A 144179-nucleotide genomic window follows, 5' to 3' on the forward strand; every position below is an offset into this window, starting at 1 on the left:
AGTGGATTCTCTGATGGGCCTCTTTCACCACGCTGTCAACGCCGCGCTCCGATTTCAAAGCTGACAATGTTTTAGTGCTGAGGAACTAAAAAGTTTTTTAGCCTTTCCACTTCTCGGCTCCTTTATGATGACTGATTGCATCTCGCTCCTCGCCGGGAGTCACTGTTTAGCTGAAACAAAGGCTTATTTCAGTGTGAATACCTCGCCACTGAGCTGGAGATGTAAAGTGATTCATCATCTGTAATCAGCCCAGCAACTGTGGCATCTTCTGTGAGCTTAAACAATTTCACCGACTCATCCTGTGATACACAACCAATTGTGTCAGGGAAACACAGCAGAGGGGAAACTTGATGAGCTCCCCTGACCTCCTATTTCCTTCCCCACGAGACGTCTGAAACGCAGCCACACAAAGACCGGCTCCGGTGCAGTTTTGGAGTTGAGGCTTCGGCGGTTTTGACTTTAATTTCACCAGAGAATTCCTGCGAAGCTGCTTGGCGGGTTTTGTTAAATTCTGCTATATTAAGGCAGTGTTTTGCTGGGATGATGGACTGTTCCATGGTTGTGTTCCATTAAATTTATCTCTGCTTTCCTGTGTTTCTCATAAAGGTTTAAGTGAGAGAGCAGTAAATGTTTAGGGTCACTCTTTCTTTATTGTTTTTTTCATATTCTGAACAGTTTATGGCAGAATAATCCACAGACGTGCACCGACAAGAGAATTTGTTTTCTACCAAAGAAGGAGGTGGTTGTATATCCAGCAGAAATGTGTGTGTGTGCGTGTGCGTGTGTGTGTGCAGAGAGATTTTCTGAACTCTAAATTTAAAAAAAAAATCCCCTCAAAAAGAGAGAGAATGAAAGTAGCTTCCCTTATGAGCGTTTGTCGGCAGCACATGACCACCACTGGTCAGGGGTTTGAGTCGGCCATTACATGGCGTCTGATACCAGTCTAGGTTTTTGAGGCTTGTCTCCAGAGCGTGTCCTCCTTGGTCGGCCCTCAGCCAGGGAGCCCGGGGGAGGTCGCGAGCTGACCGCAGCAGCAGTGAGGTGTTTGGGGAAATGTGGCTTTAGCCTGACGTCGACGCTTTTAGAAGCCATTTTACAATTCAGGAAGGTTTAGATCTTTAAATCGTGATTGGACCACAGTACCAGGTGATGGAGTTGAACCGGTGACTGATTGGTGCTTGGACAGTGCGTGACGGTGTCTCTTACTTCCACTCTGGATCACGGCACCCACCCTGTCTGTGCTCCGGAACGCTTCAAGGCCAAGGACAACTTCAGGATGAGGTGGCAGGTTTCCTGGAGGTCAAGGCCAGCTTGGCTACCTGTGTTTGAAGGTGCGGTTCCAGCTGGACGGAGACGATAGCGGTCATGCAAGCGTTCTCTTTGTTTCCCTTCATCTCCATGTTCAGAACATTCTTGAGGCCTGTTTACCTTCCCGCTGGTCAATAAATCATTCCTGTTACTTCTGCATTAAAACGTCATCAATATGTCAGCGCCGTTTGTGACTCCTTGAGCCTGAAGTGAGTGACGGCTGCCACTCGGAGTGTCAAGAGCTTTGGGTCCTGATGAGGGACAGAATCTGATGCTCCTCTGATGTTTTCTTAACGCGCCGGCTGAGAAGCGTCTGTGCTCAAAGTTAAGGAAGTCAACATAATGTGCCGCCGCCGCCGCTCTGAGGAGGCAACACGACTATTAACTCATACGCCATAACGTGCCTCCATTAGTCGATACCAACATCAGCTTGCACACACAAACACACACACACATACACACACACACACACACACACACTTTGTGAGGCTAATTCCATACATGCGAGTGTTAATGTCAGAAGGGTTTTTTCTGTTGGTTTTTAAAGGTCAGTGAAGCAAATTACTGAGAACCGTTGATTCAGTCATAAAGTGAACACACTCACGGCATGTATACACACAAACACACACACACACACACACACATTTTAACAGCATGTAAGACGCATACTGCAGAAGCCCCAGGTGTTGAACATGTTGAGTTTTTATGCTATTTTAGTCATTGAACATTATGGTCACAGCTGTCAGATGACTCCTACACACACACACACACACACACACACACACACACACACACACACACACACACACACACACAGAATTCAGTCCCTAAGCAGCTGATTGGCCGCAAGTGTGAGCAAGCTCACTGGCGTCCTGTATGTCCGGCTTTATAATCCCTGTTTCAGTTGGAAAAAAATCACAAACATTTTTCGAAATGAGCCACAAACTCTTCCTCTTTCAATCCAGCGATCGTAAAGGCTGGAGGCCTTTTGGCATCGTGATGTCATAAATGCGTGGAGTGACCACGAGCTGGTAACACGGTGTTACATGGCGCAAGCGTGACATCTGTTAAAATAGCACACCAGCACCAGAGAAACCAAGAGGAAGTCAACGAAAGGATGTTTGGTGTTGGACTCACCAGTGCCAGCGGCTTCTTCAACTGCACGATTCGGTAGCCAGTTTCCTGTCAGTGAATGTACAACGCGACCTCTCGATGTAATAAACGGGACTCAAACGGCGAGTGGCGGCGCTGTCCATCTCCTGATGTTGCTGCCATCACGACGAACCCTCATTGAATGACATCAACATCGTTGACGTTCAGGTCACCGCAGCCGAGGTCATTTAAAGGGTGTTTTTGAACACTGCGAGGCCGCTTTCACCAAACAGAGTGAATGGGCGGAGCTTGGCTCAGCCAGATGGTCTCCAGTGCGATCAGAACTGCCTTCAGAACTTGGGTTTGGTTGGAAGCTGCAGGAACCGGGATTGAAGGAACTCCGTTTTTGAGAGCAGGAAAGGTTGGAGCCCAGAGGCTTGTAGGAAAAGAACTTAACTTTACGGACTACATATTGATGGTTTGTTAGAAAGGTCATGTGACATCATAATGTTGTGCCAAAACACTTTCCTGTCCTTTCTTCACCGCCATCTCAGCGACGCCCGGAGGGAAGCATGATGAGCTCCATGTTGCCGTTTAAACCTACTGATTAAATTCAGTCTATCAGGAGTCAAACGTGGACGGCAGGTGGAGGCAGGCGGTCGCCAGACGCTAATTCTACCAGCTGTTACCTCACAGCAGGAAGTGACAGAAACGTGGCAGTCGGGAGGAATCAATAATTGAGTTTTTATGAAAGCAAGGGATTCTTTTCTCTTAAAAAGGAAAAACACTGACAACAAGACGATGAAGTCTACTGATTTATTTCCAGGTTTTTTCCTCGTGGATTTACTCGATTACATTAGCAGGGATTATATCTGTGGATAAGGTGGGATTACACAAAATATCCAGCTAGATATTAGCTCAGCTGACAAAACTATTAAACCCAGGAATTTATTAGCAGGAAAAATGTACAACAACTGAAGTGGAGTTCGTTTCCTATCAGAGAACCGGTTACAAAAACAGCCTCATTCAACTGAGGTTTTCCTACAAAAATACATCTAATAACTGCAGTTCATCTTCTCTAATTTACAGTTTTATCACAAGTGATTGTAGTAGATCAGACCTACATTCATGTAGTACACACGGTTAAACCTCTCCAGCTGAGGCGGCCGCGGCGGGAGAACAGGGCGCCATTACACCAGCTGAATACCACTCTGGTGATTTCTCCTGAAGCAGAAGAACGCCGCCACCGCTACTGTGACCGCTATTCTTGAGCTCCTCGTGGAGCAACGACTGCAAGTGTGTCACAATGAGTGTCACCATGGCGACATGCCAAAAATACAGAAGAAGGTCGGGGGGCAGATTGAGCAGCTGTTTACTCTGACGACCCCTGGGAGGGTTCGCGGAGCCGGCGACGGTCCCGATGAAACAGCCTAAACCAACAGGTTTTACTGCGTAGGCCTAAGAACCCACCCACGCGCCGGCCTCACAGGTCGCGCTGATGCATGATTTGAGTCATTTGTGTGGGTCAGAACCAGAATGGAGTGTAGTTGGTGCTGCTAGACGTCCCAGATGTTCAAGTTTGGAGGAAAGAGAGAGAGAGAGAGAGAGGTGTTAGAAAGTGTGGGAGTGACTCCGTCTCCAGTGTCGCACCGTCAGGAAGACGATTTCTGCAGAATTAAGAGACGTTCTGAACGAGTAAAGAGGGACGAGCCACACGTGGATTTGACTTCAGCTTTGAAGGAAAAACCCACCCTGAGGGGCTGTCAGGTGCCGGTGGGAAGAAACGCTGAGAACGTGCTGTGCTGGAGGTGGAGGGATGTGAGCGCAGCCCGGAAAATAACCTGCAGCCCATGAATCAGCTTTTTAATCAATAAGTTTGATTTGTTATTGTGTCCATCACAACTTGTCTCTCTTTCTGTCTCCCGGGGGACAAATTAATGCCGGGGGCCTCTGATGAGACCTCAAATCTCTCTACCAACGTTGGAGAGCAGCTGAGCAGCTACGGACTCCTGGGGAGACGGAGAGAGAGAAATGGGGCCACAAGATACGACTACATTAGCTGAAAATGGTGGGAGGGGTGTGTGTGTGTGTGTGTGTGTGTGTTATCCAGGGCCAAGATCAACCCGCTCCCATGTGGACAACCACAGTAACGCCTTCACCTGTCAACGGTGACGTGAGTTGTTAGAATCGCCGGGAGTCTTGTTGATCTGTCAGCATCTAAATAACCAGCGGTGACGTTTTCCTACAGTGCTACCTACTGTTCATACATCTGTCTCCCCGAGCATCACCATGGCGACAGGCCAACGACAGCGTCATAAGGTGGCGATTAGAAGACGCCGGCCCCTGAAATTCATGGTAGGCTACAGTCGCCTGCTGTGGCACTGAGCAGGACGGCAGGAAGTCACCTCGAGAGCGAAGACGTCGATGTTTGTTTCTAAAATTAAATGAGACTTCGGGTCAGAAGTTGAAATGCTGGCCCTCATTGGACGACGGTGAGACTTTCATCTGGCGAGTGGATTGCGTTCATGAATGCAGTAATTTCAAACAACGTCTTCTCCCTTCAAACTATACTCCACCCAAAAAGTGTATTTTGCCTTCAGGTGTGTTTGGCTCTTGTGTGACTCCAGCCACTGCAGGTACCTACTCTTACTGGGGCGAACCTCAGGTGAACCTCAGGTACCGGCCCATCACTGCTGACCAGTGGGATCCCACTTCCAGAGGTCACGCGTGTCTTAAAAGGAATTCTGGGATATGTAGGAACCCATCTAGTGGTGTACAATGGGGGGGGGGGGGGGTATTTGTCCTGTAAAATCATGAGTCATTGTCAAAATCTCCCAACATGCCTTGCAACCACTTCACTGGTTAAAATGCAGAGCAGGCCGACGTGTGGCGGGGAAGCAGCGCAGCTGTGTTCCCGTCCCCCAGTCCCACCGGCTGCACACCTGAGGCTCATTTGGAGTGTGATTGCGACTGATGAAGATAATTGGCCGTCACTTTTTCCAGACGTGTGAATCGGCGCTGTTTGGATGCCGAGCTCAGGCCGGCTTTGAGAACGATCCGTTTACGCCTACGGGAAGCGGTGAACCCTCACCCTCGCCATCAAATATGCCGGTAATAACACGTGAAAGCTGCTTTCTGTGGAAAATTGGAAAATGGAGCTTTCATGAGTTTATTTCTTAAGGAATCTAGAACAACACCTGTAAGGGCAAGACAGCAGGATGGGGCGGGGGGTACAGAGGAGGGGGGTGGCTGAGCATGGGGTGAAACTCTGTTGCTAAGGGATACGGAGCATCCAGGAGAGGGATAGGGGAGGAAGTGTAGAAAGATGGAGGAGGAGGAGGAGGCGGTGGAGGATTAAGAGTGAGGGGGGAGAGATGAGGGGAGAAGGAAGGTAGGAGGTGGGTGTAGGAGGGTATGGGTAGGGGAGGAGGGACAAGCGAGAGGTGGTGTTGGATGACGGTGTGATGAAAGGAGAAGGAGGAGGAGGAGGAAAGCGATGGAGAGAGTATGAGAGGAGCGTGGAGGGGGATGCACGGTGGAGGGATGGCGTGGGGGAAACGGAGCCTCTTCTCCGGGTAGAGATCTTTCCTTCTCTCCCTCTCCTCCTTCCTCCTCACCCACTCCTCCCACTCTCCATGGCGCTCCTCCTCTCTCTCCTCCACCTTTTGTTTGGTGTCATCATCACAGTGATTACAATCAGTGACATCACACTGACTACGATCAATTTCATCCCCGCCACTTCTGCCCACTTGACCCACTGTCAAGTCTTGATGTTCGCCCTCGCCCCCCTGGCTGATGATATCTGTGTGAAGGTGGTTACACGTGTCGCCGCGGCTCTCAGCTGCCATATTGGCGCCGGAGGAGCAGCAAGCGGACGTCCTCTCGACCTCTGTGCGATTGTTTGCACGCTGACAGTGGTCAGCGTGCGTGTCATTAGTGCTACAAGTGCAGGAGTCTCTGGAAAATGAGTCCACAGGTGTGTCTGTGACATCATCACAGGCGCCACGTCGACTGTGATCGTCCTCAAGGTGCTGACTTTGTCTGACATTGATGTTGGCGTTTGTGTGGACGCCAGATTCAGTGCCTCTCGTCGGAGAGTTGCAGGTGTGACAGTCAGGTAAAGGTGCTCCAGTCTTTTCTTGTCCGTCAGCGCTGCCACAGTCGGTGAGTTTACTGTTACAGCTGTTAACAGCGTCATCGGCGTCGCCATTTTCCAAAAGCGTTTCAGCCTCGGTGGGCACCCACGTGCAGTAATCCATGCTGAGGTCAGAGGTCAAATCGACAACAGCCTTCTGCTGCACGGAAGCCCGCCTCGTTTGTCTCCTTCCTCGTTTGCGTCTCTTCCAGGGTGCTGCCCCGGCCGCCAGTGATTCCCTCTTTCTCTTTGTTGCTTTTGGTGACATCACTTCCTCTGAACCACAGTGGAGGGTCATGTCAGTGCCAGCTGATGTAACTCTCACTTCTGTTAGCTGAGCGGCGCAGCGTGGGTGCGGGCCCAACACGGGTCCTGCAGTTATTGTTTGCCTTTGACTGCACGCTGTTTCTCTAACGGAAGCGGGAACCGGGCTAATCGCTGGATCGCACGCCGTGTCCCTGTGAGGCGTAGGACGGATTTCTTGCTCGCGTGCTGAGTCTCGACAGGGAAAAGAAACACTGCTAATCGCCGGGTTGCACACATTTTCTTCCTGAGCAGCTCTTATCTCCAGATTCCTTCGCTGCTCATCTCGCCGCCCTCCCTCCTTCCCTCGTGTATATTCATCCCCAGCCTCTCTGTCATCCTGAGCGGGGTTGGGCATAATTGCAGGACAGCGTGGCGTCTCTATAACAGACCCAGGGACGGGGCTAATCACCGCGTTACATGCTGCACCCCTGCAGAGGAGCTTTCTGAGCCCCTGCCCCCCTCCAGAGGCTGATTGCTGGGATTGATGCTGCTCGGCCTCCCTTTTCACCTGCAGACACAGCTGGTTACACCGATTACACCGATTCACGGGAAGATTACTTAATAGCCGTCCTCTCTTCTCGTCATTTCTACCTGGCCTCTCTCGCTCCGCCTGATCTCCTCTTATCCTTCTCTCCTCTCCCCTCATCCAGTTTTCCCTGCCTTTGACCAGCTGATGCACTGCGAGATTACTTAATAGCCCCTTATCTCTTCTCTCCTCTTTTTCCCTGTCTTCTCTCTTCTCGTCTTCAAACATCTCATTCAGACTACTTATTATCCTCCTCCCCCTCTTCCTCATCCCTCTCCTCACCCCTCCCCTTCTCTTCCTCCTCCTCTTCCTCCCAGGTTTTTGTGCAAGGTGGCATTCTGTGGAAACGGGGACAAATTTGAAAGCGCTTCCATCGCGGCAGCCAGAATGTTCTGTAGCCGTGTAGCTGTTGCTACAATGGGGAACAACTTCCACAGGATTTCCTGCCTGTCCTCCCTCATCCTCCTCTTCTCTTTCATCTATCTTCACCTCCTGTCCTGCTTCCATATCTCCCTGCCTCTCTTGGCAGTGGGGTTGTTTGATCACAGATGGCTTTATTCTCTCCCGCCCTTCTTTCTTTCCCTCCCCCCCTTCCCTGGCCCTGTTGTGGGCTCTGAAGTCGTACAGTAGGGGGTTGATGCTGTAGGAGATGGAGGGAGAGGTCGCGGTGTAGCTGACCATCTCTGAGGGCCAGAGAAGAACTCTGCTGCTGTCTCTGCTCAGGACGCGACAGAACGGCTCTTTGGGACGAGCTGGAGGCAAAGACGGTGATGAAGTCTGATCTTTGGGTTCTTTCAAAATCAATTGTTGGAGGTCACCTGCAGCGGGACAGAGAAGCTCTTGGCTGGCGTCTCGCTCAGTCTGGCCGTCTAACCTATCCTGGGTTTTCAAATCTTTACCGACAACTGCATCATCAGGAATCTGCCCTGGTATCTCGCTGGTCAAATAAAGATGAGCTCCAGCTCCACTTCCACAACTGACTTGGGCCTGGTTGCTGGGACATAAAGAGAACTGGACGCCATTCCTGTTGATGACAGAGTCCTCCGCCCTGATCACATTGCGATTACACAGAGAAAGCTGGGCTCCAGTCCCAGCGTGTCCCCCAGGTCCCCTCTCTGTCCTGGCCCCAGCCTCACAGATCGCAGTTTTACCGTCCTCACCACACTGGTTCCCAGTGTCCCAGGGATCCACACTCACAACATCAGCAGAAAGCGGAGACTTGAGCTGCTGATCTGCAACTTTGTTCCCCAGATCTTTGACTCGTTCTTGACCCGCCACCTCCTCTTGCTTCCCCCGCCCAGCTTGGATGAATACGGCTGCCGACTGATGGAGAAGGACGCAGCTCCGCTTGGGCAGCGAGAAGGAAACAGGACGGAGTCTGCCGGGGATGGAGGGAGCTTCTCCACACTTAGCTTTGCTAGCGTCACATGTATCCGCCGTTTCACTGAAGATGGAACCGTTGGTGGAGGTGTTGGCACCAGTCGATGGGACATTGTTGTTGCTTAAATAGTTATGAGCCCAGGGGATCTTGCTGAAGTGGCTGGTTTTGGCAGACACGTCGTCAGTGCTCACGATGTTGTCGGTGCTGGGGGGGGCGGAGGCAGTGGTCAGGTCCCTGTAGTCCATCTGGGTCTTGCTCAGGAAGCAGGTTCCTGCAGCAGCGGCGGCGGCGGCGGCGTTTGAATCTGGTTGGTCGTAAGTCCACTGTGAGTCACTCAGGAGTCTGGTTTCCAGGGCAGAGTCCAGAGGAAGGATCAGGCTCTGAGGCTCTGGGAGGGAAGAGGGAGAAGGATTTTAACACGGGTCACATTCACATGTAGAACTTCAGGGTTACCTGACAAACTTTGCCATTAAAAAGCAGCAGGATGTTAAAGTCTTCCTTATAGGAAGCTTCTTGAGTGATTCTTCATCAGTCTGCCTCCTCACTGCTGCTCTTTTGTTGCTTTTAACACATCAGAAACTGATTTAGGGCTGTAGGATGGACTCGAGAATAAAAAAATAAGCCTCTGAAAGGGGAAAAAAATCAGATGGAGGGTTTTATTCCAACATGGAATATCAATTTTTGAAGATTCCTTTTAGAGCCAAACGTGCTGCCAGACATTCATTTCTCTTCGCGTCAGTGTGACAGATGGTTCAGACAATTCCTGAGTGACATTCTCAAAGAGACTTTAATCCATAATGTGCCTTTCGCTCGATCCAGAGAACCCTTTTGTTAAATATTAGTTTCTGAAGCCTTCCAATGAATTATTAATCTTCCAATACTTAATGTAAGACTACATTTAGCACTTGACTTTAAATGGAGTTGAGGAACTTCTCCACTGGTCTTGAAAAAAGAAAACCTGGCTGAATATGCAGAGTGATGAATTTTCACCGCCGCTGAGGTGGCAATTGATTTTATTTCTGTTTTTAACTGTGATATTGTTGCTGCTGCTTCGTCTCCTCTCAACATCCACTTGACATGAACTGAAGGAGCCAGTTTCACAATTTAACTGGAAAAAATAACCCCAAACCTTTTTCCTTCGCACACACGCTTGTATACACCTTCAGTGTCAGTATAATTGTCTGTTCGGATCAGCCTTGAATTGGAAATGACCCGCGTTTGTGTGCAGGGGTGAATCCGACCCCAAACGTCCGTTTTTTCCCTCCAGCTTGAGAACTCGTCACACACTCGGAGGATATTTGCCTCCGGCCTCTCAGCCTGAGGTCTTTCACTGAGAACCTCTGAGAAAGGTTCTTTTTTAACCTGAAGCGCGAGGTTTTCCTAAACTTTACCTCCTTCTGCCAGAGAGCCTCCAGGCTAACTTCTCCTTTGTGCGCCATTTCCACAGGAGAAACCAGTTTAATCATGTTCTATATAAAAAGACAAGCAAACCCAGGATGCTGATGTGCATGGAAGCGCTGTGTGTGTGTGTGTGTGTGTGTGTGTGTGTGTGTGTGTGTGTGTGTGTTCTCTAAATCTGCCTGCCGATAAGGATTTCTCAGCTTCAGTGCAGTCAGACACACTCTTAAACCTCTCAAAGTGATCCTCATCACCAAAACACATGCTCATAAACTATTAAACAGCCTCGTAGACGCCTCTAAGAAGATAAGAGCTCTCACTCGTTCCCAGCGAGCTGCTGCTCGTACGGATGTCGGCCCAGTTCTGTAGGAAGTCTGGTCCGGTCTGACTCCCCGGGTCAACCGCCACGGTGGTGGACCGGAACATGGGACCAGAACCTGGAGCACTGAGAAGATGGATAGAGAAGAGGATGGAGACAGAGAGACAGACAGGAAAGGAGAGTAGAGGACGAAAGGAAAGAAGAAGGTGAAAGGATGCAAATGTAGAGGAGAGGAATGAGGGGAGAGGAGGGGAGAACACTGGTGATTGGAGCTGAAATCCAGCTGAAAATCAATTTGGTCATGCTTCCCTCTCGCTGCCGCTTCGCCAGCAGCCAAACTGCATTGTTGCAAATCTGAAAATGGCAGTGAGAGAGGGAACTGGTGCACGACTTCATGTGTGGCGAGTTCAGAAACGCTGTCGCCATGCTGATAATCCCCATTAAGCACAGCATGATGCACTTTAATAGATGCTGTGCCAAAGCTTGTTGTAACCGGGGAACTCGTTTTCTTGATTCACTTCCACTCATGAAGAAGACGGTGGAACAAACACATCAGGGTTAATAGTCCCACGTCGAAACATCTAACCTTCATGCAGATGTAAAAGTAGATCTGATCCTGTCTTCAGGGACTATTTTCTGGCGGAGGCCTGTGTTGGTTTCACGTGGGCGTCCTCAGGTTGTGACTCGCAGCGCTGAGCTCGACTTGTGCATTCATGTGCTATCATGTGTATATTTTTTAAAAACTCAGCTCAGTGCCGTGGTAGCGCGGCGGGTGAACTCGCAGCGAGGAGCTGCCAAAATTCATCTCTTTCTAGACCTCCGTGTTTATCATTCATCTTACAGGGTCGGTTCTTCTTTCCTTTTTTTTCCCCCAAACAGCACGTGAACTCAACATTTTGGCAGCCCACTTGGAAGTCCCAGATGTGGAAGCTCCCACCAGAGAGACAGAGAAAGACACAGCTGCGGAGGGAAAACATCAACACAGCAGGGAGTAATAGATTACTCGTCTCAAGCTCATGAAGATTCTCTTCAGTCCGACGCTCTGAACGCTGCAGCGCGATGAAAGCAGCACCAAACGTGTTTTAAGCCATAAACTGTGGATTCAGCTCATCAAAGTGTATTTATTCTGTAATTTCATGCATTTCACTGCCGTCTCTGGAATGTTTGTCCAGATTATCACCAGGACAAACCGGCCAGAGGCAGCAGGTCGCCCGTTTTAATTCATCAGCTGATGAGGTCCTCCCGTGGCCGTCCCACCGTTCTTCCTGGGTTTTGATCGACGATAAGCGACAGCTGCTTATGATGGAAGATTGGAAGGAGGGCCTCTGTGTGATGAGCGCGGGCGGCGCGCAGCCTGGGGGCCACGAGTTTGGAAGGAATTTCTTGGAACTATGATGGGTTTTGTGCTGGCGGGTCAAAAAATTGGAGAGCGAGAGAGAGAAAGAGAGTTCATGTCAACAATGAAAAAGAATCATTTGAAATATTTTGCCAGCTTGTTTGGCGTCCTCCACAACTGTGGGTGGGGCCAAAGAGAGGGCGCTTTGTTCTGGAGACAGAGCTGTGAAGATATAGTGAGACAAGGAGACATTTACAGGCCTGATCAGCCTCCTCCTTAAATCAATAGATGCTGATCAATAAAGCACGTATCAGCAGGCTGGGCTCAGACTGTAAGTCAACACCAGTGAGCTCTCACTTTCGTACAGGACCCGCGTTTACGTCCAAGCCGTGTGACGGCGTGCTTCGTCTCCTACGGGTGTAACAGAGTCAGATGTACAAATATCTCTATCTGAGTACTGCGTAGCTACTGCAGTATCCGTCTCACCACTCTCCTGTCCTCCTCTCGTCATGTTGATGGAGCCGTTGCAGCGATCTCTCCTCTCGCCGCGCCTCCCTGCGTCGCCGCTGCCTCCTGTAGGCCAGCGCTCGGTAGAACTCCCTCTGCTTCAGCTCCTTCAGACGCTGCACAAGACACGTCACAGTACTGTTACCACTGTAGTAGTACTATTCATACGAGTACCAGCTGTTGTAGTAGAGATACTCATTATGATGAGCCCATGTTGTGTGTGTGTGTCAGCCAGTGTCACTTTTAGTAGAGTCCAGACCAGCTTAATTCACTTATTGAGTTCTGTCTGCTAGCTGTCTGTACGCATGAGATACTGATATTGTGTGTGTGTGTGTGTGTGTGTGTGTGTGTGTGTGTGTGAAAAATAACAATAATAATAATAATACACTGGTGGCTTCGTATCACAGACAGACAGATGACAGCGAACAGACAGACAGCGAGGCGGCCAGAGAAGCGATAAATAGATAAAGAGAGTGAAGGAGACGGACAGATGAGACGCAGACAGAGGAGACAAACGCCAAGAGGCAGGAAGACGGATGCTGCTTCTGATTCCAACCTGCCTGAGGAATTCTTGGAGGGAAACATGAGGAATGGGAGGGATGACATGACGATCCGGTGCAGCAGCACAGCACAACATCTCTCAGGTGACTTCACTTCATTACTACAGCAGAAACGCGGCCAGTGGCAGGCTGTCAGCGCCGGCTCGTCTGCCAGGAGGTTTACACCGACACTATCAGACCGAACGTCACCCAACTCGCTGAAGGGGCGGAGCCTGAGCCTGAGTTAGATTTAGGGGCAGCGTAGTCGTAGCACCACCTGGTGGCAACTGCAGCATTACTGTGAAGCCTACAAATTTCTGCGAAACATTGTTGCCGTGGTGAGGCGGCGGCCATGTTTGATATTTGACCATAGAGCAGGAAACTGTTGTAACTGCAGTGGTCACATCTCCGGTGAGAAGACTGTTTTAGACACAGCACCACCTGGTGGTTACAGGAAGGAAGTCTGACTTTTCCAGTGTCACATGACTCTTTTATCTCCACCTGATCTACAGCCACATCACACACAGGAAGTGTGTGTTCACTAGCGCCTCCTAGTGGAGGCAGCATTATTCTGCTGCTTCATGTAAAGTCTAAATATTTATATAAATCAGGTGTCACCTCCCAGCCACGCGCGCACACACACACACACACACACGGGACGGAGGTGACCACATCCATCCATCCATTTGATTAGAACCTGAGCACCAACGCTCAATGTGTCCAATCAGCTTCATCAGAATATCGTCCTGTAGAATAAAGGTGGAACACTGAGAGCCTGAGAACGTCCGGGAGTTCTAGCGGATGTTCTGGTCCACCAGCGTTCAGGATGTTAACGCCATGTTAGACCCTCTTCTTTCTCATCTCCTGTGAGCTTTTACCTGCCATCAAGTTTGTCTCCGATCAAAGGTGCCGACATTAAATTTCCCCCGACAGGTTTTGTTTTCATGTAATTAATCAAGCTTTGTGGACGCCTCTGCCGGTTCCCTCTGTTTTTGTTCATATTTTATCCAACAATGTGGCTTCGTAATGAACTGCAGGCCAGACGTCTGGTGAGGTTCGTGGAAGATTTCCTGACAAACTAATGGAAATGTCCAGAGGCAAGAACCAACACTTCTTCATGGATGTTATCGTATCTTGACATCAGCAGCGGTAACGGCGAGGCGAGGCGAGGCGAGGCGAGGCGTGCTGTTCCTGTGATTTAAGCATGTTCTATTTGGATTGTGGGATTATACATAATTTCATAACAGCTACTCATTTTTTACAATTAGGTTTTGGAAATTAACTCTTCATCTAGTCAATCAAACAAGCCGTTGAGAGGATGAAGTGCACGGCTCTTGGCTCAGCAGCAGTGACGTTGCCTCTCAGCACCGTGACTGGCAGGTGAGGACACGGGGGAATTTTACTGCCAGAGAATCCATCTCCTGCAAGTGTTGCCATCTTGAGCAATGTGCCCCAAACACTCTGCATCCTCAAATAAACCTCATAACTCCAGCACGCAGCTTAAATATTATGCCCCTGTCATCGCTTGCGAGTGAACAAATGATAATTGCAGCAAATATCTTCCTCCCAGCACCTATAATTTTGTAAACAGCTGCGTGTTCTCAGTGCCGCCTTCCTCCTCCATGGAGGAACTCTCTTCCCGTCAGCCCCAACAGACCAAGTGACAGCAGAGCAAGAAACACCAGCAGTGGCAGATTCATTCCTGTTTGTGTGCGCAGGCTGCGTTATTGATCGGATCATTAAAACAACCTATACTATTGATTTCAGCCTATAATGAACCCATTGGCAGCCCTGATGTTGTTATATTGAAAGATGCACTCACAATATGGCTCGTTTTTACGACTCTGCTTTAAGGTTCATGTGTTCTCTCTACAGTGTGTTAGAGTTTCGAGATGAAGCGCTTATAAAACAAAACGTATTATGATTATTGGTATTTAACCTACACCCCGTTGACAAGGGAGTCCGATGCTCAACAATCCAAACTCCTCAGTTTTGGGACTCTAAACTGGTGACAGTTGCAGTGACATAACAGCAGTTAAAATACTTGAACATTCGCCGTCCCCTGCCCTTTAGAACCGGATGCTGCGTGACTCCTCCCTCACACAGGAGGAAAAGGGGTCAACCAGAAGCTGACAAATTTGTTGCAACACAAACAGAATTGTACAGACGCTACAGCGTGTGGTAGACAATCACAGAGCCAGGTGGAACACCAGGTTGGCAACTTTATGCTAACATGACATTAGCTTGGCAAGCTCAAAAACATGACATCACCTCGGCAGCATGTTGTCATGGTTCCATGCGAAGGTTTATTTGGACCCCACAGTGTGTGTTGTGTTGTTGTAGCCGCGCCCAGGTGCTGCCGCTCACCTGTTTGTGATGGTGGTCGTAGGAGTTGATGTGGTTGTCGTATTGTTGGTGTCTCACGTACTGTTTATCACACAGCTCACAGTAGAGGCTGGAGTCGCCCTCCTCCTGCAGGCAGACAGAAGAAGTAGTGAGTGTGGAATTATGTGTCTTAGTTCCGCTGTACCACGATGATACACGGATCAAGAAAAACAAGATCATAAAACTCCAACTCCGGCTTCTCATGCATCTCCTCGTCATGTTGAATTTTTTATTAACAGGAAGAAAAGATGTTTAGGAGAGCAACCACTCGAAGGCCACGGAGGACCAGAATTTATCAAGAAAAGACGTTCAGAGATAAACTGAATGTTGATTCCCACACATTCATAGATGGGATCCCTTTATTGGGACTTTCATACATAACTTATTTACATTCACTTTTTATTTAATTGAACTGTGAAACCGAATGTGCAATGAAATGCAAACCACATGTGTTTAAATGTTACTAAACATTTAAGAAAGCAGACTGAGAGCCGCAGCTACCGCTGCTACAGCCTTCCACTTTGGTGATGAGAGAACTGGCAGAGTTGAGATAGCAGGCACTTCAGTGCAGTACCTCATACCTGACAAGCTAACTGCCTGTTGGACTACAAAAGTGCCTCATACCTGACAAGCTAACTGCCTGTTGGACTACAAAAGTGCCTCATACCTGACAAGCTAACTGCCTGTTGGACTACAAAAGTACCTCATACCTGACAAGCTAACTGCCTGTTGGACTACAAAAGTGCCTCATACCTGACAAGCTAACTGCCTGTTGGACTACAAAAGTACCTCATACCTGACAAGCTAACTGCCTGTTGGACTACAAAAGTGCCTCATACCTGACAAGCTAACTGCCTGTTGGACTACAAAAGTGCCTCATACCTGACAAGCTAACTGCCTGTTGGACTACAAAAGTACCTCATACCTGACAAGCTAACTGCCTGTTGGACTACAAAAGTGCCTCATACCTGACACGCTAACTTACTGTTGGACTACAAAAGTGCCTCATACCTGACACGCTAACTTCCTGTTGGACTACAAAAGTGCCTCATACCTGACACGCTAACTTCCTGTTGGACTACAAAAGTACTTCATTCCCGCAACCTCAACAATTACATTTTACTCCAGTAGAGTTTTTGAAACTTGATTTTTTTAGCTGTTATTGCTGCTTTCCCTCATGTAAATGATGTGAATGCATCATCAGTCACATCACCTGTGCCACAACAAGATTCAGCGCTTACTCATGACAAATGAACCCTGGGAAGTTGAGTTCTTTATTTATTTGTGCCTAAATAAAATGTAGGCAGCAGCCGTGAGTTACAGTTGCAGCCCGTGCAGATCTTAAAGTAAATTCATGAGGAACGTTTATCCATCACACTCAGGCTTTTAATTTGTCGCCTGTCATAGTGTGTTTGTGTATGTGTGTTTGTGTATGTGTGTGTCTGTGCTTGAGTGTGTGTGTCAAGTGGAGTGATGCCGTCTCTATTGCTTCCGATGCTTAATGGGCCTTTCAATCACCACTATTGATCAGCAATCTGACTGTCTGAGTAAATGCGCGCGCACACACACTTACACACACACACTTACACAGACACACACTTACACAGACACACACTTACACAAACATCCAGCCATAGCTTTTAACCCTTTAGTGCTGATGCTGTGTGTGGTCTCTGGACAGAGATCTTGGACTTGCTGGCTGGAAACACACTGTACATTGATGTTCCTTATTGTAAGGCATGTTTTTATACTTGAACAATAAAAATGAGTCCTAGCCCTGTGATAGGAAAGACCATCAATCAGGCGAAGGACGGAAACAAGCCCCATCTCACTGTTGGACGTGGACACAAACAAACGGAGTAAATGTGTCTAATAGGAAGTCATTTAAGGAGCAGCGCAGCTGCACCTCCCCCGTTGATCAAAACCCCGACTTGCAACATGGATGAGAGTGCAAGTTGTGTTGGTATTAATTGTGTTTTCGTGGATGTCACTTTGAAGATGGCGGCGGGCGAGTGAGGATCAGACGTCTGCAGCGGGTCTTCGATGAAGTTTAGTGTTATCTGTTTTGTGTCGTGCAGGAGTACGAAGGTTGCACCGTGTGTGAAAGATGGCTCTCCTGCTGAATTGTTGGCCTTTAAAACAGTAACGGACGAACCCGCCATGACATCACGAACGTACGCCTGTCATCAGATATTTGAATACGTTCAAACTTCTATTTTTGATTAGAGGGAACATTCAGACACTCCAGAGCAAAGAAGAGGCTGGTGTGTCCAGAGAGCCCTTCACTCTCGTCAGTAATGGGTTAACACAACATAAAACCACACAGCTGTAATGTGGGACCCAACTTTTAGGCGCGCGCACACACACACGCGCACACACACACGCACGCCAGCTCTCTTAATGGAACACTGATTTATCTGTAAAAGAAGAGAACATTCACTCTGTGACCTTCGTCTGGCCGACGTGTCCGTTTGTATCAGTCAGAAAGTTTTTGTCCCTGAAATGATTGCGGAGGAAAAGCTTCCTGAAGCCGATGAGCGCGTGAGATAGGAGGCGGAGCCAGACTGAAGCTCAGGCGGAGGACAGACGGAGGAGGACAGTGACAGAAGTGGAGAGGAAGCAACCCGGTCTAATCCCTCGCAGTCCCAGAAGAGCCGCCATCCTCCACCATTACGGCGGGATGGCCTCCTTCAGTCAGCATTAGCTCGCCAGACAAGTGATTACTGCAGCTCCCATAATTCCATTAAGTAACAAATTTATGTGACATTATTCTATTACAGAACCAAACATTACATTTGCATTATTTAATCATAGACGGCATTGGTTTGCATTATTTCGTTAAAGACGTCGTTGGGTTGCATTAGCGAGCAGAAGACGGGTGTGGATGTCCATTAAACATGGCTGCCTGGCGAGCGCCACGCCGCTGCTCACGACATGCAAATTAAAACACATCACACAGCTTTTGGCAAACGGAAAGTCACAGTGTCTCCGTCTGTTTGAGAGGAAACTGAATTCCAACGGTGACGTTTTTACGAGGGTCAGAGGTGGAGCTGCGTACGACTGGAAGTGCTTCCATCAGGATTCCTTTAAAACTGTCAATGTGTTACTGAGAAAAAATACTGAAATATGATCTAATAATGCAGTAAAATAGATAATAATATAATAAAATAGATAATAATAAGAATATCGTTTCCATTTCTGATGATAAATTAAAATACCTGAGAACCGTTCCAGCCGTGAGTCTCACTGACGGGAGACGTTTCTCCCTCCTTCACCTCTGCTCAGTGACTCCAGAATGAAGGAAGAATCAGCCACGTATATTTAGCTCAACGCTAACGGAGACTGGCGGCTAACGACAGCTAAACTGTCCGTTCATCATCCGGGATAATGCGGTGCTGAACGATTCAGTGAACGGATCTTTTAAACGAGTTGAAAAGCAGGGATTTGGCTCGGTGCCCGTCATGCATGGTTGGCACTTTTTAATTTAATGTTTGTCATTAAACAAACATCATTTGTTGGTCGCAGCCTCTCAGGGTTGAGGATCTCCCGGTTCGCTCCGTCTACGTTTAATAAACTCTTAATTGATCACGTCAGCTGTATTTTATTAACTGTGAATTCAAAGATGAACAAAGAGTCCAATAAATGGCGCATCTGTGCAGCTGAGTTCATCTGTTGTGTCTCTGCCCAACAAATCCTTCCCAGACTAGAACGCCTGCTGCTAAGCTCTCAGTTGTGTTGTGGGGGGTTTCAATCACTTCATCTAAATCCTATTTAATTGTACCAAAGCGTGTTAATTAGTCAAAGCTTAAATCTTTGACCACTGGCACCTCAGAGGAAGCACACCAGCAGATGCGGCTCCGGCTCACCGGTGACCGAAGCGCTTCCAGCTAGCGGGCTCGTGACCATCCAGCAAGAAGCTGTTTCTGATGCTGCAGAGGTCAAAGGTGACAGCAGCCGGCTCCCGTCCTCAAACTCATCGTGACCCCCCCCCCCCCCCCCCGTCGAGATTTCTCACACTCTTCATGTGAGTGCTTTCCCTCTTTTCACATCCATTATTTTATTCTTCTTGTGTCTTTTTGTTAATATTTAATTGTCGTGTTTGTGTTGTGATGCTGTTTTGCAGCAAAGACGATGTCCTCGCCGGGACAACGAAGATCTGAAGTGAATATTTACTCTCCTCTTTGCTCCCGTTTGGTAACTTCTCAAGAAAGTCTCTGAGTCTTCGGCGGCTCCATGTTCCACTTTCCTCTCCGGCAGATCTGCTTGGTCGTTTGATGCTCGGCAGTTAGCATCACTCGGCTCGTCTGATTGTCCCAGAAAACAGAAGAGAGGCTGCAGACTCGGGTGTTACATTATGTTGACTGTTAAAACCCAATTAGTTGACTTTGTGTTTTGTGTTTCTGCTCAAGAAGAAAAAAACAAAAGACGAAGCATCACATCTCCATTTTGAGATGTGATGCTCCACTCAGTCCTTGCGATGGTTTAAAGCTGAAACAAAGCTGACGGCTGTGACTAATTTGATTTTGGATGTCTCGTAACCGGCTTGATAAGTCTGAAGTGTGAAGACTTTTTCCCAGCCGGCGTGTTCGCCTGTAAATGACTTTCCTGCTGACAGATCTCTCTGCCTTTGTCCCCCTCGGGGTTAACTTCCTCCTCCAAGCTTGTAGTTTCTTAACACTAATTACTGACTTCAGCCGGAATGCAGATAAACCTTTTTATCAAACATGGGCCTTTTTTTTTTATTATAAATCTTCTTCAACACAGAATTAATGCACAGTTGACAACTGTTTACGTCGCTGTGATGTAGATTTAGAGGTGCGACGTTGGCGTAAAACATTTAAGACTCAAATCAGGAGCCAAATGTGAAGAAAACAAGTTCTGATGAAAGTTGACACATAGAGACAGACAACCATTGGCTCTCCCAGCCACGCCTACGGTCAATTTAGAGTCTGGATTAACCTGGTCCCTCTTGATGTCTTTGGACTGTGGAGGAAGCTGGAGTACCAGAGAGAACCCAGCAGGAACAGGGAGAACATGGAGACTCACCCAGAAAGACCCCGTGCTGCAGCCGGGGCTCCACCCACAACCTTCTTGCTGGGGCGCCCTGATTTTTCCAGTAGTTTCTTAGGAACGTCATCAAAAAAAATCCTGTTAATGGAAGCAAATTGCAATTTGTCAGTGGTTCATTGGATATTTAAATATTTCTGGGATGTGGAGAACTCAAATGAAGTTGCTGGGTAGCAACAGATCGATTGTTTGTTTTGTTGGATAAACTGAGCAGAGACACTGAGCTGGGCCGTGTCTTTGAGCGTCAGATCGGTGGTGCTGGATCCGATTTCTTGTGATTGATCGACTTCAATAAAGCACCTCAAGATGTTCTCTTGAGGCTGCTGGTCGACTTGATTCCCCTCATATTTGCAGCTCATCCAGTCAGAGTCCCTCAGCTCTGAAGACGCCAGCCGTGAAAATCAAGAGTTACAAACACACCGTTCATACAGCCTTTAGCTTCTCCGTCAGAAAATCACACACTCGAACTCTGCAGCTCCAGAGGCAAATTAGTGAGTTTGGTGAGAAGAAGCCAGGAAGGTTTCAGGCGTCCAGCAGGAGACCCTGACTCAACCTTTGAGCAGCATATGGTGCGGAGAGCTGACGGCACCCCGGACGGCCGTGTTCGGGCAGCGCCAGCCCCACGGGCAACATCGGCCGGAGCCACGACTCCACAGTAAAAAGCAATAGGACCGCATTTCCCCCTGCACTTTAATTGCTTCATTCACAGGCAAAGTGATGCTGCTGCTTATTTGTGCAAGAATGTCATATTTCCCTCTGATAATCAAGATTTTATTGGACCGTCCGGAGCTGCTGTCGATTTTTTCGTGCAGTTCGTTGTGTGTTTTACTGTGTCGTTTAATCTGTTTTGTTGTGTGTTTTTCATCATTAATCCTGTCTAGAAACACAAAAAATCCCTCCTGGGACAATTGAGGTTTAAATTACAAGGGAAATGAAGTGAAGTGTGTGTGTGTGTGTGTGTGCGTGCATCTGGCCAACATCCATACAATCAAAGTAAATGAAGGTTTACAAAACTAACTTTATATTATATTGTATTGTATTATATTAAATTATATTATATAATATTATATTGTATTATATTAAATTATATTATATTGTATGGAGCAGCTCTGGTCTTCTGCAGGCAAATAGAAGTTTATTAATTTGAGTTGAAGACTTCCAGCAGCCCCTGAGACTCCGCTGTGGTCCTAACAGCAGCTCTCAATAATAAACTCTTCGGTTTAGTGCTGATGTTCTGCTTGTGTGCTGAACCGATGAGGTCCGTTAGCCAGCCAGCGCGCCGCCTTTTGTTCTGTTATTAGAAATAGAATGTGGGTCAAGAACACAGCAACCCTTCCTGCTCTCAGTCCAACACGGAACAGGAAGTCAGCAAGAAATCCATCGTTCAAAGTGGTGACGTGACAAGTCGGTGACACCTGGGTCGCCTGGCGCAAAATAAAAGAAGGAGGCCTCTGGTTTGGAAACATTAAGAAGAACATGTGTTTTCAGCATGTGAATGTCACATGAGCGTGTTGATACAGACGATTCCAGCATCATGTCAGCTGGCGACTAAATCAGACGTGAAAATGTTGGATACCGGCTATAAAATCCAGGATGGCCCATCTCTAGTGTTTCCCCAGAATGTCTTTAGTGTGGTCACGACTCCCCCCCTGTGTTTGCCTGCTCTGGGGTCCTCGTGGGTCTGTGGGTTTACAGGAATGCAGGGACGTTAACGTCACCCAGGCCTCTTCTGGGCGCTGTTTGAAGCTGACTGATCATTAAATGCGATGTGAGGAACTTCATGGTCTGTTATTGGTCACAGCCCAGCAGCAAACAGCCGTCCGACATGGCGGACTGCAGGGAGACAGTAATGATAAATATAATAACCGCTAATGTTGCTCTCCCAGAACGCTGGCGTGCAGAACGTCCTCTAATGAAGTTACTTGAACGTTTTGCGATGGTCATGAAGCTCGTTGAGCTCTTTAGGTCCGAGGAGCATTGTTTTGGAATAATGTGGAAACATCCATGATGTTCCTGGAAACGTCCATCTCTTGTTTCCTTGTTCTATTAGATAAAAATATCTGATACGTCATTGTAAAGACTATGAAATAAGAATATTGTTGTGGTTCCAGTATCGTGACAGTGGTAGAAGCAGGAATGACGACATCCACCTTGGAATAATATGTCAACCCCCAACAGGCTGCTTTCCTGTTCCTTCCAGTCTGCCAACATGCAGCATATGGTTCTCACATGCAGAACATAGCAGAACATGTCAACACAGCGGGGCGGAACCCTGAGCCGGGGACTCGTACACGTAGCAGTATTGTTCCAGTATCTCCGGGAGGTAGATTCAGAGTACTGTGGCCCCAGCGAGGGGAGAACACGCCACTGCCAGGCGTCCGTGTTTATGATGAGGAGATTGACTCTGTGATGAGAAGTCAAACTTTTACCAAACGTGTCCAGTTGGCCGAGCTGACTGCCGCTAACGGTGGAGCAGCCTTGTTTTCCCCCAACCATCCGGACATTCGCCGTCCCGCTGTCCTCTGGGTCAGCCTTCATGCCCGGCTGATTCAAACCAGTTAACCTAATTACTGTGACGGGACATGACATCGTTTGGAACTTTGATTGACCTCCTTCAGGAACCGGGTAATTACTGCGACATCAACAGGTCATAAACTATCATGGTGTCCTTCTTCTAGGCCACAGCCTTTCTCAGTTTCACTGCAAGTGTGTGGTTCTGACACAGTTTTAACAATAGTTTTTGTAGCGTCTCATTTTTCTTGTCTGTTAGTCCTGACTTTCTTATTTCTCTCACACTTCTGTGCCACGCCTGTTTTGAGTGGTTGACTGCTAGCATGCTCCTAGCCTAGCATGCTCCTAGCCTAGCATGCTCCTAGCCAGCTTGCCTCATCAAGAGGTCACCAGGTTTTAGCCAGAACTTCCTGGGAAGATGATCCAAATCATGAGGCCTTGAGGCAAAGTTGGGCTGCAGGAACCTCTGATTTTCTCAAGAGAACCAGGAACCAGAACCAATAGTCTGATTTGGCTGAGAGAGAAACTTTGGGCCCGTCTAGTGGACATGCTAGTCCTTCCTGGTCTGACGTCACACGCCCCTGAGATGTCCTCAGATGACTTGGCTCCGCTGCATCCACACAAAAGAGGCAAAGCGATCCGTCTGTTGGCAGGTCCTCAGCGGCTACCATGAAAAGCTGTTTCGGCCAGAAAGGTTCCTCAAAAATACAAATCCCCTACGAGGTCTGAAACACCCAGGAAGTCCTTTACAACAGCCTGGTGAGACGGCGTGACGGATTCTGGAGTTCCACCCTCCGTTCACGAGTCAACAATCATTTTTGGGTTTTACAAACATCGTCAGAGAAATTGGTGCTCAGTAGCGTCCAACGGTCCACAGTTGCAGTTCTGACTCCTACTGTGTTGCATTTTTGGAAGTCTTGGACTTTAATTTAATCGATTTACTCCTGAGATTTTGCTCGCCGAGGTCTCGGTGAAGCATCCGTCCTCCGTGACTGCTCAGCTGCTCAGCCGCCGGTAAACTCACAACAGCTCGCCGCCAAATTCATCATGTTCCTGCCAAATTATTATTTGGATCACAAAAGTCGGATTGAACACAGGTGGGCTTCTCTCCAGGACGGCGAGGAGACCTGGCGGACTTCACGTGAAAATGCTCTCTAACACACACACACACACACACACACACACACACACACACACTCTCTCTGAATCTCTCGGTTTTGAAGCCTAATATTTCATGGCTCATTTATCTGAGTTTCGGAGCAACGGAGAGCAATAGAGACTAAAGGATAAAAACTAATGATAGAGACAAGAGAGGATGAATAATAGAAGGAGAAGAAGAGAGGAAATGAAAGAGGAAGATGCGAGTGGAGGGAGTAATGGTGCAGGAATAACATCCCCTGTATTGTCTTCCTCTTTGTCTTATACCTCCTCTCTCAGCCTCCACATCTCCATCTCTCTGCCTGTCTCTCGTCTTTCAAGTCATTTCATCATCATCAGCCAGGCAGCAGAGACGAGTCAGAAATCACCAGGTTGTTTTTTTTTTTAAAGGACCTCTTTGTGGCTCATGTCTGATCTCCTCCGTCATCTGAGGGATCACATTCCTCTCAGCAGGACTTCGTCTCTCCTAATAATATCATGCACATCACCCAGGTGGAAGGCACACATCTCTGAGCCTGAGTCACGCCGGCGTCCAGCTCCACCTCGCTCTCTCTCACACATTTAAGATGAATGTGTGACTCAAACATTGATCTCCAGGGCAACAAGTCCTCTAGACATGCAGTTAGAAGCATGCTTCCTTCAGGCTGACACAGCAGATACTGAAGTAAAATTCACTCTGAGACGTGTGTGACGTGTCAGCATGAGGCCGCGGTTTGGGAGAGATCACGTATCAACTGCTGTGAAAGGAACACGCCACCTTTGGAGCAAAGTTTCTTATTATCCATTTTCAGAGCTCCAGACCTCCCCCACAAGGCTGCCTGCTAGTTAGCTTAGCTTAGCTCCAAGAAAGACTTGGATTCATAGAACCAGAGTTGTGTTCAACCTTGGCTATGAAAAACAAATGTTATTTTAGCGTCAGACACACACCTGGAGGGATGTGGACGAGTTTCAGCCTCACCACGCTCCACACAAGGGTGTGGGTTCAGCCAGCTGGGGGCCAGGATGCTGGTTAGCTTAGCACGAAGACTGGTAGTCAGTGGGAAGTTAGTTAGTCCTCAGCAAACATTTGGTTCTGTTGACTGAAGTTACTTTGGACCTTTGAGGTGTTGTGTCAAATCACTGCGCCCAGTCAGGAAAGTAGTTCCGGCGCCGAGGTTGCGCGTCTCTACTCAAACTTTCTTTGATGACATCAGAGGAAAAGCCTGTCTGATACCAGGAGAGTTGTCAAGTTACCGTCAGCGAAGCAGCAGACCACCGAATCCCAGCAAAACTCAGCTAACCAAACCAGACGTCTGTCTCAGTGGCTGGTTCTGACCCAACAGGTGAACTTGCTAGTTTAACCCTCAGCTCATGCTAAGGAAGTTAGCATTTCCTTGTTTCTTACAAAAGACTGCGGAAGATAAAAACTTCCTGGTCATGTGATGCCCCCGATTGATCTGGCGTGTGAGGTATGAATATTATTTACATAAATAGTGAATATTTACAGATTCGTACCAACGCAGGACCCCTGACCAGCACAGCCTCCCGACCACTGAGCTGTTTTGCTGTTTTAGGAAATAAGGAGTGAGTTGCTTTGGTAGGAGAGAAACATCAGTGAATCATAATTCCTTTCTTCTCCTTCTGACCCTCCCCCTCCCTCCTCCTCTGCACTCATTATGCGCTGCCTTAATTAGCCCATCTGATATGGCAACTGGACTTCAGAGAGACAGTGAGAGAGGAAGATAAAGAGATACTGACAGCAACAGAGGGGAAACGAGAGATAAAGGAAGTAAAGACAGTTTTTGAAGTTCGACATGGCGGGTTAATAACACAAATGTTCCTCCCACTTCCCTCTCGCCGTTTTCCTTTTTTTTTGAGAAGGAGAACAGACATAATGTGACGCGATGATGACGAGGGTCCGATTCTCTTGCAGTGAAATGAACCCACAGTTTTTGGTTGATCTTCCTAAAGTCATCTGAGTTGATTTATTAACGTTGCTCCCTTAGACTGCAGGCTCAGGATGTCACCTTCCGGCTGTGGAGCTCAGTGTTCATCCTGAATGGGTTCAGTTTCTAAAAAGTATCAAAAAAATCCTCTCGTACCTCAACAATGCGTAGTTTAGTTTATTTTACGTTTCTCTTACAGAGCCACGAAACCTGCAGAGGTGCAGCTTGAGCACTGAGTTCATTGGTGGTAAAATGCAGCACCGCTGCATTTCAGTTTCCAACAGAGAAAAACTTGGGTTTTTCTCTGTTAAAGAGTTTCGATGAAGTTGCAGGGAAGTTTTACCGCCAGCTGTGGCGTGATCCGGCGTCTCTGCTCTGAACGGAGTGACGCAGGATCATTCTCTCATTTCAGAAGTTTCTCTCATCCTTTCATCACTTCATTTAAAAAAAAAAAGGGGAAAAAAAGTTTTGCAGCAGCAGAAGTTTTTGAGTGTACCGGCCCTTTAATTAGTCCCACCAAATGTGTGACAGTCTGACATGGACATATTGACATTAATATTGCATCACTTTCAAGAGTGCTTGCCATGTTGCTTCATGATCACGACACACATCCTGGCCAACTGGTCCAATCACATGAATAAACATCCAACACGCGCGCACACGCACACACACACACACACTCCACATTACCAGAAAATCTATGTAATGGAGAGAAAGTCTGATCATGGCTTTTCTGTTCTCACATGAAGGAAATTCAAAGGTGTGTGCGTGCGCTGCAGGCGTGTGACAGTCGATATTAAACCCTTTTGTTCCGTAGACGTCGAACGTTGGACGCCGTCCAGACGCACGTTTGATTGACGACAGAGATTCAAACGTGTTTGTTTGGCAGATTTGATCAAGCGTTGTTGTCGAGTGAGGAAATGTTTCCAGCGTGGTGGGTGAGGACCCTGACGAAACGCCGGCGCTGAGTGAGTTTGCCATTCATGAGCGCAAACGTGTGTGTGCGTGTGTGTGTAATGGTATCTGCAGCCAGAGGGCCAGATGGAGACAAATGGATGATCTTTCAAGACAACAGCCCTCCAATTAACACACAGACACACTCACAAATCACACTCACACTGCCAACAATCGCACACTTATGCGAAGCAAAGACACACACACACACACACACACAGTTGTGAGGATATAGAGGGATGCACAATCAAGTCTTTCTGGACGAAGAGGAGAACTCGGCCTCATTGGTTGCGACTGTGTTTGCCGTGGAAGCCTTCGGGGGCCGAGATTAAAATGATAATCTTGGAAATGAAATTACACACCAGCGTTGTCATTCTCCACGCATGCATGTGTGTGTGAGCAAAAATGTAAATGAAAACGCAGGAAATCCAATTTGCATTTTCATTTTCTCACCTTCAGAAGGTAACAATCCTGATGGAGTGAGTGAGGCAGCTTTTACACTTCCATACACTTTGACACACGGTGCCCGAATGACGGCGTCGTGTTCCTCCTCAGATTTACGCTCAACAGAACCTCGAGCGCCTCCCGACAGGTCGTCAGTTGTGACCTGTAAGATGTTCCTTCACGCCTCCTCATGGCGGCGCCAGGCTGCTGGTTATTGGAGCAGGTTAGCCAGACTGACCTGCGAAGTCTGTGTTTGTGCTAAAGTTGATCTTCACCTGACTTCTGGGTTCTTAATACTGCAGTTGTACTACGACTGTTTGTGTACCATCTAAGAAGCTGTGATGAGAGGACGTAGGCGTCTCAACCAGAACAGCTCTGGATCGAGCGTTCGGTCTCGGTTCTACTCTCACCCCCGGTCATGAGATCCGGGTCATGACTGAAAGAACCAGAACGGGCGGTGTTTCCGGATCCGTGAGGTCCCTACGTGTTCTAGGTACGTCCAGCTGCAGCAGCGGGTGTCTGTTTCTTGTACGATCAAAGGAAATATGGGAGTGCGTGGAGGAGTGCACTCAAGAGAACAGTCGTCTTAGTCTCTTAGTCTCCAGAAGATGGAGAACTAGTTCAGGTGGAGCGACGCGGGGCCTGAGCGCCCGCAGCTCTGACCGTGAGCTCAACTTCCGATGACCTGCCGACACTTCAGGTTTCTGCTCGTATGGATTTCCAGGAACCTGCGAAGCGTGACTGCCAATAACGATTTTGGATCTCAGCTTCAAGCGCAGAATCTGGACAGGTTAGTGCCGCTTGTAGCTACACGCCCCGTCCTTAACCTCCAACCACATCACCCCTTACGCAGCCCTTACACCGCCCCCCCCTGCTCGCCACTGCCGCCACCTCCTCAGAGCAAAGACGGCGTGACCAGGAAGAGGCTTAGTTTCACTTACTAGCCTGGCCTTTCCCCCGCACGTTTAATAAAGTGACTTTCTGTTGAACCTGAACTCTCCTCATCGAGTTCTGCGTTACCTTCAGTGTGGTGCGCGCACCCACACGCACGCACACACACACACACACACTCAGGCCAATCAGCCTTCGACTCTGTATCACAGTCAGACACACATTAATGGGCTTAGTTAGGATTAGACCACACTCACAAACACACACTGCAGCTATCCACACGCACGAACACACTTCAGCTTTCCACACACACACAACAGATGCTCTTTAGACACACACATCCTCAATCATACTTGTGAACACACACACACACACACATACACATGCAGGCGCTGTGGTGTTTCTCATTATCATGCATAGTGGTAGTGGTTGCATTGATTTCCACTCTGTCTTAAAACTTAGCCCACGCAGGCCGAGTGTGTGTGTGTGTGTGTGTGTGTGTGTGTGTGTGTGTGTGTGTGTGTGTGTGTGGTCAGCTTGGCAGAGCTTCTCCAGGCTGAGTGAAGATTATGGCTCAGAGATTTTCACTTCTTCTCTTTTACTTCCCGCCCTCCCCCTTCCTTCCTTTCTCCCTTCCTTCCATTTCTCTCTCTCTCTATTATCCCTCCCTCTCCCGCCTGTCTCTTTATTGCCATTCACTCCATCAATCTCTGTCTTTCCATCCTACAAAAAAAGAAAAGAGTGCCGTTAAGGAATTTTTAAGAGAGGGAATGGGAAGATGAGTTCGACATAAAGATGCGTGGAGAGGCGAGGGAGAAGCACGGAGAGGAGAATAGATGAGGGAGGGATGGAGGAGGGGGAGAAGGGGGTAAATAATGAACAGACTGAGGGAAGAAAGGAAGGATAGATGGGAGCGATTCAGCCTGAGACCAGAAATGATTTTTGCAAATCGCGAAACGGCGACAAAATCCACTGGAAAGGATTGAGTAATGAAGCCGTGAGACGCCGCCTCGCTACGGTGCTTTCAATAACCGGCGTCCAGTCGCTGGACTCGGCCGTGCAGCCCGGATCTCCCGGGCATAATAGCTTTATTATGGGATGTCTTAACTGGTGGCATTGCTCCATTCTAATTAACTACCTCCCATCGTATATCTGGCTCCTCAGACATTTAGTTAATGGTTTGCAGCAGGGCGTGAGCAATCCAATACTGCAATTAGAAAGGTTTACTAACTTCCAAGCAGGAGGTTCTCGCAACATAATTACTTAAAGCCTGTTTTATCACAGGTTTAGCTAATGAATTTCAGAATAAATACAGTTAATCCAAGACGTCCGAGCCGCCTCAGATTGCAGCAGTGAATTATTTAAACAGGTGAATTACAAACCAGATCAACTTCCTGGTGCCACACAGCCACTGGAACATCCAGAGGTATTTGCCGCCATCATGTTTTAATGTGCATTTTTACACGGTTGATGGAAGCGACTCAGTTTTAATGGCGCCTTGATGCACGGTCATTATTGCGTCGGCCATTAGCCGCGTTATTGTAATACTGCTGTGTCACTTCAGAGTCACCACCGACATTTAAAGCCTCCTGAGTTCTTGCTTCATCTCTGGTTTCTGGAGAGCACGAAGAGCAACACTCCACCTGAAGTAAGTGAAGTGGCTCTGGGATTGTAGTTCTTGATCCTGGCCTTTTCATCCCTCGACTGTTACATGGAAACATGACTCAAGTGTCAATAAAATGCATTCCCAATACCAAAGCTGTATTTTTTGCCCCATTGAGCCGATAACCACTGTTATTGAACTACCACTGGAATCATCAGGTTTTTTTGATCAACTCAAATTTGACTGCTGCCACTCTGGCGGGAGGGGAGCTTCTCGCCGTACATGGATTTATTTTGCCGTCAGATGGAGAGCTTTGGCAGCAGTCAGGCTGCAGGACCTGGACGCGGCCTTGCAGTAGCTCACACTTCCAGCAGATCATAAATCTGCGGCCGCCGACTGGACGGAAGTCAGAGATGTTGTCCAAGAGGGTCGCTGCCGTAAAATTGCTGTTTTTCTGAAAGGAGTTTGGTTTAAGAATGACCAGAAACACTTGGGCTTGAAATCAGCAGGTGGTAATCAGGAGAAGGGAGCTGGTCCGTTCACTCTGGCACCTTCTGGTGACTCACTGGTGTGTCATGTCTCTATTAGATCTTTTTATCTGATGGAGCACATAAAGAGAAGCTTCATCGATTCGCTCCACAGGGAAGGAATCAGAAATGGATCCATGAGATCAGACGACCAGCAGTCTGATGATGACCAACAGCGTTTACAGCAGTTCAGAACAATATTTCTGGTGAGATTCAGCGTTTCTTTGGTCCACAAATATGAAGAGAACAGAACAAGCAAATGATTTGATTGTAGTTTATTTTGAGTCAATCCCACATACATCAGCCCGCTGCCAGAAATACTCCCTTGAGCACAAAATGTATAAATGTGCGGCTGAAAATACCCCTGAAGAAGAAGAAGTAGACATTTGTGTAATGTTGAGCAGCGTTTGCTAAAAAGCACGGTGCCCGTGTGTTTTGGAGCGTGACTGAAATGTAAATATATTTATGTTTAGCTTTCAAAGGAGTTGCTGAACATTTTGGGGAATTGTGAACGTTCTTTCTTTCCAAGGACCTTCTTCTGTCAGTGCAAACGCTGAGTCTTGTTCCCCAAAAAGTTGTTGGCAGGCAGATTATTTTTAATCGTGAAGACAGCCAAGTCATTTCTTTTAATCAGATTTCAGTCCTTATGCTAAGCTAAGCTAACGCATTACTCCTGTGAGCGTTGCTCGTGAACGCACCATTGGAGCGAGCAGCCTTTTCACCAGCTCAACCTTCGCCCATCCAGGCATCTGTAAACCATTTGCTGATGCATCAACTCTCCCGCTGCCCGCCTGCTCCTCCGTATGTTGAAGTCTGCATGTTGTTACCTTCGACATGAAGGAATTAAACATTCTGAGCGGAGCAGAGTTGAGCTGACAAATTCAAAGTGCAACCTTGCTGCACCGACCTCCATCCCTCTTCTCACCCACTTGCAACAGCCATAACTAATTTTTTCCCGCTTGACTAATCCTAATACATCTTCTTTTATTCTCCGACCCTCTATCACTCACTTCTCCTCCTCTACATCTTCTACCTCGGCCTCCTCACCAAACCCCCATCACACTCTTCCCTTCCCCCGACTTGTCATCCGTCTCCCGCCTCACTACTTCCCTCTCTACTCTCGTTTCTCTGCTGTCTTCGCATCTATCTCGCTCTCCGTCAGGGGTAGCCGAGGCAGAGTATCATTTAGAGGAGATATAGCTTTCACAGACATGCCCACACACACACACACACACACACACACATGTCTCCATGTTCGCCGGGCGGCTGCTAAACTATATGTTATAAAGTGCAACTGGTGCTGCGTTTCGGGGAAAGAGAGAAAGAGGTGGGGAAGGAGTCGGGGGCTGGGGGGCAGTGGATGGTGAGAGACGAGGCGGAGGAGATGGAAACAGGAATGAAACACAGGAAAAAGCGAGGCGGGGGAAAAGCAATCCTGTTGGTGCTGATAGATTTCTGGGGGAACAATGTTATCTCTGTCTCCACACACACACACACGCACACACACGCACACACACTAACTCACTCGTCGTAATAGAGAGCTAACAAATCTTTGAGGAGAAGTACATGTATCTACAGCCTTTAGTTTACAACCAAGAAACACTCCAAAGGCGGCGCAGTAGACTTAGAAAGAAGTCGAACAGCCTGAAATAGCAACAGAGTCGAACTCGTTCCTGCATACAAATCTGTGTGTGAGTGTGTGTGTGAGTGTGTGTGTGTGTGTGTGCGCGTGCGCGTGTTTTGACTTCGCTGTGTTTATTTACCCTGCACGGGGGTGTGTGGTGAGAAAAGAGGTAGAAGGAGGGAAGCCGGAAACAGTGGTGACACACAGCTGATGAGGATGACCACAACGTGTGTGAGGCTGCGGTGACTCACTGAAGTTTGTCTTTGACGAGTTTGTCGCCGCTTCTCCTGCAGCTTTGGCAGGTTCTTGCATTGGGAGCAAAAGTCACGGCAGAAACAGAAATTTCAAAACCAGCTGAGAAACTTCTCCCACCGCTCAGCTTCCCTGAACCATCACCGCTCGCGTTTGCTGGCTTCGTACACAGAAACACAAAATCCCCCAAAAATCCAAAGTTTGTGTTTTTAGTTCAGTTTTCTTCCAGCAGAGAAAAATCCAAGAGAAGAGCCTTCCTACCTGGTGGCTGCTCAGATCAGGTGTGGCTAGCAAACTACAGACAAGCCCCACCAGAGGGCCTCTGAACCCAGACTTGGACCACCTCCTCAACAAAGACAGTGTTGTGAGGGAAGCCATCCCCAGGGGGGAACTGCACCAGAGTTGGAGTCAACCGGACTCAAGGCTGCAGTAACTCTCCGGATCCAGAGGGTGGCAGTAGCAAGCATTTAACAGCAGTAACATTAGACAACAAACATACGGGAACTACTTCCTCCTCTGGAGGAGAAGGTGCAGCCAGCCAGATGGCAGCGATCGGTCGGAGGATGATTGGGTGCTTCGGTGTGTTTTAAGGTCATGCTTGGTTGCGGTTCGGCTCTTCTGGGTTGCGATGCTGTTGCGCCAACCACAACGCACCAGTGCATCTTTCGCTGCGGTGCTTGATTCGGTCTGAATTCCGCCTGAGCAAGTCAGCCGTGAAAGCTCCCTGAACTCGTTTGTCTGCTGTTTTGTTTGAGACGACTTCCTGATGTCAAAAGGCTGCATGCAAATGCGTCGACGCCCTGACTTTTGTTGTTTGTGTGGCGGTACCGGGAGCAGCTGCTGGTAACGGGGGCACCGACGCCTCCTATCAGCACCGACTCAGGCTGAGCTCCGTTCGTCTCGACATCAGGAGGCTAAAAGCGGTTTGTTGTGTTGAACTCGTGTCGGAGACGGATTTCACCTGCTGCTGCTGAAACGAGCAGCGGTTAAAACTCTGCTCTGAACTAAATTTAGCCCTCTTAACCTTGATGTCTAGACATCTTTTGACCTGCAAATCACACAAAACAAATATCAGTGACAAAACAATCAGCGAGCTGCGGTGGAGGAGCAACAAAGGCGGCTGAGAGATTCCGAGTATTTAAGACGCCATCTGATCCGCCGAGCCGACCACAAAGCAACAAACCAGAAGGCAGGAAATGGAGACGTTTCTCCCCAACGCAACACAACCAGTCATGTGGCATTTTACACTTATCACAGGCCATCACAAAGTGGCGGCTGGCGTGTGAAATATCCTACTAGTTCTGCCTGAGAAGACACTCCGAAGTGGAAAACCAATGTGGCGTTTCTTGTTTTTTTTTTTTTCTTAAATAAATGTGCCCTTTTGTCTGTGCGAAGCTGTCAAAATTAGATTAGTTTTCCACAGCGAGCATGGCCTTTACACATATACAAACACACACTTGTAGAGACAGCTCACACACACACAAACACACACACACACACACACACACACACTCTCAGGGATAGACTTGGCTTCCTTGTGTGAGGCCAATTCATTTTGCCACAAGTGGTCCCAGATTGGATCTGGTCAGAGTCCCATTACATCTCACCTTGTCTGACCTTAAACACACACACACACACACACATACACACACACACACACACACACACATTCAAATTCACTTTGAATATATATTAAGCCTCTCTCTCTCTCTCTCTCGCTCTCTCTCTCTCTCTCTCTCTCTCTCTCTCTCTCTCTCACACACACACACACACACACACACACACACACACACACAGGTATCCTCAGCCAGACCCAGGTCAGGTCAGCACACACACACACACACACATGCGCGTGGAGGGAGTGTTATTGATTGTGTGTAACGTTATCTAGATGGGATCATTCCTATTGATCGGGAGAGAGGGGTCACACTGATCAATGCTATCTGCTCGTCTGCTGTGTCATTAGAGTGGCGCTTGAGTGCCAAAATATCGGAGCATCTTTCCTCCTCTCAGAGGAGCCGGCGAGCAGACGGCTTCACCGCTCAGATCTCTGGTATCAGCCCTGCTGCCGACGTGCCCCGGAGCAAGGGCATCTACCTGTCATATGTGTTTACGCTGCCGACTGATGGATGAGTGTTAGCTGCTGCTAAGCTAAGTTAGCGGGGCTGTGGCCGGCGAGAGGTCTGTGCTGCTTATGAAGCTGCTTCAGCTCCGCTTTCTTCTTCTTTGTCTTTATTTTAGTCGCCCGCCGCTGATATGTCGCATTTGGGCCGATTCACCGATGATGATGATGTCAGTGTTACACACATATGACCATTCACACCAGTTCTTTGTCAACCGACTGTTGCTAGCCGCCAGCCTCCTTTGGCTTCTAGCGTAATATATGTGGCTGGTTCCTCCTGCGTGCTGGTCTCACCAGGAAGGGACAGACACACGTTTGGGAGCTCAAGGCTCCTGCTGGTGAGGACTTGAAGGAGAAAATACACTCGTTGGATGAGCGAAGGGTTAATTATGTTTCACGGCCTGGGAAGATTTTAATTTTAGCGTGAATCAGAAAACGTTTGACCCGTTTTTGAAAATGGGATTTGAGAATTAAACTTTGAGCTCAAGATTTTCCGCGTGCCGTCAGAGCCCCTAACTGTCACGGAGTAAAACTACTCTCTGGGTGAATATAATACATGCAATGGTACGAGGGAGTGATGTCATCACCCAGGGTGTCACGTCAACTCGCTGCCACGTCCGGAGCTGTGAACTCGAGCGCTGAACCAGCGGCTGCAGAGACTCAGAGCAGCGGTGCTGGGACCGTGTCAGCGTTGTTGGGTGAGAGGACACGGACATTAGACGATGACTGGACCATGTCTGGTTGGTGAGGGGCGTGTGGTTCTGTGTGGGCAGGAACCGCTCGGCTCTCGGGCCTCTGCTTCACGCTCGGCTTTTAGGGTTCAATATTTAATCGGGTTCATGTTTGGTTTTTGTTCAGCTCGTGTTCAGTCTGCTGGAGTCCTCACAAGTATAGATGCAGAAATGTATGCGTGTCCCTCGGGCTGCTGTGACCAGATGTGTCCATAATTTCTTGCACCACTGCTTCTTTCACATCTTCAAACACACACACACACACACACACACACACACACACACACACACAATTAAAACATGCACATTTGAATGCCGCAGAATGTCTCGGAGGATGACGGCGAAAACAAATATCAACAGGATGTGTGTGTCACACATGATGTCATCCATCCATCCATCCACTCTCTCATCCATCCACTCTCTCATCCATCCACTCTCTCATCCATCCACTCACTCATCCATCTACTCATCTATCCATCCTCTCATCTATCCATCCACTCATTCATCCACTCATCTATCATCCACTCATTCATCCATCCACTCATCTATCCATCCACTCATCTATCCATCCATTCATTCATCCATCCACTCATTCATCCATCCACTCATCTATCCATCCATTCATTCATCCATCCACTCATTATCCATCCACTCTCTCATCCATCCACTCATCCATCCATCCACTCTCTCATCCATCCACTCATCCATCCATCCATTCATTCATCCATCCACTCATCTATCATCCACTCATTCATCCATCCACTCACTCATCCATCTACTCATCTATCCATCCTCTCATCTATCCATCCACTCATTCATCCATCCACTCATTCATCCACTCATCTATCATCCACTCATTCATCCATCCACTCATCTATCCATCCACTCATTCATTCATCCAGTCATCCATCCATCCACTCATTCATCCATCCACTCATCCATCCATCCACTCATTCATCCATCCACTCATCCATCCATCCACTCATCTATCCATCCACTCATCCATCCATCCACTCATCTATCCATCCACTCATCCATCCATCCACTCTCTCATCCATCCACTCATCCATCCATCCACTCATCCATCCATCCACTCATTCATCATCCACTCATGCATCCATCCACTCATCCATCCATCCACTCATCCATCCATCCACTCATTCATCCATCCACTCATCCATCCATTCACTCTCTCATCCATCCACTCATCCATCCATCCACTCATCCATCCATCCACTCATTCATCCATCCACTCATCCATCCATCCACTCATCCATCCATCCACTCATCCATCCATCCACTCATCTATCCATCCACTCATTCATCCATCCACTCATCCATCCATACACTCATTCATCCATCCATCCACTCTCTCATCCATCCACTCATCCATCCATCCACTCTCTCATCCATCCACTCATCCACTCATCTATCCATCCACTCATTCATCCATCCACTCTCTCATCCATCCACTCATCCATCCATCCACTCATTCATCCATCCACTCATCCATCCATCCATCCATCCACTCATTCATCCATCCACTCATCTATCCATCCACTCATCCATCCATCCACTCATCCATCCATCCACTCATCCATCCATCCACTCATCCATCCATCCACTCATCCATCCATCCACTCATTCATCCATACACTCATCCATCCATCCACTCATTCATCCATCCACTCATCCACCCATCCACTCATTCATCCATCCACTCATTCACCAGAGTCTGGGGGCCTCTCCGGCTAGCTCATGTGTTCCAGCTCTCCTGGTGAGGCCCCAGGCTGGCCCCTGACCCCCAGGTGTCCCCCAGGCCGGCCCCTGATCCCCACGTGTCCCCCAGGCCGGCCCCTGACCCCCAGGTGTCCCCCAGGATTTCTCTGACCTCAGCGGCTGTGAGGACGGGAGGCTCGCTCAATGACAGCAGCGCCGCTCCGGAGTCGCCGCCAGTCAAGCGTGTCTTATTGGCCTTCTGTTTGACTTCCTGTTGGGCTCAGTGTGTGAGCGAGGCCGGACGCGGCAGATCCAGATGGAGATGGGTTTATAATCACAGGACAGTTGTTGTTTTTATTATTATTTTATCGTTGTTTTTACTGCTCGCTAAACTGAGAATGAAGAGCAGAGGTTAGCGGAGGAGCGGCGGCGCTGTCAGAGGAGGGAGGAAGGACGGCAGATAGGACGCTTGCCAGTGGAGGGAGAGGAGAGCAACAAGAGGGGAGGAGCCCCAGAAAGACACCAGAGAATATAAGCAGTCCAGGTGAAGGAAGGTGAACAACGAGGAAGAGCGGGGGGCAGAGACGAGGACACCAGCAGAGAGGGAGAGAGGGAAGAAAGGAGGGCGAAAAAGAAGAATATTTACAGGTTTCACATGTCAGGAGGTGAGAGGATTAAGAAAAAAGAAAGGAGGGTGAGAGAGGAGGAAGGGTGGGGAGGAAAAAGGAGCACAGAGGCGACAGGAGGAGGAAGGTGAGGCTGTCTTGTAGGAGAGGAAGGAAGGAAACGAGGAGAGAGGAGAAAACTCTGGTGCTAAAAGACGTCCTGCACCTCTAAAGTCTTTCAAAATGCAGCTTTTACGTCTGGTACATTTTTTTCTACGTTTCTGTGCAGTAAAAAACATTGAATTATTCTTTTTGAAATATTTTTATGCCAGAAATAAAAAGTGTTTCGCATAAATTGAGTTTTTTGCCCTAAAATAACGCACCTAACTGCAGCTTTTACGCATCAACGTCTCAAAATGATTGCTTTTTGTGTCACAGAAGTCCTCAGCGACTTCGGTCTGTTTTTGTAAAAGGTCATAAAAGCGCCTCTGTGGCGCTTTCACAGGTCACACCACCGTGCCACTCCTAATCAGCTGCTCAGCTCTGGCTTTTATCCCATAAAAATCTGTCAAAATACAGGGTTTTGTTTTTTTGGTGTGTAAAACCTGTCAGAGAAAACATTCTTTTGCAGTACATATACATATAGTTCCATCTGAATACTGCACTTTGTAGCATGAAACCTGCCTAAGACGGAACCTTTGAAAGTGAATCAGAATTACTGCCCCCTAGTGGCCGAATGCAACCAGAGGCGTGTAAGATTGGTGATGTCACATCCTGCTAGCCTGGTGCGGGGCAAACAGGCAGGATTTGCACTTCGAGGCAGGCGTTCGATTCTTCGTTCGACTGCGAGTCCAGGTGCTTCTGACTTGTGTGGATTCACACGTTCACCTGAAAACGCCTTCTTTTCTTCTTCTTTTTTTTTTTACTGCGTTTAGTTTGTCAATACTGCCACTTTTGCAGTACAGAGAGAGGCCAGTAAAACGCTGCTCATCACGCTGTAAAAGGCCGTTAAAAGGCTGATTTTTATGTTGTTTTAACGAGCAACATTAAAACAAACGTGAATTTTCAGATTCAGGCCGGCTCGCCTGCACACCTGCCGTGTTTCACCTCCTTCACTTATCGGAGATTGGCTCTGCATGAAATGTTAAACACTTCAGTTAATGAAATGGAGAGAAAACAGCAGAAAGGTCGTTGAGAAGCGTGACGGGGAGGGTGGGATGAGGGCGGAGGAAAAGTGAAGTCACAAACAAGAGAAACTTCTCGTAGCAACAAAACTTCATCATTCCAGCGTTTCTTTTCTCCATCTGCTTCCACTTCCTCTGTCGCTCTCTCTCTCTCCGACTCCTCTTCTCTGTGTCTCTCCGTCCCTCCCACCACATTCGCAGGGTTCATCCAAGTCGCGTTGACGCCCACTCACCTCCAGCATGCTACCTCAGTTTCCATGGTAATCGAGTAGCGAGCGTGCTACTTAAATATACTTTAACATTCAGCACTCCACAACTCATTAAGAACATCTTCAGATGAAAAATTAATCTCTCAGGGTGTTGCTCTCTTAAAGGGCCGCGCTGCAGGGTGTTTGTGAGAGCTGGAGACCTGAGAGTTGTAGAAGCGAGAGCGACTCCGCCGAGCGTGACGTGATGGTAAATATGACCCCCGGGGGGTGGGGGGATGGGGGGTATATTTTCTATTTCACCTCTCATGTCACACACAGAACAAAGCTGATAATGGATAGAGGGGCTCAAACACCGGCCCCCAGGTCCGTTCAGAGCCTCTCACGAGCAACATCAACCCTCTGAAGGACCCCTCAACAGCGGCTCATGTCACGATTGTCCTGTTGTCTACTGTCATTCAAAGCATCTTGAGCAGAGAGGTGATGTCAGTCCTGCACCTGCAGCTCCGCCTTCTCAGGTCACGCCAAACAGCAACGCGCCCAGCTCACATAGACGTTCCTGCCCAGGCACTCACACAGCGGCGGCGTTGTATCCCCACATTGCCGACATCTTAGCAGCATTCAGTGAAAACACAAGCGCGAGTTCTGTTTACCTGCGTCTGTACAACATGTTGTTGCTGCTCCTAACGCTAGCCTATGGAGGAGCTACACCAGGGTCACATGACTTCAGTGTCACCACCACTAAGCTTCAGGCTTCTCGTGTTTCCCCTGATGACCTTTAATGACCTCTGTAGGCTCCTCTAGACACTGAAATAAAATCAAAGCTGGCTGTATCAACTTGAAGGGCAGCAGCTCACCAAGCTAACGGTGTTGTTAGCCGCCTTCGTGCCTCGGCTGTAGTTTGACGAGCCGCAGCTTCCCTGGAAGTCCACTTCCAAGACACGCGACGCGAAAAGTGACTAAATGTGGACGTAAACTCATGTGAGAGAAGTCTTCTTCCTTGTGTCTCTGCTGGGTTCTCGGTGTCTGCTAAGGGTCCTGGTGTTACTCAGTGGGCGGAGCCAGCAGGTGTCCTCCGCAGCGCTGGCTGCTTCCAGGTGTCAGCGCCATTACTCCTGTTAAGATGTTTCTCTTTAATTGAGACGCAGCTTCAACTGAGGGATGAGATATTTTATCTTTGAACCTTCACGATGTCCCGCATGAACAAAATAACAACTTGTTGGTTGCCAAGCAGTCCGACACAAACACACACATGCGAGTACACACGCAATGATATCACACAAACGCACTCATGTGTGCAAGAAAATGCACGAGCACAGAAAGCAAACACACATGCGTGCGTGTGCTTTCCATGTCTCCCTTCGGAGCAGATGGCGCCACAGTCATGGCTGATGTTTCACACATCAGTGAAGCACACCATGTACTCACACACACACACACACACACACACACACACACACACACACACGCCATTTCAGTCACAACACATGGAGATACTTCTTGCACATGCACACATGCGCAACCACTCAAGCCCAGACGGACCAACTCACACATACACACACACACACACACACACTGATTGACACACATGCATGCAGTGTCCTCAGTGGTGCTAATTTATGGAGTGAGGGGCCATGTTGTTGCCGAGTTTGCTCAAATTTCATCATACGTACACAGAAAAACGCACACACACACACACGCACACGCGCACAGCCAGAGGTTGGAGCGCGGCCGGCTGGCGGCTGGAGGCTATGGAGTCGTATCGTCATGGGTGCTGTTGGGCCTGATGTGAAATAGTCAATAGAAGCGAGTGAGAGTATTGCAGCAGCAGCTGGCGGCTCAAGGACATCATCGCCTCTACAAGCAACCTGGTCTCACACACGGGATGTCGTGGTCATTTCATGTCTCGCACTGCATCACACGGTGCCACCGGCGGTTAGAATGACAAGTCAGCACCACAGAAGCGATCAATCTGTTTACATGACAACAAACTGGACTTCAGAAACACACGTAAACGGGTCATTGCAGCTGAAACTGAACCTGTCAGCGTGGAACCGGCCCTCCAGACCACTAAGGGGCGAACGCAGCTCCTCACTGCTGGCAGTCAGACTTTATTCTGGTTCATTTTTTCCATCTGCTACCCAAACAAGTCAGCAGGCGTCCCTGTCGAACGCCGGACTTAAAATCGAGGACTGTAAAAGCTGTTTGTAAAAACGGACAGCTTCAACTGAAGCAGCCTCGCCGCCGCCGGCTTACACACAAGGTGTGCTCACAAAATCACGCCGTTTTTATTTGTAATGCTTTTTGCTTCTATTTAAAAAAAAAGTATCACATTCCATTCCAAATGTCGCAGCCATATTTACATGTATCGAAAGTGGATTTTCTCGTGTGTAACAGCAATGATCTGCCGGTTCGGGATGTTGAAACGGGAGTTTGTGCTGAAGTTGGTAAACTAGCGGAGAGCTGGCGGCCGCTCCTCGTGTCCTGCTGTGGTTTGAGTTTCCACGCTCCAGACCGGAGGCTCGACGCCAGCCGCCACAGCAAGGAGCGCCATCCTTCCCTGGAGGAGTTGGAGGGTTTTTCTCAGCAGCAGCAGCTCTGTGACAGCAGAACGCCATCACTTCCTCGCCACACATCCGGCCTCAAAAACCAACAAACGGCTCACTAATCTCACCGCTGAGAGAAGAATTCATGCTCAGAAGGAATTTGATGTCAACTTTGTGTGCCAACTAGAGTGTAGCAAATTATTTTACTTGCTGGAATCAATGTTTCTATAGCAACACAAATCTGGCCCGGCTGATTTTGGGGAAAGGTGTGAAAATTCCCTGACAGCTGGTGGGCTATCATGAATTAATGTCACCGCCGAGTCACTGTGAACTCCACCTGATTTACAAACACACACATGGCGGCAGAAACACACGCCAGATGAAAAGAGCAGGACGCACACAAACACCCGCTGAACAATTCCGAACGGCGTTTGAATGCATCAGCATTTGGAGCTGAGACGACAGCCTGACGAGCAACGGCGAGGGACGCGGCGAGATGGCACATTGCTCTCGTCAAAATGAGTCAGTGAGGTCAGAAAACACACCTGATGCGTGTTTGTTGTGTTTTATTTTCAGAGGCTCGACGCTCCAGCGGCAGTTCGTTCTGATGCCGACCACAGCAGGAATGATGGTGACCTCTGACCCCTTCAAGCACCTGGAGCACCATCCAGAAGTGACACATCTTAGCTCCTTGACTAAGAAAAACCACGAAAAAAAACACAGAGTTCAGAGTTAAATTTCTCCTAAATGTTTGATTTTAATCCGACTGGTGGGATTCCTCTCAGCGCCGGAGTGCCGCTTCCAGCGGTGAGGCTGTCCTGCATGGCGCTCCTAAAGCCTAGTCGACCAATCAGACGGCTCGGTCAGAAGCACCTGTGGGTTGATGGGAGGCCTGTTGAGGGGAGTAAGCGAGGGAAGCCTTCATTCAGGGTGGAGGGAGAAGTGAGGAGGCTCATCCCCTCTCACCTCCACGCTGGCGCTCGCCGGCTTCACGCCGCCGCTCATGTCTGTCTCATGCAACCCTTTTGTGCTGTGCAAACACATTCCTCTCATCCTCGCGCTCCCGCTATGATATTTCAATTTTAAAGACTTTCATGCGATTTCGTCAGAGCTGCCAGCGCCGAAGAACTCGAAGATAAAATTAACTGTGGTGTATGAAGGTGACTGCTGATAGTCATGTGTGGTTGTTTGCCAATTAAACTCCTGATACTGCGTTCTATTCCGGGAGGAGGTGACGAGCAGAGTTGAACGCCTGCCTTTGAGATGCCTCTGTTTTCTTGAGTGAGTAATTAAAGAACATTTATTTATGGGATTGTGTTGGCGCCGGGAACTTATGTTCTCCAGTCTGATGGCGGTGTTTCATTAGTTCGTCACCACGTACTGTGGAAAGCGGTGATTATTAATACAGGAGGAGGGGCGTTGTGAGGGGTGGCAGCAGCGCTTGGATTTGAGACAAATGTGGTTGTGTGCCTGAGCCCCCCCCCAGGGAGCCTGAACCCAGGAAGACGCCCTTCAGTTTTTGGGTGGATGAGTCTTGGCGCCACCTGGTGTCAACAGGAAATGTCGTGGGGTTTTTTTGTTTGTTTTTTTACACTGATCTCCTGTTGCTTCCCGCCTCGTAGCCTGAAGAGGATTTCATCCATAATTAGTCACTGACACGTTGCATCAAAACGACCAAACAGAGGAACGCGTTGCGTCTCTTAGCTTTGTGATTCATAAACGTATCGAAATATCAGTTTTTTTCTGGGAGCTGTCGATGGCGTCTCCAGGGCTCTGAAGTACTTTAATAAAAGCTTCTGCAAACAGCTCAACCTGCCGAGAGTTCCTGGCTGCTGCTGCCGCATCGTCGTCCTGCCTCTTAATTACAATCAAACTGAGATTAATTACAAGCAAACGCAGATTTACTGGGGGCCTGTCAGTCACGGCTCATGCCGTCATCCCTGGGATTCGGGGTGGTTATGAAGTATTGACATGGGTGAGAGTGAAATATGATGCGACAGTGACATCACTCATGGTAAAGTGGTCCGACAAGAAAGAGATCTGAGTGAAATTAATGAGCCTAAACCAGATTTGATGAGTGATGCTGGCTGCTTCTGCTGCGTTCGCAGGTTTCTATGAATTCAGGATCGCTTTACTGAAACAATCCGGTAATCTTTAATTCCTCTGTCGCACCTGAAGTGTCCTCAGAACCACGTGAGCTGGGACGCACACACACACACACACACACACACACACACACACACACACACACACACACACACACGCGCGTGCGCGCCGTGTGGAATGAACAATGACACAATCAGAACTTGGACTGACTGGCAGGTCGGCTGCCTCGTCATGATGTCATGGGGAGGAATAAAGGTCACATGACATGAGAAGCAAACGCACCCAGTTTTAATCTGTCAGATACACATCAACAAATCAGAATCAGTTTTTTGTACTCATAATCTCTGTCTTTCCTCTTCCTGTCAGAACAGTTCGAAGGTTTGATGACTCATCCTGCACTCAGGGGCGTGGCAATCTCGGTGACTTCGGCCCCAAATGTTCTACTGTCACGGTCTGATCTGGAAACCCCAATAAACCTTTTACCTCCAGTCACGCTTCCAAAGGGCTAACAGGAAGTAGCTTGTTCCACACTCAGCTGAAAAACGCCAAATTATCCCACGGGCTCGGGGTTTACACGTATGTTCTTCACATGCGGGGTGTGTCACGGAACATTACTCATGTGGAAAAATAACATGTTCGTTACCAACACGTGGTTCATCTGCTCTTCACGTGTTTGTCTGTTAGTTTCAGGTTCTCCGGGTGGCAGCGGCAGGCGTGTGTTCAAGCTCCGCCCCTCAACTACATCTTGACGCGTCAGCTGATGTTTCTTTCGGAAGCCTGTAAGAGGCGAGTGGCTGGGATTCCTGTAAATTTCACTGCAGTGTTCAGTGGGGATGAAGAATTAATTACAACTGGGATTAAGATTATGAGTAAAAGTACGGGAGTAAAAGTAACCTGACCACAGAGCTGCAGGAAGTTACTCGGGGTTTTTACATCCAAGATGTGAGCAAGTATCATCCCGCCGCAGTACTTCATCAGATTACTGCTCTGGTGTCCAGTCACCGTCACTTCTGGATCCTTCTCCTCCCGCCGAAGCTCGTTATTCTAGGATGATCTGTGTCAGTCAGAACTCCGCCACACATGATGGAGCAGAGGAGCCCAGAGCGCTTCACTTAAGGGGGGGGCATCCACGTCCCCCCCAACACACACATACATACACACACACACACACACACACACACACACACACACACACACACACACACACACACAAAACCAACCCCCATCTGCATCTCTCTGCCTCCGAGTCAATTAACCTAATGGAAGTGGCAATTAATTAACCCAGCAAACACAATGATGAAGGAGCTGACAATCAAGCGAGGGGGCGTGGTCTCAGAGATGTTGATTTAGATGTAATGACTTCCTGGCAACCCTTTGATGCACAGAGAACACACACACACACACACACACGCTGGGAATTAGCCTGGATTTGTGGTCTTGAATCTGAGCCCACAAAATCGTCTGATTTTGTTCGTCACACAAACTTTTCAGCTGAAAAGCGTTTCGGTATTCCGACTCTCACCAGGAAAACTTCCCTGTTCACACAAGCACTTTTCCAGTAAAGCGTAAACGAGCCTTAATCTGATGAAATATGCAGGCGCTGTCATACACGAGACGCAGGCAGCAGACGTCAGCTGCAGGTCTGTCGGAGCAGGTCGGCTAACCGAGTCGTATTTGACTGCATAGAACCCTTCAGAATAAAACTTGCGTCGGCACATCCCAGGAAGCGGCCTCAGAGACGCCGAGAGTGGGATTCCATAGAACAAATACTACAGGAGAAATATGAACTAGTGATATTACTATGACACGTGTGTGTGTGTGTGTGCAGTTATCTTGAAGTTTTGTGTGTAAGAGTGTGATCAAGTCAGATCTGCACATTTCACCTCACTGCATTTGTCTGCTGTAGCAGCACCGTCAGCAGCCGTGACATCACGCGACCTGCTTCCTGGAGGAGCCGCAGGCGCTGGCGAGGTCCAGCTGGGGAGGAGTGGAGGGAGTGTCGGGCTGAAGGTGTGCACTCCTCCCCAGGACACCCCTCTACTCCATCGCATTGTTTCTTTAAGTCGGACAAGTTTTCTGAAATGTTGGGATGTGTTGGTGTGTTGGCGTCTGCGGGTGCCGGCCCGTAGGAACACGTCTTCATATCCTGATTTCATATCAACTCTCAGCAGCAGGAAAATCGTTTTTGCCTCATTTTTAAATTCACATCTCACTGAACCTTCAGGAAGGAAACCGAAGTGCTGGGGTTTCCGCTTTCCCACAGGTGTGAGCTGTGTCCTTCTTTACATTTGCAGACTGACTGAACTTGGAAGACTTGTGAGCCTGAATATGCTAATGAGCCACGATGGCCACGTTTCCACTCCGTCCCCGGCAGACCTGTGATCAGCTGAGTGAGCAGGTGTTCCCGCTCCAGCTCAGGTGTGGAGGTCTGGACCCCCACATGACAAACTTGTTGCTGGTGTCAGAGAAGTGGGACGGGGTCTTACCGTGTTCCTCTGTCCGCTGGCCCCGATTGGTCCCCTGAACACCCCCTTGATGCTCCGCAGCTGTCCGTCACGCAGGTGGGTGGAACTGATCACAATGTAGTAGCACGCCATTGGGTGTACCTGCGTTCATCCACTCGGATGCGGCTGTATGGAGCTCCGTCTGCTGGTCTGTCCTCCTCAACTCTGCCTCTCCTCGTCTCTCCTCGGCTTTATCAAGTGGAGGCAGCAGGAGGAGGAGCGCCTTCTGATTTATTCCCTCTCTTCTCTAAGTTTTTGCCGGCTCATCTTCTCCTTTTAAATATTTCACTCCTCTTTCTCTAAATTTCTCTCCTGTCGTTTTCTAAATGTGCCTCCCTCCAGATGTCTCCGCCGGGAAGTGTCTCTCCACCTTTAAATATTTCTCTTTAAGTCTTTTTCCCTCCAGATGGTTCGCTCCCATCTTTCATTCATCAATCTTTCCTTGTCATTGACTCTCTCTCTCTCTCTCTCTCTCTCACTCCCTCTTCTTCTTCTTTCTCTGAAATCTCAGCTGTTCATTGATCAGTCCTGCAGCTCCTCCAACTCTCTCTCTTTGTCTTCCTCTGAGTGGAGGAAAGGAAGAAGACTTTCCTCCTCCTCCTCTCTCTCTCACTATGTACCGTCTCTTTTCTCTCTCCTTGTTAGTGTGAGGCAGAAGTGCTGTCGTCCTCTCAGATGCTTCTGTCCTCTCCTCTGCTGCGCTGCATGTGTTCGCTCTCCTCCTCCTCCTCTTCCTCCCTCCATCCCTCCCTCCGCCTCCCTCTCCCTGCTGATCTTTGGCTCTGCGGCCAGGAGAGTGGTTTGCTCCTCAGTTACCCGCGGTTACCATCTGCCCTTTTAACGCATGGAGTGCTGACGCTTGCTCTCTCTGCTCCCTCCCTCCCCTCCTCCCTTTCTCTTTCTTCTCCCTTTAATCATCTCCTTCTCTCCCTCCTTCTCTCTCAAGCCAAAGAAGACAAGCTCCACCTACTGGTGGGCAGGAAGCTGACAGGATGAGGGAGAGTGAAGCAGCAGCAGGAAATATCTTTTAATTACTGCCGAACATGCGACGCCACAGTTAGCGTCTGGTGGGCTAATTAGGGGAGACCGGGGTCAGTTGGCACTCGGCTGTTTCTGCTCTTATGAAGGTCACACCAACAGAAATGGAGCAGAAAAAATTTCTTGACCTGCACTTGACTCGTCTCAAAAGTTTTTTTTTTATCAAAAAAAACCCTTACAAACTGTGTCAGAGGAAATATTAGAGAGTCGAATGTCTGTGAGGGTGACGAAGAAGATGGCGGCAACATGGCTGACAGAAGAAGAGTCAGTGCATGATGGTGGATTTATTTGTCCGCCCAACTGGAATACGTTCAGCACGGAACTCAGAATTAGTTTGTGTTTCGTGTTACTTTGAGCTCTGAAAACTGAGGTTTTAGAGGATTCATTGATGAACTGTGGGAAAATCATTTGTTGCTGCATTAACGACTTTAATGAGCATGAATCTACCCCCCCCCCCCCATCACATCACATCATCGCTGAGCTTTGAGAAAATAACCACTAGGAAGCTTATGTGATGAATTCCCTGCTCCTGGACGTCCCATGATGCAGCGCTGCATCATGGGACGTCTCTTCTTCTTCTTCTTCTCCCTGAATATTTGTGTAAACTTGGATGTTTCCCTTCTACCTCATTTTCGTCTCTGGATGTATGAAACATATTTGTGCATCTTTGTTCAAGTTAACGGAGGTTTGCAGGGTTATTAAGTCACGTTTGGGAGTCGAGGAGAAATCATTAAAAACACGCACTTTAATAATATTGTGTTAAATGAATGGCTGCACTCTTTAATATTGTATCTCACACACACACACACACACACACACACACACACACACACACACACACACACACACACACACACACACAGGAGGAAACAACAGTGGGCCGATTCATTTTCACTTCGTGTAGGAAGACAAAAGAAAACGGAGAGAAGAGTTTTATTGCTGGAGGTTTTCCTCCGAGGAGCAGATGTTTCGCTGGTTTACTGTCAGAGACGAAGATCTGAGACAGACGGACGACGAATTAAAGGAACAAGCAACTAAAAGTGTCTCAGTGTGAAACATCTTCAAAGCTGCTGTCAGAGATTCCAGCGAGCGATGAAACGCCAACCCTCCAAAACACACTGATGAAACCTGCAGCAGCTCCCCAGGAAGCACCTGAATTCAGGAGGATTTTCTCTATCGAAGTCAAACTGAAGTCAAGTCAAATTTCATTTAAACGGCCCGGAATGACAAATCAGTTTGGCTCAGTACAAAGAACCAAAGCCTCCGTCCTCCTCCTAACCTCGACGAGTGAGGAGGAACTACCAGAAAACCCTGTTCAACAGGGAAGGAGGAGTGGAGGCTTGAGAGGAGGGCCTGGGTGGAGGTGGCCTCAAATCTTGGTTCCTGGTTTCATAGCAGAGAGGCTGTTGCAGGTCAGGATGAGCAGGAATCCTCCTGTAGAAGCTGCTCGATGTTTGACGACTCACCCTCCTCTCATGGGTGGGGATTCATTTCGCATCCAATGAGAAAATCAGATTTGTAAGCCCCTCCCCCTTCTGCCACATGATGCACCGCGGCACCAAAAGACTTTTTCCAAGAAACATAGACCATCGTCAGTCATCAGATTTTAAATGACATTTGATTCTTCTTGGTTATTTCATGGATGTCCCGGCGCCGCGTCACATATCAGCATGCGTGATGGAGTTGATTCAGTCCAAACGTAAATCTATTAAATAAGAACATTTACTAAACATGAAGAATGTCATCTTTATGAAAGAAGACAAGACGTGAGTCAGTCCAGGAAGTGCTCGAGTGTCTGCAGCCGAAGACCCGCCTCTTCCACGTACCTCTGTGAGCGTGTCAGCGCTCTCCTGCTGAGGCCCGCTCAGCCTGACATGGTGGTCCGACCCCGCGAGACCCTGCAGATGGGACAGCGAGCACCATACTGTGCGGCGTCGCATCCAGACGGTGAAATGTCACAAAAATGTCAGGGGGAACCCAGTCGGCTTCGTCCCAGACTCTCCGCGCTGATACAATTCAGCCAGCAGAGAAAAGGCCACGCTGCTGCTGCAGCAGACCGAACGCCACCGCTGCCGCCATTAGTCGGACACGGTTCAATATTTTATTTGTTTTTCATGACTTGGGACTATAACAAGCCCAGTTGTGTGTTGAGTGGAGAGCAGAGGGAATTCACGGGGAAGATGAAGCGGTAGGCCTGAAGTGTTTGGTTATTAACAGCGACAGACGCCTGCTCTCTGCAAACCGTCCACAGCATTAAAGGGCTGCTGAATAATCTATGACCTTTATTGGACCAGTAGGAATTGCAACTGATTTGGCAGAACTTATCTCCTCCTCTATGTCTCTGGCATGGCACCAACCTCCACGCCTTCAATCCCCCGAGCCGCGTCCGCCTTCCACTGGCAGGAACTACAAAGCTGCTTTTTCAAAAAAGAGGACAAATAAGCTTCTAATGAGAGAAGAGATGCAGAAGATTGCAGAACAGTGAGCAGGGGCGCACGCCGGGACGGGTGCAGGCTTGGTGCTGCAGCAACGCATTCGTTAGAGGCAGTCACAGATGTAGCGCATCAGTAATAACTGTGTGGTGCTCCTACAGTTACTGAGCTCCATCAAGACAGGACACAGACAGACAGGAAGTGAATACAAAATAAAACAGGAAGTGACTAGACTCATCAAAACCAAAGAACTACAAACAAGCACAACAAGATTCGAACTGGAAAACTAAACAGACAAGAACACAAACGAAAGAATCCAAAACTACAGGTCTTTCAAACCTGGAGCTCAGGTCCCTCCTGACGCTGCAGGTTCCTCAGACAGAGAGTTTGCACTCGTGTGTGTGACTCACGCAGCTGTCGTCAGTAGTTTGACGGGCGAGGGGCTAACGTTGCACCTACAGACCAGGATCTGATGCTGCTCCAGTACAAAGCTTTGCTAGAGCTGGTCCCAGTGGTGCTGCTTGATTAGCATGTGAGCCAACTGGATTCCACCTCATTATCTAACATGCTAATTACAAGCTGATTATTTCAGAGGAACGACGTGAGCTTATCAACTCTGCAGAGTTGTGAAACTGACAGAGACAATTCAGCAGCGAGGGCGATCGTTGGAATTGATGCTGAGAGAGAAATCAACTTGTAGCAGAAGAAAAGTGGAACATCTTTAATTAGAAAGACAAACATCCGTGCAGGCGAGGAAAAGACTGGAATTCACTAAAATCTGACGACACCTCGTTCATACAAAGATGCTGATAATAATTATAATAGTTTGACAGAAATGCACATTTTCCAGTTTGATGAGCTCTGCGTTACAACAACATTCAGTGACAGCAGAACCTAACCATGGAAACAAGGCAGATGTATATTTTGGACCGTTTCTGTTCTGGCTGACGCATCTTTGCTGGGTCATTACTGTAAATGTGAAGGGGCTCTCTGTGACTTTAGCTGATAAATACATGGAAATGAAAAGGAAATCCCAGAACACGATTAAAGCACTGGGGCGTTTCAGTTTCTGCTCCATTAAGAACGTATCTGTCGTCTCTCGGGCCTCCATCAGACTGACATCACACCTTTTCTGTCCACACTGTTGTTTTCCAGTGATGAGATCAGATTTGGTGTGTCCAGACATGACTAATCTATCTGTGAGACACAAGACTCGGGGGGCGAACATCCATGGAGACACTTGGAAATACGATCCTCTCTCTGGAGCGTCCGGACTGAGACGCGTCAGTCGAAATCAGGTCCTAATCAGATTTCAAAGTTCTTTCAAACGTGACTCAGATCAGATTAGCAGAACTCAGATGTCGTGTGTTTTTTTCTGTTCTGGATCAAGTCTGATTTGGTTTGACAGTCTGAACACGTCTTTATGGTTTGTAGCTCTGTAGTTGTTGATAGAAGCCAGGATTCGGGCGGGTCGAGGGTCTCGCCAGCTTCACCTGGCTGTACGCATCATCAAACATGAGCCCCTCCGTCAGCATCAAGTAGCCAATGACGATGGAGGAGGATCGGGACACGCCGGCGTTACAGTGGACCAGCACCACGCCGTCCTGGAGAGAGAGGACGTGGGCAGCATGAGAGGTAGTAAACATTTCTCTGCCTGACTGACACGCGTTCACGGTTAAAACCGGAATGACCAGAGTTGATTTCTCAAAACTGAAGAGGTTTTTTCCACGGAAGTTTCGGACCCTGGCTTTCAGATCCAGGAGTCCCGTCTAACGGAAACGTTTCTCAGAACAGGTCAAAGGAGACTTTTCTCCCCAATCCCACATCACCAGGTCACTCTGTCCCAGTCCTGACTCCACCCCCTCCCCTGTGGAGTCACGGGTGGTGTCATCGGCTTCGTCTTTTTACCTGATGATTGTGTGCGCCGCCGTGTTTGCTGTCACATGAGGTAAGTGATGTCATCGCTCTCGACTGGAAGACAAACACTCTGATGTCAGAGCAAATACGGCAGCTCGTCACACACCAACCTCAAAAAGCTGTGATGTCGCGATGAACTTTTAAGACCGTAAACATTCGTATTCGTCCTGCTGTCCGTATCAACAGGACTCGCAGCAGAGTCTCTGTCTCATGACGACTAACAGCAGCGTGAAGGACCAGACGGATCGAATTTGTGTCAGAATCTGCGACATGATTAATATTAATGCTGATGTCATTATTTTACCACCTCCAGTGTCTGGCGAGAAATACAATTTTTAAATTACAGCCAAATCTTGGGACAATGTGCACCGGCTCTCAGTGGGCCGTATTCACACACACACACACACACACACACTCGCACGCACACACACACACACACACACACACTCGCACGCACACACACACACTCGCACACACACACACACACACACACACACGCACGCAAGCACACACACTCGCACGCACACACACTCGCACACACACACTCACACGCACACACACACACACACACTCGCACACACACACACACACACACACACACACACACACACACACACACACACACACACACACACAATCTCCACCCCCCCGGCACAGATTAACGGGGCTTTTCTTGCTGAAACAGAGCAGAACACAAACGGTAAGCATGTTTTTTACTCCAGATGTCCATCCTGAGACGGGAGACTCAAAGTAGCAGTGACAACACATAAATGCATGCTGCTGTAATTGACATGTTACCACGGTTACCAAAACATAACCCTGTCACATGACCCCCCCCACACACACATACACACAGGGACACCAGTCCAGGAGGTCACCCTGCTCCTCCATGTTATTTGTCCGCGTCTCCAAACATCTAGAGAGTGAAAACTGCTGCAGCTTCGTTCTCCGTCTCAGCAACACGGAGGCTTAATTTGGTTTGCCTGCAGTTTCTTGTTTTGCTGTTATTTCATTGCACTCCAGTTGAGTGTTTTCATATCAGTGCTCACATCACATAATGTTCTGCTTACGGTCAATCTCCTGACACACACACACACACACACACACACGCACATGCACTTCTAGGAGGAACAGTAAGACTGCCTGGAAACTAATCCGGTGTGTGAGGAAGTGGAAGCTAATAAAATGCAGACTCGAATGACACCAGCGAGGTCCTTTGATAGGTATTCGGACCTCCCATCTCGTCTCTTTGCGAGATATCGGAGTTACAGATGACAGCTGGCGGTTCTGGAAGTGAGTGAATGCATCCCAGCAGGGAGGCAGAATAGCTGCATGTGCACACTGCCATCTTGAATCGGCCGGCGGATATGAAAGACTGCAGCTACACCAACCTCCTGGAGGAAAGTAGATTCAGAGGTTTAAATAGGAACTGCCGTGAACTCTGGTGTGTGTTTGTAGCCTCCTGCATGTGTGTGTGTCCGCCCACCACGTCTGCCATGTTTCATACAGTTGGAACCAGTAATCCCTGACATGCCAACTTCCTGTTGGACTACAAACATCCCTCATCCCTGACATGCTAACTTCCTGTTGGACTACAAACATCCCTCATCCCTGACATGCTAACTTCCTGTTAGATGACAAACATCTCTCATCCCTGACATGCTAACTTCCTGTTGGACTACAAACATCCCTCATCCCTGACATGCCAACTTCCTGTTGGACTACAAACATCCCTCATCCCTGACATGCTAACTTCCTGTTAGATGACAAACATCTCTCATCCCTGACATGCTAACTTCCTGTTGGACTACAAACATCCCTCATCCCTGACATGCTAACTTCCTGTTAGATTACAAACATCTCTCATATTGACAGGCCAACTTCCTGTTGGACTACAAACATCCCTCATCCCTGACATGCTAGCTTTCTGTTAGATGACAAACATCCCTCATCCCTGGCATGCTAACTTCCTGTTAGATGACAAACATCTCTCATCCCTGGCATGCTAACTTCCTGTTGGACTACAAACATCCCTCATCCCTGACATGCTAGCTTTCTGTTAGATGACAAACATCCCTCATCCCTGACATGCCAACTTCCTGTTAGATGACAAACATCTCTCATCCCTGACATGCTAACTTCCTGTTGGACTACAAACATCCCTCATCCCTGACATGCTAACTTCCTGTTAGATTACAAACATCTCTCATATTGACAGGCCAACTTCCTGTTGGACTACAAACATCCCTCATCCCTGACATGCTAGCTTTCTGTTAGATGACAAACATCCCTCATCCCTGGCATGCTAACTTCCTGTTAGATGACAAACATCCCTCATCCCTGGCATGCTAACTTCCTGTTGGACTACAAACACCCCTCATCCCTGACATGCTAACTTCTTGTTAGATGACAAACATCCCTCATCCCTGGCATGCTAACTTCCTGTTGGACTACACACATCTCTCATCCTGACATGCTAACTTCCTGTTGGACTACACACATCTCTCATCCTGACATGCTAACTTCCTGTTGGACTACACACATCTCTCATCCCTGACATGCTAACTTCCTGTTGGACTACAAACATCCCTCATCCCTGACATGCTAACTTCCTGTTAGATTACAAACATCTCTCATATTGACAGGCCAACTTCCTGTTGGACTACAAACATCCCTCATCCCTGACATGCTAGCTTTCTGTTAGATGACAAACATCCCTCATCCCTGGCATGCTAACTTCCTGTTAGATGACAAACATCCCTCATCCCTGGCATGCTAACTTCCTGTTGGACTACAAACACCCCTCATCCCTGACATGCTAACTTCTTGTTAGATGACAAACATCCCTCATCCCTGGCATGCTAACTTCCTGTTGGACTACACACATCTCTCATCCTGACATGCTAACTTCCTGTTGGACTACACACATCTCTCATCCTGACATGCTAACTTCCTGTTGGACTACATATATCTCTCATCCTGACATGCTAACTTCCTGTTGGACTACACATATCTCTCATCCTGACATGCTAACTTCCTGTTAGATAACAAAGAGACTAGATGACCTCATCCCTGCAGTGCTCTATCAGGACAACAATTATAAAGCTAATTGTCCTGCTAGTTTAAGCAGGATATATTTAATCAATAATAATAGTTTATAAGAAACTAAACACATCAGCGATCACAGAGGTTTGGACAAAGAGAGATGGAAATGTATGAGCAGATTTACCGGCCCTACATGATACCCCCTTCAAAAAAAGTAGAGGCCTTGAATACGTGACTTCAGGAGAGTGTGTGTGTGTGTGTGTGTGTGTGTGTGTGTGTGTGTGTGCGTGTATACCTGATGTCGGGCCTGATCTATAAAGGCGCTGCATTCCCCGAGATACGAGGTGATGTCTGTGTCCGGGAGGTCCAGGATATGAAGTGTCTTGTAGACCAGCTGATCTGGGAACAGGTTGGAGACTCCGTAGGCCACGTTTAGAACATGAGACACCTGAGAGAAGGGGGCAGAGACATATGAGCCTCGTGCTGTAGAAGGGAGAAGTTGAGATATTCTGGTGGAACCTGGATGTGACAGGAAGGTCGGACAGATGGAGTGAGGAAGAAGATGTAGGGATGACAGAGAGAGGAGAAAGATGAAGAAGACAGGCCAAAGAGGGAGGTGGGGGAGGAAAGACAGATGGCTCCAATTCATTTTGCAGTACCTGTCTACTCTCACTTAAATTTAGCTTACCTCCGAGGGCTATATCGCCCCGTCTCTACCTCTTAAGATCCTTCCGATGTGTCCTGCTTTTAAACTGCTTCTAACATCACGGGAGGAGGAGCCGCTGATCTGCTCCGTGCTACGGAACCTCGTCATAAAAAGATGGTTGATACCGCAAAAATGCAAAAGTCATCAGGGAACAACTTCCTCTTGGTTGGTGGAAGTTCACAATTTCTTGCAGCTAATTGGCCTATCAACTAAGCTCAGGTGTTTGTCTCACACTGTTGAAGCTGCAAAATCCCCCACTAGGGTGCGCTTTCATGCTAAATTCTTTCTATGAACGTCTGTCAGACTTCTCCAAGGCTGTGAGTTAATTTTCATAAGAAAAACATTCTTGCTGTTCAAACACTTCCTGTCTTTTTGTCTGTTGTTCATTTAAACTGACATTTCTGGACAGTTTAGCTGTTGTTAGCAATCAGTCTCCATGAGCTTCTAGCTAAATATATGTGGCTGGTTCTTTCTGCATTCTGGACTCACTAAGAAGTGAAGAAAGAGAAAAACACCTGAGTGAGCTCAAAACTCCCATTAGTGAGTACTTGGCAGGTAAAACACACTTGGAGCTGGATGGATGGTCAGTTCAGCAGCTATCAGGGCAGCACACCAGTCAGACACCTGATATTAGAATCATGCTGAATAACAACGTCCCTCCTCATCATGTCCTGAATACAATTCACACAAAAGGCTAAAAACTGTAATGTGTGCACTTTCCATAATTAAGTCTTTACCAGAAATTGCGTGTAAAGACTTCTCACGTCAGATTTGCAGTCGTATAAATGCTATTTCCTGCACGCTGTAGCAGTAATATGCTGGTTAGTTTATTCATTAGACAGTGGAGGTTTCATCCCAGTGAGGGAAGCGGAGGTATTTGTAATCTCTCCAGCTCATCACAGTGAGACTGCAGAGGCAGCAGTATGCTGGTGCCCGGGAGCAGCCACTGCGGAGAGGCGGAGTCACATCTACAGACATACTGTAATCATTTACTCCCTCTACTGAGCTCAACTGTCACTGCATGAATCATGGAGCTGCTCTGGCCACCGGCAGGCTGCCGCCAAGCTGCAGAGCAGCACATCTGCACGGCTGCCAGTAATCTCATGTCACTACACAAGCTATCAGCACACCGCGAGGACATATGGCCGCATCGATCCGCCGCCACTGACCTTATATCTCTGCAGGGTGTCGATATCGTGGGCTGCATCCTGAGAGGCTGACAAAGAGAAACAACTGGATGAGAGACAGACCAGGCAAAACCTCTGCTCACCTGAACACAGTCAGAGAAGCTTCTTGCAGGCTCTCAATAATCATAATGTTTAATTTAAAAAAGACCAAAAGCCGCTTTTGCTCTTCTTCACAAGTTTTTGTGACTGACATTTTCCTGTTATTCTCACGAGACACTAAATGTCCCGGGAGTGTTCTGATGCTGCCGACTTTCCTCCAAACTGTAAGACTGAAGACATAAGTCGACTAATTGAGTCATTGACTCTGATAATGAAGATTATTTATCAAGACAAACTGCCAGTCAGTTTCTAAAATATAATCTCCACAGAGCCCCAGAGTGTGTGTGTGTGTGTGTATCATGTATAACTCATATATATAACATATATTACATATATATTTACCATTATCACTGCAAAGAAACACTTGTTACCTCTCAGTACCAAGTCTTGTAAAAAAAGAAATTGGAAGTGCGACCTTTCTCTGCTTCAATAAATGTCCACGCTTTGATTCTTTCGTGTCAAAAGCACATAACTTGTTCCCACGATTTGAGTCATTCGTTCCCACAGAACGTTGCTCTGTTCTATAGCAAAGGAGCTAAATCAAAACACGGTCATTCGTTAATCAAAGCATCGCACTGGGATCTGGGAACCATGAAACTAGCAACTTCTGTGTTTTGTGACATTTTACAACCAACAAGGTTTCTACGATCAACATGAAAATAATAAAAACAGAGCAATTTAACCCTTAGCAGGGACCAAAGTCCACAGTCGAGTTGAGCCGCAGGACATCAGGACCCACATCGCTTCTAGGAACAACATGCAGACAGAAAAGCTTTTCTGAACAGATGCAGCGGCGAGGAGGAAGATCTCAGTCAGCAGAAACCAACAGCAAAATGGCTTCAAGCTTCCAGGAAGAAACCAGGAATTCAAATCAAATGATTTGTGAAGTCACTTAGAACTGCTGATATAAGTAATAATACATAACTGCAGGGAAGGAAGTTTATAGGGCTTGCAGAACAGAATGCCAGAAAGCATTTTCATGACAACAGCGTTTGAGTGACTGCTGCAGGAGAGGAAGCAGGTCAGAGAAGAGCCGAGGAAATAAAAGGAGAACGACCAGACAGACGGGGAGTTTCCAGAGCTGGGAGAGGCAGATAATCATTGACTGAGCCAGTCGAATCAGAATGAGCAAATGTCACTTTCAATTTCTCAAATAACTTCACACAAAGACGGCAGCGGCCGCCGTCGTCTTGAATAGCCGGAGCAGTAATTATGTGGAAGTGACAGACAGGCGGGAAAGGGAATGATAGCGGGGCTTCCTCCAAGTCTCCAGGCTGGACGGGGAGCAGCAGCTGCCTTCAGAGGAGCCGCGCTCACTCTGCATTCGCCGAGACACTTTAACACACCGCCACAGTCACGGCGGTGGGAAGTAAATCTCAAGTCAACAGATTGAGCATCTTTGGAAATAAGATGATACGTCTGGATCCTAGAAACACAGATGGACACATCTGTGTCATGGCGCTTTTACAGACTTAAAAACTGTAATCTTTCAACTCAACGTGACCGGCATGTGAGTCCTGTTTGACTCGTCATGACTCCATGATTAAACTTCCACATGAAGAAAGGACACCGCACTCACGCGCCTGCACAGGCGGCGCTGTTTAATGAATCTGTCCTCCAGCACAAAGCATGAAGCAGTCTTGTGCAGGAGCTCAGTGTGGCGTGTCAGCGCCTGACCAGGTGAAGACCTAGAACAACAACCTCCAAGTGAATCGGTGGGTTTGATCTCGCCATGGACGGGGTGCTCGCCGCCCACAGCGGCGTACCTGCAGAGAATGTTCAGCTGGTGTTCTGGAGGAAATGAACAGCAGTTTAATGTACATGAAAGAGTCATTTTATTGAACCTAACAGATGTAATATTTTATTGATCCCTGCTGAGAAATGTTCCTCTCCATTCCTCTGCAGTGAGGTCAGAGTGCAGCGTTTGCTTCGGAACAGAATGGCACCCCAGAGCTGGGAGGGGATTCAATGTCACGCTGAAGGACGGAAGCGTGCACGTCCACGCCAGACGTCCACGCCAGACTCCCTGGGAAGAACTGAAGATCAATGACATTTAATCTTGTATCAGTTAACTCCATTAACTCGCTCCTCTGGGGACCAGAATACTGAAGGTAACACCGAACTATGACTTTGAACATGTGAAAAACAAAAAAAAGCTAAACCAAAGAAAAAGCATAAGAGGATTCATTTCCATGAGCAATGCATCTGGTGGGTTATTCTCAGTCAACCAGGCGATCCACCTCACAAGGGGGAGGGGCTTAACCATGGCTTGGAACACCATCGGCTCTGGCAAACACACTCTAGGGACTGCATCCGTCATGTCATGTGACCTCATGTCATGTGAGCTTTGGGTGTGACCTTACCTGCCCACTCTTTACAGTTGGTGGTGGTTAAGGCATCGTTGAAATGTCTCGTTTTTAAAAAACAAATTTGACTCTAAATTCTTTTAAGTTCCGTGTTATTTAACGTTGACCCGGTTGTTATTCCTTCAGAAACTTTGGCTACTTCCTGCAAACGACATCTTACTGCTGATAGCAGTGAACAATTCAAATATGGGCTGCTCAGCTGCATCCCTATTTAGCATTAGCATTTGTACCTGGGTGAATCACCAACCAGCTACCAGCTGTCACTGAATTCCTCACCAGGAGGCTGATGACAGTAAACACCAACTGATGTGAGACATTGTTAACATGTAGTCACCTGACATCATAACCTGTGCTGACCCAGACATCCAGGACTCATGAGGCTGGTGGCCAGCCAGGTGCCTGCTGAGGCCCCCAGTCGCTGTCTTCAACTAGTCGGCGTCGCTGCTGCAGCAGGTGGAGCACCTGAGTAGCAGCAATAATCCTGTAAAACCACGCTGGTTAAATGTCAAGAGATGCCAGAGCTAAGCCTCCTTAAATAAATGGTACGGCCATGTAGTGCTATTGATAATGACTACTATTAGAAGTAGTACTATTCAAGGCGTGTATTACCGAGTAGTAAGAAGGGTCTCACGACGCCAACTTGAAGGTCCACGCTCGTATCTTCAACAAATCCACAGCTGCTTCCCTCCTCCAGCTCTTCAATCTGCTCCTCTCCGTCTCCTCCATCACTCCTCCGCTCCAACAGCCTCCTGCCCGTCACCGTGGTAACACGCGTGCACTGTTTCTTCAGACGCTTCTTGGAGAAGCCCTGGATCTCCTGAGACAGTGAATGCATCACAGCAGGTCCAGGTTGCTGCAGACACAAACACTGAGCTGAAACACATCAAACCAAAATCCTGTCAGCATATCATATCAAGTGATGCTGCATGGTTTTTGTATTTGATTATAATATTTAATACCTGGACTTCTATATGAGTCTAGGTTTTTATTTCATCTGCTCATTGTGTTTTAGAGTGAAAGGGTTGATCCAAAATAAAAGTAAAGTGAAGGCAGATGACAAACTATGACAATGATCCATGCAGTTATTTGTTTGACCGACCTGAGCTTTACTGTTCTGTCTGTGACACTCAGCGTTTATGGAAGCTAGAAGTCAGCGAACAGGGATAAACCTAACTTTTTTAATGTCTCCTCTGAGTGGAGAGGGGCAACATCATGGCGCGTTCAGGTACTCACAATGAAATAGTAAATAGTATAAATTCAGTGGCAAAAATCGATGTACAAAAAATCCACCTTGAATTTCAACATTGCTCCCATTTATAATAGAAGCCCAACTGCTTTAATTTATTTAGATTTCCTAACTGCCTTTTTTGTTGCACTGGCTCATCTCCAAAATGTATTTTAAATTTGTACTTTAAGTACTGCCTAGGTACTTTGTTTGCCTTCTCTTAAGTTGTTTTAAAATGGTAACTTTCAATGATACTCGAGTCTTTTCTAGGCGGGTACCTGCATACGTGTAAATGTGGGAGAGTCGCAGGGCAGGGTGAGTGAGGATGGATTGTGATGTTAACGAGGTTCACGTGAAGGCAACGCGACTCATTCTCGTTGAGAAAACCAGGACAACTCCTCATCCCGGTGACCGAAAAACACCAGGGAGACGGTGGGTGGAGTACAGGAAGCTGCCGCTGTCACCGAGTCTATCTGAACATGGGCGAATTCTAACCACCACCCACAGAAGCTGCTTCTCCACCCACCCACGCCTTTGCAGACCAGCGGCTGTGGAGATTTCTGATTTGTATTTGTATTTTTTTATTTTTTCCTCGACTGCTTTGGGGGATTTTAACGGAACAGCTCGGAGATGTCTCGGGGAGTGATCCAGCCCAGCCAGCAGAAGCTGGCGGAGAAACTCACCATCCTCAACGACAGAGGCATCGGGATGTTGACCCGTGTTTACAATATCAAAAAGGTTCGAACTCTACCCGTCACCCACACCAACCACATCGGTTTAGGAGCAGAGCTGCACCCCAAATCAGTGTCGATGTATCGGTGTGTGAATGCTTGATTAGCTAGCATGGCTGGTGCTCTCAACGACAGGCAGCTTGATTCACCCCGTGGGCTCCTGTATTAGCAGCTATTCACCGAGTGACAGAAACTGGTGAATCGGTGAATTAAAGAGGGGTGTAATCGTGTAATGTTCTGTTTAGCATCAGTGCGGGCAGGCGGTGGGCTCTGCTAGCTGCTAACGGGCTCGTTAGCTTGCGGTAAAGTTGCGTTACAAACGGATTCTGTGGATTAAATACACGTAAACGTTGTAGAACAAACACTTACAGCCAGAAGTCTGGAAGCTTTCTACCAAAATGAGCCACCAAATTACGGATGAGGCGACCAAAGTCGGGTGAAACCGTCAAACCATCAGGCCTGCAGCCGGGCACGTAGCTAGCAAGCGTCGGCCAGTTAATGGCGGCGGCCGTTGGTTAAGCTAGCTAGCGCTAAGCTAACCAGTCGGGCGTCGTCTCTCTGCGCCAGCAAACCCCGAACACGGAACACCTCGAAATCACAGGGACCTGCTGGTAATGGCCCTTTACGAGCTGGTTCAATAAAACCAGTGGTTTGCAACCAGCAGGGACAGCTAGCTTCATCTAGACCACACAAACAGAAGAAACCGAGCAGAAAGAAGCGTTTAGACTCAACAGCATCACCTCAAACGTCCACATTTACGAGTGTGGATTATAACAAACTATCATGCTTAACTGGTTATTGTTTTCCGAGGGACCAAACAGTGAACATCCCCGACGTAAAGTTAATGCTGGAATGTAACTAAGTATTTTTACTGAAGTGCTGTACTTGAGTACAATCTTCATCTATATTTGATCAGCTGTTCATGAATGGTTATTTTCTCTAAATGTATTTCGAAAAGGTGAACCTTTTGCTGTGAGTCATAACTGCCGACAGCTTACTAATAAACTCCAATTAAAACGTTTTGTAAATGTCATCGGAATAGCAATAACTACTAATGAACAGTCCCAGTGGAGGAAATTGAAGCGCTGCTCAGACTCCCTCATGTTACAGACACAGTACTACTAAATAGAAATCATTACTGTTACTGCAGCGAAATAGTTTTTTTTTTCTTGGTAGGGGTAGAAATCAGAGTACTTTAAATTACTATGGTGATACTTCGTGAATGAGAAAGTATCCCAATTCTGTGACTGACATTATATTGTAAGATAATTCATCTGTGGTTCATCTCGATGGGAAAAATGTATTACCTCTCAATGGTGTGTTAGATTTTCAATATTAGTCTTTGCTTAGTTCCCCTGTACAATAAACAAGTTGTTGTCATGGCAACAAGTCAAGTGTAGTATTATTATTATTATTATTATTATTATTATATTATGTCTAAAAGAATATCAATTTGTCAGCAGTGTGCCGATATCATATTCCTATTTATTTTAGTATCAATACGTTGCCCCGGCCCTACATAGTGGTAGGAAGAGGAGTGGGTCTGTTTGTGTGAAATGAGACGACGTGCCTGGCTGATGAATACAGAATAGAGAAAGAGGTCAGTCACATCCTCCTAAAGTTCATGAGGATGCAGAGTAGAAGTCAGGCGGCCTGAAAGCTCATTCTGTTTTCACTCTAATGGCAGTTTGGCTGCTGGATGATTTCCTCAGTATCAGGATATTCTGGAAGTCCATTACCACCAAATAACACTGCGAAAATGTGGAGTAATAAGTCAATAAAAAAGACTGAATAGATTTCACTTATCGAAGTTTGTTTTTCCTGGGGAAGTTATTTAGGAGACAGGATGAACTTTCAGACTCAGATGTTGCTGCTGATAACTCGTCTTAATACGCCCTTCCTTTCCTCCCTCCTTTTTTCTTTGTCTGTCCCGTCATCTTCATTTCTGTCCTAATCCTCCTCTTCCCGTAGGGCCTCTGAACACTCTGAAATGCTTCTCATACATGCTTTTCTTTTACCTTGAGATGTCAGGAAACTTCCAGCAGTCCCCAGCTAGAAACCAAAGAACCAGGACCAACAGGTGAACTGATGCTTCTGCTGTCAAAAGCAAATGGGAGACGAGTTGAATCTTTTCATGGTTCTTCTCCTCCACACTCACAGAAACATCCTCCTCACGACTGTCTCTTGTTTATCACCGTAGTCTGTAATGAGAGCGCAGTCCTGCTTGTTTGGTTTCTACCTGTGGGAAAGATTCATGCTCTCTTGTGATAACTTGGTCATGAAGATCCCAGAAGAAAAGAACTCCATTCTACGCATATTCACTCATTACACACCATCGACTTGTGACAGTAAACCTTAAAATGCTCCTTACATTTCCTCTCAGTGGTCATGTTACTAATCTTGGCTGAGTGGCATTTAAGTTTTTGTTTGCTGTGCTTATCTTTCAGCCAGTGGACCTTCTAACATCATATTTGTCTTGCACACAATGCTTACATTTATTTTTCTTAACCTTCCTTACTCTCAGGTAGCCGCCATAGTGTGCAGTCACAAGTACTGTCAAAAACTGAACGTCACTACAAAATGTCTCTGCAGTGAAACCTATGAGCAGCCAGATCAAATGTTCAGTCCAGTTTTTCCACCTCGTGGTATCAGCTCGACTTGGCTCGCTTTTGGCACCAGATGTCTGTTCCCATTGCACTTTGAGTGCTCCCTGGGTGTGGCTCGTCATCACAGCGCCGCCGAGTTAAACTAATGGGGCGTCATTTTCAATTCAGCAACCAAATAAGACACGAATATATGGAAATGTTATTAAAATCACAGGCCAGTTTATTTGCAGTCCACAGTAAATCTTGGAATGACGTTTCATTCATAATTATGACACACATCAGTTATCAGAGAATGTCAAACAGATTGGTTCTCCTGCTGACTTCTTAGTGAACATTTCAAACCCAAATGTTTCAAGTCGTTGCTCTGTCCCAGATCCCCTTTTGAAAACAGCAGATTTTCCTGCAGCAGTGTCTTAACAGCCTGCCAAGAAAAGTTGACGTACGGCGAGGCAAAGCTCTCTCATCCTGGCTGGTCCTGGCAGCAGTGCCCTCTGCCTCCCCTCAGAGCTCCAGCTGCAGCGGCAAATTCACAGATGTGTTAATCTGCAGCAGTCTGGCTGCTGCCAGTACGTTACTGCTTACCACCCCCAGGTCGCCATGTTTTCTAGGTTGCCACTTAATGGAGTGCTCAATAAGTCTTTGAGTACAATATGAGGGTGTCACACGTCCTCTGTCTTTTGACCCTTGGTCGGGGTGAGCAGAACCTGCGGGAAAGCCCAGTTACCACAAGAGGAACAAGAACCAACCCCTGCGGTACGACACACTTGGCATCAGTGAATACCAAAGTGTTGTAATCACTATAGGGCCCACGCTGTGTGCAAGTAATGTTAAATCCCACATGAGCAAAGCCATGATGCTAAAACAGCTGTCTGGATGATCTAAAAGAATGAGCTGATCAACTGTGTGTCAAGCAGCTCCGAGCTCCAGCAACAGAGGGGCCCACCTTTAACCAGCAGGTGGTTCCGATGTCACTGTTTAGTATCGCTCAGCTCCAGTGGGACCTCCATTGGGATGATGTGTAAAGGAAAAGCAAAAAAGCAGCGCCGAGCTGATACCATGCAGTAGAAAAAGGGCTTCAAACTCAGAAGTGTGGCCTTCTGTATTGCTGACTGTCAGCAGAAACTTAGGAAGCTCTTCTCAAACCGATCACACGGTATTCAGCTCTCTGACACAACACCAATTAAAACAGGGAATTTTAGGTGAAGTGACTCTTGGATGGGAGCTTTCAGAAAGGGAATCACAGTAACACTTTTGCCTACACAGAATGATTTTGTCAGGTTTAGTGAATTGTAGATCTTGAGTTAATTTAATGTTAATTCTAATCTTTAACTTTGAGTCACATCGTCATTTTGTCGCACAAACACTTCCTCCCTTCGCGCTCAGTAGGGCTGGCAGAGGAAGATATTGTCTTCTCCCTTGTTTCTAAACAGTCGCCACTGTTTGATTATGATTCCAATCATGGTTATTGTTTTGTGCTGCTGCAGTGGATTGTGATGGGTCAGGATTTTCGTCTTTCACCGGCTGTGTGATGCCAACATTCTCTACTGCAACTGTGATCAACCAATCTGGCTTTTTGTCAAGTAGAATACTCTAGAATACTGGCCATAACCTTCCCTACGGTGGTCCAGAGGGGACATTTGCAACAGTCACACATGTTTTATTATCAACTGAAAAAAGAAAAGGTGGACATTTGAGGAGCCCTCGTTTTAAATACCACGAGACATTAATGAACCTCATTAGTTTGAGTGGCATAGAATTTACCTGCAGACATGTCCCGCTCTTATCTGAGCGATATAAAGACTCTAAAGTCAGTTGTAATAACCGGGGTCACGAGACTGCAGGGCTGATAACCGTTAGAGAGAAAATACCAGGAAACGTACAGTCCTGCATGTGATTTAGGGGCTGAAATGAATTCTTATTGTGATCAGTTTTCAATTTAGAATCAACTGTGACATGTAAAGATCCTGAAGAGGAATACTGGGACAGTGAGAGGTCTTATCAGCTGTCACCGGTTGATGTGGATCTTGGTGGTCCTGACTCCTCTGGGCCTTCCTGTACCCTTTAATGATGAGCTAGCATTAATGTTAGCAGTGCTAGCCTAGCCTCTGATGCCTGAACTGATCTGCATCATGTCAGTTGCCTGTTCATGGGAAGATGAGATGGTGTGTGAGGCTGAATAAAGAGCAGACACTCAACCAACACCATCATGTGTTCATATAACAGATCGACTCCATGTTATGTTTCCAGAATTACAAATAAAGCAAACTGTAACCTTACATGATCATTTGCTGTCAAGAGGTCGAGGGGTACAGTGCAGGAGTGGAGTGTTTCAGGTGGTGCAGGATTTTAAAAGTACATCACAAGTGCGTCACACATCAATTGGACAAGCCTGTAATGCATCATGGAATACACACATCCTGATGGTTTTGATTTCCTCTTTCAATTTCTGGGAGACGCGACGTGGGAGTGCATGTCTGCCTCAGTAACGGTCCATCTTGTCTTTGGAAACAGACATGATGTACCTGTTAATATGCATAATATCAGGGAAGTGAGGTCCAAGTGGTCGGTCTAAATCCACATCGAGATGCATTCTAGTGACAGATATAGACTCGCGTACTTTGAGGTGTTCAGTCGTAACTGGGTCATTCAAGACACATGAACGCGGGTCTTAAAAGGACCAGAAGTACCTCTGCTCTCATCAGCATCTCTTCAGCATCTCTGCAGAGTGAGAGGAACTTGTGACTGCCACAGTCATGGGTAACTCCACCAGAGAATCTTGAGAATCTGGCATCGCAGTCGGAAATGATAAACATCTATCAGAGCATGACCAGCAATCAAGTGGCCCCTTCCCCAAAGATCAGGGTGCCATTGCCAGTTACTAAGCAACAGCCATGGAACGGAAAAATGGAGCTCATATCTCAGCCGGGGAAAACGGCAGGGGTCAAACTTAGTCTTCACACTGTTCTGGATATGCCAGTTTAGCCACTGTGTGTCAGCCATATTATTTCAGTCCTTCCACACTCAAAATGGATGTTATTTTCAATGTGTGTGCGTGGGCAGGTAGCGTACTACTACCAGGACAGTGTGTGTGTGAAACAAGTGTTAATATGATCGCATGGTGGCGCAGCATGTGGTGTTTATATGTGTTGTGTTGTACAGAAGGGCCGCCCCTAACTACACTCTCAGATATGTAGAACACACATGTATGACCGCAGTGTGTGTGTGTGTGTGTGTGTGTGTGAGAGAGAGAGAGAGAGTGTGTGTAGACCAGTGATCCAGCAGTTTGTCTGGGTGGGCTCTTTGTTTTGATTTCTTCTCTTCTTCTCTCCGTTCCAATGCTTCCCCCCTCTCCTATGCAGCAAGGACAAGTTTGGAAGGTTTGCAAAGTTTATCACCTTCCACTGATGAATCCCCTCCCCTCTCACCCTTCCTCAGCTCCCTCCTCTTCCTCCTCCTTCCCCTCCTCCTCTTCCTCCTCCTGGCTACCTGTACTGATCTGTTGGTCCTGTCCTTTGTGCCTCCCTCCTCTTCATGTTTGAATTTGTAAAGCTAAGAGAAAGGCTGGGCTCGCCTCTGTCAGTTTTACCGACCCACACGTTGCCGATGATGCTGCAGCTCTCACATGCTCAGCTTCTTCTGTGCTTTAATTGGGAATCGCATGTTTGTCCTAGCATTTATTGGGAACAACATTTAACCACCCAGCCGGTGTTTTCATATGCATCTTTATATCTCAGTTAAGTGCCTGAATATACAACATTGTTGTGAAGGTTACTGGTATCATGTAAAGCCCCTGAAACGTCTCGGTTATGATGCCATGTTCAACTTGGTTATGTTCGAAATATGGAAAATATTTGAACTAATTATATTTTGATCTGTAATAAATAATAAAGTGCATCAGCTCCAGTTCAGGATCCCAAATCTAACAGTTCCACAGCTTAGGTTCTATTATCCTACCAAACTCCATCAAAATCCATCTACAACTTTTGAGTTATCCTGCTAGCAGTTGTAGAGACCACCAATGATCACATGACCTCCGTGGCGGTGGATTAAACATAACAGCACTGTTAGATGATATGGGCGCACAACTGCACTCAGTAATCTTGTTCTCAAGTATGATTTTATTTATTGATGATGTTTGATCGGACGTCGTCACAGCTGAGAGACCCCCGGGACGATCTAGAAAGGCTGGTGAGCTCAGTGAGGGAAGTTTGTTTTGCACCAGTCGATGTGCTGATTTACACAAACCCCGAAGCGTCACTGCAAAGATGCTTCAGGTTGTTCAGAAACTTCATCCAGCAATTGCAGTCCTAATTAGTTTTCAGCTGTAGGTTTCTCAGGCCCAGTGCTGCCTATCTCAGGACCTCCAGCCGTATGTTGGCCAGAGCGCAGAAACTTTGACAAGCCCAGATACTAATTACTACCCAGAGTGTAGAAGCGATGGAGGAGGCAAGACTAAGGTCTGTTCTGGTATCCAGGCAACAGCTCCCTTACTCCTCCCCAACCACAACTGATTCTCAGCTTTTTGCCATGCCCTGTCCCTCCATTCACTGCGCTTTTCCCTCCATCCATCCTTCCATCAGCCCCCACGTGAACCCAGCCAGCCAGCTTATTGCACCAGCACTAACGAACAAAACCACTCCATGTTAATGACAGAGGATGACGTAGTGCTTTTTGTTCAGCAATGTTAGCAGCAGCTAGTTAGCGATGAGTAAGTTACCCGCCCACAACTAAATCCACTGGTGATGGCTTGGCTGCACGATCTTCAAATAGTAAGGTGTGTCTCCAGTATTTGATAGTTTCATAAATGAATTTTGATGGCACATTTTGGAGGTTTTGCATGTTTTAGCCCATTACTACAACTCATGACTTGTACATTACTGCCAATCATGATCCAAAACATAGGTGTTTACATTGAATGTGATGTTACTTGCCTTTACTTCTTCGTCAGTCATGTCATCGTCACCTGTGATGCAGCGCTGAGGTCAGACTGTTGCATTTAAGTGCATGTGGGAAGCTCCCGAGCCACAGCATCACATCTCCACAGATAATAACACAAATATTGAGAAGTCTGTTTGCAAAAGGGTCGGTAGCTGACCCATAAGTCTCCCTACAGTCTTTTGAACTCGCAAGCAACTCGGTGGATTGATAGAAACCCTTCTTAGAGGCAGCATCAAGATGGCAAAGGCCAACAAATGAAGTGAACTCTATAGATTTGGGCCCGACTGTACCAAGCCTTGAGAGGAGCTCACATTCATGGCCAACCCTTACGTTGCCACTGTAGAACCTCATCTAAAGTTTCAAGTTTGGGCTAAAACATGCCAAAGCACTTACACAGTTCTGTATATCAACACAACATAGTGACCTGACAGTGTTTCTTACTCTGCAGTTTCCCGGCGTGACTCAAAGGGTAACGACATTTTCATGGCCTAGAGAATAGACGAGTCATGTAGGGTGAGGAGAATGATGTGTTGTCATCAGGAGAGTTCTGTGTTAGCATAACTATAATTATTTGTGCCTCTGCAGTTGCATGGATTTCAGCAGTCCCATCTTGATTCCTTGTCTCTTTAGTAAAATCACTTCTAACGCACCTCAACAGAATTTCATTGGCTGAGAGCTGCTGAATTAACGCACAGTGACATTTGTGTTGGAAGTCTGCTCAGGTGTGGGAGGAGTGGACGCAGGAATCAAGCTGAGACTCCAGGTCCAGTCTGTGTCGTTGGTTGGGATTGAAATGTCTATGTTGTATGTTTTTCTGTGTTGAATCCCCCAAGTGTTTGTGTTTGAGACCCTGCAGTAGTGGGCGTGTCTATAACCGAGCTCTCCACCAGCTCAGCATGCTTGTTTCTGGTGGTTTTAAACCTTAAACTCGCTGGAGGTAAGAAGCTGACTCAACTGGCCCCTGATCAGCCATTTCTTGATTGAGTTGATCACTCGAAGCAGGTCGTCCTTTCTACTGAAAGGAACATTTTCCCGTTCACTCTACAGTTGCACCACTTTGCATCCAAAGTTGAACTGACTCAAAATGCCAGCTGATATTAATTAGCGTTTCCTCTAAAACTTTAGTATAATGAGCAACACCTGCCACATCTGCATGTGTGAGATGAGGTCAAGAAGCACATCAATCAGTTTAGGGACGTCATGAAAATGCATCCAATTATGTATTTGTCTCCAATAAAGAGATGCATGTAATGTAGTGCTGCAAAACATATTGTTGGTGAAACATTGTTCTGTTCATTTGAAACTGGCGTCCGGTGTATTTGGCCTCCCCATAAAGGACATACTTCGATTGACAGCACACAGCCGTGCAGGAGTGAGTCCAGAAACCTGGATTCAAGCCAGCAATGTCGAGCTTCTGGTTCCTCTGTCTAAAAGTCCAAAGGTTTCTTCAATGGGTTTCTGGTTAAATGTCTGAAATAAAGTTATAGTCTGTAGCATAAAAAATGTTTTTAGATACCACATTTATGAAACGTGATGCATTTGTAAAAGGGCGGTTGCTAACCAGTGGGTAGATGAGACAACAGAGGTGGTGATGGAGGCCACAGTTAATAGAAGGAACGTTAATTTTGGCTGTGGTGACTTTGAAGTCATGTGACCCTGGTGTAGTTCCTTCATAGGCTAACGTTAGCTTAGCACTGCTAACCGTAGCATCCAGGCTTCCAGCATCATCAGAGGGTTCATTAGTGAAGATGATCTTGATGAACTAAACCTGGAAGATCATCAACTTTTGTTCACCAGAGCTAATTTACTGATTCAATCACCACAATCACATGGAGCGATCCTATTGGCTGCTGGGGGAGGAACCAGGCGATGACCACTTCTTGTTGGTGGAGGAACCAGGGGATGCCAACTTTCTGTTGGACTACAAAGTTCCCTCATCCCTGTGATGCTGATCGATTTACCAAGATTGGACCGCCTGTCCTGTTCTCGATTGTGCGCTGTCGTCTGGCAACAAACCCAAAGTAGAAGACAAGTGTTTTTCTCTTCTTTATTCAGAGAGAGAAGTTCTCCAGTTGCTGGAGGACGCAGCATGTTTGCTCAGCCCCTGTGTGTTGTGCAGCCCCCCACAACCCCCACCCCATCCCAGTTAGGCAGATTGTGAAGGAAACGCCACCCAACCCAAAGAGATGGATTTTTTCACTTCAGGCTACGTCACCTTTGATCACATTTGAAGCTCTAGGCTGCAGAAGGTCACTTCCTGTGCTCGTGTGGACCAGCATGTGTGGCTGTCTGGTGGTTTCATTTTGTACCAGCTGAAGCTGCACGCGTTTCAGCGCCATGCAAACTGAAATCCAGGTTTATGGTTGTGGTGCTATTTCAAGCCTGTTGGCTTAAGCTGTGATTTGTTGATCCGAAACATCACATCAATAGCAGAGTGCTGTGTTGTAGCTTTGATTTCTGGTAATTTGTTTTCTTACTTTATGGCTTTTCTACATGTTTGCTTACCTTTCTTCACGTAAAACTGAACCATGAAGAACTGGATCCTCAGAGTGGTCTGGTCACATGACCTGTTCTAGGATCGTTCCTGTTGTGTTGGCAGACTAATTTTATACGATCACTTTATTGCACATGCATGGACCACATCTTCTTCACCACCACATCTTTCACTACTACACTACCCATAATGCATGAGCATTGTTGCTTCCTGCCAGAGTCGCCGGTTGAAACAGCAACACCTTCTAGACAACCAGGGAAATAATACAGTAGAAATGAAAGCTGCTGTGTGAGATGCGACACTGTAGACGCTTGAACGCAGGGACCAGGACGATTCTCCCCTCTAGCCTCACACTTCTCCTCTCTCTCTTCATTTCTGTCAGATAATTTCTCTTTGTGTTCTCTCTCTCTTTTTCTTCCTCCCTGCGTATCTATCGCTCTCTCCTCTTGTCCGTTAATTGCATCTTCACTCTACCATCACTGCCCGTCATACAGTTGGTGACAGCTGGGACATTTTGAAACTAACCCTCTCAGACTGCTTCAGTGGTTCTCAGCCTCGTCCATATTGTGGAGACATGTTGGTAAAGCACAATATCTGATGGTTTACACGGTCAACATCTTGGGTTCTCAAAAATGTCAACCCCACTTTACAGAAATCATATTGAGGGCAACATCATTTCCTGTCAAACCATAGCGAACTAAACATCCAACGCTAACGGGTCGTTTATGTTTCTGCCCAAAGTCCAGTTGGACTTGAGCCCCCATCATCAGCTTGGTTTCTTGGTGTTTGCTGCAGCTCGGCCTAGAGGTTGTCGCCAGCTCTCTTCACTGCCATGAACGCCAGATATTGACGGATCTCATTGTGACACTGAGCTCCGTTTCATCCGTCTTGTTCTCAGTACTTGAAGTAAACTTGTCCCTCGAGGTCTGAAATGCTCATTTGTGCTTCAACTCATAAACTTTGTCTCTACGTGATTTCTTTTTTCCTGCTGGTGGCAAGTTGGCACATTGTGCTACTGCTTTCACCAGCAGATAGAAACCAAAACATGTGAACGTTTCAAGTTGCTGTAGAGCTCAGCAGAGACTGCCTGCTTCTCCCGTGTAGTCCCTTCACTCAGATTTCAGAACATAAGAGTTTTACAGCTTTACGTAAAAAGTCGTAAAAGTAATTACTTACCCATAAGGCATTGCAAACAATGTTTCATACAACAAAAATAACAGCATTTTGTGACCAGACCACCAGGCCATTTTTGTTGTCGCGAGCTAACGTGTCATTGATGTCAGTGAATATAAATCATTTCCTCAGCCAGGTTCCTCTGAGACAATCTCAGGAACTCGGGGGAAAATACGTGATGGTGATGAGTTCACCTAACGTCTCCATGGTAATGCCTCTCTCCACCAATCGAGACATTTGTGTTTGCAAAACTAAATAAATGTGTTTTGTCTACGTGCATCACACCGTGATTTTTTTAATTTATTTTTTTATTTTTTAGGCAAAACCTAAAACATGTTTAGTTTGTGGGTATTTGGCAGGAAACGGACTCCCGTGTTCATCAGCGTAGCAGCTGACAACCACTGATCAGGTCAAGCTCCCGCTCCGTCCCAACCTGGTTTATCCAAACATGACAACTTTCCATTTTTGTGAATGAAAACTAAATTCATCAAAATGGAAATCGTCCTGGCTGATTTCTGCATCTCTGGATGGAATCTCCTCGTTGACACGTGCATGTCAGCCTAGACTGCACAGGTCACCGCATCGAGTGTGTGCGTGTGTGTGTGTGTGTGTGTGTGTGTATGTGTGTGTATGTATTCTCATGTCTTAAGTATGCCTCTGGTCAGTGCTGTCACTCTGTCATCCACCCCGTCCCACCCCCATCATGGGCCGAGATAAACCAGCTTCCACTGCAAGCACTAATTGTCTCCCTAGTGATGGCCATACATCTAACATGCCTGACTCCCGAGGAAATAAACATAAATCAAAGTTTGGTTTCAGTAGCAGTAATCTCCTCATCATGTAGCTGCTTCTGTCCCCTCCTCACCTCCTGTCTCTTCTCCTCTCCAGGCATGTGGCGATCCCAAGGCCAAGCCCTCCTATCTGGTTGATAAGAACTTGGAGTCTGCGGTCAAATTCATCGTCAGGAAGTTCCCCGCTGTGGAGACGCGGAATAATAACGTAAGTGAGAGTGAGAGCAGGAGAAGAACGTCTGAGATCTTCTGCTGAAGTTTTGCATCATGGAGAGTTGAGAAGCTTAACCCATCATTTTCTCACCATCACACACACACACACACACACACACACACACACACACACACACACAGTATTTATTATTTATCGGCTGTCCTGTCTTTCCTGTCCTACCAGTTATCAAAATGAGGGATGCACAATATTTGATTTTTCTTTGGTGATTTACTGATATTTTACAACTGATTATGGCGGCTAACTTATATTTATCAATCTCGATAAATCGGTAGGAAAACAAGTTTATATGGTAGTCACATTTTGTACATACTGAAAAACACATTTGGACAGAAATCATTTCTGTTCATAAGATGACCAATACCCTCAGATATTTTCATGCATCCCTTATCAAAATGAAGACAGAAAATGTCCTGGAGCACAAGTTCAGACATCATGTAGCCAGTAGTAGAGTGGCAGAAGTGGAGGAGCCTCCTCCGACAGAAGTTTGAATGACATCTACTTTTCCTGGTAGAACAGAAGACACAGAACTAGAGCAGCATGAGTGCAGGAGATGAGCTCAAACATGATGAAGTGTTCAGACGTTCTAGACCAAAAGCTGCTTTTACAGCTAAATGCAGGAGGCTCCTCATCCCGGTGAGATACACACCGTCTCCAGGAACCCAGTCTGCATGGCTGCTGCTTCCAACTCAGATTCTACTGGGATTTCACTCACATAAATGTTGAAGTCCTGCCTTGCAGGGCTGATTTCTGCAGTCTGTTGGCAAGGCAACAATCAAACAAGTTTTAAATAGCTGGTTTGGATTTGACGAGCTGCTGTGAGGTCTCACGCTAAACATCCTTCACATGTCCCAGAGTTGGATGCAGCACAACAGTCTGCTTCTACTGGGACTTTTCCATGGCCGATCCAACAGATGTGAATCTGGGCCCTCAGCAGTTGCATGCTAAGATTCTGTAGCAGCGTTACAGTGACAGTGACCTCTCCTCAGCTGTTCTTAGCCTCCTCCTTCTTCTCATCACGTCCAGCCACTACCATCAACATCATTACCCACCTGGTTTGTGAAGGTGAAAGAGCTTCAAATGTTGCTTCACTGTGACTCCATATTATATTTAAGTAGGTGCAGTAATTTACTTTGCTGGTTGACAAAATAATCTGAACTCATCTTTCAGAGTGATAAAACTGCCAGTGTTGCTGCTTCAGTTTGATCTTATGTGTCTTCAGCTGAACAATGTCCCACATTTGATGGTACTAAAGAGTGCGCGTGCGTGCGTGCGCGCGCGCGCGCGTGTGTGTGTGTGTGTGTGTGTGTGTGTGTGTGTGTGGTTAAATTGAGTCATTGCTTATCAGATATTTTCTTTCAGCTTTACATGTTACCTTAGCTCATAGCTTTTGGCATATGTGTCAATGTGAAATCATTGTTTAGCATACTGCTGTGTGTGTGTGTGTGTGTGTGTGTGTGTGTGTGTGTGTGTGTGTGATTGACAGAGAGAGAAACGATGCTAACAGCTTTATTCAGTATAACTGTGCAAAGATGGTCTCTTATGTTGTTTTCTGCTTTGTGTTTGTTTGTTTGTTTTGCATGCTAAACCTGGCTTGTTCCGGACTTATGCTTTTTGGTAAGTTTTTGTGTCTGTTTGTATTTTAGTTAAGTTTTGCAATAATGTAATTTTTGTACCTCTTTTGAAAGCTACTTTGGAGTGTCTTTGCTTTGCTCTGCTCAGCTTTTTTAAGTTCTCGTATCCATCTACTGAGTGACTGTGTGGCTGGTTTAACTACCTGGTTAGTGTGCTGGCTGACTGCTAAGTGGCTAATTGGACAAATGTCTGACAGGCTGCCTGGCTGCACTAAAGAGTGATACAGACATTTATCATTCGTCATTTTGACAGATGAGCTGAGGGAGAGCCCGTTAGCAGCTGTGCTCCTGCTGCAGAGAGAGCACAGCTGCTGGGTGTTTTACAGATGAAGCGAATGCTTGCAGGATCAGGAAATCCCTCACTCCCGAGTCTCTGGGAGAAGTTTGACTTTAGAACTGGCTGTAATGGCAGTTCTAGTCTCCAGTGTGGCAGCGGAGCCCTCTGAACAAACTGAAAACAACCATAAATAGTCCCTCATCGCAGGTAAAGCAATGAGGCCTACTGACGATGGCCTCGGTAGCATCTGTTCATGGAAAGTGACCCCACAGTCGGTCTCTCATTAGAACATTGCAGTTAGAATGATGGATGTCAAAATCACAAACCTGTTGAAGGAGAGGTGACTGTGGCAGTGTTCCACCTCCCTCCTCTGCTGAGCCGCCGGTGGAGGGAGCCTCAGAGCTGAGCTGTAGTTGGTGTGAGTGGTGGAAGGAGTTGGAGAGCTGCTAAAACCCTCACACAGACGCAGCTTCACTCTGTGTCACCTTCTATGTGAACAAGCAACCTGTTGTGATTTGTGGGTCATTTCTGTTGACTCTGTGTTAAAGTCTCTGATGAGAGAACGTGTTATCTTCCCTGTGTGCGAGTATGTGAGGGTCCGCGTGCTCGCCATCAGAGGGGGCAGGCGCAGCCGTGATGCTGACGTCTGTCCACTCGCCAGTTTGCCGTCACCACACTGACTTGACCGTGTGTTTTGATTCAGGATGCAGGAGAGACCGTTCATTAAATTAAATCCTGTCGTAGTCGCCTTCTACTGCACTCACACAGACTACCGTCATCATGACCACACCCCCTTGTACGTGTTTGTTTAACCAGACCTTCATGTAGACACCAGCTGCTTCGTGATTTAAGAAAGAGGAATTTGTAGAGATTCTAACTACAAATGTATCTCCCTGCTGTTTCTTCCACGTCATGTTTTGTGTGACCGCGTCTCCTGTGGGTGTCCTGCAGCAACAGCTGGCTCAGCTGCAGAAGGAGAAGTCGGAGATCCTGAAGAACCTGGCGCTCTACTACTTCACCTTCGTAGATGTCATGGAGTTCAAGGTAGGGAAACCTGCGCTGACGCGGTGATGTCCTGTGTCTCCTGCTGAAGATTCTAATGACTCCTTCACCAATGACAGGACCACGTGTGTGAGCTGCTCAACACCATCGACGCCTGCCAGGTCTTCTTTGACATCGTGAGTGTCCAACTTCACTAAACCCCTTCAGACCATGAAACGCTTCCTATTACCAAGATGCACCATAACAACCTGCACCTTACATTTCTCTCTGCTCTGTTTTCCCGTCAGACGGTGAACTTTGACCTGACCAGGAACTACCTGGACCTGGTTGTGACTTACACGACCCTGATGATCATCCTGTCCCGCATAGAAGAGAGGAAAGCCATCATAGGACTGTACAACTACGCTCACGAGATGACGCATGGAGCCAGGTGACCAGAACACACGCGGATCCACACACTTGCATTACTGTTGGTTTGGGGGCAGTGCTTAAAACACACACACACACACACACACACACACACACACACCCATCAACACTGTTAAACACACCATTAATTCATATAGATATAGATAGATAGAGATAGATAATCTCTTGAAGTTGAGTAACCTGCTAACCATTCAGAAGCCGTGACCTGGGTATCCATGGTAACGGTGTGTCACTGTGTGTTTCAGTGACCGGGAGTACCCCAGGTTGGGCCAGATGATCGTGGATTATGAAAACCCTTTGAAGAAGATGATGGAGGAGTTTGTTCCACATGGGAAGGTAGGCACAGCACTGACGAAGACCGTATTCAGAAGCCCTTTTCGGTCATGAATACACTGTTAATCACAGTGGCTCCTGGGGCCCTGAACGTCACATCACATGTGCCAGTCAGGCTTCTCCACGCCGGTGCTGAGACTGTCGTAGTCACCTGACATTTCAAGCATTTCACAAATCCGACTCATTGTTTGCTTCGTCTCACTGACTTAGACTGTGTAGCACAGCTCCTGATGTTAAAAACCCAACAGGATGGTTCAGTATATCGACCAGCCTCAGGACAGGCGGACTCATGACTGCCAGACTTCACACACAGGAGTGTAGAACTCAGGAAGGCATGAGATTCTTCTTTGCACCACCAGTCACAGACCCCCCCCCACACACACACACACACACACACACACACACACACACACACACACCACCACCACCACCAGCATTTGTTTACGGTACGAATGTTTAAGTTGATGCAAATGAACTCCTGTCACATGCCGGAGGTACTCGGGTTGTCATGTTCAGACTGATGAAATTCTGCACGTCAGTCAACCAGAATGACAGAAAGCCGAGGTCGCATTCTCACAGGGGGGTCGTTTTTTTGACTTATCCATCACCAACAAGTCCCAAGAAGTTAATTTGCATGGCGCCTGTCTCCCCTCGCCGCTCCAGTCGCTGTCGGACGCACTGATCAGTCTTCACATGGTCTATCCCCGGAGGAATCTGTCCGCTGACCAGTGGAGGAACGCCCAGCTGCTCTCGCTCATCTCTGCACCGTCCACCATGCTCAACCCGGCCCAGTCAGACACCGTCAGTATGACCAGCACGTCAGCCTGGAGCCTACGGGTGCATTCATGAGTGTTTCATCCTGATGGGAAGTAACGTGTGTGTGTGTGTCTACGTCTCTTCTTTTAGATGCCTTGTGAATATCTATCACTGGACACGATGGAGAAATGGATCGTTTGTAAGTGCCGTAGAAGAGAGGTTCTCACGTTCTGTGTGCCCTGGGTCCAGTTTGATGGTTACTGATCTGTTTCTTCTGGTTCCGCCTCCAGTTGGTTTCATCCTCTGTCACGCCGTGCTGAACAGCGACGCCACAGCGCTGTCGCTGTGGAAACTGGCGCTGCAGAGCTCCACCTGCCTCTGTCTGTTCAGGGATGAAGTCTTCCACATTCACAAAGCTGCGGAGGACCTGTTCGTGAACATCAGAGGGTACCGGCGTCTTTAGCAACTTTGATTATCGGTCCTTGTGGATGTGGTTGTGATTTCAGCTTCTGAGTATTGAAACTAAATCTGAACACACGGGGGTTTGTTCATATCTGCCGCCTCCATTTATTGAAAGGCTTTTTCATCATCTATGATCCGTCTTTGTACGCTAATATTCTGTAACTTTTTCAACTGTATCTGAAGAAGGTGGTGAAGGAAGTGTGTGTGTTTACTCGTGTTGTCACAATACTGGATTTCACTCCTCGATAGGATATTTTGAAAAATATTGATATTCGATTCGATTTGATACTAAGCAACCAATTTAGTGCAAAAATGTTTTTTATATAAAGAAAAATGAAGAACTTTGTTCTTGAGGTAGAGAACTTTTACAAGTTATTCTTTACACATTAACAGTATGCAAATAAGTTTTAATATACAGTATGTAACCTACCAGCAATTAGCTTCAGCTAGCGCTCGCTAACAAGACAACACGTCAAAGTGAACAGCGATAGATGTGGTAACTCCAGGCAACACGACTTCAAGTTCTACTGTCACCAGCCTCTGGACCTCTAAATCCACTCAGGTCCTGTGTCTGTCTGGGAGGAGCTTTGCTGCCTTCGTTGTGTTCGCTCCTTTTGTCGGCTCAGTTCTGTTGCATCTCCTGCATGTGGGCTTGCTGCTGTCCTTTGGCTTTCCTTGTTCATCCGACTCGAATCCAAAGAACCTCCAAACAGGACTTCTGCTGTTTTGTTGATTTATTAAAACTGGTAGCGACGGTCCTGCAGACGCCATCTCATGGCAGCTTACACACGTAGAGCGACCACACTAAAAAAATACAGCCAGCGGTGTTTGTGTGAGCGAGGCAGGAGGGGAGGGGCTGCTGCACGATGGCTCGCTCCCCAGGGTAGCGCTCTGTCTGTCTGCTTGTGTGTGTGTGTGTGTGTGTGTGTGTGTGTGCGTGCATGTGTGTGTGTTGGCGGCGGCACATGTGTAAACCAAGGAGGCAGGTAGAGTATCGATACTATGGAAAAGTCATTTAGTACTGTTTTTATTTTTCGAAATCGATATTTAATCGATAAATCGATATTTTTGACAACCCTAGTGTTTACTCTAGGAAACTAAGACCACGTTCCCATTTTATGACCATTTCAGTCTGAGGTGCACGATAACCTCATCGTGTCGTCAGCATCCTCCGATTCTGTTTTTTTTTTTAATATATTGACTTCAGCCCTCAAAAATCCTAATTATTGTTTGTGATGAAGCTTTGAGAGCCTGGAGCACATCTGGGTTTGTGTTCCTCGGTTTTTTGAATATTCGTTCTCTTCATGTGTGTTTTTACAGGTACAACAAACGCATCAATGACATCAGAGAGTGTAAGGAGCAGGCTCTGTCTCACGCGTACGTAGACGTCGTACCCCAACGGGAATCCCATCTTTGCTTTTCTTTGTTTTCACACACACAAATTGTATTATTTATTTATTGCCTTTTTCTCTTTTTGACTTACGTCTCTCTTCTCTCCATCTTGGAACATCAGTTCTACCCACTTGTCTCTCTCTTTGGGAGTCTGACAAAGACATCTTCTTCCCTCCTTCCCTAATTCCTTTTCCTCTGCCCCCCTCCTTCTGCTTTTATCCTCATTACTTATTCGGTCTTCCTCTTTCATCTCCACTCTCATTCTTCTACCTTCACTGTCATTTACTCGCTGCTGTGCAAGATTGTCCTGAAAGTGTCAGAATAGCGTTTAATCTTGTTTGTTCTGATGCTCTGATGTTCTGCAGAGGCTCCATGCACCGGGAAAGACGCAAGTTCCTCCGATCAGCTCTGAAGGAGTTGGCTACGGTCCTGGCCGACCAGCCGGGGCTCCTCGGCCCAAAGGTCAGACGCCGAACTACACATTCTCCTGCACTGCATGAGTGTGATCTAACACGCGCCGCCAGAATTCCCACATTGTGAATATCGTTCACGGAATGAAAATAGTGATTTCCAGGCCTAGAAAAGTTTTGAAAATTGGATAAAGCCAGAAAATTTAGGAAAGTTCATGGAAATTTACCTTATAAATAGGAATGTATGTCGTTCAGGTTAGATTGACTGAGGACAACTTCTGATTCAGAAAATGTCTGAGGAAACTTGTCTTTTCATTTTTATTCTTTGAAGTATATGCCGGTAAACGTGGCTTTCACTGTATTTTTCATGTGGAAACAGATGTTTCAGAGAATACATGGTCACGGAAGTTTTCCTCCAGGGCCTTGAAAAATCATGGAAGTGTGTGACTGCTAGCTCCTGTTGGTCATTTCTCTTAGAACTCTTCCCAGGATTTTTCTCCATATTCCTCTAATTTTGCCTCTCTCATCCTGCCAGGCCTTATTTGTGTTCATGGCGTTGTCGTTTGCCCGCGATGAGATCATCTGGTTGCTTCGACATGCTGACAACATCCAGAAGAAAAGCACAGACGACTTCATAGACAAGTACACACAAATACTTTACGCACACAGATACTTTACACACACTTGTCTTCTCAACTTCTGGGCTTTTTTTGTTATTGTGTGTGTGTGTGTGTGTGTGTGTGTGTGTGTTTTGCAGACATATAGCAGAGTTGATCTTCTACATGGAGGAGCTCCGAGCCCACGTCAGGAAGTACGGCCCAGTGATGCAGAGATATTACGTTCAGTACCTGTCAGGCTTTGACGCTGTGGTACTCAATGAGCTGGTGCAGGTAGGAACTCCACAAATACAGAGTTGAAAAGCTTGAGTATGAAAAACTCCCCGTTTTAGTGGCTGTGCATATATTTTGCTGTCTGATGTGCCGACTACCATAGAAATTGTGAAAAAGGAAAAGTGGGTGGAGTCATGGCCGGTAGAGCTGCACTAGAAGCTCTATGACCATAAACACATAAACATATCAGACCAGCACCGACCAACTGGTGACTTTCCTGCGTCTGCTTTCCCATGAATGTGAACGGGTACTGCAGTCTCACCGCTTCTGCTGAACTACGTCAGCTTGCAGACACAAGCAGGAGTGTGTGTTTCTGCTGCTGCTAACTCTGAACTGTCTTTGCTTGATAGAACCTGTCCGTGTGTCCAGAGGACGAGTCCATAATCATGTCTTCATTCGTCAACACCATGACCTCCCTCAGTGTCAAACAAGGTGAAACACAGTTAGTCGAACCATCAGCAGTCAGAAGTATGATCAGCACTGAGTCCACCAGTCCGGCTCAGTGTTTTCATCTGTGTCGTAACAAAGATGAGTGGTGTTAATTGTGGGGTTTGTGTTTGTGTGTTGCAGTGGAGGACGGAGAGGTGTTTGACTTCAGAGGCATGAGGCTGGACTGGTTCAGACTGCAGGTCAGCTTCATGATCTGCTGCTGCTGGGAAACCTTAGCACCTCTGTTCAGAATCTGAATCCTCCTAATCCTGGCGCTGCTCTCCTCCCGCAGGCCTACACCAGCGTCTCTAAAGCCAGCCTCGGCATCGCCGACCACAAGGAGCTCGGCAAAATGATGAACACCATCATCTTCCACACAAAGATGGTGGACTCGCTGGTGGAGATGCTGGTGGAGACATCAGATCTGTCCATCTTCTGGTGAGTCGGCATGTCTCCGTCAGGGCTCCAGACACACGGCAGCAGACGTTGTGACGTGTATTCATCCGAACATCCTGATCACGCCGTCCACAAGAAGCGCTGATGTCCCGAAAGTTCATAACGGAGGACAAACTGATACCAGTAGTGGGGCAACGAGAGACTTTCTGATACGAAGCTTGTGTTCTGGCTGATACTCGGTACCGATCCAGTAACTGTGTGTTAGTGAACACTTAATATATGTGATGAGTTTAACAACTGTCTATTCTCGTCCAGCTACTCTGATAGTTGTCCTATGAACTTCAGCCTTGATGCTGGACACGCCAGGGTTTGTATGGTGGGATTTTACCCTGCCAGAGCCTGACACTGATGCTGGGCGCTACGATCCCTCGTCACTCTGCAGGCTCCTGTTCCAGTGGAGCCAATAGATTTGCTGCATGCAACATTAGTCAGAAATAAGAGGGAAGGAGCAGCACCCCGGTCAAAGACTCATAAAGTACAAACCCAGAGATGCACAGTTTGTTTGTTTACCCAGCATGGAAAGTGAAGAAGTATCCAAACTCTTAAGTAGACGTTTGATCACTGCTGACTTCAATGAGCAGAAAAAATAAAGATGTCTTGGTTTTGTCAGGTGTCGGTATAAACTGAAGGAAATCTACATTTATCACCCAAAATGATCAATATAGTGATGAGTCTGTGCTTATTAGTTGTCATGGTGTTTTTAAATGTAGGAAATTTGGACTTGAAATTAATGTGTGTGTGTGTGTGTGTGTGTGTGTGTGTGTGTAGCTTCTACAGCCGAGCGTTTGAGAAGATGTTCCAGCAGTGTTTAGAGCTTCCCTCCCAGAGTCGACACTCCATCTGCTTCCCTTTACTTTGCACACATTTCATGTCCTGCACACACGAGCTTTGTCCTGAAGAGGTGAGAACATCAACACGCTCAGATTCACTAAATATTAGACAACCAAGAGATATCAGTACAACTTCAGAGGAGAATGTTTAATAAAGCAAGATTTCACAAGGGTCTGCTGTTGGTGACAGGACTGTCAGAGTTGTGACATGTACTCAGGACTGAAGAACTCCAGTCCAAGTGTTGTGTCCTTCACAGCAGGAGGTTCATCATGGCTGCGTGTGTTTCTGTCCTGCAGCGTCACCACATAGGAGACCGAAGCCTGTCCTTGTGTAACATGTTCCTGGACGAGATGGCAAAACAAGCCCGGAACCTCATCACTGATATCTGCACCGAACAATGCACTCTCAGTGACCAGGTGAGAACACACACACACACACACACACACACACACACACCATGTGAACAGAATCAGAAGTCCCATCGTTTGTGTGTCATCGTACAGGTTTTGGTTGAGCAGCAAACATCTGGTCATTCATTATTTGACGCGCTGTCACATTACTGTTACGCTTCTGTGGTTAAAAGCTTCTTAATTTGATCTCTGATCTGTCCATCTGTGTCTGCCCTGACTAATGTCGCGTTTCCATCCACCCCTCCGTCTCATTTCTCGTGGCGTGAAGCTGCTTCCCAAGCACTGCGCCAAAACCATCAGCCAGGCCGTCAACAAGAAGAGCAAGAAGGCGACGGGGAAGAAGGGCGAGCCGGAGAGAGAGAAACCAGGAGTGGAGAGCATGAGGAAGAACAGGCTACTGGTCACCAAGTTAGTACACACTCAGCCTGCTTCTCTGTAATGACGACTACAAGGACCATCGTGGGGAAAGATCAAGTCTAAGCTTGAAATTGGGAGATTTCCCAAAATCACCTCATTCGATGTCCCTCACAAGGAAACAAGTAAAATGTGACAGGAGCGAAAAACACTGGGAAACTGTTGGGGTTAATGAGTGGCAGCGAGCAGAGCAGCACTCTGCTGTCCCCCAGTCTTAATGCTTCCATTAATTAGGACTCCATCGTCAATCACAGTTATTTCTTCAGCCGTATCATGATCATCATCATCATGAATCAGTGTTTTAACACATGGAGGGTTTCACATGATCACATCGGAATTTTTTGCTGTTCTTCTCACAGTCTGGACAAACTCCACACGGCGTTATCTGAGCTGTGCTTCTCCATCAACTACGTCCCCAACCTGGCGGTGTGGGAGCACACGTTCACGCCGCGGGAGTACCTGACCTCGCACCTCGAGATTCGCTTCACCAAGTAAACATTCATTCAACCCCAGAAAACACAGACTTGCATGAAATGTTCTTTTACGACGTTAAGGGCATTTGCCCTGTTGTAGTTGAGCGGCAGGTGGAGGTGGACAGCTGTAGCTGGCTGGTCTGCAGACCAAACACTGACATCGAGTGTTGCTGAGCTCCGTTCCTCGTCGTTTCTGTGCAGCACTTGAAGGGTCTGTGTTCGTCCCCAGGTCCATCGTGGGAATGACCATGTACAACCAGGCTACTCAGGAGATAGCCAAGCCCAGCGAGCTGCTGACCAGCGTCCGCGCCTACATGACCGTGCTGCAGTCCATCGAGAACTACGTCACCATCGACATCACCCGGGTCTTCAACAACGTCCTCCTGCAGCAGACGCAGCATCTGGACAGCCACGGAGAGCCCACCATCACCAGCCTGTACACCAACTGGTACGCTGGATTAGCCCTGGATTATCATCTCCAGGTGGCTGAAAACAGGCAGTAACTGTGTTCAGCCTCAGACAGCCAGAAATGATGACATCATCCAAGGTTGTTGTTTTCCGTTTGCAGCATTGTACAAAAACTTTGAGGCCAATGCTACTAAATTTGGGGAGCGTGTAGCATCGGCCGAGGGAGAACTCTGATGTGCCACGTCCTTCTGGTGAAACTGCTCACTGTCAGGAGGAAGCACGTGGTGTTACGTGGTGGTCTCAGAAGGGGGCGGAGCAATGACCAATAGAGCTCCCTCAGGTGAATTGTGATGTAAAACTGGGGATAAAACAATGAACTGGCAAATTTTCTTCCTCACGTTCACCAAATTCTGGCATTTTCAAACCCCTAAAACGGAGACATTTGAGAACGCTGCTCTGAGATGGCATCGTGGTCTGGACGGGCAGCAACAGAGACAACAATCATGAGGTCGCTGATATCGGCATCATCAACAGGGCTCATCACGCGTGTCTTTCCCAGCTCATCACGCGTGTGACTACGAGTACTGTTTCATGCTTCAGTGAGCATGAATGTGATGTGTGTTTATCAGGTGTGAAGACCTGTCTGCATGGCTGGAGTAGGTGCAGCAGGTGTTACCATACTGATGGAGTATTTGTGCGTAGGTACCTGGAGACGTTGCTGCGGCAGGTCAGTAACGGACACATCGCTTACTTCCCCGCCATGAAGGCCTTCGTCAACCTGCCCACAGAGAACGAACTGACCTTCAACGCCGAGGAGTACTCGGACATCTCTGGTACCGACTTCCATCTCATCGTCGTCTGCACACACAGCCCTGGCACATACGTGTGGTGGTGTTGTCAACACGCTTGATATGTCCTGTGTTCCTTCACAGAGATGCGTTCGTTGTCTGAGCTTTTGGGGCCGTACGGCATGAAGTTCCTCAGCGAGAGTCTGATGTGGCACATTTCATCGCAGGTCGCTGAGCTGAAGGTAAACGGTTCAAACCCCAAATGCCACTTTTGACATTCTGCAAAAAGCCTTGGTGTGACCTGCGCGTAAACTGGACGTAAACTGAATGCATGTTCAGTCACAGTGCAGTCAGTTAACTGACACAATCCCTGCCAAACGAGCACCAAGCCCCTTAGCTCAATGCTACTACCTAATTGGATTTCCCATTAGAGCGTGGAAATTAGCGTCGCTGCTGCAACAATATTACTGCAATAATGAGAACATAAATCGAGTCATTTCACTTCCTGTGATCAAAATAAGCCGTGTGAGTGTCAGACTTAGGTGTGAGGTTCTTAGGCTCAGTGGAAATCAACAAATATCAGCTGAAAACTCCAAGCTCCCTGCTGCAGTAGCGGCCGGTAGCGGTGAATCAGCGAGTCACACTCGGCTCCCCCTGGTGTTGTGGTGCCACTTCACGTACCATGAAATCATCAATTTATGAAATGTGTTAAATTTTTATGACCAAACCCTGCGGACCCGGGGTTTTAGCTGCACTCCCTGCATCATCATTAGTGGACGCTGTACGTTCATATAATGGTATATACTGCTAATGATGACTATATATCGAATTTAAAATAAAGAATTTAAAAGAACATTATAATTGTGTGTGTGTGTTGTAGAAACTGGTGGTGGAGAACATGGAAGTGTTGACCCAGATGAGAACAAGCTTCGACAAACCAGACCACATGGCTGCGCTCTTCAAGAAACTAACCTGTAATCTCTCTCTCTCTCTCTCTCTCTCTCGCCCGCACGCATACACACACACACACACACACACACACACACACACACACTTTTATTGTTAGACATGTGATCATTCATGTTGGAAAGCATGGCTATTTCACCAGCGGGAGCTCTAGGCGTCATTGACAGATCTCTGAAAGGAATTCTGTGTCTGTGTTTGCAGCTGTGGACAGTGTCCTGAAGAGAATGACCATCATCGGTGTCATCTTGTCCTTCCGCTCTCTGGCTCAGGAGGCTCTTAGAGATGTAAGACACACACACACACACACATCCTTGTACTTATATCTTTCTGAGGACATTCACTGACATAATACATTCCCCTAGCCCCTCCCCCTAAACCTCTAACCATCTCAACTGACTGCCTGACCTTAACCTTGACCCTAAACCTAACCTGAACCTGACCCTAACCTTGACCCTAAACCTAACCTGAACCTGATTGTAACCTTGACCCTAAACCTAACCTGAACCTGACCCTAACCTTGACCCTAAACCTGACCTGAACCTGATTGTAACCTTGACCCTAAACCTAACCTGAACCTGACCCTAACCTTGACCCTAAACCTAACCTGAACCTGATTGTAACCTTGACCCTAAACCTAACCTGAACCTGACCCTAACCTTGACCCTAAACCTGACCTGAACCTGATTGTAACCTTGACCCTAAACCTAACCTGAACCTGACCCTAACCTTGACCCTAAACCTGACCTGAACCTGATTCGAACCTCGACCTGAAACCAAGTCTTAAAGGCCCTTTGAAGATGTGAGGACCGACTAAAATGTCCTCACTCTGTTGGTTAAATGTGTATTCTAGTCCTCACTGTGTAGCAAGTACAAGAACACACACACACATACAGTTTGATTGCTTGTACAGAACCGACAGGATGTAGAGATGTATTCAGGGGCATGACGGACCCTGATGACTCAGGCTACACCTGAGCCAAACCCTCCAGTTAGCAGAGCAACTACAGCCAGTATGAGAGGGATGGGAGGCGGAGCTCCCCAGGTCATGGGGCAACTGACAAATGCTCTTCTATGTCTTGTGTTAGCGTTTTGTTTATTCTCCGAAAACAAATATCTTTGGGTTTCAGAGCAGTTAACGATCCGCAGGACGTCAGTCATGTTTCCTCCGTCTCTTGTCCAGGTTTTATCCTGCCACATTCCTTTCTTGGTGAGTTCAGTGGAGGACTTCAAGGACCACATTCCCAGAGAGACGGACATGAAGGTTCAGTAGAACGTCCCAGATGAGTTTGAATGTTCAGGAACCTCAGAACCTAAATCTCAACAGATTTTAAATGTTTCTTCATCCTTCAGGTGGCTATGAATGTGTACGAGCTGTCCTCAGCTGCAGGTTTACCCTGCGAGATCGACCCGGCGCTGGTGGTGGCGCTGTCCTCGCAGAAGAGCGGTACTGCTCACTCACTCGCTCACTCACTCACTCACTCACTCTCAGCTACACAAGTCTTAATGCTGTCCTTGTGTGTTCATGCAGAGAACATCAGCCCAGAGGAGGAGTATAAGATCGCCTGTCTGCTGATGGTGTTTGTGGCCGTGTCTTTGCCAACCCTCGCCAGCAACGTGATGTCACAGTACAGCCCCGCCATCGAAGGTTCAGTACCCTGTTGTTGCTTTTCATTACAGGTGGAACAGGTTTGTCAGAGGAGACAGTCAGTGCGTTGGTTTAAGTGTCTCATTGCTCCACAAACAGAAATTCTTCCTCGTAGTTTATGTCTGCTGCATCACGGCGTCTGCGTTAAACACGTGAGTCCGTATGCGTCCGTTTCAGGTGAGGCTGTGATATTAAGAGTTCAAAATACTCATAACAGCAAGATAGTCAACATTTGGCCGGTGATATTTTGGTGGGGTCCTGCAAATTCAGTCAATTAGAAAAACAGTCACTTTTATGTGAAATCATGAATATGTTTAAACCAGCAAGTCCAGCTATCAAAGTGCAGCTGTTTACCGTCTTCAACGTCCCAGCATGGAGCCGGCAAACCGGCTGGTGGCCGTCGGACCTCTCGGTCTGTGTGAAATGAATCTGCAATTTGGCGGCTCGTCTTTGTTCGCCGCCTCAGCCGGCTCTCGTCTAACGGAGCGGGTGTTTTTTTTCTCGTCATCCTCCTGCAGATGAAGCAGACCTTCTGCTGCTGAAGTAACCGCTAACAAAACGGCGAAACTACATCATGTTTTTAATCATTCATCAAGATGTTTGCATATTTAATTTTTATGTTTTCACCCACAATAGCGTGAGTTAAATGAAACATTAATGATCTGCGCTTTGGGGGTGGAAGCGGCGAAGGCGCCGAGCAGCGCTGCAGAGAATGAAACATAATTTACTGCACCAGTGGCTTAAAACTGCTGCATGCAAATGAGGTCGACCTCTTGACCTCAGATGGATTTATATGTGCACAAGAAGTGTGCCTTCATTTCCTACACTTTTTTAAGTGCCACCTCTCATCTACAAAGACCTGATAAAGTCTGGATAAATAAACGTGATGTTCAGTCACACGCTGGTAGATGAACCAGGTTTGATGAGGAAGTGCAGACTGTGGTCACAAAAGGGTGAATTATCAAGACGTTGTTGCCTCCTAACAACCTTGAAATGAAAGGCGCCATTGTTAATAAGGGACACAGGAAATGGATAATGAGCCGTGATGGCCTCCAGCAGCGTTAGTATGCAGACGGCGTCGCGGCCTGCAGTTGGTTCTCTGGCAGCGCGACTCGACACCAGTTCATTTCCTCAGCTTAGAATTACACACACACTTTATATTCACACCTTTAACGCATCTCATTTTTTCAGATTATACCGGATCCTTCAGGTCATTAAAGTCTGGAGTTAAAGGGAAACAAGGGCTTATATTTACTGAGTTTCATGCCAATAAATGTGAAGAACAAATCTTCAACTTCATAAAACAGATTTTTGAAAACTAGGACTCCTTGCTGTCACGTTTGATTCCCTGTTGTCTTGAATTCTGATGAAAGTTATGTGGTTTTTGTGAGTGCGTTTTGATGGGTTGTTATAGATGCATTTCTCTCAATTTTGGAAGCTTCTTCTCCTGACGTACGTGCAGCAGGAGACTTTCACCGGTCAGAGTCCAGTTCAGCCGCTCGGCAAACTGTCTTCGTCAAATGTGCAGGCAACGTCAAAGTTGTCTCAGTTTATCACACACATGAAGAAACACGAACAGGTTAGCAGACGCTCAGTGCAGTGGTCCAACACAAGGCTCCAACAGCAACTTCACCCTAACATCCCCAAGGGGTGGAGCTTGAGGCCCGGGTCCATGAGGACCTGGTTCTAGATTCCGCAGAACTCAAAAGTCCATCCAGGATGTCATCATGAAAGTCCCATTGTTGTAATCTTTCCTGAGTTCCACTCTCTTCCATTTCTCTACTTGGGTTTAAATCCTTGTGACAGTAAATAAATCCGAGTTCTCATATTTTCTGGTGTGGATGCTCTCCTCCTGCTAATGTGTGTTTGCTGCCCCCTGCAGGCCACTGCAATAACATCCACTGCCTGGCTAAAGCCATCAACCAGATCGCTGCCGCTCTCTTCACCATCCACAAGGGAAGCATCGAGGATCGGCTCAAGGAGTTCCTGGCTGTAACATCACTTTTGATCTCTACTGAACATTTCTATTCGCATGTTGCTGCGTCTCTGGGTAGAAACCTGTGAAGCTCTCACCTGGTCTCACTGTGTGTGTGTGTGTGTGTGTGTGTGTGTGTGTGTGTGTGTGTTTGTGTATTTGTGTGTGCGCCTGTAGCTGGCTTCCTCCAGCCTCCTGAAGATCGGCCAGGAGACAGACAAGATGACGACACGTAACAGAGAGTCTGTCTACCTGCTGCTGGACATGGTGAGACACAAACTGTTGAATCTACCGTAATAACAACTCAGAGTCACTGTTCATCAACGTCTGGTTCGGGGCCCCTGGGTGGGCCAAGAAAAGATTCATGTATAAAACATGATGTTCAAAATATATAAAGTTGATCACAAGTATGTCATTATTGGTTTATCAATCCAATCCATCTTGAAATGGCATCAGTTTTAGATGCCCAGAGAGCTAACGAGTGCTAACAGCCGTAGCAAACAGCTTTAGCCTCATTGTTTGCATTGTGCAAGCAAAGAAAATGTAAAATATCTAAAAACAGAAGAATTTTCTTTTTTTATTGCAAAATTTGCACAAACTCTCGTTTTGTTTGGTTTTTACAAAGTAGAGTCGATTCGACTCTTGAACCCTCTCTGGTGTGTCCTCCATCCCAGATCGTGCAGGAGTCTCCTTTCCTGACCATGGACCTGCTGGAGTCCTGCTTCCCCTACGTCCTGCTGAGGAACGCCTACCACGCCGTCTACAAACAGAGCATCAGTGCGAACGCGTAAAACACTTGGAGAAGGTCGACCACGCCGTCCACCGCCAACGCTCGGACGTAGACGCGCTCACGATGACAAACACTGACTAACAGCAGACGCTCACTACAATCTAAACACACTAGACTCAACACACTACTATAAAAACGCAAACACATACAATTAGACAAAGTGAACAAGTCTCGCCACACTCACACACACACACACACACACACACACACACTAGCTGGACAATGTTGGGGATCAGTGTCTTTACTTTGATCATTGTACTTTTCCATGATGTTGCCAGGGACCGTAACCATAGCAACACCCAATATACCATATGTTTGGTTGGTATAAAAGACTAAAGTATGAATATATAGTATATATATAGTTGACTCTAAACTATTCTTTCTGAGAGTTCTGGCTGACGGCTTCTGTGTGGTGTGGTTTGGATGATTTCTTTGGGAATGACGTGACGTGGGTTTTTGATTTTCCTGAGGCGGGCAGGCGGGGGACGACTTAGCCGTGTTGCTTGTTCATGTAAGTTTACACTACACAATATAAACACATGTGCGCGACATCACCGGGCGGACACACACTCTTGTATCACATGGTGGTGTTTTCTTTCTTTTTCTAGCTAGTCGTAACATGAACTTTTTGTGGGTAAAGCTATAATATCTGTATTCTACTTTGATGTGAACTGTCTGTTTTTAATGTTTCTGTTTTGTTACTTTTATGATGACGATTTGCCAAATGTGTCGACACTAAAAGTTGTGTATCAGGGCTTGAAAGTGGAGTGTTTGGGTGTTAACGGGTGAAATGACATTCACGTGTTCAGATACTGCGGCAGCTCAGTCAGACAGACTTCCATGGTGGGAACAAAGTAACAATACTGCAGTAACAATACTACAGTATCAATACTGCGCTACTAATGCACCTGCAGATAGAGTACCACAGGGATGATGTATTTTTGTAGTCCAACTGGAAGGGATCATGTCTGGGATGAAATATGTTTGTAGTCCAACCAGAAGTGGTCATCTCCATGGTTACAAACAGCCAATGGGATTCCGGATGATTGAATCAGTAAATCAGCTCTGTGGTGAACAACATTTGATGAGACTTCCAGGTTTCGTTCTTCGGTTTGTAGTCCAACTCACCACGTTTTAGCACATCAAGTCTTTGAAATACAGGAGCTCCGTATTTACTGACTTTTTTTATTCTGTATTTTAACAAAACATTAAAATATCTTCAGCTCATGTTAACCACAGGCCGTATTTCACAAAACTAAAAAAAAACAAACCATGGATTGGAGACGAGAGAATGGGACGTTCCAGACCCACTTCCTGGTTTTAGGACTCATTCCTGTGCTGCTCTACCTCCCCCAGAGCTGCAGGTGGCGCCGTTTTTCCTTTTAGCTTGTAAAGCAGAACTGACAAAACCACTAGAGCATTGAATTGATATTTTTTATTTAAGCACTTTTCTGTTTCTTGTTTTTTATGGTTATGATTTTAGTTTCGGCCACCAGCAGGCGCTACTGAAGCCGCCTGGGAATCTGTGCCGTGCTCAGCAGCGGCTGTTCATCATCGACACACCATTTTTGTTCCCGATGCTTTGATCCAAACTTTTCAGTCCTGGTACCGGAGTTTGAGACCAACGCAGACCAGTAGACATTCACATCCTGGTGTTGAGGAGGGAGGCTGTGACTTGCTTCGTCCAGCAGAGGTGCGGCAGGTTCAGGCTCTGATCGATGCCTTAGGTTTATACCAGCGGTCCTACGCTAAGCTAACGTAACGGGGCAGGCCGTCCTTCGTTACTCAGCTGGATTTAAAGGCAGTGTAGAGTTGCAGTGAAAGGTTAGGAATGATGAGCTGGAGGAAGTACTACTACTACTACTACTACTACTACTCCTAATACTGGTGGGCGATTTATACATACGTGTGAATTTGGCTGCACAACAATACTGTAAATGTATTAAAGCTAAAGTGACGAGCTCGGTTTGAAAATGTAATCAGTAGAAAGTACGGCACCGAAAAACGTAGGGAGTAAATACCTGGTTGCAGGACAAATACAAGTACAGAAACAAAGTATTAGTACATGGTCACTCAGATCAGTCTGCTGATGGAGGAACTGCTCAGACAGCAGCTCTGGTCTGACTAAACGCTTCTAACTCCATGGAACAAACAGATAAAAATGTACCCAATTGGCGCTCCAGTGAGAACAAATCTAATCGCAACTTTGACGCCAGTCACAGAAGAGTTGCAACAGTATTTTCACTGTACAATAATTGTAAATAAAAATATCACGGTTTGTATAAACACGAAATGTAAAATGCTGGAACCCAAGTCAACGCCAGTGACGTGGCGGTGACCTCGCTCCTGCAAACGCGTCTGAGCTGCGTCAGCGGACCTTCAGGGTCCTGGGCTCGTTCTCCTGCTGACGAACGGCACAGAGGGAGTCCGAATATCAGAAATCATAATTGACAGAACATTGGGCGTATTTGTGTTGCAGCTTGATGTTGGATCTGCGTGTCGTTATTGTTGGTAATTAACTCTGATAAAGAGCCCTTGAACCAGTTCCTCCAGTTAAACCAGTTAACCTGAATCCTTTTTGACCAGTCTGCAAACCTGGAGTAAGAAAGTAAGACGTTCCTGAAGGGCAGTCGTTGGAGCATCCTCGGGGAACAGAGCAGTTTCAGGTTTTGCGAGGGTTTTACAGGACCTTTTCCAAAGTTCAGACTGATGTGGAGTTTTTTCTGAGCCCCGGTTTGTTGTGGCTGTGTGGGTACACGGTTCCTCCACGCTGGCCCCCCGCTGACAGATTTGGGTTCTGTCTGAGTGTTCTACTCACAACTGAACTTTGAACCAGGAAGAACTGATGTAGCAGGAACACACTACAGTACAGTACATCTCTCAGTACACATTCACAGTATTTCTACACACTGCGGACGGATCCACGGACTCATTCTGCCATTTGATGTGGAATGGTTGCTGTTTCCTTTCTAACAGTTTTCTGTGTCTCTGATTCCACCCTGTAACTTAATAACATGAATAAAATAAAGTTGTGGGCTGTCAGACCTGAGAAGAGAGTGTGTGGACCTCCTTGCTGCCCGGCCCCCCCGGATGGTGAGTTCGAAAACGAATGGTGGTGACAAAGTACTAAAGACTGCCGCTGATATTTATAAAGTTATGGCAGATTTGTCGAGGCTCAGCAGGTTATAATTTTTTTTTTTTAATATATATATTTTTTTAATTTTTTTAAAATATATCTATATATATATTTTATATATATATTATATAATATATACACACACACATATATACGTGTGTCACCAGCAGTAATTCTCATCGAGGTTGTATTGACTGGTCTCAGCCCTTGAAAGGGTTTTAACTCAACAAAAGTACAAATATATTTTGCTAAAATAAAAAGACCACGTTCTGTTAATATAACTTCACCTGATCTCTGACATGAAATTAAACCCAGACAATCTCAAGAACATCGACGTGCCAACGGTTGAACGTCTTCAGCCTCTTAAAATTCACTCCTGCTCTTCCACAACAGCCACAAGGGGGAGCGCTGAGGGACCGCACCAACGGAAGAGAAGGAACGTGGAAGTAATTTAACATCAGTTCTGAGATCAGCGTTGATGTTTTCGGGCTGTCACATGGACACATCATTCTGTGGAAGCACATTCCTGCCAGTAAAAGGGGAAAAACAATTGGAAAATGTTGATTATCAGAGTGAAGTTGATATTTGGAATTTTAAGGATTCTGAAATTTTATTTTAAAATGACACTTTTTAATTTTTTATTTTATGTTTTATTCCTGTGTCTGCTCTTGTACAATACAGATTAGCAAAAGGAACGTTATCAGGTTTCTGTCTGTTTATTTAAGGACGTGCTGGTGGAAGCATCTGTTGAAACAGTCGACAGAATTAAAATGTGGTGCTGTGTTGGTGGTATTGTCGAACGGGTTTCCCAAAAAAATCCTTCAAAAAATAAACGCAATTGTTAATATTACAGACATTTTAATATCAAAGTAGGAAAATGAAACTAATCACATGAATGTCCTCCAAATATGAAAAAAATGTCTTTACATTTTATTTTTTGCTCAAGGTAGTATTGCTACATTTATGTATGATTATTAGCGACTGATTTTTTTTTGATAGGTTGCAAATGTTTAATCATTATTAATTATTAAAGACTACAAATCCACGATTAGGACGACTGTATGGAAGCCGGTTTCCACCAGTTAAAGTTAAACAAAAGGTAACAAATGTGTTTTCATGGTAAAACTGGGATTATAAATCCATAAGAAACCTGTGAGATAAGAAAAAGGGAAATTATGAGATGAAACTCGCGCTGATAATAAAAATATTCCTGAGGCAAATCAGTTGTGGCAGAAACTAGAACTTAGGAGACTTTTCCTCATAATTGTGACTTCCTGATGGGATCTTGTGTTGTCCAAGCTGCGTAGGTTGAAACATGAATCATTTCACTGGTGGAAGCGGGCTCCCATACAGCAGGATCCTCCGTATATCGTGGAATGTGATTGTGTAAAAGCTCTACTATTACCAGCTACCGCATGTTTGATATGTTGTGTAAACTTGTATATTCCTTACACACTGCAGACATTTTGAAACCTGAATTAAAATTAACTGCCTTCTGAGCAGCCGTAGATTAATTTCCTGCTTCTAATCAATAAAGTTTTCCTTTTTCCAATTCCAAGTCGGTGTTGGTTGACAGTTTTGAGTTGTGAGTGCTGCCGTAGGTTTGGTTCCGATTATAAAACGACGACGTTAAACAGGTAAGTGCCCCGTTGGTCTACAGTGTGACTGAGGTTTCCTGTTGTTTGTTTTCAGTTTCCTGCATCTGTTGATGACATCATCCCGCTGCTCTACTGGACAACGAAGGGACGTGTCAATGTTGGTGAGTGTGGAACTGTTGGATGCGGTGGGCAGCCACTCGCCTGCTTCCAGATCAGATGAAGTTAAAGAAACGCGGAAAGACGCATCTTTGCCTACTATGATTACAAATGATGCCAAAATTTCTCTGTAAACTGCACACGCGGTGTCGTGTGGACGCGACTCGTGTTGAGAAGGAAGTCCGGGTGTGTTTGTCCAGAAGAGCAAAGACTTCAGGAGTCGCTCTGGCGGTTGACCTCCTCCTCGTCCTCCTCAGGGACGGAGTTCTCCAGTTTACCTACAAACACAAACGTTCTGAGTTTAGTGTTAAGCAGAATGGTAGTGTAGACACCATCGATCCCTGTCACTGGTTTTGGGGAGGTTCAGATGGAATCGATGGCATGAACCAGCCCAGGCGTGGATCCGTTAGCCGTGGATCCGTTAGCCGTGGAGCTAACGTCACATCCATACAAAGCACCCACAGAGTTGATTACATTCATTTCACTGTTCATCTGATCCATTTTTGTAACTTGGAGCCCCAGACTCCAGCGCATCACTTTCTCTATGACCTCCAAGGAATTTGATCACATAAAACTGGAGCATCACTCCCTCTCTTGGAGACACCGTAGGCGGCCTTCCCCCATACAAACGTCTGGTGTCGCTAATTTGACTCAAGAAGGTAATAGAAACATCCAGAGAGGCAAATTGTGTCTGTTTTTCCGACCACTGCGTGTGCGGAGGATCCACATGGGCCATCTCAAGGAATGGCAAAAGTCCGTTAGCCCATTCGTTAGCTTATTTTAGCTGGCGCACTGTTCACAGTCTTTCTGAACCCTGCAGCAAAAGTTCATCTGTTGGTTTGTTTTCCAGCGTACTCTGGGCAACAAATAATGAACTGGTTTTTAACTGAAAGAAGAGACTTGCAGACATGTTGGGAGTCACTGAGGTTTCCAGAGGGAATAAACAGACTTCGAGTGAGTTATGGGCTGCGAGCATCCACATTTGGAAATTAGGCCTAAGAATGTAATTTTCCTGAAGGGGTCAGTTACCTTTTCTGGCTCTAAAATGGTGGCTGTTCATGTTGCACTGCAGTGCAGTTATTTTAGGCTAATACGTGATTGATACCGCAGGTTCTCAGGCAGAGAACCCGAAGGTCTCAGCCCAGCTTGGGGACCTGGAGTGACCATAGCGAGGATTTGTAATCTGCTAAATCACCAACAGGTGTCACTAGATCTTACACACTGGTCCTTTGTTGATGGATCGAGGTGAGATTTTTAAATCAAGTGCTGCTAAATTTCAGGGAACGAAGAAGTTTTATGTTATGTTTGTGTGGAAGAATACTTTGAGTAGCTCTTGTACACAGTAACACCCCCATTACCATTTAATTATCTTTTCACAATGAAAAAGAATTAGACAAACCATTAAAAAAACAACAACCCTGAAATGAAAATGAGAGGAGTCCAAAAAAACAACGATACACTCTTGGCAGTACAGAGTGAAACGGAGTGATAAAGTACCAGTAAATCCTCCTTTTTCCTGGATGCAGCGTTCACAGGAAATACTTGCTAAAGCCTGGAGGAGGATGAAGCAGCATGAATATTTCTCTGTCGCAGGAAGTCGGGAACACGCGCTTGAAAACAAAAACAACGTAATCCAGAATGTTGATGGTTGGGAGATAAAAGGTTCTGTTGGTCACAATATTTTTCTTCATATCCCTCTGGTAGCTCCTCCCATCTGGTGATGTGATAACACACACGCACACACACACACATTTCAGCTGTTAATGCGGTGACCTCCAGATCACGCAGATGTGACGGCGGCCGCCTCGATGTGCTGTTTATCGCTGCACAAATGGCGCCTTTGAAAAAATGTGTTCCTTTTTCCCCCCATCTCTTAATCTCTTAATGGCCCTCACAGCAGTTCCAGGTCCTCGTGTGAAAGCCAGAGAGCCGAGATGATATTAATTTTACGGAACAAACACATAAAAGCCACAATTAAATGGAAGCAAACACCCAAAGACATTTCTGGGATTTTAGCATTGAAAAAGTGGTGATAAAAGTAGGGCCTGGGGACCCCCAGAGGGTCCTGGGCCGGGAGATGCGGCTGTTCAACAGCCACCTCGTTTGTTTGAGCCAAAACATCTAAAACGATGAAAGATTTTCATTCTCCTGCATCAGCCTCTGAACAAAACCACACGACTGCTTCCTGGGTTACATTCTTCTCGTTTTTTCTCTCTTTCTAACCTGAGTTTAGTAAAGAAAGTAGACGTGCTTAGCAAATTTGCAGAAACTTTTGAAGAACTGGCAAAAAAAAGTAACAAAAACACTGACAATTGCCTCAGAATTACATTTTTAAATGTGTAGATGACACCAGATTATTGGGAAGTGGTGTAATTCCTGGATGTCATCGTCCCTGCTGAGTGGAGTCACTTCAAACGAGCGAGTTAGGAAACTTAGACGAGGTCAGTTTCATTTCATCGTCTTTATTCTCTCCAACATCTACAGCGTCATGATGGATTCAGCAGTTAGTGAAGCAGTGGGGAGGAAAGGGTTAATGGCGTCAGCATGGGGGGGCATTTGTTACAGACAGTCACAGAGGTGGACGTGGTTATCGGGAAACTGAGTCGGGGCTTGACGCTTCCTTTTTGTGGTCACATGACAAATCTGAGAAAGAGGGAGACAGAGGAGGAGGAAAATGGAGGATCGAGCAGAAAACCAGGAGGGGGGGACAGGTTAGTGGACAAAGAGTGAAGAATTAGTAACAAACGGTCCAATAACAGAGTTGATGGCCTGGGCCACACAAGCAACGCACTATATATAACTATATAACTATATAACTATATATATATATATATATATATATATATATATATATATAGTTTTTTATATATATATATATATATAGTTTTATATATATAACTATATATATATATATATAGTTTTATATATATAACTATATATATATATATATATAGTTTTATATATATAACTATATATATATATAGATATATATATAGATATAGTTTTATATATATATACACGTGTTTCTCGTGTATAATCATATTAGTATAATAATGATGGTGATGGTACACAGTAGTTTTAATGTTAGATGTTTGGTGGTTGTGGTTCTACATCAACATTCAACCCAATCCTTCGTAGAACGGCGACGACACTGAACACCTAAAACCCAGCACAGCCCGGGAACGTTGACCACGAGACATTTGAACGTCTTCCCATGTTGATGTTTGTTGATTTTCAACTTCGGAGTTCAAGGCTGGATTTTTCTTTGTTTTACGTCCAACTAAAAGTTCAGGTCCCGTCGCTGGGAAATCATGAATGTTTGATGTTTAAGGCAGCGACTGAGGTTCGATCTCTGCAGGCCTCAGCCAGCTGGGGCGCGTGCAGCTGGACCTGTCGTACCAGTTCCTTCCTCCAGAGGCCGCAGCGAGTCTCTGTTGGACGACGCCGCTCCATCGCAAGCTCGCCGCCCAGAGGCAGCAGAGAAATGAGCCAGAAACGCGTTTTCAGTTGTTTCAAATCAACAAAATCCAGCGCCTGTCCATCTCAGATCGTCCTGGTCAGAGCGCCGCCCTCAACTGTCCACCATCGCGTACCAGATCTTTCTGATGCTACACTGGCATGTGCTGGCCCGACTCTCGCCATCTTACTGGTAGCATGTGTTTATTTTTGTGTACTACCAAATAAATCTTTGCTTTCTGTTCAGCAGTTGTGGGTGAGGACTGGTGGTCGCTAGCAGACATTTACCCCCTGAACTGATGCTCTCCGCCACTCCTCGCTCCTGATTGGCTAACAGCAGACCTGCTTCATTCCCGTTGGCTTCCTCCGGACCGTTGTGATTGACCCACAGGGAAGCGGTGGCGTATAGCTGTGCTGTGATTGGACTCAACTGGCCGTCTGTCTCACAGAACCCTGCCCCCATGAGGTGTTGCTCCACCTCCAGCTGAAGCTCTGGAGAGACAAGAGCACCTCTGGTGGAGAGACGCCTCAACTACTGGTCAACTTGGAAAACCAAAATGTCCAACACAATATTTAATATGAAATTATAGATAAGAAAAAAAATAGAAAACTTAAGATGAAACAAGCAAACTGAAACTTCAACACAGCTCATCATGAAAGTCCGGCTGGACAACGGCACGCCGTAAGATGGCGAGTGAGCAAACTGTCGGATGTCTTCTACTATCAGAGTATCTACGCCGTACATCACATGGTCTGATACCAGAACACAAGCTTTGGTTCTCTGCTTCTGGAGAAAATGTTTGGCAACGCTAACGACGTTGAACCTCAGCAGGTGATGATGTAAGAAGCATTTCAGAAGCTAACGCTAACATGGCCGCTGTTATCACCACCGAGGAGCTCGTGTTTTCTGAGGCGTGCAAAATACTATTTTCAACAAACCTGGCAGAGGGGCGGAGCCTGGACCAGGGAGGAACCCATGATATTTTGAGGCAGAGGAGTCACAGCGCCACCTGGTGGCAACACATTACACAATCATGTCATTTCAATTCTTTATGGTTCTGTTTTTCCATTATTCTCCAAAACACATGCTAATGTTACCAGCTAGCTCGTCGACCCGAGCGTCTCTTCGATGTTCAAGGTGGATTTTAATGAAAATTAAAATAATCCCCCCTCACAAAAGACTGAGCTCATGGCCCACCCGCAGGCCCCAGCCCAGTGGTTGAGAAACACGGCCTCCTATAATTTTATTCTGATGCTGTGATTTTTGTCTGATCCAACAGAACGTAAATGCCTGCTGTGCATTTGGAGCAGAGGCACTTACTGATGGAGCTATTAGCCACACACACATACACACACACACACACACACACACACACTCTCTCAGACCGGATCAATACAAGAGAAGCTTTTATGGTCTTCACTTCCTGGAACCTCACTATAGAAAACACACATTATTCTCGTTCTTTCCTTCTCTGACTCAGACATCGAGCCGTCACGCTGCCTGCTTCTCCTTCTCTCGTTCGTTCTGAAGTTCTGATTCTGGCCGTTTGGACCTCGAAGTCCTCGCCCCCTCAGCAGCAGCAGCAGCAGCAGCAGCAGCACCTCACCACTGCCCAGGGTGAAGCTCTGTAACACTTCTGAATTATTCAGCACCAGCGATGATAACAATGAGAGCAGAGATGGAGACAAATGCCAACACCAGAGCTCCTCCAGGCTGACGGGGCACCGACCTCTGCTGCTGACGCTACCCAAGGGAGGGGCCGGCACTCGTGCCGTTCCGCTGGATGTAGCATAGAAACACAGCACACTCACAGCAAAGAGAAGAAGCCTCAGGAAATATGTCACCTGTCCTTACAGGTGACATATTTCCACCTTAAGACTCAGTCAGAACCAGAGACATTGGCTGTGGTACCAAAAGATGGCACAGGATGTAGGCACCCGCTGCCACAGGAAGTGAACAGAACAACTGCGTTACTGTGTGTATTTCAGCTCCTAAACACTCGGAGAGCGTGTACCTCCACAAAGATAAACATGGTGCCTTCTGGTTCAGTTCAAATGTTGGAATTTCTATGTTCAAACGTCCTCTGAGGTCAAACTTTCTATTTGGAAACTCGGAGAAACCGACAAACTCTGAGATTCCATTTCAAGATGGCCGCCGCCAGGATCAGGCCTCATGCTTCATCTCAACTGTGCTGCTTTTATAAAAGCTCCCCGTCTGTCTGGAGACGCCCCGTAAACTTTGATGAGGTGTTGCTGGGAGCCTCAGCGGCCCTTCAGCATGAGTCACCCCCTCAGCCCCCCCGAGCCCAACCCCCACCCGCTGCCAGCTGGACCTTCACATCTGAGACTGAAAATCAATGAAGGCAAAGAATCAGATAATTGAATGCAAACAATGTGTAGAAGAAGAAAACAAACAGAACGTCCTCACTAATAACAAGCATGGCGAGTGGACGTGGTGGAGGTGGAGGGGCGGAGCCTGATGTTGATGCAGCTGCCACACACTGGAGGCCTCAGAGCCCCCCCCCCCCCCCACACACACACACACACACACACACAAACACATATCAGAGCACAACTGATGACATCACAACCGGCCAGCAGCCAATCGCGGTCCCGTATGCAGCAGCTTGGGTGTTTTAACTGCTACTGAGTCATCTTTTCATCTCAAAGCTCGTCTTGAGATGTTACCTCAGGTTGGAGCTCTTTGTTTTCATGTCTAATAATAAGATAATCGGTTTATTTACGCGAGGTTCCACTTGTTTTCTTGTGAGTTACAGTGACAGGGAAGGTGCCTTTGTTTTCTTGAAATGAGGCAATCAATTAGCCTGAGAAGACGCGAATAGTCGTTATTTAAGTGACCTCCAAGCCCAGTTGATGTGCCTGAGGCCAGAAATGTGATTTGGGACACAAAAACTGATGACAATTTGTTTAAATAACAGAGCAGACGTGTGGCGATCGTCCGCTCGTGACTCCAGATTCTTCTTGTGGTTGAAGATGTTTCTAGATTTGTTGCTTCTTTAACAATCAAACTTTTGCAGAGTGCGGCGTCGATGGAGGGTTGAACGCTCGATCCCTCTAAGACCCGTTTAAAGGACACCAAGTATTTTGCAGTGAGCAGTGGAGGTGATGCCGATCGACGCTCCTGCGTGACTGGAGGGTCTAAACTCCTCCCACTAATCGAACCAAACCGACCAGTCAATGTCAGCGTCTATAAATGAGTGGTGACATCACTGTTGACAGGGCTGAAAAGTCTGCCTTCTGTTCAGTAACATTTTCCAACAACATGCTGATTGTTGGTCACGTCCTCAATCTACTAAAACTGCATCTAATTCCTGGAGAAGAAAGCAGGGATCTGTCCCTGAAAATCTGTACTCTTAAAAAGCATCAGCGCCGATGATGTCATTTCTGTGCATCCTCAGACGTTTGCGTGCATTTGTTCAGCAAGAAAACCTACTTTTCTAACGATATTCCATGTTTTCATTTGGACTGAGTACGTGTAGCGGTGTCTCTGTCACGCTAGTTACATATAACTGTCCACGTGTCACCAGCTGTGTTTACCTTTCATGGTGGGCGGGGCATAGGTGCTCTGCTTCCTCTGAGAGGGATCTGACGCCTGCAGAAGAGACAGATGACATTGTCACAGTGTGTAACTATTACGAGGTAAAGGTGGCGCTTCCTGTTCTAAACCTGTATTTATGTGTCCCTCATATTCGGGCCCTACCACACGAGCTCCCACCATACTCACAACCCATCAGGGATGGACGGACGGACGGATACAGAAAGATACGCACCTGTGACTCGCCGCTGGCCTTGTTCTGATCACCTGCATCTGTAGGAGATGTAGAAGCAGCAGTGAGTTCTTCTGTGTCATTTCTCTTGAGTTACATTTGCCTGTTTCCAGATTCACAGGATAAATGTCTTAATCTGCGGGGATGAGTGAAGTTCTGGGCTCTGACAGCAACGTCAGGGTCCCTGGCAGGTTCACACCTCCCTGTTGCTGCTCTGATTGTTTCAGGTCGGACGTGGGATTCTGAAGGATCCAACACAGGAGCTCCTGTTACACATCGCCAACGTCACAGTAAATATTTCAGAACGTCTTGTGTTAGAGCTACTTGCAGCTCATCATTTTACTCAAGTGTGTACAGCTCAGCCTCCGATGATGTAACTAGCCGATGTTAGCGTGCTAATGTAACCAGACCACTCCCACTCCCTCATTGGACCCGGCTGTAATCGGGAGTTAGCAGGTTTGAGGGTCAGTGGGAATGCAGAGTGGCACCATCATCATCTCAGACACAACCCAGAGGAAGGTGCGTTGGTCACCAGGTTTCCTGAATGTCTGCAGTTGTATGTTGCCAACAACTCTACACGTCTCAGGTTTGGCGTGCAGATGGACCCGGTGCCCAAGAGCAACTGATTAGACTTTGGTGGGAATCCAGATGTGCAGCTTCCCAGAAGACAGAGAGAAAACTGATCCCAAATTCTGTCAATAGGCGCTTTTTTTAACATGCTAATGTTCCCCAGCTCTCTACTGTTTACATTCTTGAAGAGGAACATACAAAATGGTGGTTTGAAGACCCTCAGGTTCCTGCGTGGCTCCACACGACTCTATTAGAACCAGACGCACCGAGCTGAGCTCACAAAATGGAATCAGGCCGATTATTCAATAGGTCACTTCCTGTGTGGAGGGATTTGTGTTCGCTGAGAGCTCAGTGGAACACAACACACACACTCTCTCTCTCTCTCTCTCTCTCTCTCTCTCTCTCTCTCTCTCTCTCTCACACACTCAACATCCATCAGTCCAGTTGTAACACTGAGATCACTTTCCAAAAGCTGCAGCACAAATCTAATAAAGGTTCCATTACAGCTGCCTCACACTCACACACTCACGCTCTAATTCAAATGCAGCTGGTTCAAAATTGCTAACCCATCATTAAGATTGATATATTTACTGTGTGTGTGTGTGTGTGTGTGTGTGTGTGTGTGTCCCACCTGTACCAGGTTGTCTGTAGATCTGCAGAGTGGCCGGAGTTGGTCTTCTGCGGCGGATCTGAGGTAAACACACACAAACACACTTGTAAATGTTTTGGAAATAAATCTGCTGACCAGTTCCTGCAGTTCTCATTCTGATAACACAAAAGGAATAATTTGGCCTTTAGAACGTCTCACCTGTTCCTCCTGTAAATCACCGTCACACGTACCAACCAGTTTCACACAAGACCTGTCAGTCCCTCTCAACCAATACCGGCACAGATGTCATGTTTGTGTGTTTCTCTGGGAGTGCCGCAACTCAGCCACGACTGTGCCGGATTTGGCCCAGAGAGATCATATTTATGAGGGAAATATTTCCCCTCAGATATCCCCCTGCTGCTCTGCTTTAGCCTGCTAGCCGCTAAAGCAGTGGTTCTCAAACGTTTTCTGTCATTCCCCCCCTTTGGAGGAAGAAAAATTTTCATTCCCCCTCACGCCAAATTTTTTGACAAAATTGGCCATGTTTAACTTTATTGACCTAATAAAAATTACAAACATTCCTTTAGTTTTTCAGAACTAGAAAAAATGAATTTGTTCCCCCCCTCCCCTTTTGAGGGGGGGAACTAATGTTTGGACGTCAGAATTTTTTTCGCGGTGGAACCATAAACAAAGCGAAAGGTGAGGGGGGAAATAATGTTTGGACTTGCGCCCCCTGTCCCCAAGAAACGCTGCGCTAAAGTGACAGCTAACTGTTGCTAGCTTTTGTGGCTCTTTTTTATTTTGAATTCCTGAATGTTGCTTATTCTCACACCTTCCTAAGATAAACTCAAGTAAACTGAGCTTCACTTCCACTGATTTACAGACGCATTTTTTCATCTATGAGGGTAAAATGGTGGCTTGTAGTCATAATAACAAAGTGTTAAACATCTTGAGTTTATTCTACTTCACTCCCAGTCGTCTGCCTCCAGAAGCCAAACACAGCCTGCAGGAATGTAAATGTTCATCATCATCCTATTCGCCGCCAAGGCAGGGAGACTTAGTTTACAAGATGGTATCTTGTAAAACCAAAAATATATCTTCAACCACTGGAAATGTTGTTTTTCCAACACGGGACTCCCCAAACAACCAGCGAGGGGCTCTAATCTGTCACTGTTCATTAGCAGCTCACTTAGAAACGAATGACTTCCTGTTCCCATCGAGTAAACAGCTCATAAAAGACGTCAGCAGAGCAAAGACCAGTACCCAACGCCGAGGGCAGCCTCGCCTCCTCCACAACCTGCTACTGTTTCTGCAGTAAAGGAAAATTACAGCACGCCGAGGTGTTCTTATCAGACCGCCACTCGTGTGACTCGGGCTCGCCAACTTCACCTGAGAAGGTTGTTTAACGATGCTTGTCAGGACGCCGTTTGCAAATTTTCTGAAAACTCAAGACAGTTGGACGTTAACATCCAAAGTTGGCCTGAAAAACTCTGATCTTTAACTTTATTGAACTCAAGACGTCAAAAATGTATGTTGTGAATCCAGCAGCCACCAGAAACGTTCAATACGCTAAATGGATATTTGTCCCATAAAGTTTGGAAGACATTTTGATTATTTAATAAGACAAAATAATCATTAATGTCACAAACTGTTTAACGTTGAATGTTAATATCATGATGTCTGGAAAACATTTAGATTTTTCACGACACAACACACACAGACACCAACCGAAACATCAACGTTGGCTGTCAGCAGAATTCTCCGATTCATGCACGTTGGTTTAGACGTCTGGACATTTGGTCACCCGACGTCTGGACCAGACATGAACACAACACGACCGTTAATTACGTTCATGTTTACTGGAAGAGGCAGAATATTCCTGATGTCTTTGAAAAACTGAACATGCAACGCTGCAGGAGTGAGGTGGTTTTGTAATTCAACAGGAAGTCGTCATCACCATGGTTTCCTTCCGCAGACTCCTACCGATGGCGAGGTAATTACAACTACGCTTCACACGTTTTCACAATGAATCAATTCATCTTTTAGATAAGAAAAAAGTAGAGAAAGTCTCATCACAAATTTGCCAGAATCCAAAGTGACGTCTTCAAGTTGCTTCTTTTGTCTGTCTGACAGCCCAAAACCTGAAGACTCTTCAATTTCTCTCATAAATGACAAACAAAGCAGTAAATCCTGATATTTAAGAGTCTGGACTGAACAAACCTGAAATGATTAACTGATTTTCAGAACAGTTTATCAATTATAGACTAATTTCATAATTGTTGCACTTCTGTCAAGAATATGACCCCTCTTGAAATGAATAAACTCACTAAAAACGTCACAAGCAGCTCAAACATGAACGAGTTAGCACGAGCTGACAGGTCTCCCGTGAACGAACCCATGCTGGTCTGCACCCACTCCAAGAAAATTCCAGACAATTCTGAAAAGATTCCAGATAGAAGCTCCATTCAGCTTCACACACACATGAACCCCCACGCTCACCCTCCCTCACTCTCACACATGCCCAGACGAACTCACATGTTCGGCAGCCTGAGGGTCCAGCTGTCCCTGCAGCGGAGGCACCGCAAACTGGATCTTCTTCGGACTGCTGGGCTCCATTATTACTGACTGAGAGGTAGAGAGAAGGACAGACAGAAAGGGAGAGAGTGTGTGTGTGTGTGTGTGTGTGTGTGTGTGTGTGTGTGTGTGTGTGTGTGTGTGTGTGTGAGTGTGTGTAGGAGGGAGTGGTCTTTGCTCAACCAACAGTGTCCATTAGCTGTAATTGACAGACTTAGAGAAAATGGTAGCATCGGCATTGCAGGGTTTTTCAAATCATTCCGTCTGACGTTGACACAAAAAACCTTCACGTCATCAGAAATGTGGTCACAAGGACTTTTTTTTAAAGTCTTTTTGGACTGCAGTTTTTAATGAAATGAAAAGGAAATGATTAAAGCAAATTCAGAAAGAAAAACTGGTAGCTCGTTAGTAGCGGGCCATGCTACTGTTAGCTGTACCTGCTAGCAGGGAGAGCTAGCCTAATTAACTTTTGGTTTCTCCAAAAAATAAATACTTTCCTATGTTTGACCCCTACAGGAGCTGGTGGGGAACTTCTGGGTGATTTGACAACATGGGACGGCGGCGCTGACCACAGCTAGCATACCAGCTACTTGCCTTGCTAACCGACTGGTGGATGCTGGCGGTGTGCGGCTGGAATAACCTTCGCTGTGTGAATCATGTTGAGGTTCTCCACTGCAGAATGTCTGTAGTGGCTGAACATGAGATGTGAGATCCTACTGCAGGGTGAAGTTCATTTACTGTTAATGTCACAGTCGGTTCACGCTAGCTGACCAGTACTTATGACTGGTTACAGATGGTAAACTGGCCCATTGTTTATATAGTGCTTCGTGGTATTCACCCATTCAAACACGCATGGATGGTGGCAGAGCCATGCAAGGCACTAACCTGCTCATCAGGAGCAGTTGGGGGTTCAGTTGCTTCAGTTGCTTGGGGAGTGAGGATGGAACCAGCAACCCTTCGCTTCAGCAACGCTCATCTAGCAAGTCAGCTGCAACAGGAACCTGGTTTCGTTCCTTGACGTGTTCCGACTGCATGATGTCACTGTCGTGCCAGTTGATTTATGTTGCGTGGGCCGTCCCAACTGGAGTTCTCAGCTCTAGATCAAATGAACCTTTTGGAAACAGAGATTATTTTTCATGAATCAGTGACTTTTAACTCTCAGCAAAACAAAAGTCAAGTGCCTCTCTGACACGTACAGTTACGTTTTGTACCCCAACTAATAAATCTACATCCTCCATGTGTTTGTCGGCTTGTGTTGGCAGCTGCGGTGGAAACATCAATGGAGACATCTGGAGACGCTTAGTAGCTACTGTAGTTGGAATAAATCACACAAAGACTCTCTTGTTTTTTCATCTGGTTGGCGAGCGTCCATCACCGGTTTGAGGATGTGAGCCAGAAACGAGGGTTTGTCCTGAAATACAGAATGATTCCACCAGAGTTGAGGGTGTCCCTGGTGTGTCACTCCTGCTGCTGGACGTTTGTAGGACGATGCAACAAAAATTGTACATCGTTGTTTGTCAGATTTCATGACCATGTGCTAAATGCTAACGATGCGAAGACTGTCATTACATTGGTGGCTAATCAAGCCCCTGATAAAAATTAAACAGTTGGTTTACCTGAGGTCTGCACAACAAAAGCACTTCAGTACGAAGTCAGCCAGCTGGCGCCATTTTAGGACCTCTGGTGTGTGAAGGCTTTGCTGTGTGGTGGCTTCCAACCTGAAGAACTCGAATGTCAATAAAACAAGACGAACGTCGACAGAATGACCAAACGTGAAGAAACTTTGAAATCTCTTTATTGTTACGTGAAGCTGTGGCTGAGTACTTGTCAGGAAGACATTTGTGGAGTAACCAAATGCAGGCGTGTCCGTGGTGCGTTTGGGGCCTGCGGGGGTGTTGCTGTCAGTAAGGCAGGAAGTGAGAGCGCTGTTGGTGGTAACGTTTGACCCTGAGACGGGAGGACAGAGAAGGGATGAAGATGTTGTTGCAGCTGCTATCCCAATGATGTTTGAGGCAGCAGATGGTGGATTTCCTCCTGTCCTCTCTCTCGCTCCTGCAGGATGAAGACGACGTGACCTGCAGGTGGAGGGTGGAGACGACTAGGTGGGCGGGGCAGGAGGGACAGAGGGATGAGGTGAGGCGGGCAAAGGGAGGGACTCGACCAGCGGAACTGTAAGAATCATCTCCTTGGCCTTCTCGTCCTCCTCGCAGCTCATCCTCGTCTCTTGTGTCTCCAGCTGTCTGGCGCCGTCCTGTCCTCCAGGTCCAGGCGGGCACTCATCTGCTTCAGGCTTCCCAGTGCTGCTGGAGCTGGAACTGGACTCTGCGTCTGACTCCCAGTCCACCTCTGGACCAGACTCCTCAGATGAAGAGCTGGACTCGCTGTGGCCCCCCCGCCGAGCCGAGGTGCTCTTCTGCTGGTTGTAGCAGCCGGCGCAGCGAGACAGACGGAGAGATTCAGGACCCGACCTGGAGGAAAGAAACCAGTCCATCAGACACAGACGATCCGGAACGAGCAAAACTTTATTCATACAGAAGGTTGAAGCCACAAAACCATGTTGAGTGTGAAGATAAAAGATTAACATGATTGATAAATGATCCAAACCTAAAACCATCAAGAAAATTAAAACAACCGGCCACCAGTCGCCTGGTGGAAACTTTTGAAATGTGAAGCCACGACTTTAAATGAAATTTGTAGGATTTGATGTTACAACCAACAGGATTGGTTAGGATGTAAAAGGTGTAATATTTGTGTAGAACTGATGACCCGCAGGTTCCAGCTGACCGCTGCCAGACCGCCATGACATCATCTTGAGGTGAAATGATGACGATGACTAAGGCTCAGAACCGTCTGCTGCTTCCAGCTCAGATTTAACGGTCATAAACGCCAAGATAAAACATCGTAACGACGCCATGATGCTGATTGGTCTCATCTTTCCTGATGGAGACGTATAAAATGCCTTTTTGTTTCAAGTTTGATATGGAAGAGTGACACCTTAAAGGTACAGTGTGTAGCTCTTGCCACCTCTCCTGGAGGCTCAGGATGTTTTTGTTGTGTTTGTTTCAGGATTTCTTTGCCAGTGCAGAGTTGGTGTGGTTTTTGTGGTCTGAGACAAACAGTTGTGTTTAACTGCTCGCTCGCTAACTAGCTTGTGCTCTACACCCGGGAAGCCTCCTGACTGGAGTTCAGAAAAATATAATTCAACTGTGTAAATGCACTGAGGTGGAGTTTACGGAAGTATTTCCTCTCATCCTTGAAACAGGCACATTTTCCATGCGTTAGCCACAGATAGATGAACGGAATCATCACGGAATGAACTGTACAATGAATTTGTCTTTGAGAGCGGAGGATGTCCAACGTAACTCTGGACATGTTCGTTGTCAGAAAAATGTAGATTACGTTTTATTTTTAAAAAAAAAACCCTCCTGTTTTCTCTCCGTCACAACGTCTGACAATAACGATAGCGATAAGGTACAAAGTGGCCTGACCTCAGAGAAGTGATCGTACCCACATGCTTCTGGTCTCCAGGTCCAGGATGCAGCACGACCATCAGCTGCCTCGTCCACCTGCGTTCACCACCAGCGTGCAAATGTGCGTCACACCAGGTGAGTGTGTACATAGACAGTAACATTGCATTCAAACACAACGGAACACAAAACAAGGCACACACACACACACACACACACACACACACACACACACACACACACACACCCCCTGTGTACACACCCAACAGGATCCTCTGCTGGCACTTCAGCCCACAAAATCCCACCCACCCCGGTTATGTCTACGCTACCATTAAATGACAGGTGATTACTGTCAGTGATTCTGCTTTGGCATTGGTCAGCTGGGATCACACCAGTCTTGGTGGAGGGGCGGAGCCTGGACCAAGGAGGCATCCATGACATTTTTGGAGCGGATCAGTTATAGCGTCACCTGGTGGCAACTAAACATGTTGTAATGCCCCCACGTCGGCAACTCAGCGGTGACCGCCCACTTCCAGAGCAGCTCTGGTACTACATTTCTATTTAATGCCTCTAGATATAGTATAACTAGCTGTACACTTTGTCCTCCTCGAAGTAACACACTGTAAGAATTTCACTGAAGGCGAACGAAGGCGACCATGTTTGACATTTGCCGTAGAACAGGAGACGGTAGTCGCTGGAGTCATGGTTAGATCGTTGGTGAGAGTGCTGAAGACATCGACAAGGCGAACCACCTAGTGGTTCCAGGAAGTAAGACTCATATTTCTACTGATACAGTTTATATACCTACCTATTATTACGTATTTCTGTATATATACATGTTGATTTGTATATATACATAAGTAAATATACAAATCAACATGCATATTCATAACTACACGCATATAAAAAGACATACATATACATATAATACATATATGTATATATACAGTACATACATATTTACATACACAGATATACATACAATACATACATATATGCAGACAAACAAATATACTTATATATTTATATACATGCATTCATACTTAATTATATGTACACAAACTGGTGTGGGCACATATATACAGACATATATAAATACATACACACACATACAAACAAATATGCGTGCATGTGCAAACAAATATGCAAACTATATATAAAAACACACATACACAGATACATATCTACGAACACAAACACATAGACATGAATACAAATGTAGTTATATAAATACATGTATGCTATTATATTACATACATATGTACACATACATAATTACATACGAGTGTACACACATTCATGAATACATGCACTTGTATCATACAAATATATTTACAAACATGTATATATACATATGTGTATACGTACATATATTGATACAAATATTTATATTCACACATAGATATGCATTCATTTATACATGCACACATAAACACATAAAGCATATACATCCATGCATATATACAACTATATATTTTACGATACACAAACATGTACACGAACATGCATATATTCATCCATATACAAGTCTTAGTCGATACAATCATAAACATATAGAGTTAAATATGAATACATACATGCATGTATATATTATGTATATATTACATACATAATACAGTGTACATTCATAAATACAAACTTACATACATAAATAAATATAAATGAACATAAATATATGCAGACATGCATTCATGTAAAAATACATTCATTTACACTCATGTACATACAAACAAATATGTCCACACATGCATTTATACATTGCCATGTAAGACAAGAAATATCACAAATACTGTATGTGTTTATATGTATATATGTGTGTATATATGTTTATGTATCAAAACATAATTATGTACACATTTGTATATATGTATACATGTATGTATATATGTATACATGTATCTATATGTATACGTATATACGTGTATATCTATACATACATAAGTATGTATGTATATTTATATGAATGTATACATGTATGTATATATGTATATGTATATGTATACATACATACATACGTAATTCTATGTATGTACACATGTATGTACGTATACATACATGTATATATGTGTGTATATGTATACAAGTATGTATGTGTATAAGTATGTATGTATATATGTATATGTATACATACATACAAATGTGTATGAATACACATACTGTATATACATGTATACAAATATATGTATACATATACATATATACATACATATACATTTATATGTATGTAATTCATATATGTGTATATATACTTGAATACATGTATGTATATATGCATTGATATAATTATGTATATATGTATATGTACATATATGTGTACATGTATACATATATCTATATATGTATGAATATGTATACATATATGTTCATATGTATACATATGTATGTGTGTATATATATAAATACATGTATTCATACATATGTATACATGTATATGTATATATGTATGTACATATACATAGGTGTATATATGTATATGTATACATATATGTATACATGTATATACGTGCATATGTGTTAATGAATACATATATGTATGTATATTTTCATATATTTATACACATATGTATGTATACATATGTAAACATATATGTATTTGTGTACATATATACATATTTGTATACTTTTATATGTATATGTACACATATATGTACATACATACATACACGTTTATATATTTATACTTAAATTCATATATGTATTTTTTGTGTCAGTGTATATGTATACCTGTATATATATGTGTATGTATATATTTATTTATATAAGCATGTTTATATGTATATATACATATATGTATGTATGTAGGTATATATACATATATGTTCATATGTATACAAATGTATGTATATAGACATATATGTAAACATATAGTCATACACATACATATTTGTATACATATATGTATATACGTACACATATATGTGCACATATACATATTGTATATTTGTATACATATATGTATACATATGTATACACATATACATATGTATGTGAATATACATTTATACACATAAACATTTGTCTGTATGTATACATACATATAGGTATATATGTTTACAAGTATGTTTGTATATATGTATACATATGTATACATATGTATACATATATGTATACAAGTATACATATACATACATACATGTATATGTATAAACATATACAAATATATACATATATGTTTACAAATATATGTACATATACACATATTTGTATATAAATACATATACATTCATATATGTGTACATATCTATATGTATACTTATATACAAATATGTGTATATATATACATATATGTGTATACACATACATATACATACATGTATATGTATACATACATATGTATGTGTACATTTATGTATACTTGTATACATATATGTATACATATGTATACAAATAAACATAGATGTACATATGTATACATATTTGAATGTATATGTATGTATATATGTATGTGCTTATACATACATGTCAATATGTATACATATATGTCTATATGTATATATATGTATGTATGTGTAGTTGTGTGAATATATACATACATGTATGTATGTATATTTTAATATATTATTTACATTTGTATGTATACATATGTATACATACATGTATTTGTGTACATATATACACATATATACATATATGAATACAATTATTTGCATATGTACACATATATGTATATACATACATACAAGTTTATATATGTGTACATACATTCATATATGTATTGTATTGTATCAATGTATATGTATACCTTTATACATATGTGTATGTATATATGTATTTATATAAGTATGTTTATATGTATATATACACATTTATTTATATATGTAGGTATATATACATATATGTACATATGTATACAAATATATGTATATATACATATATGTAAACATATAGTCATACACATACATATATGTGTACATATACATAGTGTATATTTTTATACATGTATACATCTATGTATACACATACATACACATATATATGTATACATATGTATACACATATACATATATATGCGAATATACATTTATACGCTTATACATTTGTATATATGTATGTATTTATGTATACATACATATATGTGTGTATACACATATTTATATATGTTTACAAGTATGTTTGTGTATATGTATACATATGTATACATATATGTATACAAGTATACATATACATATATACATGTATATGTTTACACACATACAAATATATGTATTACAAATATATGTATTCCAATATATACTATATATAATATATTACAATATATGTATATGTACACATATACGTATATACATACATATACATTCATATATGTGTACATATGTATATGTATACTTATATACAAATATGTGTATATGTATATATACACACATACATATACATACATACATGTATATGTATACATATGTATGTATTCATACACACATACATATGTACATTTATGTATAGTTGTATACATATATGTATACATATGTATACATGTAAACATATATGTACATATATACATATGTATACATATAAACATATATGTACATATGTATACATATTTGAATGTATATATGTATGTATATATGTATGTGCGTTTAGATACATGTAAATATGTATACATATATGTCTATATGTATATATCTATCATATATGTATGTGTATATGTATGAATATAAACATATATGTATGTACATTTAATATATTTATTTACATTTTTATGTATACATATATACATATGTATTTGTGTACATATATACACATATATACATATATGTATACAATTATATGCATATGTACCCATATATACATACATACACATTTATACATGTATACATACACTGATATATGTATTGTATCAATGTATATGTATATATGTATTTATATAAGTATTTTTTATATATACATACATATATTTACATATGTATATATCCATATGTATACAAATGTATGTATATATGCATATATGTATACCTATATAGTCCTCTCTCTATCTCTCTCCCTCTTTGTTCTTTGTGTGTGTGTGTGTCTGTATATATATATAATTTTAAGAAACGTTTTTTTAATAAGGCCTTTTGTGGCCCTTAGCTTTGCTGTTGTAGGCTGAGGGATCTCCCATGATGCACTGGGCTTCTCCCTCCTATTGTTCTCCACCAGGTGTTACGAACATCGTCTTCTCGGGAGCCTTTGGGCTCCCGCACTTCCTGGATGCCTCACTGATGCTGCTGCTGGAAGAAGCTGTAGACCTGAAGACGTTCAACGTATTAGTATTAGTATTAGTATTAGTATTAGTATTCGTAGTTTTCAAATGAAGATTCGCATTCATGTACAAGCATTAACAACAGCATTGTGTTAGCAAGCACATAACTGTTCATATTCTGCTGAAAGTGATAGCTTCTGTAACCTGTAGACGTGATTATTGGGAGGCGGTTGATGATATGGTTTTTGTTTCTCTCCTTTCTCTCTCTCTTCACCTCTGTCCCTCTCTTTCCCTCTCTATATCTGTCTTTTTCCATCATCTGTCTTTGTCTCTGACCCTGTGCTGATCCTGGATCTGCTCCACCTTCCTGCTGGTAAAGGAAGGTTCTGGTGGCTGCTGTTGCAGGATGTGCTGCTGATGGAGAATTGTTGGGTGGAGGTTCATTGAAGGAGGGAGGTGCTGGACCTGCTCTACCTGTTGAATGTCATGAGAAAACCTTTGTTGCGATTTGGTGCAATTCAAATAAACTTGACTACACACTGCCTTTTCACTGACTAACTTGTTTTATACATACGTTCATATATACACATAAATAATGTTGGATAGTTTAGTGAGAAAATATTGTTTCTCTACTTTGGTTTATGTGTTTAGTTTTTACATAAGATTTCATTTTGTTTACATTCCAAATGAAGAAATCACTCTACCTTGGAAATCAATGTATCACAAATGTGTGTTCTCTTGCGCCACCCAGTGGAAACAGGGGAGCATTAGTCTGAAAAAAACAAACATTCTCGCTTCATTTAACTTTTTAAAAAACCCTTTTATGTAGACAATGAAAAGGTCAATCACAAAAGTCCATATTAACACATACACACATATCATATACATAGATAAATGTATATATACATTCATACACATATATTCATAGACCCATTCATACATATATGAATTTGTAGATATCCATACATATATACATACAAATATTTATGTATATATCGTACACATATTCATACATATAGGCATTTATATACAAATTTAAGCATCTATCCACATAATAAATAGATTATACATATAAATGTATATGCACATATATACATGAATATGAACATACATCTATGTATATAACTACATATATTTTAAATACATGTATGCACATATACATAAATATTCATACACACCCATTTACACATTCATATATACACATATGAATACATACATGCACATATACATACATGTATACATACATATAGACTTACATTTATACATAAATATATAATTACATATATACATCATACATACAGTAATTCATATACCATCCATCCATTTACAGTATTGCTTATCCATGGGGGGGGGGGGGGTAATTTCAGTTGACATTGGTTGAGAAGTGAGCTTCACCCTGGATCGGCCTGTTACATATAGATGAACACATTAACACACACACACACGCACGCACACACACACACACACACACACCACACACACACACACACACACACACACATATATGTGTATATATATATATATATATATATATATATATATATATATATATATACATACATACATACATACACACACACACAGAAACATGTATTCCTCAATACTTGTGTACATTTTTACATATACATGAATGCATACAAATGTACATACATATAAAGTACAGATACATATGTAAATACATTTATGCACACATTGTGAACACACATACATGCTTGCATACATACATGCACATACATTTATACATGTATATACACACACACATACAGTGGTCCCTCGTTTATCGGGGGGGATACGTTCTAAAAATAACCCGCAATGGAAAAAATCCGCGAAGTAATCAGCTTTATTTTTTACAATTATTACACATGTTTTAAGGCCGTAGAAGCCCTAACCACACACTTTTATACACTTTCCTCAGACAGGCATTAACATTTTCTCAGGCATTTAACATATTATACACATGCATACATTTTTATACATACATATATATGAATAAATACATATCTGTACAGACATACACGTATGTACATACTGTATAGTCCATGCAAGTATTTACATATAGACATACACATACATATGAACAAATACATGGATACATATAAAAATATTACATGCATGTATATACATAAATACAGATATGCTTACATCCACATACATTTATAGATATGCATCTATACCAACATACATTCATGTACCTTTTAGTGTATGTATGCAAATATGCAAAAACATACGTATGCATAATTGCAAGTACACATATTAGCAAACATACACATCATGAGCAGACACAAACGTATCCATCCATTTTCTTCAGTTACTCCTGTTAAGGGCACAGGGAGAACATGCAGACTGCACACAGAAAGATCTCATGACCGAGCTGGGACTCGAACCTACAACCTTCTTGTTGTGAGGTGAAAGTGCTAACCACTGCACCAACACACATATGTGCATATATACATATGTATACACACCTACATGCACATACATATTTACATACATGCATATATCCACATACATTTATATAAATAAATGAATGCAAATATATACATTCATGTGTACAGATATAAGCATATACATACAGAAAACATACATACTAACATATATACACATCCATGTATTCATTCACACATATGCATACATATATACACACATACAAATGTATGTATACAAACATACATATGTCTATATACACACACTCATACATGTACATATACATGTATGTAGCCACATTAATATACATACATTTATATATATTAACAAACCTTCATATACATATATACATATACTTCACACATCCATGTACATGTGTACATCTATACGTTTATATATACAGATACATACATGAATATAAGTAAACATATATACAAATATCAATAAATTATAAATACATACATTTATACATATATAATCATGTATACATGTACATCCTAACAGATGTACATGTATACATGCACATACATACATATTTATGTAGTTGACAATAAACATAGATGCATACACATGTATACATATATATTTACGTGCATGTCTACATTAATATGCATGTGCATACACAGATATATACAAATAAACATGCACAAATACATACATGCATATATAAATCTATATAGTACATACATATACATACACACATATAAATATAAACACAAGTATGTGCATACATGTACACATTTGTATATTTATACCCTTATAATACATATAGTCACATGAATGTAAATGTAGATGATACATACACATTAATATATATATATGCATATATACACATGCATATATTTACAAACAATATATAAACATTCATACATATGTAAAATACTAATATCTGCATGTCTATGTAAGAAATCACATATACATCTGTATCTAAACATATGGATGTTTAAATACATACACAGGCATAAATACATTTATATACACATCCCTAATGCTATTATATACGTATACCTAATGCATACTTATGTACATGTAAGCATGCATGCCTACATTTTACGTGTAATTGTATATAATTTTGTTTTCTAGTGCCACCCAGTGGACACAGCGCAGCATCTGTCTGAGACACAAACACATCCTCTCTTCATTTCACTTTAAAATATCTTTTATTGAGACAATGAAAAGGTCAATCACACGAGGCGCGCACAACACTTGAGGCGTGAGTCTCCTCCTGCGATGGCCGACCTGACACACAAATTCATCTCAATCAGCAGGTGAGTGTGTCGCCACGCTTATGACCTTTAACATCAGTGACTAGAAACATTCAGTTTCCTTCAGAAAACTTGCTTCTTATACATCGAAAAGCCGAATCATGACGCTGTGCCTGCTGACAGTGTATCGACAGAACTACAAGCTCCTGCAAGTGCTTCAGCTCAGTGCCCAGCTCACGCTGATCATCGATAAAACTGACCGGCAATTCATGATCAATAAATACTGTTTGTTACTGTCAGTAGCAGAACACGGAGCCGCCACATGTGGGCGTGGCTTCTGGTTCCAGGCTGGCAACGACCCACAGCTCTCTTCGGTATCCGAGGCAGACTGGTGGGTTTCTTCATCGCCGTGTTTGCGACACACTCCTGTTCACATTAAGGGGGAAAAGCAATTACGGGACATGTTTGATGGATCCAGGCGTGGTTGCGTTTAGCAGACCTCCCCGTAAACGATGACATCATGAACAGGCAGAGCCCCGGTCAGCAGCCTCTTCCCAGCACAACACAAAACAACTGTTCCCATCCAGTGCAAAACACGCAAAAGTACAGATTTGCTGATGCAACTTTGTTGGATCTGAATGTAGTTTTGTGTAACAGTGTGTGTGCGTGGGGGGGGGGGGGGTAAAGGGATGGACTGTGAGGTGGCACTTCCTGTTGGACTACAAACACCTCATCCCTGCAGCACTCTCGGGGTTTACTGCTCAGCTGAAGCTACGGAAGTTAGCATTTCCCTGTTTCCTGTATTCAGGGTGAAGATTTGCAGGTAATATGCTGCCCCCTACTGGTTTGAAGTGAGGAATGTGAAGTACAAGCCCCCCCCCCCCCCCCATTGTTTACAAATTTGACCTTTATTAAAGCTTTAGTTCGGAACTTTGACATGTAAGTGAACGTCTCTTCCATCCAGTTATTCAGGGTTTGGCAACACAGGCTGGCGCGAGCTCGCAACTCTCACGGGTTTGGTCCGATTCGTCATTTGGACCAAAACAAATGAAAATACTGCGAAAGGCGGACTGGCGTTTATGGATGGTTTTATTTTTGCAGCTGTTCCTTCACTTCTTTATCTGTGGTTTTAAATGAACACCCTTTGGTCAATGATGGTTGTTTTCACGTGAGCTGTGTAAATAAAGTTAATTTGAAATAGAAATTCGTGACATTATCAAATTCTTATTTTGGCCACTAAGGAAAGTGGAACCCCCTCTCCTAGAACGGTTCCACTCATCAGTCCCTTCTCAAGTGATGTCTCCGACACGTGTGAACAGAAAACGGTGACTTTCTGGTGTGCGAGGTTGTCGACGTTCGCACTGCCGCTCGCGTGAGACATCGCGTGAGCCAGAACTCCTCTTCTCCTCTCAGTTCATTCCTTCTTTTCATTAAAGCACTTTTTCCTTGTTGGGCTTCAAGGTTTCTGGAATTCGTCGCTTAAAGACATACAAAAGCAGATGAAAGCCATTTTAAACAGATAGACGATAACTGGCAATGAAATAAAAAGCCAATCCACCGCTGAGCTGAAATAAACGGCGGCCATGTTCTCTCGCATCGGAAGTAAAAACAATATTTTCACATCAACTTATTTAAATTATTTCTGTAATTTTACAGTTTTATGTTTAATCTATTTTATCATCATGATTTTATGAACAATTTAAGCAGTTGCACAACATCGTATTCAGAATATTTCTGCTATATTTCAGAATTTTGGTTGTATATTTATTTTTATGTGGCTTTTATTTCTTGCCTCTTCTACTTCCATCAAGTTTTTATTGTTTTATCTCTTCTCCTTTTGTGGTTCTCCGTGCATTCGTCTCCTCGTCTACAATAGTAACTTAGTTCAGTCTCTTGTAGTTTCAATGACTTCAATCACTTTGAATTTATAAAGTGTGATTGTGTATAACTAATTGATATCTACTGATGTTAGCATGCTAACCAGTTCGCCTCCAGCTAGCCCATCTGCAATACCACTGCGTACCTCTGGGGGCGATAGTGGCACAGTAGCTCAACATGAGAGGCTGAAGAGGAAGAAGTGCTGCGCTGACGTGACAACAGCTCATTGAGATGCTTTGGCGCTCACGCGATATGTGCTTTTATTGTTGTTTATTAGAATTAAGCTAAGCTAGCAACGGCGTGAACGACTGTCAGAAAACAAAGGAGATGGAGACAAATGTTCCAGACGATAGTTTCGGGGTCCCAAGGAGCCCCAGGTCAGCTGACACCAGCCTCCCTGTCCGTTTACCCGTCAACACAACGGCTTTCATCTGCTTCTGCAGGAGAAGCTTCTGCTCGACTGGTCGCAGTTTCCCTCCAGCAACAAACAAGAAAAGGCAAAAACATTCACATGAACACGGGAAGCCAAAGGCTCCTTCAGCTGCTCGCAGGCCAAACAACCTGAAGACCCAAGGAACCTTCCAGGTCCTCCAAAGACCCGAACACGGCCGGTTCTCCACCGTCCAGCGTGGGGGGGTCGGGTCGATGGACCACTGACGGCATGTTTAATGTAGATAATTACATTAAAGCAGCAGGAGAAAAAACTTTGGCATGTGAGGACACTCAGACAACAGGAACCTGCAGGTCGTTTCACTGCTGACGACCCGGAGAGGCGGACACAGGAAGGACGGCGTTCTGTCCCTTCGCAGCAGGACCGTGAAAGCATGACGATGACCTTCAAACAAAGAAGAGCTGGAGACGTGAGTGCCTGAGTGGAAAAGGCAGAAGATGCATGAGACAATGTCGCGGCGGCGCCCCCCCCCCCCAGGACCCGGACTCACACACTTACAGCACCACTTGACTTGAACTGAAAAGTGGTGAAGAAAAATCGATCCGCTGCCTCAAATTCTTCTCTCAGCCGAGGGTTCAAGTCCAGTTCCGAGTCCTCGTGTGAACTGAGCGACTGAAACACTTACAAAGGTGTGAGGAAACATTCAGTGACGGTTCCAAAGTGCGTGTTTGGCGATCAGCTGACGTCCGAGAGTAAGAGAGAGAAACACATTCATGAAGGATGGGAGTTCATCTCATCCAGGACTCAGCGAGGTCACGTGTCTGACGCCCACTTCTCCCTCCTCGTCCAGACTTCCAGGGGCTCCGCTGATTCTGAAGGCTTCAGATGGACAGGTCCGTGTCCGTGTCGGTGGGCGTGGTCTTGGGGCTCACACTGCTTCCTCTCTCCTCAGGAATAGAGGACGAGTCGCTGCTGAGACACGGCAGGACACCTGGAAGACACACAAGCAGGAAGTCCGTCACAGGTGGACTGATTTTTCCGGTTTCTTTCTAACCTCGGTCTCTGAGGAACCGGAGCATCAGCTGATGTACTCAAGTGCAGTTCCAGATCCTTGTCCATGTGACGACTGCTGTCCCGGTCCGGCGTCTCGCTCACATCCTCGTCCGACTTCCACTCACAGGAAAACGTCAGTTTGATCTCTGTCAGCAAACTCACGTTCAGAATCATAGACGGAGCTGTCCGAACACGTCCGGTTCCTGCGCTGAGCCGATCTCGGACCTCCACTCAGGTACTCTTTCAGCACCCCCGACCTGAGGGAGAACATAGAACAGTTCTACGTCAAGAGAGAGAAACTGGAACCGAGTCCAGCATTGATCTTAGTCGACCCTCGCTGGGGGAACATCCCAGCTCTGGGAGCCTGGCGCCACCTGCAGGTGGATCTCAGACTTCCAGCCTGACAGGCAGCAGCACGGGAAACTGGAGGATTGTGGGTAGTGTAGTAAATCTCACCAGTTTATCTTCAAACAAGTTTGATATCAGAGAAACTTGAGTCTTCTACAGGAGCAGATTCCATTACCCTGCTGGCGAGTCGCCCTCACATGGTTCTGACATCACAGCTGATCATCAATAACCCTCTGGGGAATTTGAAATCGATTTCTGTACTGTAGTCAACTGTAGTTTTGGATATTTTTTGGTTGTAATTTGTTTGTCTGCCACCGTATTTGTGACAAGGGTCTGGAAGAAGTGGGAGGAGCTTCGTGATCTCCTGAGGGTCGTTAGGAGGATGGGGTGGGGGAGGGGTTTCAGGTGCTCGTGGTGGAGCTTTGACTCACCTGTCAAAACTGTACGTTCCAGGGTGACTGATCGACCGCTTCATCTGGCAGACGGACACAACAGAACACGTGTTTCACTCGATGAGCTACAAAACATCTCATTACACTGAACGCTGAGGGACACAGCAGGGACACCTGTCCACCAGAGGGCCCTAGAGGGCCATCTGTTCTCTGGACAGAACCAAGGTTCTACAAATCCTGAACAGAACCTGTTCAAGAGGCTGGTCCTCGTTGGTGGAAGAGCTAATTTCATGTAATAGTTTGAGAGACATCTGAGGATGTTTTTAGAAGTGCATCATGTCAACAGATCCAAAAGTACAAAGTGGGAGAACTCTTCATGAATCAGAGGAATGTTTAGCATCTTGGTAACAATTGAATTATGCAATTAAAGAATCCAGCGTGAAGTCTTTTCATTTTTGGGCTCTATTATATCATCTATTACATCTATAACGGCTGTCATTTCTATAAGCTCGATGAATAAATTCTGCATTTTAATCAAGAATCAAAGGCCCTGAAATTTTGGCTGCTCCCCTTCAAAACTGATGGATCCTGATACTGGACAGGAATTACCCTTTCAGGAGGTCGGAGGTCAGGGGTCAAGCTGTGGTTGGCCAGGGTCATACATTCCTCCAAAGTCCTGATGAAGGTGGCACAGGTCGCACTGAGGAGAGACGCCTGAAGAGAAAGAGAGGGAGGACAGAGAGAGGGAGTGACTGAGCTTTGACCCAGGCTAGTTAGCTTAGCCCAATGGCTGGTAGTGGGTGGAAGTGTTAGCATCAGCTAGCTCAGGTCCAGGCTAGTTAGCTTAGCCCAATGGCTGGTAGTGGGTGGAAGTGTTAGCATCAGCTAGCTCAGGTCCAGGCTAGTTAGCTTAGCCCAATGGCTGGTAGTGGGTGGAAGTGTTAGCATCAGCTAGCTCAGGTCCAGGCTAGTTAGCTTAGCCCAATGGCTGGTAGTGGGTGGAAGTGTTAGCATCAGCTAGCTCAGGTCCAGAATAGTTAGCTTAGCCCAATGGCTGGTAGTGGGTGGGAAGTGTTAGCATCAGCTAGCTCAGGTCCAGGATGCTGGTGTGTCCAGCAGGAATCCTCCTCCTCCTCATCATCATCAGTAGCAGCAGTCGCTCTTCTAGTCCTCAACAAACGTTTGGTTCTGTTGACCCAAGTTCCAATGGAGCTTTGGAGGTGCTGCGTCAAATCACTGCGCCCAGTCAGGAAAGTAGTTCCGGCTACGTGTCTGATTCTACCACTACAACGTCTCCTCAGTCACCTTCCCATTCAGAGCTTAATGTACCATAGAAAATACAAGTTTTTGACAGGTGATCGATAATTAAACCAAACAAATTTATCAATCAACCTCTGAAAACACACTGTTTACCTCAGATGTGGGTGTGGTCTCTGTGTCTGTGGTGTTCTGCGATTGGATGGTTTGGACCTGCTGGACCAGGAGGTCACAGTACAGCCGAAGCTCAGACATCTTTGTCCTCAGACAGTCGGGACCTGGACAGACACAGATTTGAGGTTTCAAATGTGGATCCTGACGACCTCCGGATGGAACTGGGAACGATGGTGCACGGTACTTTTTCAGAAAAGGTTTATCATCCATAGTCCCCAGGGCCAGTCAGGAAGATAGAGATGCTTCTCATGCTCGTTAGCTTAGCACAATGAGTAGCAGTGGATGGGAAGCGTTAGCATAGTTCCATTTTTCCAAATATTGACATACAAACTGCTGTGACCTTTATGTTTGTCCAGTGTTCCAGCTTTGGATGAGCCCAGTGCCACCAGCCACCTCTGCCTCTCTGCCGCGTTCACAGCTCGGACGTAGAAATGCTGCTCGCCAGGGATGATCAGCTCCAGACGCGTCGGATCGGTTGGGTGAACTAAAACAGAGAGAAGCATCTGATGCTGATGGACGTGTTACAGCGGAGGAAATAATCCAGCCGGCATCGCAAACGTTGAGCTCACCTTTGATGTCACACACAGACATCTTGATGGATCCTTTGCTTCCTTTACCGACGTCGTCCTCACTGTCGTAGTACGAGATGACGCCATTCTCCAAGACGAACCAACGCGGCTGCCAGCCTGTGGACAAAGAAACATGAAAGATAAACGCCCGAAAAAACCTGAAGGTTCATGGTTTGCTTTATCTGCAGATGTTTTAGCATTTAGTTCTACAACTTAAAAAACAACAACCACAACAAAATAACACTTGTCTGCAAACCCTGGGTTGCTAACAAGAGTCTAGAGGAGCCTACAGAGGTCATGGAGGTCATTAAAGGTCATCAAGGGAAACACAAGAAGCCTGAAGCTTAGTGGTGGTGACCTTGAAGTCATGTGACCCTGGTGTAGTTCCTTCATAGGCTAACGTTAGCTTAGCACTGCTAACCGTAGCGTCCAGGCTTCCAGCATCATCAGAGGGTTCATTAGTGAAGATGATCTTGATGAACTGAACCTGGAAGATCATCAACTTCTGTTCACCAGAGCTGATTTACTGGTTCAATCACCACAATCACATGGAGCGATCCTATTGGCTGCTGGGGGAGACGCTGACTTCCGGGTCGGCCTCCCACCAAAAGTCATGTCAGCCATGTTGACAGTTGACACTCACCTCATTAGAGGATCTTTGTGCATTTTCCGTTTCGCCTTCAACAACTATAATTCGACTGCAGCCATCAATGAAGTCAAAGACCGCATACGATCCTGGTATTGAGACTTGTTCCAAAGAAAATGGGTTTCTGCGGTCAAACATCGCGTTTAAATCGCCAACTGTCAAATAACTGACAGTGCAGGTTGAATGAAGGTTTGCTTTGGTGGCAGAATGAGCCAAACGTGGAAAAATCCCATCACGAGTGTCGGCTGACTTGAGAGACGTGTACGGTTCAAGAAGTATCACGACACCTCGGCATGATTCCACGTCCATCACCTGAGAAGTGCGGCGAGCAGCCGTCCGGATCAGAGCGACATTACCACGACACAGACAGGTGACTCACCTGTCATGTAATTCGTCCACTTGTACAGGATCCCCTCCATGTTCCACTTTAATGAGACTAATACGGCTTCAGACTGCAGCTCGGCAGGCTTGCTAGCTAACATTAGCTATAGCTTAGCCGTACGTGAGAGGGGAACGGAAGGAGAGGAAGCCGCCGTCATCGTCAGCTGCTGCCTCTCTACAGATGTGTCAGGTTGATGTGCTTCATGAGAGCTGGGCGCCAGTGACATCAGGACGATGTCAAGATAAAGCTTTGTCGCTCTCCAGCTAGCTGATGAAGTCAGCTGATGGAGGAAAAAATGTCAACAAAACAGGCGCTTCTACGGAAGACCGCTAGGGACAATTGAGGCAAAGTCTAAATATACGAGTAACTGGAAAATACAAGGGAACCAATTATAGACCTTTGACAGTCTAACAGTGCTTCGTCGCTCAATTTATTTCGTATTACTTACTCATGAAGTAAGGAGAATATGGAGGGATTTTGACAATTAGATACCAAAACCAGCCCCTAAGTTTGGTGTCTTGACCAGGACTTTTCCTGGTCTGGACCACAGGGTTCACCTCAGAATTCTCTTAAGGCAGTTCAGCTGGTTCCCCTCCTGCTGTATGAATCAGCAGTGGCAGCAGACCAGGGGTTAAACACCTCTCGTTTGAGTGCCAGGAGCTCTGTCTTTATTTCTTATTTCATCAAACACCAAAAACCCCAGTTAAACTCAGGGATCCTTCACATTCAAAAAGCATTTTACTGAACAAGATAATGATAAACACTGCTTTTCAGTATAATTTTACTTTTGTCTTCTTCAGTGTTGCACTATTCATTTTGGTATTTCATTCTGAGGAGGACTTGGGCCGGATAAGTCACTCCGGTAAAGGAAACTACAGTGTACAGACCCCTTGTTTTTGTTCCTGTATTATTTTAGTGACATCTGCACCCCCTCCTCCCCCCCCCCCCCCCCCCCCCACCAGGTTTGCGCATCTGCTCCTAAACAAAAGGAAGTGATCCCGTCTGTACTTGAAGATCAGGCTCACCTGAAGGAAGCCAAGACTTGGAGACAAAGACACCGTCATAATTCTTAATTTCTCTTTATTGCATTAGAACATACATTTCTCATATATATATCTATATTTATACTTTATAAATGTGAATTTGTACACTACAATCTTTTATTGTAACATGTTAGAAAATACTCGTAACGCTCCAAAAACAGCACTAAAAACAGTTACCAAACAATGATTATTACATTTCCTCGTTTTGTTTTGGCCACCAAGAACTGAAATAACAAGATGGCGGAGCTGAACCTGTCAATTGGGAGGAGAGAAGACGAACAAAAACGAGCAGTTGGGCTGTGGTGTTTTTGGTGGCAGCCATAACAGACGGGATAGGGGCGGGGCTAACAGATTCTAGATATGAGGCGGCGTGGGTCATCTCTAACCATCTCAATTACCTGAACTTAGTGTTTTCATGGCAGCCTTCAGAGGTGCTGGTTCGCGTGTGACCGTCCACCACAACAATGCTACTTTGCTACCTGATGCCTTTTTCTGTTGATTTTTGTAAGATTTCAGGTTTAAAACCCACTTTAAACCACATTAGCTGTAATTGGCTAAACTCAACAGCCAGCTGAGTGACTGCCTTTTACTTTGGACTGTTACAGTTGCACACTCATGGTTTACACGTCTCTAACCGTGTTCACTGACCTGCTGAGGACATTATTTCAGTTCAAATGCTGCAACATGAGCTAGTTTGACGCTAGCTAGTAGATAGGACTTCAGGTCAGAGGTCAATGGCAGAGATGAATATAGGACCAGAGGGAAAGATGTGTTGTAGTTATGAAGTTTCCCTCTCAAAGGATTAATAATCAATCAAACAGCAGCAGCTCAGATGGAGGAAACGTTACAGACAGCAGGGCGAGCATGGTGCGTTGCAGAGGTTTGACTCTAAACTAGAAAGCAGGGAGATCTGGTCGTTTCACAAAAGAGACACAGCGAGCAAGCAGCGAGAGGCGGGTTGTTTCCAGTATAGCGACGGAGGGCAGGGGAGCAGGCACGGCAGTGACGTTCTAGCAGAGATAAGGGGATGTCGGGGTTCTCCTAAGCATCTAACACACTCACAGTGATGCTAAAACACAGACACAACTACTGCAGGAAGCCAATGAAGGTTTGAGGGATGGGGGGAGAAAGGGAGGAGGGGGAGGAGGAGAGAGAGGGGATGTGAGGCGTCAAGGAAACAGATGCATTTGACCTGTCAAGGGAACAGAAGGCAGTCCCCCGTTTGTTTGGCAGACGAGAGGAAGGGAGTCTCACAACACTAAAACATCCAAGGAAGATTGTCCTCCTGAATGAACCTCCCCCCTCCCTCCCCAGATCCGTTTCCCTGTCAGTTTTAACCCTCTACACCTCCGTCCTCAACCCCATTTTGATAGTCCAACTCTTCAGGAATTTCCTTTTTCACATACATACAAAGACCCTGTGACCATAACATTTTCATAAATACACACACACACACACACACACACACACACACACACACACACACACACAACACAAGAGGTGAGGATTTTTGGACCCATTAACACAGCGGACTGGTTCGTTAGCAGGAAGCAGAAGCCTGGAAGGTGCACGCTGATTCTAGCAGAGCTGGAAGCTGATTGACCAGACACACTTTTCAACAATCAGAACTAAAAAGCAATCGTATATAAAAACTATTAGAATATTTTCAAATGGTCCAAGAGGCGTTTGTAAAAAACAAAAACCAACAAGAAATTCAGGTTTTCCAGCTTATAGAACAGCAGAACTTTGCTTGAAGTCACTGAACAAGCAAACTGCTACACCTGTTGAGGAGGTCACTCTGGATCAGGGCTTCATGGTTTTCTGGGACTTGACCGTTAGCCTAGCATGTACATCTGCTTATCTACGGTAACGAGACAAAAAACCTGAAACCAAATGGAGAATCTCACACACCCCCCATGTTCAAATGTACACACACTGAAGTTTCATTTGTAATAAAACAACTGTTCAACAACAAAAAACTACTGTCATTTCAGGGATGAGGTATTTTTGTAGTCCAACGAGAAGTTAGTGTCACCATGGTTTCCTCCAACAATGCTAACGTTATTAGTTGACTGTAACTGATAATTGTAAGTGGATGCGGTGAAACTGAGACAGTTAAACCACGGCAACCCTGGAATTGAAATATCAGCATACCGATCGATAAGTGAATCAATGATTAGGAGCAGCCTTGATAAAAATATTTCACACAGAAATATGAGCATATAAAACCTCCCTCCCCCATAATTTCAGGTGCACCAGGTGTTTCCTGTCTCCCCCCTCCTCCCCTGTCTCCAACTCTCCCTCCGTGAGCAGTATTATGGTGATGTGGGGGTCCTAAGGCAGTATCACAGTACAGTACAGAGAAACAACAGCAGTACACAGTTACACGGGCCTGCCCAGAACCTTACGTCCAGCCGACACTCACCACATCTGGATTTGTAGTTTTTTAAAAAGCCTCATTCATTTGTGTAGACTTTCCAAACTGCATCTTGTCAAATTTCCTGAAACTTAACTCGCGGCCAAGTGTTGCAAGAACATTAAAATTATGAAGCCATGGGAGGGAAAACCTGCTCAGCGGACTAAGGCACATGCCGAGTTCTCACACCTCCTCCTCGTCGCCTCTGCGATGCTCCGCTGTGGGCTTCGTTACGCCTCTCCAACCGCAGGATTCGCACGACCAGCAACATTTCATCAGATGATCACAATTTTAAACTGACAGTGACGCATCAGCCTGAAAACTGGCGGAGGACGTCAGCAGAATCACGCCACACCGTTACAACAACGCGAGCGCCGAGTGCATGCTAACTGCATGACATGCAGATCCTTGTGTACACCAGAAGTTCCTGGACGTAGATTAGCCAGGTGTCTGTCCACATCAGCGTACTGGACATCTCAACTACCCCGCAATGCATTGTGTCTTATAACATTTCAGGATGTGGTCAGTTTAACCAAATAATGGCTGGAAATTGGCAATGACGTGTTGTGGTGTCTGTGGCTGCTTCAAAGGTAGAACACCGTGGTGTCTTTGAGGAGCATCTGGGAGGCTCTGGGCTCCATTTTTAGTCGGACTACGACTGAACAATCCTGCTTAGCGGCTGAGACGGAGTCTCACTTATCTGGGACATCAGACGGAGACTTTTTCATTTTATCTGCATTCAGTTGTGACATGCGACTCCAGACGTCCTCTCTCTAATCTAAGAATCTAATGGGACCATAAACAGCTAACAGAGGAGGAAGTCATTGCTCAGGTGGGGGGGGGGGGGGGGGGGGGCATATTAATGTAGCCCTCGTGCTAAGGAAGTTAGCATTTCCTTGTTTGGGAGAAGAGGGAGGTGATACCCACCTTTCTGGTAATATGCTGCCTCGGTTGGTTTGGTGTGAGGACGAATTGTACTTTTAAACCCGTGACCAGGCAGAATTGTGTCTGTCTGGTCCCAGCAGACACGAGTGCTGAACCAGTGAGGAGTGACGTGCGCCAGGATGACAACACCTACAGCTACTGCTGGATGTGATGGTCGTCTCCTACTGTGGCCAGGAGTGACTCCTCTTCTCGAGGCCTCCAGTAAATGCGGTGAAACAGCTCTCAGATGTAGGGTTCTGGGCCAGAGCTGAGCTGGGAACCACCCAGCATGGCGTGGGTTGGTTCTGGCACTGACGGAGCCCATTTCTGATTGGTCTAACGCAGGTGAATTTGGCCCGAGACGGATCAGCTTGCCCGTTGTTGCCCAGGTTCAGCTTTGCACAGCCAGACATTTATCTATCAGAGCCTCCGTGGAGCGGCGTGCCAGAACCAAGCCGGATGTCTCTGGTTGGGTGATATTGTAGTGCATGTTGTCTATAGTACAGTAGCATCAACACAATGGTCCAATAGACAGATCTGATAGAAGATATCATACAGGTGGTCTGATACAGTTATAGTACAACATCTATACATCAACTATACATTGTGCGTTTTTTTTTTCCTTTGTTATATTTTCAAGGGTCTTGGGGTTTAGACTTGGTCACCATTACATAACTGCTGTAAGACGGGGGGCTGAAGTGGGTCGAGCGACAGATAAACAGGGTTTGACCATCAGAGTTGAACAGCTGTGGCGTGGTAGCGCTGCCGACTGGCGTGGAGGACCAACGCCAGCGTGTAACACTGCCAACAACAACAGAGTATGTGAGGCGAGTGGCTGTGCTGACGTCTCCACCAGACCATCAGCACTTGTTGGACACGATTACATCATTTCTGTTTTAGGGTCAACAAACAAATCTGATGGGCTCATCAGCATATTGACAGTTAAAATCAAGAATTTTCTAAACCTCCATGAGTCTGTAGGAGCCCCTGATAACATCCTGCACGCAGAAGCTTTGGTCTCCCTGTCTGATAAACCGTGCGAGTACTCAGGGACTTCCTGCTGCTCAAGCTCTCTGAGCAACACATGAAAGGCAACATCTTTGACCTCCCACACACTGTATCTGAAATAAAATTATTTATTTCCTCGACATTTTAATGAGATTTTTACACTGTAAGTTAGATTTTGTGGCTCCACAAAGCCACAGCATCGCCATGAGTGTAGTCCTGACAGGTCATCTAGGAGTTTCCCCTATTTTTTATTTTATATTTTGTACATCGTTAAGTGCTAAACAGTATTGTTGACAATGGGGGAAAATTCTCTTTGGTTAATAAGCTTAAATGTTGCTCATAGTTTTTATTTCACGACCGAGGGACGATAGAAACGTGTCTACTGGTAAAGATTTGGCAGTGAGTGTCTACCGCAGAGCGCCGGGGCAAACTGGAGCTGTAAGCTCACATGATCAAATCCCGAGGCCATGGAGGAGACCCAGCCAGACGTGGGGGAACTCGTTGTTCTGCCTCTTTTTTGACAGACGTTCCCAATACGATGCCTCTCCAGCACCATATTTAATCGTAACTAAAAATACAATAAAGTTTGATTCATCGTTCTGCCCTTGTTCCTTTTAATAATTTCTTAATGGAACGTAAAGAGCAACGACTCTATCGTGGTATATATTCTATTCCCATGATACAAATTACATATGACAACCAATAGCTTGCATCAGTTTTTTCTTTGACTTTCATGTTAAGTGTTTCATGTTGAGGTGAATAAAAGCAGCTGCTCACTTCGCTCACGTGCCTGGTAAAAGAGGAGGCAGCAGCTGCAAGTCCAGCCAGAACAAACTTCCTGTCTATCTGTGGCTCTGCTTCCAAACCTCGTTAAGGGTAAAAGGGCACAGGAAATACAAGTTTAAGGTTTGGTTTGAGGGTTAGGACAGAGGATCGAGGGAAGAAAGGCTTAGAGCACTAACAGGTTTAAGGAGTCAGGACAATGAAGAGTTGAAGTCAGAAAATGACAGCCAAGGTTTACAGTGATGAGAGATTTACCGAGATACAGGAGTCGAGAGGTTTACGGGGGAGCAGGTTGGGATGAGTCTTATGGGTGGGCAATGTTAGGATATGACGGTGGCCTCCGTAACTATAGCAGGGTCTTCTATGTCCGCTTTACTTTGAACCATCCTCAGCTCCAGCTGGGGCGGACTGGGCCTCCGGCCGGGACCGGCTAGATCTGACAAGAGAAGGAGAGAGAAAGCTTATTTGATATATTGTAAACAAAGCAGTCTGAGGCAGCCAGCCACCGTTAACATGCTGACGTGTGCCGCCTCCGCTGCTGCAGCTGGAGAGATACTGATGCAGTGCTCGTCTGTGTACTTCAGGTTCCATATTTTTTATCAGGAACTGACAGCGCTCAGTGTGCCTCTCTGTGTCCACTGTGTGGACTAAAATGCACTCATAACCTGCGGCATTTACGCTCCAAGCAAGCAGTGTTGATCTGCTGACGTGTGCAGCTCTTCTTACCGTGGGCGTAAGATATGGTTCTCTGGATAACATGGTGCATGACTGAAAACGTCTTCTCACACGCCGTCTGACAACATGAGGAAAAACAGCAAATTAACTTTTATGTGCTTAATCATTGACATTCTACAATCTTATTATATTAAAAACAGTAACAATAACAGTGGAAAGCAGAGAGGAATAATTTCAGAATTACTTCCCAATTTCACCCCCCCCCCCCCAAAAAAAAAAACCTGTAACAACTTCGTCTCACACACAAATCCTATGAATGTAGATAAATCTGTCTTCTGTGAGCTCATGTCACCCTCAGTGTAACAGATCTTACACTTCCTGGGTCCAGAGTGCATTCACCCAACTTCTCATTGGCTGCTGCGTGAACCTGAGCTCCTCCTGCCTGTTCTACTAACGATTGTTCTTTCTGCGTCTCTCTGTTTATTTCAGCAGCTCACATTGAATTTACTGCAGGAAGAACTTATTGTAGTTTTTTCACAGCTGCCACACAGCATGAGTTTGTCATCTTCCCCCTGTGGATCCACTTGACAGTCAAAGTGAGTGACAAGCAAGTTGTTGCACACCCAACAATGACAGCTGGAAGTGGGTGTTGTTACTCATTGTAGTAGTAGTAGTAGTAGTGTGTGTATTTCTACCTTTAGGTCATTAGGGTACAGGTGTGTCCATGCTAGCAGCATAGCAGCAAACAAGTCTCCGGTTCCTACGAAGACAGCGTCAACTTTGGGCACTTCTATCCGAACTCGCTGAGTCGTCCTGCTGCCGTCTGGACGAACTGAGTGGCAGAAACAAAATATTGTGTTTATTTGAACCAGAACTTTAAATGTACGCACATGTGCATGCAAACACACACATACACACGTCACCTACCGTGGCGCTGGCTGCCCAGTGACACGAGGAAGCGATCTCCCAGTCTGGGGGGCAGATCGGAGGAGGTGATGACCACTGTGTCCGGGCCCATAGCGTGAAGAAGGTCCATCACCTACCATGAGCGGGAGAGATGTATTTGGTTTAGAACAGGAAATGAATCCGATGATATCATAGTGCTACAAGTTGTTCTTCAAGCAAAGACATGAAGAATCAAAGGATTTGCAGAATTGTTCTCACCTCGACCGCATCTTTCTCTGTGCTGATGTTTTTCCCCGTCAACAATCTAGAACACGAGCAAATCATCAGAAGTTAAAACAGCAATGAAACTGAGGAACTAAAAACACTTCAACAAAAGCCTCAATCCCAAAGCAGAAACACATATGAACAGCAAATCACGTGTCAAGAGTTTTTGGCGGCTTTTGATGTTGAAGGTATGCCAACATTTCCATTCCACTACCATTAATAATGCTAAGCTAACTAGCGTGGGTCTCAGCTTCCTTCACAAAAAGCTCGATCCTTCAAGAGGTTTCAAATGGCTCAAGGAAACACCACTAGATGGAGCAGTTCCACAGTGGAGCTGAGCTGTGCTTTTGTAGAGGACACGTTATCACCCAAACGCTACTTAGTATTTATCTTATGTTTTGTTTTATTTTTTTATTAAAGCCCTTAAGTTAATGTCCACATGAAGTTCCTATGAAATATTCTGACCAAGAATGGAATAAAAGCTGCCTCTTCGAACACTCCTGGAACCAAGAGGCTAAATGAAGAAAGACCATGGGAGTTTAGTTCTGTTTGCTTCCCTCTTTCCAACATTTCCAAGGCTATAAAACAGAGGTATTGAATAACATCACAAGTGCCATTACATAAAGATGAAGTACTCTGCTACTCCCAGTTACACAGTTGCCACTGAGGTGCAGAGAACATTTATCAGAAAGATAAAAATACAGATTAGCAACATGGGACACTCACTCTGCCTCAAACTGGTTGGGAGTTATGATGTCAGCAACAGGAACCACCTTGTTCTTATAGACTGGGTAGAGATTCTGAGGAACATACTGTGCAAAGATACACACAAGTTTAAGTCACGACAATAACAACACACTCTTTCTGCCTAAGGGGAAGAACCACACACCATCATGATCTTAGCTCTCATGGTGTTAAATCATGAGCCCTGAAAACGCACGTCGGCGCAGTGTCATGGATAAACACGGTGAGTCACTGTGTTGACTGGTAACACTTCCAGAAAATGAACACACTGGGATGAACACTAAAACCCTCCTACACACATCACGACACAACAAAAAAATCTACCTAATGACAGACATTAACACATCAGCAGACGCACAAACAACTGCACAATCAGAACGAGAAAGTAAAATCGGCGGTAACCTCACCATAGATCCATGGTCGCCGAGGACGGGGTCACAAACTGAAAGGACAAACACACATTCAGACACACAACACAACACAGACGTGTGAAGCGTCAGGAGACGCCGCTCTACACTTCATGCCTACAACCTCACACTCTTTAAGAGTTGATTCTGAATTGATCTGAATTAATTAATTAATCTGAATTGCTTCAAATTCACCCTCCGTACTGGTGATCATATCACAGAGATACTGTGTCCAGTACCAAAGGTCTTCATTGTCTGGATGCGTACAATCCTGAGCAACTGTTACATCTGGTTCCATCACGCGGTGGGGAATCTTCAAGATGTTTTTCCCTCTAATCTCAAACATGCTCAAATGACAAGATTAGAACTTAACGGCGCATCACGCACAACGGTATCTTATTACGATGATAGGACCACAGGGAGCGGTGCACCGCCTCCACGCCATCTCAGGAGGAAGCAGATGTAAACTACTTGTACTGTGCAAAATGATTGGGGCAGACGGGTTCTCCACGGGTTCTTGAAGGAGAACAGGGGTTAAGCTTTAACTGTCAGTGTTCTAATCTGTCAACAGCAGCACTGTGCAGTAGCTGAGCTAAAGCTTAATGGCTACAAGGTTTACCGATGCTCAGCGACACTGATATTGTTCTCTCATTGGACCGGTTTTAATCCTGCTTCCCTGATCCAAAAACACTTTCACCTGCTGTTTTTCTGTCAGGGTTCTAGATGATTCCTCTATTAACTAAAGGTCACATGACATTCCTAAACAGAACAGCAAGCAGATAAATATGATAAAAAACATTAAAGTGTGTGTTTTTATATATCTTGGAACCACATTCATGGCCTGAGAAACACATCATGGAGTTGTGGACTGGATACTGACCGTACACTAAGTTGGGGTTGGCTCTCTTCAGCTCCTGAACAATGTCAACCACCATCTCCAGGAAGGATGTGTCTCTGGTGTACCCTGAACACAACAAGTAGCATGTTAGCTTGCTACATGCTGGCTAGCTGAACTGAAATAGTCAGAATATCTGTCAGGAGACAACTAATGTCAGAGTTATCTGATGTGTCTTTGCGTTAGATCGGACTGCAATCCGAATCTGTAGCTTCCAATGAAATTGCATCAGGACAAGTTTTGTTCCTGGTATTTTCTTTGTCTGCTGCTTCATTCACAACATCAGATTTTCACTGTGAGCCACAGTTAAGTGAAGAATAACATCTATCTACAATCTGCATAAAAACATGGAGGGATATATGCCAAAATCTCATCAAAGTTCTTGAAGATCGGACATTCTTCACAGCAGAAACGTGTGACAGATCAACAGTGTGCAAGTGAAGTGTCTCATCACGGTGTCACCTGTTAAGACGTAGTCGTACTGGTGGACGTTGTTCAGTTTGATTCCTTCATAAAGAACATGGAGCTCATCTGCTGTTAACACCTGCCCCTTCCAGTGGGAATAACCTGCAAGGGCGGGGGGGCAGAAACACTTCAGAATGATGCATCACCATCAACATTCCTTCTGTCTACTGGTGACACTAGATTTCACGTCTGTCTGATGGTGGTATTCCAGTAACCGTCTTCAGTCTTCACATATCTGCATTACCAAACCAAACATGGTGGTTTACATGTTAATTTGGGTGTTCATGATAAGTGGTGCCATCAGCCATCTTGTAGGGGGTGGTGTGCTGGAGCAGCACCATGGCAGCTACAGACAACAGGAGACTGGACAAACTGGTTAAGAAGGCCAGCTCTGCCCTGGGATGCTCCCTGGACCAGTGGACATGGTGGGAGAGAGGAGAATGATGGCCCAGCTGTCCTCTCTGTTGAGCACTGACTCCCACAACACCCTGACAGCAGTGGAGAGCTCCTTCAGTGACAGGCTCCTCCACCCTAAGTGTATGGAGGAGAGGTTCTGCAGGTCCTTCCTACCTGCAGCTGTCAGATGGTACAACAAGCACGGCTCCCTGTGACCCCCCCCCCCCCCCGACCCCGGACAGTCTAAGTGTGCAATACTTAACACTTTGCTGTGCAGTACTCAACACTGTACTGTGCGATATCCAACACTTGTGCTGCAAGTATTTATTGTTGTTGATAGTAGTTTACTGTAGTTTCTGCTATTTATTGCTTTGTACTTTTTCTGCTGCCACTTCTCTGTTTCTGCTGCTGTAACAGTGCCAGTTTCCCCACTGAGGGATGAATACAGGTTTGTCTTATCTTATCTCCATCAGCTGTTTTTTTTTACAGTTTGGTGTAACACCTCTACAGGATGTACACCTGATGTAACAACCATCCAATGACTGTCTTCGTATGACGCACAGTTTTTAGAAGTTCGGGAGCTCCAGTGATAAAACATCATCATTCACTTGGGGTGTTTGGTAGATTAGCACAGCGCCTTTTCCTGTGACACTCCAGCAGTGTTTAGCAGATTCAAAATCTTCACCGACATGAGGGTTTTTTGGGTGAACTATCCCTTTAAGCACTATCAGGAGTGTCACTCACCATCTGGAATATTCTCTGTCACAACCTTTTCATGTGCAGGTGAACAATCCCCAGTGTTTCTGACTAAATTTGAGATGGATCTGGCCAACCCACCAGGAGCCCGCTGACAGGCAAACAGACACAAGCCACCAAAAACATGACCTTCTTAGCAGACGCGACCAGTAAAAAAACACTGACTGTTGTCTTGAGCTATTCTCTATGGCGGCCCCGAGGGCTCAACTCCCTGCAACTTCAGAAAGCACATACAAATAGAAAAAGAAGGGATGGAGCCATAGAACCTTAACATCTGTGTGTCTGTGACAAGGTGTGTATTGAGTGTGTGTGACTTGAATGCCAATGTAAGCCTGCATTAGTGCACGTCTGCCTGCGTATGACATGTCTGCTGCAGGCTGATGATGTCGCAGCTCCAGGTGAGTCACAGCCTGGTCACGTGGCAGGGGGTTCTGGTTGCTAAGTAACAAGGCAGGAGAAAGCTAAAGGGGCTATGAGAGGGAGAAAAGCAGGCAGAGAGGGAGAGAATGAAGGCAGACCCTCAGATAAGAGCTGCTTCTGTCGTCATCACTCGCTGCTGTCGCAATCCAGCGCCTGCTGCTGCTGCTGTGTACCGCTGGGTCCTGTGGCGCTCCCGCGCTCCACCCGCCATCACTGGCTGTCTGACTGATTCATCTTTCTCTTGCACCCACATCTCAACATGCCTGCTCACCAAATTTTGCTCGTTCTTATTTCAGGTCATTGTAGAGAAGCTTTGCCGCATCCTTTGAAGTCTGACACTGACGCGGGAGGCACCAGTTAGCTGTCAGTTAACGCCAACGCAAAGCCATTTCACGTTGATATGTAGCGGTGAGTGCCAGTGCTCGGGCTGTCGTATTTGCGCCCCAAAGCATGCGCCAGTTCTACAACAGGGGCTGTTTTTGTAGGTCATTCACATGACTTTACCTGCCCTCAAGCAGCCATGTTGAAGACGTCAGTATTGAACATTTGAACTGATCTATGACATCAGGCCTTTATGTTTGGCTGAATTAAGCAACATCGCGGTCAAACACCTCCAAAAACAACAACGCTGGTCCTCCACTGCAGCTGAACCCGCATCATCAATACACTGAACATGTGACGAGCAGAATAGTTTCATGATGCCAAAAACAGCATGTAACCAACAACCTGCCCACCAGAAACTCTCATCATCAATCCCACCTCCGACCATCTGCTGGCCCTCTGAGTTCAAACAGGTCAGTAACATGCGGGAGATCAGGGACACTTGGATTTTTCTTTCTTACACTCCACATACAGTAATAGAATCTTAGACGACCGTGAAACAAGGCAGGTCGGGCCGTCCGCTGCAGACCAATCAACAGCGGAAAATTAATTTTCTACATGCCAGCCATGCTGGGGAGCCACATCCATGAGACACTTAATACCATTATAGAGAGAGTGTCTCAACCCGCCCTCGCCCACCATCGTTTTGTTGCTCCAAGTTTTAAAAAGATGGTCTCATCCAGATTTTTCCCACACTTAATTTCAAAGCCATTTCTGATTTATTGTGCATTAAACCAAATACAGAGACTCATTGAAGCCCTGACGCCTCGTATTTGTAGAACCTGTGCAGCTGTGTACAGCAACTAGTAGAACACTGTGATGACGAGGACAAATCAGCAGGCTATTGTAGGACTTTTCCATCTGCTGAAGCAACAAGTAACAGCTGGACTGATGTGGTTCTTCATTCTTCAGGTTCAGTTTACATGACTGCGTGATCTGAGACAATCCCACCAGGGGCAGACGCAGCACAGAAGACACAATCCCATTAGAACAGTACCAGTAAGGGTGACTATGCGGACCCTACTTCTGGGCCCATCACAAACAAGATACATCAAGAGTTGCTGCTGTTTCAATCATCTTTTTAAAAATATCAATAAAGCTTCCATATCATGCAAACACTGGAACAGAGAGAATATTTTCCACTTTGCTCACTTGTTTCTCTTCTCAAGCACTGCCCAGCCGATCAGAGTGATTTGCACCAGCTCGATGATTCAACACGCTGACGGCTGCAAGAACTACACACCAGAGCCAACTAGAGACTGGAGACAGAGGTAAAAATCTGACCGCTGACCATATTCTCATTAAGATTAGATATTTATACGAGTTTCTGTTAGAATATTCCTTTCCTGAGAGAGTTTGTGACACTCAGCGACATTAAGATGTTTGACTGATGCTCGTAGTTACTGGGACTTCTTCAGGTTAAAGGTGTTAGCTAGCACTGTTCTCATGGCAGCATCTTACTCCCTTTTGTCTGAAACACGTTAATATTGGAACATTATTGTCCATGGAAACACGGCCAATGACACACACACACACACGCACGCACACACACACACACACACACACGCACACATGCGAGATGAATCCCCCTTACCTGTGTGGTTGGAGAACTGGACAGAGTTGATGGAGTCCACCTCAAACCCTAAAACCTGCGACCAAACAGAACAGAGGTGGTGAGACGTGTTGGAGGATTTGACCACGGCTTCTCTCGTGGAAGCTGGACCACGTGAAGTTAGTTTCATGAGGAGACTCGTAGTTTGTGGGATTTTAGAACTGTGAGGAAATCCTGGCATTTTCTGAAACATGGCTCATTGGGTCGGTCCCTGCTGAGCAACATCAACAGAAATGTGTTGTCATCAAATCCACATTACTGATGATTTTCTAATTAAAACTCCTCTGCTGCCTAAATGACATTTTTGGAGAACAAGAATTCAATGATGGAATTTACGTCTATTGGTAATGATCAAGTCAATCTGGGACTTAAAGGATTAAGAATCAGAGAGAGGATTTCTGGGTTTATAGTATCAGACATGGACTTCCTTGAGGAATAAATAGATGACTTTTGTTTAAAGTTGTTGTATTTATGGATCCACATCTTTCACAGGTAGAAGTATTTATGCATTCTGGCTGTCACTCTATCTGTACTGTGTGACAGTGTGGTGGATTTGGTCATTTATATGGCGTTTTGATAAGAAAACAAGTGGACAAACTGCTGTACGCTACTTTGCAATACAATATCCGACACACAAGCTACCTGAAAACTGAAGACCTTTTCACTCACGCAGGCATGCGGCTGACGTTAGTGTTCACTTCTCTCTACTAACATTTCTGCAAGTGGATTTAAAGATTTATGCATATTTTTCATTGTTTCAATCAAAATGCTCAGGCTGCTCCAACCACACGGTTTCAAATGTTGGTGTCTAATCTACTGGTGTTTGGCAAACCTCTGAAGAGCAGAAAACACCCTGAAAGTTGGGAACAGCAATGAGTTTAAACCGATGAGCATCAGCAGACTTTCTGCTCAACAGGTACGTTCTGAGCTTCAGCTTTAGGTTGGTAACAATTCAGGGGAAACACGAGTGAGATGGATGGACAGTTGCAGTAATCAGTGGATTCATACTCTGGAGCCCAGACTGCTATGCAGCTACGCTAAGCTGTGCTAACAGTCAGTCACACTGGGGGAGTGCTCAAGGTTCTGGAAGTTGGCCAATTAGAGCAAAGAGGGAGACAGAATTACTACTTGCTCAAGTTTCTGGCCCCCCCACTCATTTTCTATGAACTTGTATTCAGATAAAGAAGTGTAAAGGGTGAAGAGATCATAGCGTCTACTGTAATGACAGCACTATCAAGGGCTGTGTCAGGGTCGGCCAAAACAGCTCATCCATTCATACGTTGTAAGACGCCAGAATGAGCATTATACCAGCGACGCTGTGCAGTCTGTTTTATTTGGAGTGTGGTTATAGAAAGTGAGAGGGTCAGGAAGAGGGAGAGAGAGAAAGAGGGAAAGAGGGACCTGTGACTAATCCATGTGCTGTCAATTGCTATCTAAATGACTTGATTTAATTGGGCTGAAGCAAGAAGCAGGCTCCTGAATGAGTTCTTTGTTCTTTCCAATCAACTATAACTATGAGATAGAGGGGGGCAGATTCACCCCAGGAACAGGAACGCAGATAAGCTGTTGCTGACGATGAACGAACGTGGGTTGATATGAAACATGCAAACAGGCACGAGGCAGTCCAACACGCTCAGCGTGACACAGATCTTGACATCATATCTGTTAAAAACCTTATTTTTTCTCTTAAAGTGAAGATGTGTGGATGCGTGGTGTTAAGAGCAGTGGAACAGTGTAAAAGCTGGGCTGTTTATGAGGAACAACCTGTCTTTGACGTGTTCCTTCAGCTGAGCAAGCAGTGACCCGGCTGTATTTATGGTTCTGCTGATGTACACAGGCTAAGAATATGTTATTTAGGTCACACGTTTTCTATTCAAGAGTCACTGACACAGAAACTCTTTACAATGCTGACTGGAAAGCATCCACTCGAGGCTCAGGAGGACTCGGGAGATTATCTGAATAAAATACAAAATTAGCATGTGATGACACTTTTGAAGAAGGCAAAGGACGACGTTCCCCTGATAAAGGTCTCTAGAATCAGCGAGTCACAAGCCCAGTCGTCAGCATCATGGTTTGCTGCCAGTGATTGTCTCAGCTGGGCACTAGCTTAGCTGCTAGGCTAGGCAAAGCTAAGCTAGGCCTGGAAGTCATGATTCTTTTCATCATCTATTAATCTTTCGATTATTTTCAGCCTTACTAGATTAACCGTTTAATCATCAGAGCAGCCTAACTGTACCAAACCAAAACCTCTTCAGTTTTTCTAATAAATGATTGGAAGAAAAAAGGAAATCCTGAAAACAGTTTGACACATGGGCTCAAAAAAAGAAAAAAAAATCACCAATGATCAAAATAGTTGGCTTTTAATTTTCTTTGGACTAAACCATGAGTCACTGCAGCTCTCGTGTGGGCAGGTACCGGCCCGACTGAGATTGTATAACCCCCCAAAAATATGTAAGTATTGTTTTGGGCAGTACCACACAAATGTTGCAGAAATGACATTACAATTTTTAAGATACCTTTCATTTAAATTTGTCTGATTATCACTTTATATTAACATATCTGCAAATTATCAGGGTTTTCTGTACATTTTTCCAAACAACCAAGGAAGGATAATTAGCTTATCTCCATTATCGCATTACTATGATTATTATTTTATTGTTAATGTCATTACCACTATAATTCCCCTTTTAATTTTATTTTGTTTTCAGTCTTTTCATTTTCTCTTCTTCTTGCAGAGGTCTTCAGACAAACCTCCTGAGGCGTCACAGCTCTCCTGCTCAAGGCTAGTCCTCCATGTGTATTTTTTTGTTACAAACATCTATTGTGTTCAAATTTATAAAAATGTATACTACCACTGAATTGCAATATTGTACTCAGTAACCGCAATATGACTTTTTCACCAACTCACCCAGAAGTCACAAGTCCTGCTAAAGATATAATTAAGAAGCTTTTTGCACCTGTTGATTTACAACCAGTGTCGAGATCATAGGCTGGTTCCCGCCAGCGAAGCTCGGCGGGTCGACTCGTTGCAGAGTTTCAGCCTCTTCTGAAGGACATTTTAATCATTTGCATCAGAATCTACAACTGATCAAGCTGCCAATGAAAGGTTTCATTAATTGACCATAATAACAACATCAAAAAAGCTCATCAGCAAATATCTGACCTGCTGAACATCCTCCTGGGTGACCGCAGTCCCTCCCGATGTTGGATACATTACACACCACATTGATATTTGCTTACTTGAGATTTTACACAGTTGATGAACTCAGAGGAGTTTTATGTCACATTCATTACAGAGCTACTGGTCAGGTCTATGAGATCAAGCACACAGCTCACCGTCCAGGGGTCAAAGTGATAAGAAACACCTCCAAACGTGCATTTACAACTGCATGTGATCCCCATGAGCCAGAGGGCGGCACTTGCCCTGAATTTAGATTATTTTGAGACTATCCATTCCAGCTGGAAGACAGCCTGTCTCCATCTCCAGTGACATCATTCGGAGTATTCCTCTGGCAGCCAATCAGAACCTTACTTCTTCACGTCGGTGTCTCCAGCCTGATGACAGCCTGAACTCTCCGTCCTGACAGCGGGGGGAGAGGGATGCCCTGCACGCTCATGGACATCCTCTCATCCCTCATGCTGACTCCTCCCCGACTGAATCATTACTCCAGCACCATCAAAGACCTCTAGGCTCTCACTTTATTGCTCTAAATTTAAAATACTGTTTTGGTTTACTAGTCGATGAACGGCCCTCACCTCCAGCCAAACACATTCTAACACTAGTTGTGAAGCAGGCGAATGCTTCTCGAACCAGACGGAACCCAAACTTATCTCATCATCTCTGAGGACAAACTCCATCCTCTACAAACAACCTTCACCATTTCTCATCAACAGATAAACGATTGGCAACTGCCGTCATCTTTTTTGCTGATGGAAGTCAATGAGGCAAATACCAGCCGCGATATCAGTTCATCCCAAAAATTATTACTGCAAACAATATGAGGCACAAGAGTTGTGTTCTGATTGACTGTCACAAACATCTTATCTGGTTCACTAGAGGCATGTAAAGAAAGCCTTTTCCTTTCAAAATCCTCTTCCATTCATGCACGTTGGTATAAAGTCCGACACTGAAACACTGGAGAGCAGCTTCTCCAAAGCCACATGTATTCCTCTTACTTCTGCGTCCAGTGTTCGCTTTACTAAGACCATTTTGTTGAGCACCGGCCGGTACAAACGGGACCTAATCAGCCATAGTAGTTGGGCATTAGTGGCTGCACTCAACCCTGGTGACATGCATCAAAGCCCAGCAGCCATTAGGATAACGCAAAATACATCCTGGGGTGCTGCAGGCTAAAAATAGACCCAGCACTTCACACAACAAGTGACTGTCTTTCAGGACGTACAGTCGGCCTGTACAAGCCTCGCCGTCACCACCAACTGCCTCGCTGCTGCTGCTGGAAGATATCAGCAACATCATCATCCAGATAATTATAGAGGTACCACCGTCATCATCCTACAGTCAATATTAGACTTCATGAAGGGAATCTCTTTCACGGCCTGGAGGAGCTAATAACACCCGTGTCCTTTCACATGATATCAAATCACTGGCTTGATTCAAACCATAATTTATTCTTTTTAAAAGACCCTGAAACCTCAGAGTTCACTCAAGTAAGTTTAGCAGCAACAATTAATTCATTAGTTTGTTGTCAGTAAATACCCCAGGGAACCTTTTACAGTTTTTAATTGCCGGCTGCGCAATAAATAATTGTAATTGAGGAAACCAACTTGACTGCA

At 45.6% G+C, this 144179-nt stretch overlaps 6 protein-coding genes across 14 annotated transcripts in view; 1 reads left to right on the forward strand and 5 right to left on the reverse strand.

The window, feature by feature from the left end:
- Window positions 1–3214: 3214 nt before the first annotated feature.
- Window positions 3215–46661, reverse strand: LOC147247099 (uncharacterized). The gene is made up of 5 exons (XM_086179837.1): window positions 45894–46661; window positions 15215–15319; window positions 12288–12424; window positions 10467–10591; window positions 3215–9136 (listed from the first exon to the last, which is right to left on the reverse strand). Exons 1-5 carry the CDS (start codon window positions 46002–46004, stop codon window positions 5586–5588), a joined length of 4029 nt encoding a protein of 1342 aa, XP_086035963.1. The 5' UTR covers window positions 46005–46661; the 3' UTR covers window positions 3215–5585.
- Window positions 46662–50087: 3426 nt separating this feature from the next.
- On the reverse strand, window positions 50088–61368 carry LOC147247100 (dual specificity protein phosphatase 19-like). Of its 2 annotated transcripts, none has more exons than XM_086181161.1 (5): window positions 61027–61368; window positions 59311–59554; window positions 56219–56265; window positions 54639–54791; window positions 50088–50985 (listed from the first exon to the last, which is right to left on the reverse strand). In XM_086181161.1, exons 2-5 carry the CDS (start codon window positions 59534–59536, stop codon window positions 50803–50805), a joined length of 609 nt encoding a protein of 202 aa, XP_086037287.1. In that variant the 5' UTR covers window positions 59537–59554; window positions 61027–61368; the 3' UTR covers window positions 50088–50802. The 2 variants fall into 2 exon arrangements, with proteins under 2 accessions (XP_086037287.1, XP_086037286.1); XM_086181160.1 differs by having other exon boundaries at window positions 59311–59574; window positions 61027–61366.
- nckap1 (NCK-associated protein 1) lies at window positions 60297–93103 on the forward strand. 4 transcript variants are annotated; one of them, XM_086181156.1, is made up of 32 exons: window positions 60297–60664; window positions 66623–66640; window positions 72757–72867; window positions 75754–75846; window positions 75924–75980; window positions 76092–76234; window positions 76479–76569; window positions 77230–77367; window positions 77473–77521; window positions 77613–77769; window positions 79105–79161; window positions 79542–79638; window positions 80122–80228; window positions 80344–80476; window positions 80827–80908; window positions 81047–81105; window positions 81198–81343; window positions 82130–82262; window positions 82489–82608; window positions 82871–83010; window positions 83376–83507; window positions 83719–83937; window positions 84600–84730; window positions 84830–84927; window positions 85566–85659; window positions 85853–85935; window positions 86832–86912; window positions 87002–87095; window positions 87180–87296; window positions 89179–89288; window positions 89449–89538; window positions 89946–93103. In XM_086181156.1, exons 1-32 carry the CDS (start codon window positions 60557–60559, stop codon window positions 90060–90062), a joined length of 3405 nt encoding a protein of 1134 aa, XP_086037282.1. In that variant the 5' UTR covers window positions 60297–60556; the 3' UTR covers window positions 90063–93103. The 4 variants fall into 4 exon arrangements, with proteins under 4 accessions (XP_086037282.1, XP_086037283.1, XP_086037284.1 ...); XM_086181157.1 differs by having other exon boundaries at window positions 75760–75846; XM_086181158.1 differs by lacking the exon at window positions 66623–66640 and having other exon boundaries at window positions 60298–60664.
- A 1915-nt stretch (window positions 93104–95018) lies between these two features.
- On the reverse strand, window positions 95019–106047 carry ppp1r1c (protein phosphatase 1, regulatory (inhibitor) subunit 1C). Its single transcript, XM_086181304.1, has 7 exons — window positions 105890–106047; window positions 103397–103454; window positions 102199–102236; window positions 101966–102020; window positions 99347–99417; window positions 98696–98939; window positions 95019–95229 (listed from the first exon to the last, which is right to left on the reverse strand). The coding sequence occupies exons 1-7, from the start codon at window positions 105968–105970 to the stop codon at window positions 95165–95167; spliced, it is 612 nt and encodes a 203-aa protein (XP_086037430.1). The 5' UTR covers window positions 105971–106047; the 3' UTR covers window positions 95019–95164.
- A 13031-nt stretch (window positions 106048–119078) lies between these two features.
- On the reverse strand, window positions 119079–125618 carry plekha3 (pleckstrin homology domain containing, family A (phosphoinositide binding specific) member 3). 3 transcript variants are annotated; one of them, XR_015109309.1, is made up of 9 exons: window positions 125288–125618; window positions 124263–124379; window positions 124034–124177; window positions 123676–123797; window positions 122872–122976; window positions 122302–122345; window positions 121685–121779; window positions 121028–121460; window positions 119079–120913 (listed from the first exon to the last, which is right to left on the reverse strand). XR_015109309.1 is itself a non-coding variant. In XM_086179531.1 (8 exons), exons 1-8 carry the CDS (start codon window positions 125388–125390, stop codon window positions 121351–121353), a joined length of 840 nt encoding a protein of 279 aa, XP_086035657.1. In that variant the 5' UTR covers window positions 125391–125618; the 3' UTR covers window positions 121020–121350. The 3 variants fall into 3 exon arrangements, 1 of the variants encoding a protein (XP_086035657.1); XR_015109308.1 differs by having other exon boundaries at window positions 119079–120946; XM_086179531.1 differs by lacking the exon at window positions 119079–120913 and having other exon boundaries at window positions 121020–121460.
- A 733-nt stretch (window positions 125619–126351) lies between these two features.
- Window positions 126352–144179, reverse strand: part of pdxkb (pyridoxal (pyridoxine, vitamin B6) kinase b) — a 20822-nt gene continuing 2994 nt past the window's right edge. For all 3 annotated transcript variants that reach the window (XM_086179530.1, XM_086179529.1, XM_086179528.1), the window contains 10 exons: window positions 139368–139422; window positions 135818–135922; window positions 135341–135424; window positions 134461–134495; window positions 134036–134121; window positions 133304–133349; window positions 133067–133178; window positions 132835–132971; window positions 132191–132257; window positions 126352–131900 (listed from right to left, as the gene is read on the reverse strand). In XM_086179530.1, coding sequence (XP_086035656.1) covers window positions 131785–131900; window positions 132191–132257; window positions 132835–132971; window positions 133067–133178; window positions 133304–133349; window positions 134036–134121; window positions 134461–134495; window positions 135341–135424; window positions 135818–135922; window positions 139368–139422 — 843 coding nt within the window. In that variant the 3' untranslated portion in view covers window positions 126352–131784. The remainder of the gene's footprint in view (window positions 131901–132190; window positions 132258–132834; window positions 132972–133066; window positions 133179–133303; window positions 133350–134035; window positions 134122–134460; window positions 134496–135340; window positions 135425–135817; window positions 135923–139367; window positions 139423–144179) is intronic.

Source organism: Aulostomus chinensis, chromosome 16 (genome assembly GCF_037954235.1).
Source record: "Aulostomus chinensis isolate RoL2024-O1b breed Wild chromosome 16, RoL_Achi_v1.0, whole genome shotgun sequence".
Lineage (NCBI taxonomy): Eukaryota > Metazoa > Chordata > Actinopteri > Syngnathiformes > Aulostomidae > Aulostomus > Aulostomus chinensis.

What these genes read in the sequence shown, in the direction of transcription:
- LOC147247099 (XM_086179837.1), bottom strand. Translation starts at nt 46,004, where the DNA reads ATGGCGTGCTACTACATTGTGATCAGTTCCACCCACCTGCGTGACGGA. An exon ending in CCAGCGGACAGAGGAACACG is followed by an intron (nt 15,320 to 45,893) that starts GTAAGACCCCGT and finishes GTCTGCCTGCAG; the next exon opens with GAGGAGGGCGACTCCAGCCT. An exon ending in CAGCAGCTCGCTGGGAACGA is followed by an intron (nt 9,137 to 10,466) that starts GTGAGAGCTCTT and finishes CTTCCCTCCCAG; the next exon opens with AGCCTCAGAGCCTGATCCTT.
- LOC147247100 (XM_086181161.1), bottom strand. Translation starts at nt 59,536, where the DNA reads ATGCATTCACTGTCTCAGGAGATCCAGGGCTTCTCCAAGAAGCGTCTG. An exon ending in ACACCCTGCAGAGATATAAG is followed by an intron (nt 54,792 to 56,218) that starts GTCAGTGGCGGC and finishes CCCTTCTCTCAG; the next exon opens with GTGTCTCATGTTCTAAACGT. An exon ending in TAGATCAGGCCCGACATCAG is followed by an intron (nt 50,986 to 54,638) that starts GTATACACGCAC and finishes CTCTCTCTCCAG; the next exon opens with GACGGCGTGGTGCTGGTCCA.
- nckap1 (XM_086181156.1), top strand. Translation starts at nt 60,557, where the DNA reads ATGTCTCGGGGAGTGATCCAGCCCAGCCAGCAGAAGCTGGCGGAGAAA. An exon ending in GATGGAGAAATGGATCGTTT is followed by an intron (nt 77,522 to 77,612) that starts GTAAGTGCCGTA and finishes TTCCGCCTCCAG; the next exon opens with TTGGTTTCATCCTCTGTCAC. An exon ending in CTCCCTCAGTGTCAAACAAG is followed by an intron (nt 80,909 to 81,046) that starts GTGAAACACAGT and finishes TGTGTGTTGCAG; the next exon opens with TGGAGGACGGAGAGGTGTTT.
- ppp1r1c (XM_086181304.1), bottom strand. Translation starts at nt 105,970, where the DNA reads ATGGAGCCCAGCAGTCCGAAGAAGATCCAGTTTGCGGTGCCTCCGCTG. An exon ending in ACCCTCAGGCTGCCGAACAT is followed by an intron (nt 103,455 to 105,889) that starts GTGAGTTCGTCT and finishes TGTTTACCTCAG; the next exon opens with ATCCGCCGCAGAAGACCAAC. An exon ending in AGGCCAGCGGCGAGTCACAG is followed by an intron (nt 102,021 to 102,198) that starts GTGCGTATCTTT and finishes TCTCTTCTGCAG; the next exon opens with GCGTCAGATCCCTCTCAGAG.
- plekha3 (XM_086179531.1), bottom strand. Translation starts at nt 125,390, where the DNA reads ATGTTAGCTAGCAAGCCTGCCGAGCTGCAGTCTGAAGCCGTATTAGTC. An exon ending in GTGGACGAATTACATGACAG is followed by an intron (nt 124,380 to 125,287) that starts GTGAGTCACCTG and finishes CTTTGTCCACAG; the next exon opens with GCTGGCAGCCGCGTTGGTTC. An exon ending in AGACCACACCCACATCTGAG is followed by an intron (nt 122,977 to 123,675) that starts GTAAACAGTGTG and finishes CTTTCTCTTCAG; the next exon opens with GCGTCTCTCCTCAGTGCGAC.